This window comes from Lingula anatina, chromosome 8 (genome assembly GCF_051362555.1).
Source record: "Lingula anatina isolate TDL-2025a chromosome 8, LinAna3.0, whole genome shotgun sequence".
In the NCBI taxonomy this organism is placed as follows: domain Eukaryota; kingdom Metazoa; phylum Brachiopoda; class Lingulata; order Lingulida; family Lingulidae; genus Lingula; species Lingula anatina.
Window position 1 is genome coordinate 3,965,813 of NC_141774.1, and position 123,736 is coordinate 4,089,548.

The following is a 123,736-nucleotide window of genomic DNA, read 5'->3' on the forward strand; positions in this document are numbered from 1 at the left end:
GGCAGCACCACTCGACGGACATGACAGGGAGAGAAGGCAGTGCGAAATCGGAAATTTTCGCGAGTTATACCCCGGGGCTTCCCAGTGCGGCGGAAACGTAGGCTATGAAGTAATGGTGTACAATAAAAACGAGCTTCTTCATCAAGTCACCACATTCATTGGAGTACACAGTAAAAAGGGACGTATTGTTATCGTGTTTGTAGGTCATGGGGGACCAGACGGGCAGATCACTCTGGCTGGAGAAAACTGTCCCCTGCAGGAGTACATTGACTGCGTTGACGAAGTGGCCAAGAACCTTCATCCGACCGTCCCTATCGATCTGATCAACGCCCAATGTTACGCCCATTTGGTGCCAACAGCAGGACATCCATCTGTTAACATAATACATCTAAGTAACAGATATAATCCCGAGACGCATTCTTGGCAGTATTATGAGGTAGATTTCAGCTCCCACATGCCAAAATGGTGCATAATAGAACTACAAAGTTTTGCAAAGGCTGCTAAAGATAAACAAGTAAGTCAGAGAACAATTGATCTAGTTCATTAGTATTTCAGTATTACGATTTAAGATACCACGCATCGGTAAGTCATTGCATCCCCTGAGGGCACGCATGCTTTTAGTCCGGACCCGTCTCGTACGTCGGTTCCACCGCTTGCTGCATTTTTGTAGAGCTTATCAAGCGCAACACTGGGGATGGTGTCCGTTTTTTTAAAATTTAGTTACGATTTAAGAATTGCCCTTTATCAAAAAGTATACCTTCGTGAAGTTTAATGGCGAAAGAAAAATTGAAATGCTCCAAAACTGGCAGAAATACGCCCGTAATTATTATTGAACGTGAATAGGAAGTAATACATTGGCATGTGACCTAGAATTTTGACCTACTTTTCCCCACGATTTTATGTAATTAATTATCTATATAAATATTATGGTGATTTTCATATACTACACAGACCTACAAGTAAGCTTTCCGATAGTGCTGAGAAGTTAAACTTTTAGTATCATTCTAATGGGATATACGCAGCCGTTGCTTTTAAAAATTAAAACACTCTAATTAACAGAATCGAGAATACTTTTTGTTACATTTTGTAGAGCGTGTCAAGAGTGCAAGATGGGAATCCCTGCCTTCTTTGAAATGTATTTAGTATTCTTTTTATAGAGTATCATAAAAGCAAGGTGACATAAAGAACTATATTTAAGAGATATATGTAGGACATATTTTCAACTGGAGCAGATTTCATTGTGAAGAACCACATTGTGGTTATACCTCAACAGTCACACATAAATAGTGTAATTATAACTAAATAATGAACTAATATACAAACAGGTTTATTTTAATGAATTAAAACATCTGCCGTTCTAAAATCTTTGTAAGTGACAAGTAATTACATAATATCTCAACATATGATAAATAATTAACCATATTCCCATATGTATTTATGGTAATTTGACAAAAGATTTGAATAATATGAAACTATAAATATATAATGGTTTTATGGTTGACAGGTGTGTGAAAAGTATTCAAAATCAAGCTTTAACTGTTAATGATAACAGATCCCTGGCAGTTCTTCATTCTTAATTTAATCATATGGCAAACGGCGGCCATGTTTGGATTTTTCAAAAATGTACAGAGAAAATGGACTGGAAACTAAGCAGATATATATTATAGGTGTAATAACGTTGTGGAAAACAATGAGAATCAAACTAAATTAGTAAAATAACACTATTTCCCCCTAGGCACGCATTTATGTAGTTGAAACCCATAAATTCTTAAGGGAAATGGCAGCCAGTTTTGTTTTTTCTCAAATGCTGAAGGATACACAATTTGAGAAGCAATCTAAATTTGATAATGGGCATTTTATCTCCCTGGTTGTAATTGTTACACCCACATAACTTCGGGATTGGCGACCGTCTTAGGTTTTTCACATTCCCAATGCCGGGATTCATTTAGGGGACTTCACAGAAAAGCACTGTGGTAAAATAGAAACTAATACATGTAGTACTTTCCAATCAAACTGTAGATTGCCTGGATAGAGTGATATTCAAGGACTATAAGGTATACTAGTATATCGCAGTGGCACATATCGTGAGACAGTACTCCACAAAAATTGCTGCGAGGATATTCTTATGCGAGGTCGAACCCGGCCAATATAAAATTTTTAAATTCGTCTACCGTGTTTGGAGCGCTAGCTCTTTCTTTCTTGAAAGCGAGGCAATGGAACCAAACACTACGATGCAGTTTGTAATCTCGTCAAACTTGATATTTTTTAAATACAGATCATAGCACGACATACATGGATAGGCGATTCGCTAATTAATGTGGTATTCAATAATAATAATAATAATAAGTATAAAAAGCACGATATAAAATGCACAATATAATATAATAATATGCCTAGCCAATTTATTAGCCTAATTGACATTTCTTTTAGAATTTAGAGTCTCGGCTGAGTATTTTGATACATAAGATAATTACACTAGTTTTAAAATTCTCATGAGAATCAATTAAGCCAGCGGGATTGAACTAATGGCCCACAGGGCGGATAGAGAAATTCGATAACAAAGCCTTTGCAATAGTGCGATTTACTTACATAAATAGGTTGGATGGTAATACAGATTACCGCCAAAATCTAAAAATGTGTTCCTTGACCCATTATCGAGATATACAGTTTCTTTAGTAGTTAAATGTACTTAAATTGATTTATTTTCGTGACAATGCCGAATGTATACAAATATAATATATAATACAATAATGTGAATATATATGTAACGGCCCAGCCCTATGGGCTTACAACGTCACCGGTTTTTAAACATTAATTATATAGCAACTTCTTTCTGACCTGGAAGCAGTTAAAGAGAAACCTCGCCGTGCTTGTATGAAAGTCTGTAAAAAGCACCAGAGGTCTCTCTTTAACCTCCTCCAGGTCATGAAAGATAAGATCGCCCATTTTTACTTTTCACACCATTTTTTCCTGAAAATTTTTAAAAATTGGACAATCGAATAAAAAAAAAATGATACTCATCTTCTACTTTTTTATCGTTCTAATTTTTTGTTAACAAAGCGGCCTGTTTCTACATAATGGAAGATCTCCTGATCTGAACTGAGCCATGATCGATCTTTTTCAAATAGCATCCAAATCTATCCATAAGTTAGTGTAAACTGTTTCTAACAGATAGACTTACAAACTAAAAACAAACTTCTTCGGCAACCACTTACAAGACCATTGCAATATAAAATTGTCAAAAACTATTCTTTATTACCTTTTTTAAATGGATTGCTGAAGAAAATATATGACTTTCTATTCCTTTTGAAACCCGGATACACTTTACATCTCTCTCTCTCCAGTGCTATAAATGAAATAGGAAATAAATGAAAATGAAATAAATAAAATAAGAAATAAATGAAATAAGAACCTGCTAATACGACGAATTATTATTTTTTCTCAATGATAAAGATGCCAGTAAAAAGTCTATTACTTCGCCGTCGCCGCCAGAGGAGACGACACAGTTCGCTGGAAAAGGCTTTGCTCTTGCACTGTTTCCAGATACTGTTGACGAACGCTTCAAGTGTAAAACCTGCAAGTTGGTGCTGCGAGATGCGATGCAAGCTCCATGTGGACATAGACACTGTAAGACGTGTCTAGATGACTTCATTAGGTAACAAGAAGTATTTTTATGCCTTTCTGTCTGCCATATGGCCTATGTTTGTGTATCCGTACGAGTTTCCATTTATGCATATCAACTTTTCTGTCTCTAAGTCTATCTGCCTGTGTCACTGTGTTAGTCAGTTAGTGTGTCTGTCGTGTGTATAGGGGGTCTTTGTGAGTAAGCATACCCCCCTCAATCCGACAGTCATTCTGCCCCTATGTCAGGTAATCTGTTCATTGTTTCAGATCTACCGATAGTCGGCGCTGTTCGGCCTGTCCAGAAGGCGCAGAAGGCGGTGAAATTCAGGTACAGTACAGTTCCGCTTTTACTGAACACTGAGAATAAAATCGGAGTCCAAGTGACTCCAAACTTGGATTCCAGCAGTGGTGCCTAAAATAACTCCCAGTTTGGTGGTGATCCGGATCAATAATCAATAAATAATCAATAATAAAAAATCTATCATCAACACAACTCAAAAAGTTATGGACCGATTTTGAAGAAAATTTCAGGGTAGGTCAGAAATGGGTTATCTTAGAAGTGATACGATTTTGGTTGCTGAATCAATAATCAATCAATAATCAATAATAATAAAATATTGCTGCCTTGGCGGAGGTCTGCGCTCTCGGAGTGCTTTTCTAGTTTGACTCTGATTTTAGAGTCAGATTGACTCCATCATGTTGAGCCAGGGGTGATTGACTCTGATAAGAGAGTCTAAAGACTCTGGCATTGGGGTAATTTGACCCTTATGTAGGAGTCAAATTAACTCCATGAGGGTCAAGGGGTGCTGGACTCTGACTAGAGAGTTAAATGACTCCAATTTTATTATCAGTGAACGCTTTGGTTATTGCAACCATGAACGTTTGTGTCTAGTAGTGGGCGGTAATCAATCAGATTTTTTTTTTGTTTTTTGTTATAGAATCATTAAAAGAGCCCAAATAAATACTTGCATTCTGTAATTGGAACCAGCACGTATTAACCGCCGGTGACCTTTTTTCCAAAATCGCCGCTGAAAGACCAGTACAATTATTAGGGTAACTTAAAGGGGCATGCAAACCAAGGGATTGTGCTATCATGGTTGTTGACATGATATAAGAATGTTGTCTTAAATTATTTATCTTGAATAATCATCACCAGTTGATGTGTATATTTTTCGTCAAAACTCAATTTCAACTTCTTTTTTGCCCGTTCTTGGCGGTCAGTTTTACGCTCTGCTGCTTTCGTAAACGGTCACATGGTACGCCTGCTCACTCGGCCCTCACCGATTAAAAGTAGGTTGAGCACTTTTCCCACATCTCTTCCCGACCTTTCATTCATCTAGTATCTGAGTCACGTGACACTCAATGCATGTTACAATTGCTGGATGAAAATGCAATTTTTAGTTCTTTATTTCTACGTACTGGGCGCGTGTTAGACATTACATTTGAAATAGATATTGTTAATTTGGATATTTGATGCTGTGGTAGTGAATAAATTTTTTTGCGAATAATTTCCAACTAAAACCAATTTGTACGCCCGTTTAAGTGTGTTCATTTATGTAATAACAGCGTGAAACAAAGTTTGATTACAGAAAATGTGCATCAGGCGTGTCTTGATGTAAGAGAAGGGTGAAGAATACCATAATGCGATGATACAAAATTGGATAAAGTTTAGTTTGCTGCTTGCACATTACTAGGATAAAACAGTTTAATATGATGTTTTTCGGCGCAGAATTAAAGTTCATTAGGTCATGGTTGCTTTTGCAATATGGATTCATCTCAACCTTTAGCGAAATGTGTATCACATATAAGCAAACGTGGGGTAACTTCTATACAGAAGCGTATCTATATCCGTCTCTAATTTTCACTTCAACGATCACATAATTTGTCACATAATTGACTTGTGAGTCAGGTTTTTCTTTTGCTTTTTGTGACTTTAAAGTCCTTTTAGTTAATTTTCAGTTGTTATATTTCAGATATTTCCGGACAATACTATGAGAGGAGAAGTACATTCACTGAAGATAATTTGTGATCAAGATGGCTGTAAATGGGAGGGATGCTTGGGTGACTACCAGAAGGTTGGTGTCCTTTTATTATCTAAGGATTTCGTACCGAAAATCACCTAAAACCTCATGATTCCAATTTGCCGCGCTCACCGCGATCTGTTAGCACTCTGCTCATGTTTTTTTTTTTTTTTTTTTGGGGGGGGGGGGGTTGCCATTCGCCTTGTTCTAACTATTTTCAGTAGTCTACTTCTCATGGTCTGAAGAAAATTTTAAGTTAATTTTCAGCCTTTAACTTTTTGCAACTATGGATTTGGCAGATTTTGCCTGTTTTCTTCTGGAAGTACACACGTAGCAAAACACGGTTAGTTTTAGCATTAGTTGAGCGGGATCGGCCCATAGATTCACCAGGATTGACAGTAAAAACAACGCTTCTCCAACAAATTATGTCAATATTCTGTTTATTCTTTTTATTTATTTTACTGCAGATTCATGAAAAGTCATGTCGTTCAGGACAATTCACCTTCCCCGATGCTGAGTCCCGAGCGTGGTCGGACAGAGGCGCAGAGAGGAGTGAACAAACAATTTCCCAAGAAGATGTTTCGAGACAGCCGGATGTAGAGGAGCAAGTGCATGTACCTGAAAGTTTTGACCAAGAAGAGGAAAAGCTAATCACAACATTTCAGCGAATGAAAATCTCAACTTTGGAAGGACTTGACAGCTAGAGCGGTGCTTCAAATTGGAAGATCACAGACTTTTTTCGCAAACGTCAGGATTTCCTTAGCGGTCGTCTCACTAGTCTTGACTCGCCCCCGTTCTATACCAGTCCCCGCGGCTACAAAATGTGCTGTCGTATTTTCCTGGATGGTTCCGAAACTGGAAAGGGAACTCATGTTAGCATTTATTTCGTACTAATGCCCGGCCAGTTTGATGATCACCTCCGCTGGCCATTCGGTCAAAGCATGTCCATTTCGTTAGTTGACCAGAAGGACACAGATCCGGCAGATATCACTAACAAGTTCATACCCGACCCATCAATTTCCACGCGGCCAATGTCAGACATGCAAGTCGTTGCAGGAGATCCAAAATTCGTGTCACTCCGCGAGTTATATGGCCACACAAAAACTACCTACGTCAAGGATGACGTGATGGTTATACGGGCAACTGTAGATTGCAGCTCCCTATAGGTTAAAGCTGATCTCATGGTAACTGCCCTACATTTTGTTCACATCAGTTTTAGACATTCCTATGAGACATTCCTATATGAAATAATCTGTTATGGCCGAATACTTAAGCTTTAACTTAACCCTTATTGTATCACCCAAAGTCTTGGAAAAGGAAAAGGAGTGTACATTTTCAGCGTAGCTGTAGTGTAGTGTACATTTACAGTGTAGCTGCTCTCCGCAGGTACCCCTTTCTGAATTGCCAAATCTACGGAAGACAGGATTAATTATGCAAGTTTTGAGCTTACATACTGTATATACTACAGTGTAGTATTAGGCCCAGCTCTGATATAAAAAAGATGAAACCATAGTCGGGTCCTTAAAGAAGACTTCATTGGACATATCTGAATACTAAACGGAAACATTACAGGTTAACGGTATGCATTAGAGGTGCCCGGATTGCATGGCTTCGCTGGGCCGATGTTGAGCTATGGGAGATTCTGCTATGAAGTTAAAGAGGGGACCATTGGTATGATTTTTTCAGAAATCGAAAGACGGGCCCCAACCCCCTAAATGCCACCCCCCTAAATCACCCCTCTGCATACTGTAACGGTCTGTGTATCAAAATTTGTAAAACAATACTTCCATGTTATTTTTAAAGTTGTATACAAATAATGAATTGTTTTGCCCTTACTGTTATGTGTACATTCTTTACTTTGCTGGAATGCAATTCGGGGATAATAGCATATTTTATGTATAACTGTACATATGTAAAAAAACTTATCAAAATCTGTATAGAGATATTTACTAGATTTGTAATGCCTAATTAGTTTATAATTTTTTTTAATTAACCAAGGAATTGTTTTGCCTTCACTTTGATGTCAATTTTTTTTTTTTGAGCTCGCATGTCATTCAGGGGTAATGACAGTTTTTATGGATAGTTGTACATTGTAATTTGCTTTGAATTACTTAACCTGTTATTGTAACTAACTTACTTTTGATAAGAAAAAGATTGCATTTACATATCAATAAAAGTCGATATACAGCATATGTTCGTGTAATTTTTTCTATACTTATTGGTATCACAAAGAGTACTAGTAGCGATACAGCATGCAAAAGCGAGTAATAAAAAAGGAATTTTATGTAGTTGACGTTGGACATAGCAGGAATAAAAAAGTCAAAGGACAATAGCAATTCGTTTTCCTGTTCCCAGTACCTACCGACATGCCCCCGTCTTAGGCCTGTTAATTTAATCAAAATTACTGTACAGACCATGAAATTTTACAGGTCATTCAACTGTTAAAAAGTATGTCTGATTTAATAAATATTAGGTTATGATTAGGACCTATAATAATCCCTTGTTAGGAAAAGATTATTGTGAAATTTCTAGGCCTAATTCAACTGACATTATGACGTTTATAAAACTTCTTGATGGGGGGCGCTTAGTGAAGCCTACAGCACAATGTTAACAAAATGCCCCTAAAACTTGTTTCTTTTTGAATTATGGCATTACCTTAAAAATAAATAAGCTAAACCCTAAAAAATAATTATTTGGTTGTCTGGGCTTTTCGATGCACACTAACATGGGTCAAATCTGGGAATAAGTTAGCCCAGCACCATGGGCACATTTGGGACGAAGAAAGCCAAGAAATGCCGTATGGTGCACGACGAGAGCTAAAGCGGTTCACACTTTGGCGGTTTTAATGTTGAGTAATTTTTCCATTTCTAATGTCCACTGTGGAATTGCCCCAGGCACTGTAAGGCCATATAAATAGCCTTTTAAAGAAGCAAGGCCAGAGAGGTAGAGTGTATTTAAAAAAATAACAAAGGCAAGAAACCAATATCATAAAAAACAATAACAAAGGCAAGAAACCAATATCATAAAAAACACGCCAGTGCAAAGCAACGAATTAGAAACCTATAATTATTAACCTTCGTATTAAATGAAGTTTATACAAATGCCATAATATCATTTATATTACGCTTACAGTTCGCAATAATCGTTTCTTTTAAAGCGGCATAAAAACCGAGAGAGGGTGCTATCATGGTTATTGAGATGACATTGGCGTCTAAAATTATTTTAAATAATCAGCACCATTTTATGCGTATATTATTCCTCAAAACGTGCTTTCAACTTCGTTTTTTGTCCGTTCTTCCTTGGACATAATAAGTCCAAGAAGTTCTTCTCGTTCAGTTTTACTGCTAAAAATCTGATTCTGATTTGATAAATATTAGTTTTAGTGCCAGGATCCAGTGAAAACGGTTCGCGCAATTCATTCACTGCGCGCACACCTTTACTACAAATACTATCAGGGCTTCCTATAACCAGTGTGGCGCCTTGTCTCAGTGGAAGGTCCCGTGTCGTTCTTCCTTCTTCTATTTGTCCCTCTTATGCGTTAAAAAGTTTTTTCTTCGCATCTTCCGCTGCATTGACTTGTTTAATTGGGGCACGTGGTATGCCTGTCCACTCGGCCTTCACCGATGGAAAGTAGGTTGAACAGTTTTCCCACACTTTTTCCCGCCCGTTCACTCACATGCTAGTATCTGAATCACGTGGCACGCAGGATGTGAATGCGATTTTTTTAGTTCTTTATTTGAATTTTCTGCGTCTGGGCGCATGTTAGACGTTAAATTTGAATTAGATTGTTTATTTGGAGTGTTTGATGCTGTGAAAGTGCTGTTCTTGCGCATAATTTCCGTTTAAAACACAAGTACTTTGTATGCCCGTTTAAGAAAAATGTACATGTATTTGATCACTGGATCCTGGCACTAAAACTAATATTTATCAAATCAGAATGAGATTTTTACCAGTGCTCATTCTCAATATGTTGGTGCATTTCATTTTTTTTATTTCATTTAAAAGAAACGAGCGTAAGAATTTTTGTCCAAGTGGAACTAAACGACCATCATTCTAGTAATTCAAAAAAAAAAAAAAAAAAAAAATAGAATTAATAATTATTAAATTTATCTGTCCTTACACAATAAAACATCAATTTTAAAAATGTATTACTGTCGCTCGCAGCTCTATCTCACATTCTCCAATCGATCTAGTTCATTTTTATTAAAGTAGAAGATCTGCAGCTTGTCAGGAACCGGGTATGATGTTTTCAGTCTCAGAAAATATGTTAAATGTTTACCTCAAATAACTTAATAAATAGCTTGTGCCTACTTTCATATAAGAGTGTCGCCTGATTTTTCATATTATTTAAAGTTTCTGCATTTGATATTTTTTTGTAATATTTTAATCATTGATAAAATCTTCAATTAAATTTAATCCATTATTAGCATGAAAATATGGTGATAGGACACAGTCAAATGTTCTAAACGAAGCGCGGCAAAACTTGATATTCATAGCGAGTAATTTGCAAATCCTTCGTTACCAGGCATTGTGAAAAATACGCTCGAGGTTGAGGAAAATTGTGTCAGTAAAATAAACATACATCCAGTAATATCCCTTTAGTGCAGTCTAATTATTTGTTAGTTTGAATAAAGTACGAATAGTATCCAAAAGGGTAAATTTTAATCTTTCGTTACCAATTAAAAATAATCTTAACCTTCATTACTTTGCCCCGCACTAGTAACGCATACATTTTGACATTTTCAATTAAAAAAGACAGATTTATCGCTTTCTGTCATCAGAAATTTGGATAAAGTAGCAACAGCTGAGGTTAACATCTCGTATTTTCTTCCGGGTTGGATATTGAAAAGTAAAATGGGACCGTCGCCAAATCCAAGGGTCTAAAATCACTTGTGCGGCAAATACCTTGTAAATTAAGCTTAAAGTGGATAAATGGAATGACACACATCGACTCAAGTTCCAAATAACGCTTTTTTTCTCCAAACGAAAACATATTTTAATAAGTTAAAACAAGTCTAAAAAAATGATCGTTTCAAACATTTCTTTTGTTCACACCCAATGGATTATATGAACATAGTGACAATTATTTATCTCATGTCATTGAGCACGGCAAAATAGATTCCATGTTGAAGAAATTCACCAAACATTCTCAAACTAAACATCACGGAAACAACCTACTCCCTGACACCAGGGCCCCACTAAAATACTATACAAAATCACAGTTTCGACATTTATGTACCGGGCTACAAGTGAAAGAAAAAACATACAAATAAACAGAAAAAAAAGGCGAGATCAGGAGTGTCGATGTTTCCCTTTTTTCACCTGGAGTTAACCCAGTTTTAACCCGGGGTGAGAGATATCAAATGAACATTGATTAAGGTGTTTACAGCAGTATATGCGTCATGATGTGAACAGAAAGTGGTTTTTTTCTCTCCGTTTGGTGTGTGTGTGTGTGGGGGGGGGGGGGGGGCAATTCCTTGTTAACAAGTCGTTTGGAAGTCGTTGCTGAAGAGCAACATCGGCCCAGAGAATCCTTGCTATCTGGGAAGTTATAAAATTTAGTCTGTGATTTTGCCGTCAAGTATCCAGACATGTCGGAAGTAGTCTGTATATTAGACCTGACGATGAATCGTTCCATCCTTGCTGCGCCTCTGTCCGACCACGCTCTGGTCTTGGCATCAGGAATGGCGGATTGTCTTTAAGGACATGACCTCTCATGATTCTGAAAAATAATAAACAGTAAATACATGTACAATCGACAGAGATTTTTAGAGAAGAGTTGTTCGTGTTATAGCCAATCTTGGTGAATCAACGGGTTGATCACGGCGAACGTGTGCTATAACGGAACGTATTTTGCTTAACATATCCAGAGGAGAACTGGCCAAATCCGCTATATACATAGTTACAAAACTATAAACCCGATAGTTAATTTGAAAGTCTCTCCACTTGCTTGCGACGTAGACTGTTGAAAATGATTAGAGCAAGACGAATAAAGAATCCACGACCGAGGCAAAGTGGATAACAGATCACAAAGAACGCTACAAATGGAACAGGTTTTTATATTATTTATTTATTTATTTATTTATGTATTTTTTGAGTGGGGTTGAAAAGTTTAAAAGCACAGTGTAGTAGGCCTTTACAATACGTTAAAATAAAAAATACTTATATAATAAGAGGACACCAACCTTTTGGTAGTTACGCAAGTACCCCGTCCATACACAGCCACCTTGGTCACAAACTACCCTCAATGTATAAATTTCATATCTCACTCCATCATCCGGAAATATCTGAAACAGTTATTATTTTTTTTAAAAAGAAATGCGATGCATACACACTGCACCAGGATTTCAATGCCGTGAATGCACACTACTTAAAGTTGCCTCACGTTTGCATTTCCGTAATACGGGTGTGACTCGGTAAATGCCGCAATAAATTCTATTACATAAGCAAACATAATACTTTTTATATTCAGTGATTCAAAACGTCTTATCCGAGTGGTTTCGTCTTGTGCAGGCATCAAACTAAAACTTTTAAAATCTTTATTTTGAGTTGTTTTATTGTCGCATCTGTGATGGACATTTTTCATTTCATGCTTTCATAAAGAAAACTTCAGTAACCACATTAATTGGGCAACTGTGCATTTGTGGGTCATTTTGGGAAATAAGTCACCTATGGTCAAAGCATGCATATTGAAATAATTTTTTGACCATTTTATGTGGCAAGTTATGCTTTCAGCGGCCGACTTGAAAAAAAAAAAAAAAAAAAAAAAACGTCACCGGTGGTCACCACGAGCTCTTTCCAATTAAAAATGCTAGTAATTACGTGTGCAATTTCCATGCTTCTATTACAAAAATACAATAACGATTATCACCCGCTCCTGGGCACAAAATGTATATTTGCAATAAAAGAAGCGTTCAATACCTGAATTTCACCGCCTTCTGCGCCTTCTGGACAGGCCGAACAGCGCCGACCATCGCTGGATCTGAAACAGTTAATGGACAAATTACCAGGCAGAGGGGCAGACAGTAGGAGTGAGGAGGATGTTTGATAAACTTACTCTCAAAGACCACCTATACACACGACAGACAGGTAAACTGACTGAAACAGTGTAACAAAGACCGATAGACAGGCGCAGTGACAAAAAGGTCGACATGCATAAATGCAAAGACTAATATGAATAAATAAACATAAGCCAAGTACTTGTATGCAGACACAGTGACTGACAGACAGACAGGCATATAAATGCTTCCTGTTACCTGATGAAGTCATCTAGACACGTCTTACAGTGTCTGTGTCCACATGGAGCTTGCACCGCATCTCGCATCACCAATTTGCAGGTTTCACACTTGAAACGTTCGTCGATAGTATCTGGAAACAGTGCAAGCGCAAAGCCTCTTTCCGTGGGCTGTGGCGTCTCCTCGATCGATAGCGGCACAGCTATATACTGTAAAATAAAATATAATAATAAACGCTGAATTATAAGGTAAAAGGGTAATTGATACATCGGAGGTTTTATTTTATTTACGTCGATAAGCCTTTCTACTTACACTAATTTACTGCATATATAATAGAGAGAGAGATGGGAATTAAATGTTCCCAGTATGCCAGGAATGATAGTCCATGATTATAATTAGTGCAGGTCAGGGTCAGTATATACGCGTAGAAGTATTGGGGTTAGTATATGGGATGAATGTCTTGTAAGGTTCGATTTTAGGTTCACAGATCGAGAAGAAGTGAGCAACAAGAGTCGTGGATTTCCAAACAGCTTTATTCCCACTGCCTAAGTCCTCCTCTCTACCCACTACCTGTTCTATTTATATCTACCTTAATGTCTAATTTAAATATGACCTTATAATAAGTCTTTCTAGTCTAGGCGCGGGCGCCGCGACATCCTAGGGGCGTGGCACATGCTAAGGGGCGCCGCGACATCCTAGGGGCATGGGACATGCCAAGGGGCGCCCTGCCCGTCTGGTCCCCCAGAGCCTACAAACAAGATGACAATACGTCTCTTTTCACGGTGTACTTTAATGAATGAGGTGACTTGACCAAGAAGCTCGTTTTTATTGTACACCATTACTACATAGCCAATGTTTCCACTGCACTGAAAAGCCCCGGGATACAACTAACGACAATTTCGGATTTCGCTCTGCCTTATTTCCAGGTCATATCCGTCGAGTGGTGCTGCCAGGAAAAGAAATGCGTCCTGTTCAGCTTCTTCAAAACCAAATTGCATGTACTCCCGCATGGCACCTGCAGAGGATTGTTCTGTAAATGGCGTTGCACTGCATAGTTCTGCCATCTTGACTCCAAATTTCTTTAATATGACGCCTTCTCTTATAGTCCAAGAATTTGGTGACAAATTGTGCATGTCTGAAAATTTCAAAATGGCCGTCAAATCCAAGATGGCCGCCAAAATACCCTTTCAGTTTAAAACGTCAAGTATATAGTCTTTAAATGGCTTAAATATCATATAAAGGTTGGACCACGGAATGAATTCAGTATCAATATCTGCTTCTTTAGGTGTATTAAATCCAAAGGTCCGCAAAAAGTTAAAAGCAGTCCGCTAATCCAAGATATCCAGTAGAATAGCAAATTCATCAAAAACTACAAGCATGGCATTTGGCACAGTTGTTTAGAATGGGATTCCAAGCAATTTTGGATGTATGGGCATGTCTAAAAATTCCAATATTTGTGGCCACCACAAATACCCGTTCAAATTAAAACTTCAAGTGTATACTCCTATAATAGCTTAAGATGACGTTTTATGGTAAGACAAAACTATGGTATGAATAAAGTATCAGTATCTGCATCTTTAGGTGTATAGAAATCCAAAAGTAAGTAAAACAGGCCACAGTATGGTGGAGTAACCATGCACTTAAAACTATAAGCATGGAAATTGGCAGAACAGGATTCTAAGCATTTTTTAGATTTAGAGACATGTCTGAAAATCCTAATATGGTCACCAAAACTCTTTTCCAAAGTAGAAATTCTACTTCATAATTTTAAAATAATCTTTTATATTTTTGGTTTGAAAACACCTCAGTTTACATGAATTATAAAAAACTGCTCCTTTAGTTATATTAAGATCCAAAATGACTCCTTTTGGTCAAGCCGTGACCAATATATGCAACAATTCTATAGTTGCCACAGGATATGAAATTGTCAAGGTATTTTCACAAATCAGTTTTAAATAAACGTTATTTTGTCAAGTAGATGTTGCACATATTATTGGCGATCAACCTATAACTTTAGAAAATGAACAATTTGCAAAGGACTTGAATGTTACATATTTTTACGTTTCTACTTATCTGGTTGAATAATTCTCATTCATTCAAGTGTGCCTAGTTGTGTTTCCCTCACTTTTCTCAGAATTTGCCTAAAGCTATACCTTCTACATGTACATGTAATCCAACAAAATACCAAAAGGCATTGGTTATTTTTAAAACCAGAAAGCATCAGTTTACAAGTCTGAGGGACAATAGGAATATGAAAGTGTGGTGTGGCAATGCATACTAGTAGATGAAGCGTATTAGTGTGAACCCTCATAGGACCATGCTTCCTATGCTTCTGACTCCCCTGACCACAGCAATTGCATACATAACTACGAACAAATGTGATAGGAGTTACCTGCGAAAGGTAGTTTTTGCTATCTGGGTAAGTGAATACGCCCATGGCTTCATTCTGGATTGTCCAACAAAGACAATGATGTCGAAAACCACGATGAATTTTTACCTTTCAAAGACCATATTTCACTTATTTCCCGGTATAATCCTCAGAATACACCGTTATTTTGAAAGCTTCATTTGTATTAACTTTCTACAGGATTTTAATTATTTTATTATCATGTTCAGTTATTTGAAAGTATAAGTTTGTAACTAATCAAGTTGCCGAATAAGCAAATGAAACCCCAAGTTTGGCGCCTACTGCTTTTTGAGTGCACAAAGTTGGAAGTCTGCAATGCAACTCTTGGATAGAGCACGTATCAACAGCTGCCCTCTGGGAAATTTTCTTGCTCATGAATTTTCACTAAATTCTCGCTAGCCATTGTTGCGAATGCAGTTAATCCATTTCTTAGAGCTGAAATTAGAAACTTTTCCAATTTACTTTTGAAACACAAAATAACATCATAAGATAACCGAGTACCACTGTGCCCCTTCCTTTAGTACTTTACCAATGCACCACACCAAATTTTGGAGACCTGTATGTTTGATTAGCTGTTATTTTTGTTATATTTGTGAACATTTGATCATGAATGGTGATTTTAAAATTTGTCCTTACAGCGCATTTATATTGTGATGCGCCATGCACTAATCTAACTTAAGAATCATAACCAACAGACAAAATTGGTACACCCCAATATTTTCTATATTGGCCTCTTTGAGGCTAGGTTATTTTGGTTTTTCTTTCACATTTTATAGATTTTACATGATGTTTTTTTCTTAGAAAGGGGGAGTCGCCCATGAGTGCCATTAAAGTAGATCCGCTAACTGGGCATTGATCTTAATGAGAATCCAGGGCAAAAGTTCAAACTACTTATGTTGGTTTAGCAAAAAAGGGCCGTTTCAGTACATAGTTAATAAATGTATCATGCTTGGTGATTTTAACAAACTCTGTAGAATAGCTCCTGCACAAGTAGAAATACTGGTATGCTGATTATACAGGTACTTGCAAAGCCCACATGCTTATTCACGAATGATTGCATTTCAATACATGTGGCCCGCTGTCTTTTGGAGACCATTTTGGAATTTTAACACCTAAAAAGGTAGATACTGATACTGCATACATACTATGGCATTTTCTAATCATTAAATGATATTTTTATAAAAGACTACATGAATAACTTTCAACTTCAAAGGGTATTTTGGTCGCCATATTGAATTTGACCGTCATATTGGAATTTCCAGACATGCCCCTATATCCAACGTTGCTTAGAATCATGTTCTCAACAGCTGTGCCAATTTTTATGCTTGGAGTTGTAAGTGCTTGAAGAATTCAAAATGCTGCTGCATATTTTTTAGTTATAGACTGCTTATTTTACTTTTGGAGGCCATTTTGGTTTTCTATCGACTTAAAGAAGCGGATATTGATACTTTATTAGCATGGTATTTTCTAACTATAAAATGAAATTTTAAACCATTATAGGATTATATATTAGAAGTTTTAATTTAAAAGAGTATTTGTGGTGGCCATATTGGATTTGGCGGCCATATTGGAATTTTCAGACATGCCCATATATCCAAAATGACTTAGAATTCAGTTATCTACAACTGTGCCAAGTTTCATGCTTGTAGGTAAAAATGCACAATTCACCCCTTTTTCTGCACCAAATTCGTGGACTATTATTGCTGGTTCCTTCCGTGCTATTGCCGTAAACTCTGCCACACTTATGGGCTTGGATGCACATGGAATACTCTTGTCAGATTGAATTTTTTAGGGATGAATATCCACCGTTTTTGAAAAGCTCTTTTTCGATTTGCCAGAGCAATGTGTCTTTAATGTTGACAAAGCAGTGACGTCAGGAGAGCAAAAATAGAAGGGGATTTTTTGTTTACACGTACACCATGCATACTTTGTCGCATGATTCAAACTGCTTTTTAAATAAGCTTTTTTAAGTGAGTAGTAGCTACTAGCTAAAGTAAATACAGAGTATATTTCATTTCGCTGGGCCACAGAAACCGGCGTCATGGGGTTCACTCGTATTAAGTATTGTGTTATTCCACGTAAGCTATTGTGTTTGTGCGTTCGAATTTTGAAGGGATTTATACGGCCCTCCATTGTTTGTCCGCCCCCTTCTATTCACAAGATAGGGATTAAAACATTTCGAACGTTGTTACACCGGTGTACAACGGAAACAAAATTATTCCGACCAATGTAGTTATTTACGCGTACACCATACTTTATCGCATCATTCAAACTGCTTTTTAAATAAACTTTTTAATTGAGTAGTAGCTACTAGCTAATGTAAATACAGAGTATATTTCATTTAATAATGTTGCCGTCTTCTATTTATCACTATGTGATATTATATTGAGAGACAGGTTTAAAAATTGAACGCAATCGACCCCCTACTTAGGTATAAGCCGGTTGTGAAATCATTTCTAAATTAAGTCACATATATTAGAGCCAACTGTCGCCCATAATATCGCACCCGTTCCGTTGTCTTGGGACAAGCTGCAGCTGCAGGCTTGTCGATCGCGAGCTTAGCCAACCTGTAGCCCAATGCCAGTCCTTCATGTATATGTAGCTGCAGGATATCTCAGATATTTTTACTTTTCATATGTTGGAGCTGCTCGTCTTATTACTGCCAGAAACGCTCTTTTGTGTCATGACTACCGTTAAATGAATATTGTGTTCTAATTCGTTACACTCAAACGCACATGTAATATTTATAATATGCACTCAGAGGCGGTATTCAGGATGAAGTGCTCATTTCATGTACTTTATTTTCAATTTTACATTGCGTATTGTGGTGAAGACAATCATTAGATCAACGATATCTGCCTTTTTTTTAATTAATAAGCACATGTGCACAAATTAAGCTATTAACAAACTTTGCTCCACTGAAAAAGGAATCGTCCTTTTTGATAGTACATCTGTTATTTTTAAAAGACTAAAAAAAGACTAAAAAACAGTCTGAATGCCTTTGGATACAAATGACTAGTTAGAAACTGTAAACCTTAATTTCTTGACACGTACATATGTAAAACAAAACTCCGTGAGAGAGAATCTTCGACATCGTGTACATGAAGTTCTTGAGCGCCATTGCTCCTTCCGGGAGAGGCTAGCGTCCTGCTGTACACGCTGTTATTCTTAAGGATCATCATCATCCGACTTAAAAAAACCAAACGCTCAAAACACAATCGAAAATGCTCGTCAAATACCTATCGATCTGAAATCATCTGAAAAGGGAACGTTCCAAGTAATCTTATCAATAAAAGCGAGCAAACTTGATATTAATTCAGATAATCGATATATCGCCTGTAAACCGCGTTCAGCAGAAAAAAATATATTGTCGGATTCATTATCTGCCAAACTTTTTTTTTATTCAAAATTCACATCGTCGCAATATGGGGTACCGGGGGATATCAGCATTGATCAGATTCGTGCCGGAAGTGACGAGTAGTGGTGTAAGACGTAAAGCTGAGTGGTCATTTTTAGCTGAATGGGAATGGTGAATGGGAATAAAGAGGTGGGCTTGGAGAAACAAGGCAGCAAAGCTGTCAAATGTACAGACAGAAAAAAAAACAGAAAAAAAGATGTAAAATACCGTATAGCTAAAAAAAACACGACTATTGGTACGCGTATGATCGGTAACTGATTTAATTCTCGTAAAATTACCATCCGCCCCCTTCCTTATGAATAGGTATTACTTTATTAATACAATGCAACCGTCGTGTAGCCGTATGTTAGAAGACAATGTTTGAATACGCACAGCAGTAGGAGGCCGCTACCCCTTCCCAGCAAGGAGTCAACTAAGCCGCAGGTTAGAAGACAATGCGTGATTACTCACAGCAGTAGGAGGCCGCTACCGCTCCCCAGCAAGGAGTCAACACAGCAGCGCGTAACCCGGGCTTAATTAGGGGTTATTAGCTGTACACTTATGATCGGTATTGTTCGTCTTGATTGCAGCACACTTCCTACTCACTATTGGTTCGACCGCCTCTTCTTTAAATCAAGAAGTTATAATGAGAAGGAGTAGAAACGGGACATCAATTATCTCTCTCGTCCAATCAGAACGCAGCATTCTTTTCAAAGCGGCGTCCTTTGAAATTCGATCCTCGTAACTGGTCTAATCCTCCGCTCGCCTCCGCTTGACTCAAGACGGAGAAGCTGAACCAGTGCGTATACGTCTTGATTTATTCATGTTTAATGCGAATATTTGGAAGTTATACTTAGAAAAACGCCAAGTCGAGCGATATAAAGGTGAGTGAGAGTTGATAATCTGCTTTGAGCATTGTTTTTTGTTCATACGGTGGCTGTCAGTTAAATTTGTCTGTGCAGAAAGCAGCGTTAGCTCGAAGATCTGAGGCCGATTCAGCGGGACCTCCATGTTTAGGACTTTTTTCTTCTTAAGTGCGTGATGTATGCACATAATTTATGTTTTTCTGGTTAGTTAAGCACGTGCATCATTACAATACATCACTTTGGTATTAAATTAATCAATCCTTTAGATGAAAAACATCGTTTCAAATAGACAACTTTTCATCCGACTTTTTCAAAATGGCGGGTCCCTAAATTGGTTAGAGACAGTTGGGTGACAGTTTGGGACAATTTTTGGTAATTTTAACGTGATGTATGCATATGATTTATGTTTTTCTGGTTAGTTAAGCACGTGCAGCATTACAATACATCATTGAGATATTAAATGAGTCAATCCTTTAGATGAAAAACATCGTTTCAAATAGACAACTTTTCATCCGACTTTTTCAAAATGGCGGGTCCCTAAATTGATTAGAGTCAGTTGGGTGACAGTTTGGGACAATTTTTGGTAAATTTAACGTGGTGTAAGCACATAATTTATGTTTTTCTGGTTAGTTAAGCACGTGCACCATTACAATATAACATTGTGATATTAAATGAATCAATCCTTTAGATGAAAAACATCGTTTCAAATAAACAACTTTTCATCCGACTTTTTCAAAATGGCGGGTCCCTAAATTGATTAGAGTCAGTTGGGTGACAGTTTGGGACAATTTTTGGTAAATTTAACGTGGTGTAAGCACATAATTTATGTTTTTCTGGTTAGTTAAGCACGTGCACCATTACAATATAACATTGTGATATTAAATGAATCAATCCTTTAGATGAAAAACATCGTTTCAAATAAACAACTTTTTAATGGGACTTTTTCAAAATGGTGGGTCCAAAATTTGATGACAGGGAACTCTCGGAATTTTTTTCAATTTCTTATTGCAATATGATGTTTGCAGAGTTTCGTTTAGGATATAGAGTTATATTTTGTAATGAATTCCGCACTTACTCATTTCAGGTTGAAGAGAATGCAGGTGAAAGATCTTTAGTTTTGCTGGCAGATGTACATGTAGCCATAATTGAACAGTCAAAATGATCGTTCCAGCAGCAACTTGATGAGGCACAAGGCTCTGTTTTCTTACCGCCACTAATATTAAACTATAGTGCACAAGAGGTGCAAGTTTTAAAAGGGAATTTAGTGGTCCAAGTTTTAAAAGGGAATTTAGTGTTCACTGGCTAATTGTCTAAAGTATAAAATAAAATAATCACCACATCAAAATAAAAACTAACCATTTTTGTATTGCTTTAATCACTGTTGGGTGTAACAATATTGACGTATTTTCATCGCTGGTACTTTGTTTAAGATATTATATAAGTTGCTCGAATGTTGAAATAAAGCAATATCAATCAAAAAAAATATTTCATTGATTTTTTCTTCTAATGAATTTAAACTATCAGTCTACTATTTGTTGGCCTCCTGTAATAGACAAAGATATAAACAAAAATATGTATTAATGAAATTTTATTTAGAATCATACTAAGTGCAATAACTTATTTTCATTTCCCCAATTTTCCTGTTTAAGCTCTACCTGGTATATAAGCAATAACGTGCCAAAAAAGAAAGAAACGAGACTGGCATACGGAAATTGCAAGTACTACTGTTTTGTGTACACGGCTGTGAATTGAATGTGTCATTCCTGGATGAAGGTAAATTTCCTTTACACGCCTTTACACGACAAAAATATTTTAAAATAAATATGAGACTTCTACAGGTGCAAATTTTAGCGTTGAAGGTGGGTTTGTGAAATTGTTCTCATACATTCTTGATGTGAAACTAATTTTTGTATAACTGATCGGCTCTAGATCAAATGAAGGTGTATCTCGCATGATTTGAGTTTTATTTCCCAAAATGGTTGCGTCCAGGCTTGAAATCTCTCTCTACACCTTTCTGTAATCCCACCATGTTTTCTCTGTGAGATTATTAGAGATTTCGCGAGGCTTTATCCCAATTGGCTGAAGCAACCCACGTGAACGGTCTTTTGAATATGTATTAGGCACAAGTTCTCCCTAAGACCACAAGCTGGGTAATTATTAGGATTAAGCCCGTTACGAGGATAGGATGAAAGGAAACCCCTTGTTTCTACTCCTTCTCATTATAACTTCTTGTTTAAATGCTCTCTCAAAACTTTCCTCAGTCAGCCGAGAATGGAAACACGTTTATCTGCCGATAAACTACGTCGTTGATGTATTATTCGGCATCATTCTACAGTGGGTCATAAGGCTCTATCTATGATTTTTTTTCGTCTCGCATTTTACCAGATTAAGCTGACGCTCGAAAACTAAATTTAATGAATAATTTTCTCACGTGCACCGTATCCAGCTAATTTTACGACAATAACTACCACGGCACCTCCGCCATTTGCAATTGTAGACGAACCACGTGTTTCCAACTGATAGGCCAATACAACTATACCAGACCCATTGTACGAGAAAAGACCGTTTATATTTAATGAATTAAAAAACATTTGAGGATTGCGATTTTCTATTGATATACTATCGATGGTATCCCTGTATTAAATCATAGTGTAGCATGACTCGTATCACAAGATGGCCTTAGAAATGAAGTAGGCCTAAGACAGGCCTACACTCTGATAGTTTTTAGTCTATTATTAACCCTAATGTCGTTGCTTGTCATTCATTCTAGAACTCTCTGAGCCATCGCAAAGTTATTTGCCGGGACATTTAAAGGCTACTTCTTAACGGATTTTTTTTTTATTTGCACTGAGTCCAAAATGTTCGAGGACGTCTCTGTCGTTATCGCCGTTTCTCGGACGCAGTCCCAGACAAAGGATCGGAAAGTTTCTAAATAAATGAACTTATAAATGCTGCCACTAGCCATCCTTATTGTTCCTAAGTAAAGAGAGGCGATAATGATCTGTTCTTTCTTCTAGCTTAGTCTGTCGACTAAAATGAACAAGGTTAGACCTACAATGCAACCACCTATTATCACGACCATTAATGAGGTTCTTTGCTACACTCCCTTTCTTCATGATCGCGAAACCAGTGGGGTGCTGTGTTTTAAATATATAAAAAAGGGTCTCGCGAGGTGAAGCTATAATAATGAACTAAAAAAATCCAATGAATAGGCCTATCTAATAAACCATGAAGCACGTAGTCTAGTCCTCTTCTTTGACCGACATCACATTTTTACATTCTTTGTTTTAATAAGAGGACGAACGTGGTCTAATATGTCTTTTGGTGGTGATTTTGCTCGAAGTAGCGGAGTCAAGTAAATCGGTGATTTACCGTTGGTAAGAGTAGCAATCATCGCTCCTGCGTCCTCATAGATTACTTTCTAATCACCCGTAATTAACGCAGTCAGGAATAAGCGCTCAAATAGGGGTTTTTGTATCAGGGAAAATTTTAGTATTAATCTTATGTTATTATGTATCTGTATTATGTAATCATGTGACTCATTTTCCCAAGGCAACCACCAATTATGACGACCATTAATGAAGTTCTCTGCTACACTCTCTCCTCATGATCACTTGCTCGATCGTGAAACCCTGGAGATGTTGTATACATATTTGGGGTAGTTTACTATAGCATGCTACACTCTCCTCATGATCAGCTGTTCGATCGTGAAATCTGGAGTGAAACCCATGGTTTATCTAACAATGGTTTAAATAAATAAAAAGGGTGTCACGGAGGTGAAGCTGCTTGACTCATAAGAATAATGAACGAAAAAATACGATGAACATTTAATAAACCACGAAGCACGTATGTTTTGACCGTTATCGCCTTTTTTTACATAAGATGTCTCAACAAGAAGGCAGATGTAGTCCAATTTGTCTTTTGTTGGTGATTCTGCTTCAGGTGGCTGAGATTAGTTGATCGGTGATGCACCGTTGGTAAGAGTAGCAATCATCACTCCTGCGTTCTAACGGATTACTTTCCAACCCCCCATAATTAACGCAGCCAGGAATAGGCGCTGAAATAGGGGGTTTTAAATCAGGAATTAATTTTTGTAATTATGTATCCGTAAAATAAGAATCGTAACATTATCACGTATTTTTCCCGATGGAAAATATCATAATTTATGCACACTGATCGAATTATAAAGAAAATCTCCAGATGTAAACAAAGGTCAGTCAAGTATCACTCATCCCAGGCTGCAGGGCAGATATAGAGAATTGAATGAAGCGCCAGTGATCTGGCAACCCTACAAATTTGTCATAATGATTCATGGGCAAACAATAGAAGCATGAAATTAACACCTTTTACAGTGTGAATGACGACACCTTATGAGGCTTTTGTTTCTTCCCCTGGGTTGTTATTACAAAGTAAGTATGTTGACGTAAGTGTGTTGACTTTTGCGTGTTCAAAGGAACAATGGAAATGTCATTTCAAAACAAAGAGCCACATTTCCCTACTTAAGTGGCCAAAATATTGTCAATGAAACGCAAAAAAGACAAAATCACCAGCTGTTACTGACTGAGTCTAACTCAAATGCAAAAAGGTTCGCACAGCGACAAAGCGCTATTGTAAACAATGACCCGACGATGAGATCAATAAGATATATAAAATGACTATTTGTACTATAAAACTGTACCCCTGCCCCTACTTGTATATTATTACACACACAAGGCCACCCTATACCAGAGTTACAGATTGATTTTTCATTACACAGTCTCTTGCACTGAAGAAAAATACTCATAATTAATTTGCGGCCCTAGTAGAGGGTCTTCTCTCGCTTTCTCTCAAATCAAAATAAACTAGCAAACATGAAAATTGGCAAGATGTATTAGAATGTAAAGTGTTGCGAACCCTTTAAACAAGGTGAATGGTAATATGCACGTTTAGACAAATTTTAATTTTAATTTCAATTAAATTTAATTTTAATTAAAATTGATATTACCAAAATTAGTAAATGTCGTTTGCGTCATGTATCAATATTTTTGCGCATAATAGTACCTACGTTATAAACATTCAGCAAAGATATTTGGAAGGCCGCTCTTTTGTTGTTTATATCAAAGGAAAACTATTTGATACCCATCGTATCAATCATTATACCATGATAAGAGATTAGCATACTAATTTATGTCCCCAGTAATAATAACTTTAACAATAACAACAAACCTCCCTACTGTGCTTTCCGTTGCAAATACAATTAGCCACGACTGTTTTATATATTAATAGATATTTTTTAATAATGACAATTTCAAAATCTTCAAAAGTACCGACAGGGACAGGAACTCCCGTCGGATAGGTTGCAGAGGACTCAACGACGTTAACCGTTGTTCCACCAATTCTATTGTTCACTCATGCAGATATCGACAGCTCTGTATTGCCGCGCATGCCGAAGCTTTGCGGAAATTGCCGAAGGCTAGGAAAATTCTTCAAAATATACTTTTATTACATTTAATCAAATCCAGACTATCTCCCACTGCCCTGAGGTATGGCTAAAGGCTTTCAGTTGTCATCAGACTTTGTAATTTGGAGAAAAAAGTGAAACAGTAACTTCTGGTGATGAATAATAGGTAATAGTGCTGCAAGGTGTTGTTTTTTATCCCTGATGTACTAGTAGCTTTTTCTACAGTTTCTATAATTCTCTTAACGTATGAAAATATGCAGGTTTTCTGATATAATAAGACTTTGATAAAATCAAAACCAATAATACTTTTAAAGTCGAGAGTCGGGATAAATATCGGCAAGGTGGAGATATGTCCCGCCGGCGCTTCCGCAACAGCAAGACTGAAGGACGCAAGTTACAAAGCCAAGTTAAAAACTTAATTACCGGTTTAACTTCGGCGGCAGTGCCTACTGCTGTGAGCAACATGCGCTGTCCATCGTAATCCCCCTATCATTAACTCTGTCGGGGACGTGCGCATTAGCGCGTCTGATGTAGACAGCGTGTGCTATTAAAGTGACCGGGGACTTATTAGCTATAGTGTAGGTCATTTTGTCAATTTTGATGCAATAATAAATAATGCTTATAATAGCAGAGTCAGTCAACACTGATTTTTAATCATGCACAACAGGTATATAACAGGTCAATAACAGGAGCAGATCCAGATATATTTTCTGACAGTATTCCAAAGTATCTTTGTTGATCTATCCTCCATTTTGATGCTCTTCCAACAGAAAAAAATAGATACCCATCAATATAAACTTAAAAATCTGACTGTCTTCCAGGGGACCCAGAAAATGGTCTCAACCCACCCCTTCAATAAGATTACAGTTTCATGACCATGAGAGTTAAAATCCACATGATGAAAGTCCCAATATATGCAAAATGATGACAGTGCATAAAATAATATTACATAGTGTTTAAAGACATAAATACCAATACAACTGCGTATGTGGAAATACAGAAAATGTGCAGAGCCTCAGGTGAATGGGAATTAAAAGTCACATCTTAAAAATGCCAGTGTTGGAGAAAAAATTAAAAAGAAAACAACAAAAATATAATTCCAATGAAGCTGCTATTCACTGCTTCCTTATTATGGACATTATGTTATCTAGCAGAGAGCTTAACCTTTGGGTGTTGACTTTGAAATATCAACAAGTGTGCTTTATTAAATCTCATTTACTGGCCAAATAATTAGGCAAATGAGTTTATAGCACTGAACTTAGCCCAGTGAATACCCAAGGGGAATTTACAGACTGGCCACACAAATTTGTCTATCAAAGGTCTTCAGGTCTCTAAGTCACACCTTAAGAAAAGCAGAAAACAATAATGCACAAAAACAGGAGACTGCCAATTCTGATGCAATAATATATTATGTTTAACTGCACAGTCAACCTCAAATTTTAATTATGCACAACAGGTAGCACTGATGAAAGTAAAAGCATAAGGCTTCAGGCCCATCAGAGTTCAAGTTTACAGTTAGAAAGTGCCAGAATGAGAAAAATGAAAATTTCACAAAAAATGCATAAATTTAATAAAAATGATAATCCAATAGAGCTGGTTTTCTAATATGAGCTGTATGTCAATCCTAAGAATCATTCTTGTAAGACTAGTTAAAAAATAGGAAGTAACACTTTACATAATATCAATGGTGGCAGAGCACAAAGTAGGTTTTTTGTCGATTTTGATGCAATATTACATAATGCTTAACTGTATAAATACCCCCAATTTTAAAATATCTACTATTAAAACATGGACATTAAGAAAATTTGATTACCACTGGGCTTCATGCCCAAGGGAGCTATAAGTCCCACATTGAAAATTGCAACATGTGAAAGATAATTTTTTTTACAAAAAAACTCTATTACTTCCAAACAATTAACTCATGAGACAATTTTTCAATTGAAGCTGTATTTCAGTCCTATGTTTCTTTCCTTTAAGTGTGAAAAGAGCAAGTGACATGGTTTTCCTTTCACCGCCACTACGGAGGCAGTGCCCAGAATAGGGTTTTGTTCAATTTTGATGCAATATGACACAATGCTTAACAGCATAATAACCATAATTTCTTTAATAATAAAATAAAAGTAGCATGGATATTCAGAAAATGTGACTAGCCCATAGAGTTCAGAGTCATACTTTGAAAATCCCAAAATGTAAACAAGAGAAAACTGAGCAAAAATGTTCATTAGCTTGGTAGTTGATAAACATGAAAATTCTCAGACACAAGCCTAAAATTTTCCGTACCGTTAGCTTACGGCCAACCTGGTCGAAAACTGAGAAAACTGTATTGAAAGAGTTTAGTTCCATTTTCAACACCTTTTTTTACATAAAATCGATTTTCCTTAAAATGTGTTATAGGTGTTGCATATATGCTGAAAAAAGTGAAAAAAAAAAAAAAAAAAAAAAACAGCAAAACTTTTAAAGAAAAAGCCCTGATCATGCCAATTTTCGAACTTAACTTGCGTATTATAGATATTCATCAGTTCTGGAAGTTTCAAGCCAAAAAGTAAAGTGGTTTTTCACTTATTGTGTTATCAGGGTTGCATATATGCTGAAAAAAGTGAAAAAAAAAAAAAAAAAACAGCATAACTTCCATAAAAATGTTCCTATCATGCTGATTTTCGAACTTGACCTGCGTAATATGAATATTCATCAGTTCTGTAAGTTTCAAGCCCAAAGGTAAAACGATTTTTCAAATATCGTGTTATCGGTGTTTCAAAAATGCTGAAAAAAAGTGGAAAAACAGCATAACTTCCCTAAAAATGGCCCAATCATGCTGATTTTCAAACTTGACCTGCATATTATGTATATTCATCAGTTCTGTAAGTTTCAAGCCAAAAGGAAAAACGGTTTTCCACTTATCGTGTTATCGGTAAAAGTGCACGGCGACGGCGACGACGGCGACGACAGACGCAGGTGATGGCTATATGTACAGACACATCTGTGTCTGTACATAAAAAGCAGTTATTCTAACAATACGGTAAGATAACATTTTGTCTTTATGCATTTGGGGCAGAGAATATTTGTAGAAACAATAGGCACATGATACGAAAACGTGTCACGGAACTTGAAGGTGCAAAATCGTGCTTAATTTGCAGACAATTTGTTTTGAAATACATGCTGCAACGACCGCCAGCACGACAAAGAGCGTAAAGGGAAAATAATTCACGGGAGGCTATAAATCGTTGTCATGTGGAATTTTGGCATTAATATAATCTGTTATGTCCATATCTAAGTATTTTTGGGTGTTTTATGGTATAAGCTGCAATTACAACGATTTTTTAGAGTTCTTGAAGTACCTTGTGAAAACCAGGAAGTAGTTCGCAACTGACAACTGAGTCGTACCGATCCACAACTACTGTGCAAAGATGCATCTATTTCAAATATTTTGGCGAATTTTTAGATCTTTATATGTCCATCTGACATGAAATTCCACACATATGATCACATTAATACACTTTTTACACCGGGGTAGCCACTAATCAGTGACAAATACCAAGACCAAGGTGACATTCTGACAGCCTCTTATCTGAGCTAAAAATCACTAGCAAAAGAGACTGGCAATCAATTTCCTCAGGCTGGAAGTCAACAGCCTTGAGAAACTGGTCACGTTATATCTTAGATCTGTCAGAATCGAGTATTGCATAATAATGTCAATTATTAGTAACTTAGAGCTAGTCTTAATTACCCGTCAGTTTTGTGATCAGCTCACCTGGATTCTCTTTTCATCTTTTAGGGAAGATCTTGTAAGATGCCATTAAATGCGTCGCGTACTGGTGATTTTTTGCTCAGAAAAGAGGCTGTCAGAATATCACCTTTGTCTTGGCATTTGTCGCTGATTAGTGGCTAATACTAAACTAATAGATAACATGTTCTCCAACTTACCTGTTTGTATCGTTCAGTCCTTCCGTATTCTTGCAGTTCTATTATCTGCCAATTCAAAAAGGTATCTGCCAATTCAATAAAGCAAAAGGAGTGCGTATGGGGCCTATCAATGTTAGTGAAATTTGTTATTTTAACAAACGGGCTTTGAGCCCTGGGCAACAAATGGGCGTAAGACTGGGCATTGATCAGATCGATAGGCACGGCTGGGTGGAGGTTTTTGGCCACCGCGTCAACACTGTCAATGTACTCCTTCGGAGAACAGTGTTCTCCCTCCAGAAAGATCTGCCCGGCTTCATCCCCAGAGCCTACAAACAAGATGACAATACGTCTCTTTTCACGGTGTACTTTAATGAATGAGGTGACTTGACCAAGAAGCTCGTTTTTATTGTACACCATAACTTCTTGGCCTATGTTTCCACTGCACTGGGAAGCCCCGGGATACAACTCACGAAAATTTCGGATTTCGCACTGCCTTTGCATTCTTTGACGGCTGTTGAGTGGCGCTCCCAGGAAAAGGAATGCGTCCTGTTCAGCTTCTTCCAAACCGGCATAGTACATGAACTCCCGCCTGGCACCTGCAGAGGATGGTTCTGTAAATGGCGTTGCTTTGCATAGTTCTCCTGCCATCTCGACTCAACACTTCTCAAATATGACGCCTTCTCTTATTGCTGATTCCTTCCGTACGACTGCCGTAAACTCTGCCACACTTATGGGTTGGATGCACATGGAATACTCTTGTCAGATTGAATTTTTTAGGGATGAAGACCCACCGTTTTCGAAAAGCTCTTTTTCGACTTGCCAGAGCAATGTGCCTTTAATGTTGACAAAGCAGTGACGTCAGGAGTGCAAAAATAGAGAAGGGGATTTTTTTTATTTACACGTACACCATGCATACTTTGTCGCATGATTCAAACTGCTTTTTAAATAAGCTTTTTAATTGAGTAGTAGCTACTAGCTAATGTAAATACAGAGTATATTTCAATTAATAATGTTGCCGTCTTCTTTGTATCACTATGTGATATTATATTGAGAGACAGGTTTAAAAATTGAACGCAATCGACCCCCTACTTAGGTATAAGCCGGTTGTGAAATCATTTCTAAATTAAGGCACTTATACAGGGGCGGATTTAGGCCGTCTTCTGGGTCTTCCGGAAGACGGTCAAATTTTTAAGTTTACATTGACGGGTATCTAATATTTTCTGTCGGAAGACGGTCAAAAATTGAGGACGAATTAACAAAGATAATTTGGAAGACTGTCAGAAAATATCTCTGGATATATCCCCTGCTTATTAGAGACTAAGATCTAATATTCCGTTTATTAGATCTTAGTTAGAGACAACTGTCGCCCATAATATCGCACCCGTTCCGTTGTCTTGGGTCCTCAAGCTGTGGCCCAATGCCAGTCCTTCATGTACATGTAGCTGCAGGATATCTCAGATATTTTGACTTTTCATATTTTGGAGCTGCTCTTTAATTCGTGTCATGACTACCGTTGAATGAATATTATGTTCTAATCCGTTACACTCAAACGCACATGTAATATTTATAATATGCACTCAGAGGCGGTATTCAGGATGAAGTGCTCATTTCATGTACATTATTTTCAATTTTACATTGTGTATTGTGGTGAAGACAATCATAAGATCAACGATATCTGCCTTTTTTAATTAATAAGCACATGTGCACAAATTAAGCTATTAACAAACTTTGCTCCACTGAAAAAAATAGTCCTTTTTGATAGTAGGCCTATATCCGCGATTTAAGACTAAAAAACCGTCTGAATGCCTTTGGATACAAAAGACTAGTTAGAATCTGTAAATCTTAATTTTTTGTCACGTTTATATGTAAAACAAAACCCCGTGAGGGAGAATCCTCAACATCGTGTACATGAAGTTCTTGAGCGCCATTGCTCCTTCCGATAGAGGGTAGCATCCTGCTCTACACGCTGTTATCCTTAAGGATCATCATCCGACTTTCTGAAAATGGAAGGTTCCAGGTACTCCTATCAATAAAAGCGAGCAAACTTGATATTGAATCATTGCCTTCCCGCTATAAGACCAAGTTATACTGCCTGTATACCGTGTTCAGCAGGAAAAAAAAAAAGAAATGTTGTCGGATTAATTATCTGCCAAATATGCTTTTTATCAAAATTCACATCGTCGAAATTGCTTGATTCGAAAGCGCACGAGCTGTAACACATTTGAACTTTTCTTAATGATTCCCATTTCTTAAGGGCTTTCTAAAACTAAATGAGTGCCATTGTGCTCTTTAACGTCATGTTAGATGTTGCCAAAGATAATCTCAGCTGAAAACAAAGTCATACTCAAAACTAAAAAAACCGCCATTGAAGTGTGAACTCAACGTAGTGTCATTGTAAAACAAAATGAAAGTAAAAACATCTGAAATCATCTGAAAATGGATCGTTCCGGGTACTCAATAAAAGCGAGCAATCTTGATGTTGATTCCGTAGCTTCCCAGCTATAGGCCCAAGTTATACCGCCTGTAAACAGCGTTCAGCCGAAAAAAAAAGGAACATTCTCGGCGGATTTATTTGCCAAGTATGTTTTTTTCCTCAAAACTCACCTCATCACAATTGCTTGAATGGAAAGCCAGGCCCGTAGCTAGCAATTTCAGAGGTGGGGGGAGGGTCGTTTTCTGAAAAAGTGGACATTTTACCATAAAATACATAGTTCAAATTTTACCCAGAGTGGACATTTTCCCAGCAAAAAGGGTGGTTCTTTCGAACCCCCCCCACCACCCCACCCCCCCCGGTCACGGGCCTAAAAGCGCATCAGATTTTACACATTTGAATGTTTCTTGATGATTCCCATTTCATAGGGGCTTTCTAAAACTAAATTCGTCCCATTGTGCTCTTTAACGTCTTACCAGACAACCTTCAAATAATGCAATTGGGCTTAGGGTATTTAGGCCTACACACACACACACACGCACACACACGCACACGCACACACACAAACAATGCATGTCTTTCTATATATAGTTCAGAAGACAATAAACTTTTTTTACTCTTTATCTGAATAAGAGATCATAAAAGCACAATACTGCTTCCGATCCCCTCTTAATTGATTGATCAATAGGTGTTATTACTCTCACGTGAGTCCCAAGAGAATAAAGAAAGTAAGCATAAAAATAAATAGAAAATGAAAAAGATGGACGACTGAATATAAACTATTTTAGATAATGTCAATGGCACTAACTACATGTAGACTAAATGTGTGCAGAAACATACGCAATGCTGAAAATACTAAAAAAAAAAAAAGGGTGGGGGGCGGAAAGAAAAGAAAACCTTTGCCAATTGTCGTAATTTTAAAACTGCTCAACTTTTATTTACCTGCACATTGACATAAAAATGGTGTTAATAAGAAGCATTATGATGGCTTTGAATTCAAAGTGCATTTTTACTAAATAAAACCTGAAATTTTAGTGCAAATGAAATAGTTTCTTTAAAAAGAACTATCATAATTGCTTTGCCTCTGAGGCGTGAACCGACGATAACACGTAACAGGTAGGGCCTAAGCTGTATCTGAAATGGAACGAAATACATTAATGAAAATTTTATCTTAACTACATGGCTTTCATTTTTTTTTAATTTTAAAATATTTTTTCATGGCGATTACTACCGGTATATAAGCCCATATGTGACCCTGACGCCTTTGATGTCAGCCTTCTATTTAATTTGTTTTTCACGTTATCTTATTGCTTTGTATCTTATTCTATTTGTACAAATGCATATTTTTTTTCTGAGAAGTTCGCCGTTCTTTTCTATAACTGCTCTGCGCCGTATCTTCTCTGCATTGGTGGCGGTGGGAACGTTGAATTTGTTGTCTTCTCTACCACATTCTATCTACAAAATTCTCCCAGACACACTTCAGGTGTCATGTAACGGTCGCCACTGGGAAGGAACGTTCATGTCATCCATTGGACGCTCCGTGGAACAATCTGCTCTATATTAAATTTTATAAACTTTTTCAACGATCAATTTTACAACATTGTATTTGTAAGGCATGTCCTAAATTCTAAAACTGTAGGCCCACTACGAGTAGGCCTAGGTGAAAATGATTTAAGAGGAACTGAAGATAGACGTGCAGAGAGAAAGTAGGCTATACAATTTCAAATTTCAAAAGCAAACTTAGAGATCGCTTGAAAGATATCAGCCAGTTAACATTTTTTTCATTAAGGAGATATAGCCCTACATGTAACATATGACCTCTGGCTAAATTTTTATGTGGCATGATCCTCGATCACTTTTCAAAATAAAAAGAACGCGTTTTGTTTGAATTAAGATATCACATTAAACAAGCGATTTTAGTCTGAAGAACTGAAAAAAATAGAGAAAGTGTGCAAAATACAAATTATTTGTAATAGATATATAAAGCAGCAGCCGGAGCAGCTTGCTTCAATAAAGTCGCAAGAGCTGTCTCGGGACTTTAAAAATAGTAGGCCTACTGTAAGCCCTACCAGCTGTAAGAAATATACTTCGTATTTTAAATGTCTCTGAATATCTTCTTCAAAATGTCTACTCTAAATTTAAGCAATTTACTAAGTTTTATTTTGCTCAGCAAATCAGAAAAACGTGTACAACAGACCCCCCCCCCTCCCCGAAACAACAAGTGTTTTGCACTGAGGTCACCTGGTAGCTATGCGACGTCATGGTTTATTTACACGCTGTTACAGTAAACCGGTTGCCCCCTCTGCACGTTTAATATTTTTATTGTTGACTTTACCTTCCGCAAACATCACATTTTTGCAATATCCGATGTGTACTGAAAGCAATTGTGAGTGTCTCTGTGGCATTAGACTACATTTTATTGGAGTAAAAAAACAGATGAATGATTTTTAAATTGGTGGGGGTGATGTTGGTTGATTGGAATAGCCTATAAAGCAATGGCAGCTCGCGTAAGCTTACATTGATATCAGTAGAGTAGAACTTGCGTCTTGTGATTTTACTTACCTATGGATTATATGGACCCAAAAATGACAAGGGTAAGTGTTTAACAGCAAGATATGTTTATAACAAGCCCTCTCTCTCTCTCTCTCTCTCTCTCTCTCTCTCTCTCTCTCTCTCTCTCTCTCTCTCTCTCTCTCTCTCTCGTAACGCACGTTACTGATATTTAACATGGGGACTAGTAATAGTAGTAAGTGTGCCTATCTCATGTAACTACATCTTTAGATATAAATGTTAGAAAATAGTCAGCCCATTTCGGCACTAACGGCTTGTCCGTAGAAATGTGTGGCTGTCCTAAATGTAAAGTTTGACGGACGTGCATCCACAACTTGTAAAAGGTTCGCGGCACAAACATGATTATTCTAAGTTTTACACACATATCTCAGTATCATCATAGAAAGACTGAGATGTAATGTAACTACATGTCTTATACTATTTACTTTTCTTCTACCTTGTAGACTCTAGATTAATTAATCTATTAAGAAGAGCACAAAAAATAGGATGTCAAAGTCTACATGTTAATGTAATGGGAACTGGATGCAGCAATATAATATCCAGGGATAAACACACACACACACACACACACACACACACACACACTAGTCAGATCTGCCAATTAATGAATGTCTCGCAATCTATATGTATACATATTGTAGTTCTAAAGATTTTTTTCTATTTCAGTAAACAAATAAATTCTGTTGAGCAATATGCCTAAAGGAAGGGACGACCCCCGGACGTATATCCGCCGAGAAGCTCCCCCTATCCTCAGTCAGAAAGGAATTAAAATCCAAGCTCGGAGTGCTGAGGTCTACAATCCCACCTTCCCCACGCGTCAAAATGTACGCGAGGAAAATTACAACAGGCGCATTCGCCAACTCACACAACAGGGCTTTCGCTCTGTGAACTATAAACCGTATCAGAACATTGGCGGAGAGATTTATCTGTCCAACAAAAGGCTAATACTAACAGCTCTGGGCCAGTGGAATGAGGTAGGTTATATTCGGGAGCTGGGGTTTTTATAGTTTGGGGGTACAGGCTGCCCAAAATTATCACTTAAAACTTCCTACAGAATTTCAGGGAGTCAAAGTATGCCTAAAACTGTCATATTTCTCAAAAAATCCATAGGCCATCCAGCCATCTTTGTAAATATATGTGCTGTCCAATGATACTGATGGCCGCCCAAATGACAGTTTGCTGGGAAAACCCTTGTCCAGTAGAAAATTTGATGTTAAAAGCAGGCATTTTATCTGGGATTTTCACGACAAGTTGAATTTTCAGTGAAGAATGGTTTGAAAAACAAAGCAATTTTCTCCTGCCAGTTAACCATTGCTCTGTCTGTCCTTGCACTTGGATTTGATGTTTTATTCCAGTTGAAATTGAATTATTTATTTCTACACAATTGTTTTGATCCTGTAAGTTTTGACTGGCATGTCTCCCTGTACATTTCAGTAGGAAATATCAACATCAGGTGCTTAATGTAATTTTTATTTGAGGGGTTACATATCACTTTTAAAGTCTGAAGTGGAAGAGATGATTAGTTTTGCAGGAATATAGATCTATGTTAATAAATATGACGTTTGAAAATTAAATGCAGACAGTTTACCTTTGATACATGTATGAATCTAATGTAGACCAAATATTCCTTGTCTCGCATCCCAATTTTAGATTTCATATTAACACAGTTGTTTGTCTGTCATTTTGATTTTTTCTCCATTTCTCAGATAATAATTTTTCTGTAAGATGAGGTAAATCTCAGGAAAAAAAATAGGCTTAAAAATATAAAATACTAATAAGTACAGTCAGTAGCAACTGAGGTAGTGATGTTTTTATAGAAGACTTAAAAGCAATTGAGAGATTTCCCTGTGCGTGATGCAGAAGCCTGAATAGCCGTCATTTTCTCCTTGACTCTGTAGCTCCAACTGTGTTTATTAGCTGCATTTTGCGCACCGCGTTGCGTGACGGTGCAATAATCAATGCAGTATCCTCTCAGTGAAAGTGACCGTTATTAGCAGTACATACCTGAGATTGAAATCAATACAGCTGTGTACAGTCCAGAGCTTTATTGCTGATGGTTGCGATAAATGTCTTGTATTGATTTGAATGGGTAATTGATCTGTGAATAAGGGATCAAGCGTATAGGTTACATAATATACATACATATGTAAAAATGGACATGGTGTTCAGGGGGGAGATTAGACAGTGCTGGAATTGGCCAATTTAAATTGCAAACCAGTGAAAGTAACAGTCTGAGAATGATTAATGGATTTGCCCAAGATGATATCTGCTAGATGCTATTTAGTTAAAAATGAACTGCTTGCCTATGTTGCAATTGCAAAGTCAAATTTTGAGTCTGCAACCAAATCTTAGGAATTATGGTCAATGATTGATAGAAGATGTGCACAAGGATTTAAAGACCTTAATATAGCAAAAAAAAAAATAAAAATAAAATAATAATAATAAAATAAAAAAATAATAATAAAAAAAATAATAAATAAAAATCTCATTGATCTAAGGTAAATCTAGAGAAGTCTTATTAAATTTAATATTGAAGCAGTCCTGTTTTACAAATAAAAGGGCGGCCTTAAGGGCCTATTGCTTTAGGCTAATAAATTCTAAGTCTTAACCAGTAATTTACCAATGAGTGGACTGTATGTATATATCTAGAACTAAATGTGACCCTTTTTCATCTAAAAGTACAGACCAATTTGCTGACTGAAGTTTTTTTTTATTATATAAAAAAGACCCAAGATGACTGGTAGTATTGATAAATAATAACTGTTAAATGTTTGGGTTTCCGTCTTTTCAGAGTGATGATGAGGACTCGTCCAGCGAGGAGGAAGAGGATAGTGAAGAAGAGGGCCAGCAAACCCAGTCCCTCAGACCTATGGTGAGTTCTGTTAATGAAAATGAAAAAAAAGAAAGAAAAACAATACGTTTAACCAGTGTTTGCCTCTTAGGAAAATTAGTTGCTGGACCGAAAGTCCAGCCATCTTGAAAAGAGCTGAATTGAATGTCTGACGGGTGGGAAAACTTATCAGCCCGTCTTGAAAGTTGTCGGCACTGGGCAGACGGTCCAGCCTTAATTTCTAACACTGAGTTTAACATTGGATACAGATTTTATTGGGTATAATGGGTTTCAGATTCAGTGGAAAGCACATATCAGTAACTTTCGTTAATTAATTTTCACATTTTGCAAATATTTACTGATCTGTCTGGATGGATAATAAATTATAGACCAGTCTTATGAATGTGATTTGAAAAGAATATTATCACTGTACCAGATCTTCTGGCATTCATAATTAGATTCATAGCCACAGTAAACTACCGAATTCCATTTTCCCTTGAATGTAGCAATAACAGAGACTGTCACTTACAGCATAACAAATCTAATAACAAAGTTGTAATTTAGTTTTTTAAAAAAGAGTAATTTTATGGGCATTATGGCATATTTTAACAATACACTCTTTTCAGACTGAAATGGGTATATCATACAAGAAAGGTGGGGACATCTTATGACTGGTTGAAAGCAACTCCAGAAAATTTGCTTGTTAAATATCTGAATATTAAATTAAAAATTTAGCCAGTCTTGGCTGGGTTGGTAAATTGCATTTTTCCATGTGATGCATCATTGGCATGGTTTAGTAATGCTATTGGTATTTAAAGTGCATAATTTGGTTCCTCCAGTTAGTGCAATAAAAAGTATAGATTTTTTTTAATTAAAAAGAATTAAAAAGCAGACAGCGGCAACAAGAAGAACTAGCCCAGATTCGTAATATGAAGTCCATGGGATATAGGGGAAAACATCTACTAGTATATAGTACTTAAGAGGCCGGTATACTTGATATTTCATTTTCCATTCTTTATTGATTTATATTATTTGTTTACCCCCCCCAACAGCAGAAAATCGTGATATAAGTGTCTGGTTTGTACTCTCCCATACGAGGTTATTGCACTGTTGAGATGTTGAAAGGAATTGTTAATTGTTTACCGACTGGATCTTTTGTGAATTCTGAAGTGAAAAGTTACACTGTTGCTGCTTGGTTGAATTCTTCTGCATCGTGGCACATAAAAATAAAGACGTCTTTATAACTGCCGTTCTGACTGACTTTGAACTGAGGGTGACATACCGACCCCTCTCCCCCCTTTCCCTGCTTCTTAGACTACTTCATTTAGGTTTAATGTGCACTTTTATTCAGCACTGTATGAATTTTTATTGTGAATATTAAGTAATACAAAGATTACAATAATTTCTACCAAAACCTGCTACTCGCTTCATAGAAAAGAACACTGTTTGCCTTGTATAGAAGTGAAGCAATATAGATATTCTTTTAACCTACTACTGGCATCTTTCTTTACATTTTGGTGACTTTTTCTGGCTTTTAAATTTATTTTTCCCTTCATTTTCAGACTCCAGCAAAGTTTGTGCTAAGAAGAACGAGAAAAGATTTAAATAATCTGCACAAGGAAGTGGCTCACGGCAGGTAAGGGAACGAGAGAGAGAGAGAGAGAGAGGAGAGAATTTCAGAGAGAGGAAGAGGAAGAGAGAGAAAATCTCAGAGAGAGAGAGAATCTCAGAGAGAGAAAGAGAAAGAGAGTGAAAATCTCAGAGAGAGAGAGAGAAAATCTCAGAGAGAGAGAGAGAGGGAGAAAGAAAATGAGGATGTAGAACAAAGAGATAGACTTTAAAAAAAAAGAAAACAGTCCACATTGACAATTACTGTGCTTATATCTGATTCTTTTGGTAAATACAAAAGGCTGTGAAACAAGCCTGCACACCAGCACTGCTAGAACCACAACCTGATATTTCATTTCCAAAAGCAAATATTTGCCTCCCATTAGCAAGGACTGGGTAATGCACAATTCACAATATTTGTTTTTAGAATTTAAGTAAGTCCTTAAAGCATAGTTGCTTTTTACCATGACTGTTTAGTCTAGATCGATGTCTTTTATATTTAGTGATGCAGAGGTAATCATTTGAGCAAACATCTCTTTTGAGTGAATATTTGAACAAAAGAGTGGATTTTTAGGGTTTTTCTTTAATGGACTTTATACAACTCAAAGGGCTTCAAGGCAATTTTTTAAAAGTTCATTTCAAACAATATATGGTGCATTTAATGTTTACAATCCAATATATAAGAGCATATTTTGATAACCCATTAAATGTGCCAAAGCTTTTGTGAAAACAAACATTTAGTTTTTTTTTATTTTTTTTAATGGAGGTTATACAATAGGCGACTTGTGAGCACTTATCAGGTAATTTTAATATGATGTAGTTAAATGAACGAATTGTTAAGAAAAATAGAACATACGTCAAAGAAGATTTTATTGATATAACCACAAAGGTGTCTGGGCTTAATCTAGCACTTCTTTTGCAAAATAAATATTTCATTCTTATAAAGCGGCTGTAGAAAAAGAAAAAAAATATATGTTGCATTCATTTTACCTTAATAAGTTAAACTAAAATGTTTTATATATACCCAGTTATTTTTTTTCTGGTTGGAATGACACTTGGCTTTTTCAGATACAGAAAATTTTGTGTGAATATTTGAATTTATTGATTATTGTTGTTTAGGTTTTAAGTTCATGATTTTGTACCATCATTTTTTTTTATCTGCTGGTAGTTTGGCAATGAAGAGTCGGGCAACATCAGACTTGAATTTTTTTTTTTTTAGCTCAGAGGTCCATAGTAGGTTTCTGAACATTCCTCTCTTGGCAGCTCTGAAGACAATTATATAATACTATAATCTAAAGGAAAACATAATTATTTGAGAAAATGTTCTATGAAACTAAAAGGAGTGCATTTTACATAATTAGATGTTATGCCAGACATTTAATTCAATGATGCAATAATGTCTCCAATGAGAATGTCCATAAGCAGTCCAATTTCCAAGAGGTAGACTAAGGTAGATAGTATTGATATATTCTCTATGAATTATTAAGTGAATATTTTGTTCTTTGTTCTAGAAATCTGATCAGGAATGTGAAGCTGGGGCATGGATTGTTTGAAAAGCTGAGATATGAGCAGGAGATGAAGGTTTGTTAAAATGTTTTTTAAGTCAGATTTTAAAATTAAAATTGAATTATCTAAAGTTCAGAAGTTTATTTTATTTCAACTTTGGGCTAAAATTGCTAAGAGATTTCAGGTTTGGTCTGTCAAATAATTGTTAAGGAACCAAAGGCCATTTTGCAATACTTGACATGTATACACATTGTTGACAATGTATTTTTTAAAAACTCTTCTTGTATTTGAAGTATTTCATGAACTGCCAGGCCCAAAGCCAGCAATTTCAAAAGTGGAGTTTTTTTTTTTTCAAAAAAGTGGATCTTTTACAGTGAAACGTTTGTGTTAGTACCTACATCAACTTTTACCCCGAATGCCCCCTGACTACGAGCCTGACAGTGGTCAATAATTTTAATTATGTCAATGATGTTGATAGAAAAATAATTTGTTTCTAAAGAAGTTAATATGATTTCAAAATAAATTGTTCTAAAGAACCATTTTATCACTTCAGAAGTATTATGATATTACTTTTTCATCATCACTGCTGTATACATTAGACAACAGAGAACATATTTAACTATCAGAGATATTGTACAAATATTTTAGCTTCAAGAGGAGGAGATGGAGAATCGCAAGCAGAGGCAGTTTGGGTTGTTAAACTGGAACCCTGATGACTCGTCCAGTGACGGAGAGACAGATGAAGAACTCGGTGAAGATGTGGAGCTTACTGGGTAAGCGGAGACTCATGGAGAGAAGCTTTTTATTTGATATTTGTTTCTCAGATGCTTTTGAATTATTACTTGATTTTAAGCTAAAGATAGATTAAATATATTTTACTGTCAGGAAGATTTCAAAGTGAAACTCTGCAATAAAGTAATCAAGATTTTAATCTACCTACATCCAAGGCTTTTATGTTTCGTGATGCAGAGTTAATCATTTGAACAAACCACTCTTTTGAGTGATTATTTGATCAGAAGAGTGTATTGTTAAGGTTTTTTATTTTAATGGAGGTCCTATGGTATATGAGGACCACTTGTGATAATCATTGGATTAACCAGTAAGTTTGAGGTTATGATATACTTGATTAATAATTGTTAAATCTTTTATGCCAGGTTTATGAGTCAAGAAGGAGGTGAAGGCAATGTGAGCCCAGAACCCTCACTTCCAGCTCCTAGTCCTGTCACCAGGAGTAGAGTGTCATTTGCTGGGTAAGTGACAGTGTCAACTGATAGATTGTATGGAGTTGTTGTGTTTAGATGAACAAATTGATAAATGTTTTGTTTTTTAGTTCTTGTAGCATGGCAGCTTTTCATATTATTTGTACAGGAGTTTGCTGTAATGTATGTGCCAATTTGCACACTTCAAATCAAATGTATATTATATAAATTTGGTATTTTGTAAAGTCTTACTGTTACATTATAGTGAACATTTTGAAAAAGTAAAAAGTTGTTATGTCCAGCTTTTATATTCAAGTAAAGAAACATATGTCTTAACTGGTCTCTTTTTATGTGAAAGTTCCAAACTAAGACCCTGAAAGTAGATATATCTATTTATTTTATTTTGTTATATTTATTCTCAGACATCCTAGCCCACGATCAGCCAGGACAGGTGCCAAGTCTGCAGCCAGTAAGAAGTCGTCCAAGACTTTGCCTCCGAGACCCTACACTGCCACGCACACTAACATCTTCAATGACGGTCCAACAACGTTGACCACACACTCCAAGTAAGTCTTCATAAAAATTCCTCCCCAAGGAATATAATATAGAAAAAATAAGCTAAGAAAGCACCTGTTTTATCCTGTTTCAACCATATATATGCAACTATGATTCAGTTTGGCATTTAGTTGATGTTTTACACTATTTGTTCCATTGTTACAATTGCTATTTCGTAAGAATTGATTGAAAAATCAATGTCACACATACAGAGTAAGAAGATGTTGAATGATACAATTTTCTATGACTGCATAGAAGAAGCTAATAATTTGTGAGTTGTGCCATTATGAATGATATTGATCTGATATTATAAAGAGAAAGGATTTTATTTAATAATTTATTTTCCTATTCAGGGAGGCCCTATTCAGACAATTGTGTGCACTGAACTGGATTCTAGATGCAATGAACATAGACACAAACTACGCAATGGAAAACATTAACACATGCTGGAATCTCAAGTAGGTCAACATCCATGTGAATAACATTAGTTACGATATGTTTCATAAAGCACCTCTGAAAATTAATGTTCACTTACAATATAAATTGAATTGAGCTACATGAACATCAAAATATAGGCTATTGCAGTCTGAACTATTGTAGAAAGCATGTCTAAAACAATTTGATAAAGCATTTCCCCCCTGGCATAAACCTGAATATCTTAATTTATTCCTAAAGCTGAAATATTGCGATTTATGTAACAGTTACTACTAATGTCATCAATCCCCTTCAACATAAAATAGAATATACTGTGATGTTTTAACTTCTTTACAGCACAATAGGTGGCGCTAAGATCCACATAAAGAAGCTGGAGAGGAAAGACAGGATCGAGAGTGAATACTCCAGCTTTGTAGCCACCAAGACGCCTACCAAGGTAAGACTTCTCACATGACTGTCACCTGACTAACACATGGGAGTCACATGACTCTCATGCTACAAGGAATCTTGGGAAACCTTCTGCATATTGGACTGATGATGATCAGTATCAAAGTGGTGCAAAGCAAGCCACTAACAAGTCAGGGGCGGATTGAGTCCATCCTCTGGATTTTCCGAAATACGGCCAAATTTTTATGTTTCAATTGATGGGCATCTATTTTTTTCTGTTGGAAGACGGTCAAAAATGAAGGATGGATGAACATATTGAGATGATTTAGAAGACTGTTAGAAAATATCTCTGGATCTGCTCCTGCAAGTTTCCACCATTCTTTTAGGGTGGTTGCTGTAACAATATGCTTAGTTATTGGCTGATTGTGCTTTAAACTACTGACTGAGTCAATTCTGTATAGATCTGAGCATGGTTGTTCACAGCTTAATTGTTTGTAATAGCATTTGTGTGTAATAATTCAACGTTATACATGTGGAATATTTTATTGTATGTTAACTACAGTGGTAAGTGTCTGGTAATGTAATAATGTGTAATTTCTTGATTTTTAACTCCACTTCACAGTGTTGTATTTTAACATGTTTTTTGGGAAGTTAATAACTTTGGCAAGTTTTTTATTATTTTTTTATGTTATGGTGCAAAATTGTCTGGAGTCACAGACTGAGCCATATACTTCAGTATATTTAACTTGTGTGTATTCATTAATGTTCTCACAAAATTCATATACCTCATTTATCAGTTGTAAATAATCACAAAAACATTCTCCCTGATTTTGACCCAAATTTTTTATTAGAAGTTATAAATTTTTGAATTTTTGGCTTTTTACTCACTCAGAGCATTATTTTGGTAAATACAATCATCATTTTTTCCCCAAATTTTGTCAATTTTGAATTTGTAATTTGCAAAGCATCTTTATGGTGAATATTCATTTTGCTTTGAATTTTGTGAGAGATGGCTTCAATAATATTGTGATGGTAAATAACACACTCCAGCTTGTGCTGCCATCTATACTCCTGCTGACAAACTAATGAATTGTCTTGCTATGTGTCAGGTGGGAACCATGATGATGGTGGGAAAGGTAGAAAACTTGGAATGCTGAGTGGATTTTTCATACCCTTGATGCTGTTGCTGTTGTTGTTGATACCCCCTCCGAATGTATTGTGAAAATTACCATGTTTTTACCACTCTACACCCCCTCCCCCCACTCCTTCCAGAAAAATAAAGATTCATATATTCTTTATTACTTGTTTAGTTGTTTTTCCATCTCTGTATTATCTTTTACTATATTAATGCTATTGCCATTTTTTCTTTCTTAAAATATTTAGGTCAATTTCTGTTTAACCAGCTCTTTTACTTAACATTCTTTACTTTTTTGCCCTTCTTTTGGAACACTTATATTATCTTCTGTCTATAAGTTTACTGTGTCTGTTTTTTTATTGGTTATTTCTTTGTCATTTCTCGTCAAAACCACTGCTGTGTGAGGGATCTTCACCATTTAATGTTCCTTGACCCATCCAGACCCTGTGCCTCCATTATAACAATCCGTTTCATTCTAAATGGGGACTATTTTAGTGTTGTTTGTGAGGTTGTCTGAGTTCTGATGATGTGATCTTACCGGTATATATTTCACAGTCCCACAATCCTTTTGAACACTTGCCTTTTTTGTGTCCATTTGTTGTGGAAGACAAACTCATCTTCTTCTCCAAATTCTTTCTCATATTCACTTGTCAGATAGTTGAAACAGTTAGACCTAGCTCCTCCATGGGATTATAATTTCCATTGGTACTTTGAATTAAAAGTCAAATAATATGCAAAGTTAAGAACTATATTTTTTCTTTTATTTGAGTTTTTTGTCTATGGTTTGTTGAATAAAATGGATGCTACTGTACCAGTTGCACTCACTTTCAAAGTTAAAACATAAAATAGTTTTAGGCATCTTTTTGGTGAGTATTAGTTCTGGTTCAATGATGACCCCATGATGTGATGTTTTAAATACTCCAGATTGTGCTGCCATCTATAGTCTTACTAACATATTTATGAATTATTTCACAGGCTCGAAGACTTCTTCGCGGAAGCAATCCAAGGCGGAAGACATCATCCACAGTCATAAGCAGTCATTTCCCACCGAGATCACGAGAATCCAACTCTGCGGCGAGTGGCAGTCCCAAAGGTAGCGAGACTCAGCTGAACAGCGCCAGGAACGACGGACAGCATTTAGACACAGAGGCCCCTTTCACACCTCCAATTGAAGAAGAGGAGGAGCCAGCTGACACTAAAGGTAATCCTTGCCAGGTTGATCCTTGCCTGGTTTCACAAAAAAAAAAAGTTTTCTGGCTAAGAACTTAATTACCAAGGTTACATGGTCACATGTGGACATCTTAACCTATCAGGAGCAGTGTTATAGCACTCTCATGGTTATCCTAGTCAACTAAGCCAGAGAACTGACTTGAATTTTTATTGTGAAACTTGGGCCTGGTATATTTTGGCTTAATTCCCATTTCTCATTAACTGCTTTTATTATCAGTTATTTGGTTACTCTTGATGTATAATTATGATTTGAATTCAGACTATTCTTAATTAATAATTTAAAATGTTTCTAGGAATCTTCAGCTTTCTGGATGATTACTATGAGTCACTGAGCAAGGAGAAAGCTGAGCGTGAGAAAGCAGAGCAGGGAAACTCGGGAGACCCGCCACCGCCACCACCACCTAGTCAGCCAGAGAAGAAGAAAAAGAAAAAGGATAAAAAGAGGTCAATTTCTTTCTTTGAATTATCTCTCTTCCTTTTGAAGGTCAGATTGGCAAGGAATTTCCATAAATGGTCTTACTTCTTTATTCAAATTCGTCTAAAATTTGTTTAAAAAGAATATTGTGTGATGAAGTATTGTTGAAGTATATCCATTTGTTTCTCTAGGTCTTCTGAAGGAGAGTCAGGGGTAAAATCTCCCAGAAAAACTTCCAAGAAAGCAGAGCATGCTGTGAGTATATCTGGTTGAATTTTGTCCTTGATATACTCAAGGATACAAATCTAAAACAGACATTTTTTTTTATCAGACTATATATTATAAACCAAACTGTGGATCTCACTTCTGAGTCAACCTGTAATTTCAGTGCCAGTCACTTTAATCTGATGGTTGATTGAAAATGAAACATTTATCCTGATTATAATGATACTTTTAATGGATTGGAAAACAAAGCTGCATAAATTGTTATCCTAGAATGTCATATTTCAAATAAATTTTTACATTCAGAGATAAGAACAATAATGCTCTGTAAAAATCATTTATGGGAAAATGTTTCTTGTTCCAAAAAATCATCATATAAGTATTTTTTGTAACTTTTCAGTCTGGAGAAGAAAACAAGATAGCAGACACTATCTACGAGAGGACCATGTCCGCCAGAACTCTCAGGGCAAACGCTGTGCACTTACTCAGACCTAAAAGGTTTGTATGTTTAGCTAGTCCTCACGGTAACATGTGGTTAACTCTTTTGGTGACACGTTGATGATAAATTCAGTCTATTTTCTTGTACATCCAAAATTGAACTGACAGTTGAACCTTAGTTACAGTCCTAAGAATTAAGTATGCAGTCTTACTTAATTCCACATATGAACCCTAGCAACCGTACAGCCGCCGAAAAATAGTGCCATTGTTAATGTCAAATTTAATGCATGCTCTAATTTTAATTTTGCTTTTATGGGACTGATTGACGTTTGAGCTTGTTAGGTGACTGAAGGGATAAGAGTAGAAAACATCTGTGTGTCCTGTGTTTGGGCCATCTTAATTTCATTTTTCATAAAAATTTCAGCTCTCCAGCATTGTTGGAGCTACAGGCCAATCTTCCCAGCAATAGATGGAGCCACATGGCAACAGACATGAAACTGAAGTTTGCAGAAACTGCCGAGGAGAAAGCTCTGGAACTCCACGAAAAATTGGAGCAGATAGAAAAGTAGGTCATTTGTACTGACATTGATTTGAAATTCTTTCTACTACTGTAACTAATACAGTGAACTGTAACTGTTACAGTAGATCTAATGGCAACAACCTTGCATAAACTGAACATTGGCCTATTGTGTACTCATTTTTTAAGTCTTGGTCCTGTCTAAAGATAAAGAACTGAAAGTGCGAAACTGTTTAATAAAAGTGTTCACATTAAATTAAACAGATAGCCTGTTCCAACTTGTATTTTCACATGCAAATTCTACTGCTTTATGATGATTTATTTTTACTAAGAATGTTGGCAGCATTTTATGCTGTATGCTATAGACAGCCATTGATTTATCTTGAATTATGTGTAACATTCTACTGTTGAACACTGGGTAAAGTTCTGTCTAAAGTTTTAAAGGCCAAATCATTTAAATCCAGATTTAGCAATATTTCATGCTTAAAAATCAATTTTTGAAACGGAATCAGTTTTGTGACTGAAGTTAAAAAATGAAATTAAATTTATACGATGTTAATATTGAAGAACCTAAGTCAGCAAAATGTCACTTATATTTTCAGACAAAAGTATGCCACATGTCAGCAAAAGTTTCTGGCCATTCCATTCTCTAAAAATACAGTTCACGATGCCCTGAAGCAGATGAAGGAAGCACTGGCCGACAAAGATGCCAAGAGAGCAGAGAGACTCAAACAAAAACCAATACATTGTCAATGGTAAGTTATTTAAATTTTGACTACTAATTTGATTTTAAGCTGAATATAAATATTAGACTGCAAACTGACCTTATACTATCTGCATGATGTCACTGTTACTATCCTTAAGATGTTGTTATTGACACTGATGTCATTGTTGGCATTATGATGTCACTGTTACTGGCATTATGATATCATTGTTATTGTCACAATGGAGTTATTGTTGACATTGTGATGTCACTGTTACTGGCCTTATGATATCATTGTTAATGCCACTATGATGTCATTGTTGGCATTGTGATGTCACTGTTACTGTTATTATGATGTCATAGTTATTGTCACTATGATGTCATTGTTGGCATTGTGATGTCACTGTTACTGGTACTACGATATCATTGTTATTGTCACTATGATGTCATTGTTGGCATTGTGATGTCACTGTTAGGTATTATGATATCATTGTTATTGTCACTATGATGTCATTGTTGGCATTGAGATATCATTGTTATTGTCACTAAAGGTAAAGTGATATAATTGCTATTGACTTTGTGATGTTTTTGTCATTGATATTCTGAAGTCATGATTGCTTTTACAGTAGTGATTTAATTGTAGTGCATTTGTTATGTTTTTTTTTTTTGTCATGATATCATTGTTACTGTCATCCTTATTGTCACTGTGATGTAATTACAATGTCATGACAAACACTGTCATTGTTGCTGTAGGTATATTGACCTGTTAACCAGTTTGATGTTATAAAAGTGTCACTGTGACAACATTGTCACTGTTTCTGCTACTGTTATGTTTACTGTTACTGTTACTGTAGGTACAGTGACCTTCTGACCACTGTGGACAGTCTTGACCTTAGCCCCAAAGACAGGATGTACTTCAGGAAAATCATGGACAAGCTGGAGAAGTATGGAAAGGTGAGGGCCCTTATATTTGATATTAAAATTAATTATGATTTGTACTAAGTTTTAAAGGGAATTATAGAATTGACATTTTATGCTAACACTTGTGTTTGTATTTAGTCTTTTAGTGAATTGTAGAATTTACATTGCTATGCTAACAAATTTGTATTGATAAGTAACTTATTAGTGCAAGGAAGATAGAAGTGTTGGAATAAATTGTGTTATGAAATTTTTGAGCAAGTATCAATGGCATTGATTTAGAATTAAGAATTAATATGGTGACTTGTAATTTATTATTTGTCCTTGCTGCAGTACCATGAAATCTCACACAAGGTAGTAATATTAGATGTGCCTTTGTGTCCGAGTTTTTAATTTTTAAAATAAGCATTGTTTGTCTTGTTTTATATGTTTCATTTATTTGAAATATGGATGTTGGATGCCGTAAGACTTTTTGTAATGTTCTTTTATTAATTGGTGTCGTCTGTCTCAGTCTGTATTTGTTTTTTGAAATTTTAGCATGGTTTTGGTTAATACTGTGAATACTAACAAGACGGAAAATATGTGATACTTTATATGCAGTGTCTGGTTTGTTTTGATTTTTATAAAAAATAACTTTCTTATATTATTTGTGGGTTTATGTCACTGCTGTTTTGTGAAATCTCCATTTTGCGTCATTTTTTTCTATTTTTGCTTTAATATACGTGCCAGTCATGCAACAGTTCACTTGTATTTTTTATACTGTGAGAATTATGTATGTTTTGAATTTTTACTCCCTTAAAAGTATGGTTGTGCATGTTTTAAGTTGTATTATACTTGGTTCTAAGCATCCAGTTGCAGTACATTAAGTAAATATCTTACTTTTTGAATCCGGTATCTAGTCAGTCAGTATTGGATCCAGCACATGTCTTACATTATCTAATCAGCTATAATTTGGAGGACTTTGTTTGACCACCAGGATTGGGGGTGCAACAACATATTTTTTGAATCCAGTGATAATTTAAACAATGATAATAACATGGTTCCCAGAGCTCTTACTTTTCCTTATTTTTGGGTAGGATCCTCATACTTTGAAACAAAACGTCCTACTTTTTCTACTTTTACTGGGCACTGAAGTGGGCTGGGTCGTATGTAAAAAATATCATAATGATGTCAATTATTTTATCTAAAACTGGACTAGATGCCGAGGAAAAAATAATCACAAGGGCTGTGCTGGTTACTTGTGTCCTCATAGTTACCATCATTGTAATTATCCTTGGTGACGCGATGTGACTTTTTAAGCGACAAAATCAACAAAAGAGTGAAATATCATAGATCCTGTTTTTTTTTTTACATGATAAAGTGTGTAAGCAGATAAAAAAGAAAATCTCTTTTCAAGAGACTAAAATATATTTTTCTACCTGTGAAGTACAGTGGCTTAACTATTCCTCAAAAAGCCTTGATTGCTTGACTGATGTCTATCATCATTATACTAAAGACACTGAAACATGTTTTTCACAGAATGTGTAAGAACTCATCAAAATTATCTCCTTTGAATCATTTCAGATTGACAGTGGCAAGCAGACAGTTTTACACTTCCTAAAGATCCTAGAGCGTCTTCGAGACTGGGAGATTTGCAACCCAGATGTCAGCGCGGCAATTGAGTTTTGTCGCGAGCGCATCGTGGAGATGACGGTGGAGGACTTTGAGGAGTGGTTCCGGCAATACTTCCCAGCTATGAAACGACCCCAGACCGCGCCACCTGTCCTGAATTTGGAGAGAGGGAAAAAAGGAGAAAAGTGATGTTGTGCAGATGAAACCACTTGTCTTGACTTTGAATGAAAAGAAATTAAAGAGCACACTGAAAGTTTACAGGTGTGGAGAAATGATTCAGTTTAAAGTACAAGTGTAAATGTTTGAAGTTGGGAAAACATGCTCTTCCTGTTGGGTGAGAAAAAAAAGCAATAAGGAAGAAAGATAGAACTGGTGTAGCTTGACACCATTTTCATGTGCACATTCATTGAAGAAAAATCAGAATGAATACACCATGTGACTTCTTTGAAGACATTTAAATAAGGGTTATAGAAGAGAGGAAGAAATAATATATTATTTTTATGTAAAAAAAAAAAACAAAAAAAAACTGGACTTTTATAGATGGACCCTCATGGCAAAGAAATCAATTTAAAAAATCATGAATATTAAAAAAAAATATTAACAAACTTTTCAGTAATGGATTGCAGCTGTGCATACTAACAAGATTGAAAAGATGTGATACTTTATAAAAAGTACATTTTTATTTTGCTGTTGTTATTTATATATTGCAATAATCGAAAAGTTTGCATGAGCTCAAAAGTAATAATAATGAGAACTTGGCAATTTTGTGGAAGAGAAATTGCTCAAAACATGCAAAAGAACATTTAAAGGTGTGAATGCTTGGGTGATTTATTTGTTGTATTTTATTTTGTTATTTGTTAATAATTTTATATTTGTCTTTTGCTTTCTTGGCTCATTGTTGTACAAGATCAGATAGTGATGACTTTGTTGTGTATCTAATATTCCTGGAGAGAAAAAAAAAAAAAAACATGCAATGTGTCAATCCCTCCAAATGTACAGAGACAAATCAACCATTTACCATATTACGATTTTTATATTGAAGGCAGCAATTTGCTTTCTTGTTATTTTTATAAGTAAGTCTGAACTATAAATACAACAGGTATGAAGTATAGTACAGAACTCATTATGTGATAACTGTCTCAGTATTTTATATAGCTAATAAATGGCATTCATCAATTTTTGTTGTTGTTGTTATAATTGATACGATGATAATGTTAACATTATTTCAGTCAATTATATTAATATTTTTTTCTGTCCCAAGAATATAATTAAAAGAAAATGTGACAGATAAACAAACTGGGTTATTTTAAGTAAAAATGGTGAATAAAAAAATAAACCTTAAATTAATTAAATTTACTAGTATGTTATTTTAATTTGTGGTGCCACATCTCACATTTTACACAAGGGGCGTACAAATGCTCCCTACACCAGTTTATTGGGGCAGACTTAAAGTTCTGTATCCACCAAAGCATATTTTTGACGATACGTGTGTTTCATAGCTTAGGCGATCTTAGATAAGAGACCGTAGCAAAAAGATTCACGTAGGTCATTAAAACGATCAACTACTAATTAACTTCAGTGGACCTGAGAAAACTTATTAGTTGGTTTAACTACCTTACCCTAGAAAAAATAAGTGGATTTTCACAGCGAATGAGAAACTGTCTATACTCCGCGACTAATGCAGAAAAATAATTATTCTCCAGCTAATTGTGTCTTTGCTGGCACTACAGGTAATACTAACGCGCTCTCTGTCTGCATATTTCCCGTATCCGTGTGATGATTGACGTTTGTTTACATAACTGCCAATCAATCTGCCCGTGCCTGACAGGCTCTATTAAAACTGAAGGAATTTGATTGACACCTTGTCAATCAAAGGTTGTAAGCGTTGGAGTCTTACGTACTCGGCAACTTTAGTAATTCTGTAAAATGATTGTGATTGACGTTTGTTTATAAAAACTGCCAATCAATTCATAGTCGTGTGCACTTTACAGCTTCTGTCAAAGTTGATATAAACCGTAAAGATCTGATTGTCACCTGCAAATCACAAGATGCACTGCAAACCTGGTTAGGAACGAAACGGATTTTTTTTACAGTCCTATAAAAAAGTATTCCCGACAGATTGTCCCGTAGACTCTTAAACTTGTAACAACTAAAACACACGCCGATACACCCTCATGCTTACAACCTTATTCAAGTGGCAGATTAACCGAAACAATTTTTTATTTGCATTTGTATTATTAGACTAGTCCTCCTATTCCAAAATTACGCTTACCCGAGGAAAAAGCTCAACCCAAAGACTACATGTAAATTAACAGCGTAAAAATGAAATAATGAAAGTCACGGGTTCTATCACAGGCGTTAATACTGCAAAATGATAAAAAAAGAGACTCATTATCAAATTGTTTATTTTCGGGAAAAAGGTATAAATTGGGCACTTAAACTTGCGATGTTTATTGGTTCACAATTTATTATTTGCAGTTCGTTCGTGCACAAGGGGTGGATTTTATTTCATCATATCCATGCCCTTGTACGCCAAAAGAATTCAAAACGACTTGTATAAAAAGTGTCGACATTTTTTTTTTTGCGAGCGCCTAATGCAACGTCGGATGAGAAAGCGATCTTAAAGGTCCAGTCATTTAGTAACTACACGTCTATAAAATGTGCTGACCAAGGTCGGTTCGTGCGACGGGAGACCTATGCCCTTTAAATTGGTTTCGGAGGGGATACTTAAAAGACAATGTCTTTGTCAACAAATATTAAACTACTGATGCTCTCAAAAATAACATTCAGAGAATTACCCACAAAGTGTATAGCATTGTCATTACAAACTCAGTGTGAGAGTAGCCACAGTTATTCGGCGCATAGAAGCTTGGATGGAGCACATTATAAACTACTGTGCTCGCAAAAGATGGTATTCGAGCAATAAACTTACGCCACACAAAACTTTCATGTCTGTAAGACAGAACTGTAAAAACGGTTAAATTTTCATTTTGATAAAAAATGCTACTTTATCAAAAGTGGAAACACCTTTTTGGTTCACTCTATATGTTCATAAAGTATCATTACTTTGGTGGTTGACAGAAGTAAAAACTGCCCTTAAGCCTAGGTCCCAACTACGTTTTGGACGCACGTTTTTTTTGGTTCCTTACGTCCGGCTAGGACGTAGCTAGATCGCACGTAGCGGCTGTTGATCATGTTGAAAAGTTTCTACGCGCTGTTTACGTCCTCCAAAAGTCGCACGATGGACGTGCTCCTCACGCACGAACTCCCACGTTTTCCCATTGTTTTGGCCGTAGACCACACGTAGCAGCCCGTATGTTCGGTTAGGACCTAGGCTTTACTTGATTCCTTCCCTATGATCTAGCTACGTCCTAGACGGACGCAAGGAACCTAAAAACCGTGCGTCCAAAACGTAGTTGGGACCTAAAGGCTTTACAGAGAGCATTCAGAACAGAGAACTAACAAATCCGTGGATCAAATATGGCGACCCACTAGAGAGCTTGCGCTAAATTCCCGATAAAACACTGAATAGTTTCCCCGCGGGGACTACGCAACAAGCATTCAAGTGGGTCGGCCACATTTGACCCGCGAATCTGTTAATCTGCTGCTCCGAATGCGCTCTTTTGTCACAAACTGCAAAATGACTTACATGGCGGTCGGCCATCTTCATCAGTCGCTGGGCGACACAGGTGGCGTTGTGGAAATATGCCATGTGAGTAATTTTACAGTTTGTGACAAGTGAATGGGACCTACTTCTCATCGAAATGCCCTAAATGTCTCGTGGGGCTGAACTGTTGGTCTGCTACTCTCAGCAACAGACGTGCACCCCCCCCCCCCCAGTGATGCAACACCCATTAATAAATATCATACATTGATGTAATGCATTATGTCACGGCTAAAATAGCTTTTTTTTTATCAGCACTTTACATAAGAACCGACGCGTATCTATGAGGATTTTACACATACATCCATATTAAAAAAGTGTAACTGCAAAACTGAGTTCAGGCAAAAATGTCAGATAATTTATTGAAAAATATTAAAAAATAATACCATGTCAGATTAATTAAGTGGTGGAAAAATGAAACAAAATTAAAAATATATTTTAAAAAATCAATATTTACAACAGTTTTTTCTTCTTGAGAATTTTAGATTTATTAAATTGCACCTAAACTGCTTCATACATGTATATTAAAAGACTCTAGTGCGCAGAAAGTCTGAAATAAAGGTGTTGCCAAATATTATGGGTCTTTTCAATGTCCCGATGACTAACTTGTCAATCGCTTTGACAATCGCTATTTAGTAAAATTCGTTATTGTCTAGAATAAGATGCCAACGCCATTTATTGGGGATCAAGATCATTGTAACACATGTAATGCGAACTCTATCCAAAAGTGTGATTGAAAAGTGATACAATTCGATATTGTAAGAAATGCATGGTAAAAATGATATTTCTCTCGATGTTGCTCATTTGTTTATTTGATTGGGGTCAGCGGTCATCTAGTAAAACCTTTAATAAGAGACTCAAATGTTGCATGCAGCTTAAGTGTTGAGAACTAAATCAGTAATACTAATACATTTCATGCGTATGATTTGGTTTTAATTTTATCTGAAAAGTGAATTAATAAGTTGAGAGAATTTTTTTCTTTCTTTGACAATTAGCGGTGATTTTGAATTCATCAAAGAGCATCAAAATCAGCGGCGGATATAGAGGGGGGGGGGGGGTTCAAGGGGGTCATGCCCCCTCTCCATTCGGTTTCTGAAAATATCACACTAATAGTCATAGTAAAAAGAGGAATCTATGAAGGAATGCTCCGTGTCGGCTTCTCAAATAAGTGCTCGTGTACATGATGATGAGAAGTTTAGACGAAAAAAAAAATGCTGCGCTTTTTTTTCTTTAAATGATCTTAAAAACCTATACCTCGACCTTTATTTTCTCAACGGTTTCGTGTGAGACATGGGGTTCAAGATCAAATAGGCAAAGTTTCAGAGAAAGGCCTATTTAGGCGTCTAAATCGGAAAGACACCCTTTAACAATGTTGATGATAATATGTTTGCAGACTCTTTGCATGTTTGCAGACTGCGCGTTATGAAATACATATGTAAGGCTCACGGCCTGTTGATTGTTATGTCAGATTAATACATGCACAGCCCAACTGTCCCTCCCTGTGAGAAAGTAGAATGTTTTCATTTGATCATTGCATTACTTTACTTAAGTTTGTGTGGGTACGTGGTAACACCGCCGTCTTATACACAGACACAGATAGACTAGGGCTCGAAGCCCAACATTTTCAGAGCTTCTTTTTGCTCGAAATAATTCCTAAAATTTGCGTTTGATTACTACAAGAGAAAACTCGTGGGTAGGATCGGTGGACGCAGTCGGTTTCGTGCATGGTTACAATAAGAATTTACCAAACCGTCAGCATGTCACGAGTTCAAGTCCCACATAACGCACGTCTGTTCACCACAACAAGAAGCTGTCCCCGCAGTCGACAACGAATGCAGGTTTTCGTGTGTCCGAACAAAGTACCTTTTGCATAAAAATCCGGTATAGTTTAGAATAAGTGATCGGTTTTGACAACAAATTATTGCTCGACATTATCATAAAGTCTGCGTCGTCAATTAAATTTATTTCACCTCTTTAAAGTCATTAAAATGATACTTAGGCGGGGATGGTCATTGATATCTATCCTTTACCAACTACGCAACAGATCAAAATTAAATTGAGTCAATACCTTACACGGCATGGCGTCATGCGTCATGAAAAAAAGCTATCATACATTTTGCTTTTTTATGTCCCCCTCATTTGGCTGTGCATATTATATTCATACAGTACCCAGTGCAACTCCACAGTGGACGTTTCAAATGGCAGACTACTCACCACTAAAAACCGTCAATTTGTGAACCGCTTTAGCGTCACAAACGTAAACTATGTGTAAAACAAAATGAAAATAACAGCATTTAAATATTACGTAATATCTAGCTATAACGTAAGATTGCCACCTAGATGGCTGAGTTTTGGGTGTGAAAGTGAGTGCCCCAAACTCTCACCAAAAGCCTGCAGTAGTAACTAGTCTACGCTAAGTCACAATAATATGTGGAAGCACTGAAGAAGATATTGAAAGGACGGACCCAGCCTCTCATACTTTTATTTTTTATCGTAATAGCATAGAAGCCTTTAATTAATTAATTTTTTAATTAAAAAAAAAAATCTCGAGAGCTCGAATGCCCTGCTTCATTCATTAGTATGATATCACATAAATCATAAATTGTACTGCTTAAATGCATAATTCATATTACTAATAAAGAGTTGTGGTTGTGTTTATACAAAAAATATAATACAGTTACAGGTATGTATGCAACAGTGTTATATAAAACTATTAAAAGGAATGATAGGTCTGCGTATGACATACAAAAGTCCACATTAAATACATCTACATAGTAAACGGCTTATAAAATGGTAGTAAATCGCATGCTGCTGTTAATCGTAATATCCGGATATCGTGAGAGAGGGACAACCATTGATTGGTGCCCTCTGTAATAATTTCTTCAGATATTATTCCTATAAACATTTTTTCCCAATTAATAGATTAATTAAGGTTGCCAGGCTGGATTCATTGGTAAGTATGAGGAAATTGTCGTTTACTCCCGGCCATAAGGGCCTACGTTTCATGGCACTTTTCCCGCCAAAAGGAAGAGTTATCATCTCTTTAATGTGTCGAATGCATGGCAACGCAAGAATTATATTCATGAATGTATGGATGGTCTTCAGGCAATTGAACGTGGATGACCAAAGACGGTGAAGCGATTACCTAACCAAAAGATACGGCCATTATAGAGACAAGAAAATCAAAGGGCAGCCTCTTGTGGATATATTCCTGTCCTTCTGCCTTTTAAATGAAGGATTATCTCTGAAGTAGCCCTGGATTTAGATTTAGAACAATGATATCGGGATATTTCGCCATTTTCAGCAAAATTTGTTGAACTTTTCACCTCTGCTTGTAAAGAAGGTATGGTTCTCTTATTAGTTTGTTTGTCTGTAAGTGACATTATGCCAAATATTGTAGCCAGATTTGATGGCATCTCAGAAATGGGCTAATTTAAAAGTAATTAGATTGTGGTGAACGTCCCTTAATTAACTATTGGCTAATTATTAGTTAATTATTTGTTTAAAGGGATAATAACTCTTCGTTTCGGCCAAAAAATGAATTTTCCTGGAGTAAACAATGATTTTCCCATACTTACCAATGGTTAATGAATCCATTTTTACATTCAAAGTTAGTCCCTGGTTTTTTTCTAAAAAGTTTGTTTTTTTGTTAAAATCTCTTAAGAGATTTTAACAGAGTATAGCCATCAATGGAGGTCACGTGGTCTGAAGACAAGCTCAAATATCAGAATAATAGCTATAACTGCTGTTTTTGTGGTAAAACAGAATATATTATATTTCTATGAGTTATTCACAATGTTTTTATTATGAAATATAGATCTCATACGAAGAGTTATTATCCCTTTAAGCGAAACTCTGTGTTCTTTGAGTGCTTTCAAAGGCTTAAGAGCTATTTGTTTATATGATTCACCAGTAATAACTTCGAAATTGTACATAATTTCTTAGTCGTAATTTCTTAGTCTACTCAGTTTGTCCCATGCTTATGTCTCCTTTTGTCTTCTTTTTTCTAACCATATTATGACTTCAGGATTCTACTGCTCATTTCCAGATGAACAAAGGTGAACTAAATAAAGACAAGGTCAACTGAAACCAAAATGAGTCATCAGTGGATTCTGTTGATTGTGTTAGTTGTGCTGTTGGTTGTGACCAACATTGTGTGGCTAGGGAAAAAGCGTCTGCTACCGCATAAAAGTAAGCTTCTACTGCCAATGACAAATAGATATGATAAGGTGAAAAAGAAACTATGATGGTGTCGATAATAGCATGCATGCGCGTTTGTGTGTGTGTGTGTGTACGTGCGTGCGTGCACGTGGCTCCGATATTGCGCGTGTGTTACAATCGAGATTCAGATTTAAAAATCCGCATGAAAATGCACCTATACCAAGCAGTTGCTCGCCTAATAGTTATCCTCCGCCAGGGGTCTCTGAAGGTTGTTACAAAATTGGTAGAAAGTTTTAATCTTTTGTTGTCACAACCCAAAGAGACTTCTGGCGGCGGATAGCTAATTGTGAGCTTAAGGTCCTATGTATAGAATTTACTCGATAAAATTGATTTTCCTCAAGATAAAAAAGCAGTTTAACCAGGGGCGGATTTAGGCCGTCTTCTGGGTCTTCCGGAAAACAGTCAGATTTTCAAGTTTACATTGACGGGTATCTAATTTTTTCTGTCGGAAGACGGTCAAAAATAGAGGATGGATCAACAAATATAATTTGGAAGACTCTCAGAAAATATCTCTGGATCCGCCCCTGAGTTTCTCCTGCCTTGTTCGATCTGACCATAGTTGGTGATGGTTTATAGAACAAAACTACTCAAAGTAAAGGGGTGCTTTGATCATTGTCTAAATCACAATGTATTTTTTTTCTTTTCTCTTCTTTTCAGATTTCAAGTCAGGCACCAAGCCGAAGTACGCAAGAGCTGCACTGAAAATAAACAATTTCACAATCGTCACAGGCGCGGATCACAGGTTCTTTTCCCCGGCTCTCGTCAACCACGTGGGTGCCCTCTGTTTCTGGGAACCAACGCTCAAGGTCGTGGTGTGGGATTTGGGCCTCACTGTCGAAGAAGTGAAGACCGTGAAAAGCTGGCCCAGCGTGACCTACAGGAAGTTCTCCTTTGAAAGCTACCCCCCTCATCTGCGCAACCTGCACACGTACGCCTTTAAACCCGTCATTATCAAGCAGATGGTGGATGAATTGGGGGCAGTGCTCTGGGTGGACGCTGGCAGCCACGTCAGTGGAAGAAGCATTAGGCAAACTATGACGTCTCTTTTTCAAAAAGACGGCTATATATATGTCGGCGTGTGGGGGGATGGTGAAGTTACAAAATGGACACATCCTGGAACATTTCCAAAGAACCCTACGTAGGAAAGCAGTCGATTGCTGGAGGTTTGAACGGCTGGCTAAGACAAGGGGACATCTACGAGAACGTACTGATTCCATGGGTAGACTGCGCGCTACATCGAGATTGTATCTCCCCCGCGGGGTCCAGCTTGAGTAACCATAGATACGACCAATCGGCCCTCTCGTTGCTAGGATACAGTTACATGTTCAAGTATGGTAGAACTGTACATCTTCATACTGAGCTTGTGGATGTCGTGAAGGAATCGAGGGGAAGCGTTAAAACGTATATGAAGACTATGAAGTATGCGGAGGGGTGTCTTCGTAACAGAACGTCCTAAATGACAGAAATGAAAAAATAAGTGCCATACGTGTTCCATCCTACCTCTGAAACCGTTTCTCAGAAAGTTACAAGGAACTCCTTTAACAAACAGAAGAAATAAAGTTTAAGTACAAGGATGATGTTTAGAGATAACATTAAGTTCTTATGACATGCGATCACAGGGCTGTAGCCGGCAATTTCATTTTTTTTTTCTGAAAAAAAAAAAAAAAAAAGAATCTTATATTGAAACAAGGTGTTCATTTTAAAAGTCTACATTTATATCAAATTATGGTACAGGGTCGACTTTTTCCCAGCCAAAAGGACGGTTCTTTTGACCCCCCCCCCCCCCCTTCCACGGCCATATGTCTATTCGTGCCTGACTCATCATTTCTCTTGCATGAATGTGTGCATAATATAGTTGAACATAACTGGATAATCGTGACAGCGCTAAAATGACTTCAAAGCCATAAGGTGAAACACGCACGTCATCTTCTGTAATGTATCTGTACCTTTTAATAATTCAAATCTTGTATAACAAATGCTAAATGGTAGGGCAGCGTATTTGTCTAATACAGCGCCTTTATTTTATTCATTATCATTAACCTTGGAAAATAAAGCCATGCCTCGTGGTTATCCTCTACCAGGGCCACAGATTGATTTTCACAAGATATTCACACATATGTCTTTAGATAAATAGACGGTCATCTGGTTCTCTGTCAATGTGGAAAATGTGCCTATAACATCTGCCACCCTGGTAGAGGGTATACTGCGGTGGTCGCTGAAGTTTAAATCAGGGACGATAATTACCCAAGGGACGATATTTAGAAAATCAGGGACGATAATTACCCAAGGGCACAGGATTGGTTTTTATTGTTAAAGAGCACAGGTCTCAAACTACTGCGCATGCGCGAAAAGTACTCTGTTTGAAATAACAAATGGCGAAATTGACAAAGCCTGCCGGTTTTTACCGTCTGGTTGTTTTGATTTAATTTGCTTTCTGGTGTTGTTTTGAGAAATTAAATTAGAAATATTCTGTTGATTGTATGTTTTTAAAAGTAAATCCATCGGACTTTCTTTTGATTAACATTTATTTTGCCGTCGTTGTAAGGGGGATTCCCTTCGCATTTATAGTGTTATATGTGGTCCCAAGGGGATTTTCGAACCCTCCCCCACTCATTATTAATAAAATTCTTCATCGGGAGGAATAATTAAATAAAGAATTATATTGCAAAATACATTGCAAAATACATTGAAAATCGAGGTATACTGCGGTGGTCGCTGAAGTTTAATAGAAAATCAGGGACGATAATTGCCCAAGGGCACAGGATTGGTTTTTATTGTTAAAGAGCACAGGTCTCAAACTACTGCGCATGCGCGAAAAGTACTCTGTTTGAAATAACAAATGGCGAAATTGACAAAGCCTGCCGGTTTTTACCGTCTGGTTGTTTTGATTTAATTTGCTTTCTGGTGTTGTTTTGAGAAATTAAATTAGAAATATTCTGTTGATTGTATGTTTTTAAAAGTAAATCCATCGGACTTTCCTTTGATTAACATTTATTTTGCCGTCATTGTAAGGGGGATTCCCTTCGCATTTATAGTGTTATATGTGGCCCCAAGGGGATTTTCGAACCCTCCCCCACTCATTATTAATAAAATTCTTCATCGGGAGGAATAAAAATTATATTGCAAAATACATTGAAAATCGTAGGAAGGTTAACTGCAGACAATGCTGCGAGGACATTCTTAACAGGGGGCGAACTTGGCCAATATAACATTTTAAACTTCGTTTTACGATTTTGGAGCGCCTATTCTAATTATTGCAAGCAAGGCAATGGAACCAAACAATGCGATACAATTTGTAATCTCGTAAAAATTGCTATTTTTAAATAAAGGTCATAGCATGGAGTACATCGATATGCGACTTGTTTATTATTATCCTGATCTTTAATAATAATTAATATAAAACAGGCGATATAATACGTTCTTAGCGTTAGCCTATTTATTAGCTTAATTGATTTTTTTTAGTATTTGTAGAGTAAAAACACAAAAGTTGTCTGGTTTCATATCGAGGCACCCCGTTTCGTTCGTGTGCTTAGTTAAAGTTAAGCCAAACCTCGTATGGGACGACGTTATTCTCAATGTTACCGTTCCCTCTACCAAGGCGACAGATTGATTTTCAAAAGATATCCACAGATATGTCTTTGGATAAATAGACAGTCATTTGATTCTCTGCCATATTGAAAATTTGCCAAAATATCTGCCATCCTGTTAGAAGTTACGGTTACCGTACTGGACCGTACGGGAGTGTTTTATTTTCACCTTAATCTAAACTTTAATGGGTTTATATTTCCCTTTTTAGAGTTCTGACATTTAAGAAAGTTTTTGATGTATATTTTATTTAAATAGATATAATAAGAATAATTAAAGAAAGTGCTGTGTCACTCATTCATAAGGCTGGTTATACCGTCAAAAAATACATGTGGAGGAGTGTATAAATAAAGATCCGGATGTTAGAGTGAGTCAGTCATCATGTGTGTGCTGAAAATAGCAACTGTGGCATCGGGGAAAAAAAACAAACTCATAAATTAAATGAAACCAGTTGGAAAAGTACATATGGAACGCTAGTTGGCTGGCAGGCAAGCGGCAAGCATCGGAGAGGACAAGACAAACGTAAGGTAAGTGTGAAATTACTGTTTTTTTATGACCCACTGGGCCACTTCTCTCTCTCTCTCTCTCTCTCTCTCTCTCACACACACACACACACACACACACACACTTATTCTCCCTCCCTCTCTCTCTCTCTCTCTGCGTGCGTGCGCGTGTGTGTGTGTCAACGTTTGCGCTGTAACTTGTATATGCAACCCATCCTAATGAGAATTTGGAACCATTGACTTAAATATTAAATTTATTACAGTACAACTATACAGAAAAACATGGCACATGTGGAAGACCCGCCGTCGCACTCGTACGTCAACTCGGAAGTCTTAACAAAAAGAGAAAATCCAGGTAAACATTTAGTTGCAAATATAACAAATGAGTTATCCGTAAATAATAATGTCAGCAATACTAGGAACAATACAGCCCTTGTGCAAGTCAGTTAAAACAACAGTGACGCATGAATAAAAAAAAATGCCTCAGTGTACATGACCAACTAATATGAAAGGTGAGATATTAGTGCGGAGATGTGTTGGATGACGTGCGTTGAATACTAGATTCGTAACGAAGCAAGACTAGAGAAGCTCTATTTAGTGTAAAGAAATCATCTATTATTTTGGGTTTAAGGCCCTAAATCACCCAACCACTCTTTCACTAATCACTTTATTCAGTGACCATTCGGTTTCTTACATACATGTGTAGTCATAATTTTTTGAGTTTATGTTGAAATGGGGGTCACGTGTGGTGATGAAACATTCATGATGGCGTTTTAGCAACGTTCTTACACGGCAAAAATTCTGAGGTATTTTTAGAAATATATAGGGAATTTTGTAGTAGCCACGAGTGTGGTAAGGCACATATAGCGCCTTTACTACCGTTATATCCGTGTTATATATCAGTAATCACGTACGGACAAAATGGAAACCCCCCTCTGTCTCCCCGTCTCTCTCTCTCTCTCTCTCTCTCTCTCTCTCTCTCTCCCCGTCTCTCTCTCTCTCCCCGTCTCTCTCTCCCTCTCTCTCTTGTCAAATTTTTTATATATAATTTCATTACAGTGCTTCTAGTAGCAGCGGACATCATAGTCTATAGTAATTGTTGTTTAGATTAGTAATCATTTAAAGACAAACACGGTTGTTTTTTCAGAAAAGCCACCCCAAACAAGTTTAAACGGTACAGAAGCGGGCAGAGAAACAGGAAACAGGAACTACACAAATACGGTCCATTATTTAGATACAGAATCTTTCTATACGCCACTGAATCCTGAAACAAGTCCGAGTCGTCCTACGTACGACTATGTGGACCCGAGTGGATCAAACCCGATTCTAACAGAGAACGAGCGGTTTCCGTCCACAAAGAAAACGCCAGATCCTATAATGCGGTCTCTTATACAGGAAAGGTGTCGTCTGCGGACTGCGGTTGTCGTTTGCTGCCTAGTGACACTTACTGTCGCTGTCGGATTTATCTTTGTAACAAGCCACACATGTACATGCACAAATCGATCGTCTACACAACTTTTACTGGGTGAGTTGTGTTCTTGTCCCTACCAAACTTATGCGTACAGTATATTCCAAGTAGGTCTACGTATAAGTTTCTTATGTTTTTTATTCAATACGCAGTTGTAAACTTAAATTTTGAAAGTTTTCGATTACATTGACTTTAAAGGGTTTGCTTCATGCCGTCAGAATGGCCTGAACGGAACATATTCTTCAGAAAACATGCCCAACTAACGATATCTTTATCCAAATACACAAATTAAAAGCTCATTTTGTAAATTTTTGGCTTTAAAAAACGTCCTATTTGCTCGGCCTGGGAGTTAATGAGCTACGTGGTCACGTGGTCCAATGACGACAATCGAGCCACTGGAGAACAGAGCGTGCTTAGCTGTCAAACTGAGCTGCATTGTCTACCTGTAAGATGACTTCTCTGGCTTCTGATAAAAGTTTATACTCATTCAAATCTCTTACCCGAGGGGTCTAAATCCTCGTGAAGCTGTGTAAAACCATTTCCCGTCTAGTCATTTCTTTAACAAGCATTTCATTATGGTTATCCCAAGTTGTATAAAACACTGCATTTGAATGAGTTAAGGGAAATGTTGATTATTGCATATGAGGTCCATGTTATTTGTGAAATTCAATTTATTTTATTAAACCGCTGACACTCCGTCTTGCATACTTTTATTAAACTGAGGTAAACAATGCCCGTTACCTTTACAAGTCCTATCTTAATCATCCATCTACCTGGAACTTCCTTTACCTCTTAATTAGAGGGTTAAATGGCATTCAATTTGTCTTGCTTGTATCGAACGCACTCTCTATCTAAGCTTTTCTCCAGTTATCTCAGGTAAAAATCTACCTGTGCGTTAGTTACAAAGCGCAGCTCCCGTAGACCTGGGGGTACTAGATAAAATCTGAACACCAGGTTTATCGAGGAGCTAGAGAAAGAAAGGAAGAATTTTTCCTGCAAAACTTCATAGGAATGTTAACACGGACTTGATCCAGCTTAGACCTCCAAACTAAGAGGGTGACATGGGCAATTTTCACAAACAAATCATAAAACTATATTTCAGTTAACCGCCTTTAAAATAAATATACCGTTCTGGGTAAATTAAAATAGTTATTAAATCGCAAGAATATTTTTGACTTAAATGATGATTTTATTATTAATGGAAATTAAGCTACTATATGAGGTACATTTGCTGTGATTACGCTGTCCTTCATGTTTTGCGTAAGTCTACATTTTGCTGTATGTGCATGTAATCTTTTTAAATATGTGCGTACAATTTTTGCAGGTCTGGTTACCCCCCTGTTATGTGATGAGAGTATTAATTTGGCAATTAGTTCCTTAGCTTATTTGAATAGAATTGCAGTGTAAAATTTTTAACAAGATGTTGGCGAAATAGCCCATTACTCTTTGTAGGTATTTCCCCCGTCAAAGTTTGTCTAAAATTATCTTTCAATCTTTACTCTTTCAAAGACAGTATAAAGTTACCTGACATATTTTCGTGTAAACTTAATGACAAGCCAAGTGTCTCCAGTTCATTCCGTACTCAATTTTACCCAAGCAAATTTTTTCTTGAGTAGATCTTTATAGCACGTTGTTATAAGCTTACAAATTTGCAAAAAAAAATTGCGTACTGACGCAGAATTTGCGTTTCAAGTTATAAAATAATCAATCTTTTAAATTCTTTAATATTTCAGATGAAATAATCTTCAGAAACAAATCCTCAAAGCATAAACGAATTAGGATAACGAACCATTTTATTATAGCAGTTCCCATTTTTTCTTTAATATAACGCTCTTTTTCCTGTTTTTCTTCAACACGTTTTCTTCCACGGAAGCTTCAAGATACCCTGAGAGCAATTTCTTTTATTAATGTTCGCGACCGTGTTTGAACTTAATTGTTTAAGTATTGATATTTAACGTCATTTACAAATACCAATAAAATAACCCCATGAAATAAATGAGATATATTGAAAAATATGAAAGCCCACCAAGACGAGTTTCATACCTGTTATTACCTGGCTTGGGAATTGCAGCGGTGCATAATTAACAGGTTTGTTGTAAACGAGCTTTTGGTCAACTACAATGCATTTAAAATGCATCAGCAATCAGTAAGTTTGCCAACTGATGACAGTTAATCTGAAAGACTACCAGCTCTTGATATGATCTAAACCACCTGAGGTGACCATGATCTAGAGCATCGCAACTATTGTCACCGAAGTTAGTAAGTAAGTCACGGAAGACCGTCACAGACAAAGAAAGATTGTCAACGAGAGCTGCAATTTTGGTGAATCCCACGGCAACACACCGAGGCATAACGAAAATTCCTCAACTCCGTTCAACACAACTTTCCTTAACTTCTCCGTCTGTATGCACCTGCAGCTCAGTTGAGTCTCATAGACCTTTATCGTGATTGTCGTCACAGTACCACGTGACCCAGATCTGTTGCTTCATTTTTGCATATTGAGGTGAGGTTTACTAAAACGCTTTTTTTCTACTAATAGATTGTTTTTATAATTTTTAAATGGCGGGGATCGATTAAAACATACCTCTAGTGTATAGATTGAGTGCTGTATCTTCAAAATTCGAGAAATGGATTTTTACATGAACATTGTCCTTTAATACAAATCTAGCTACATATGTAGAAATATGTGTTCCGAAATCATCAAAAGTCATTGAATTTGGTGCTCTCAAGAGGACACTTAGAGACCATTCCCACAGATACTTAGATAGATCTATCCCCCTGGGGAGTCTCACTAGATTGCTGTCAGCTTAATCGGCTTAAATGTCTGTCCCGCCTACTAAAAGCTGTAAGGGTCTAATTAACTTTTGTGCGCACTCGGCTCCCAGAAGCTGACAGCAATTTAGCGTGAACCCGCAGGGAGTTAGGTGGATCCAGATGGATCGATCTAAGGGACCATTCCCACAGAAATTTGGATCGATCTATCTCCCTGGGTAGTCTCACTTAATTGCAATCAAAGTATCCGGCTTAAACGCCTATCACGCCTAGTAAAGCTGTTAGGGGTAATTATCTTTCCCCCTAGCTGATTCAGTAGGCGTGGCAGACATTTAAGCCTCTTGAGCTGATAGCAATTTAGCGTGAACCCCCAGGGAGTTAGGTCGATCCAGATAGATCGATCTAAGTATGGGAACCCAGTCTAAATCTGTGGGAACCCAGCCTTACATTGAAGCCATTCAGAACAGAAGATTTGAGGGTCCTCTGATCCACGGATCAAAATATGGAAGAAGAGCAGACTAATCCGCCGATGGTCTACTGGCCTCCACACGCGCCATTAAAAAAATCATGGCTGCGATGTTTCATTGTTAGACCCCTGCAAGGACGGTGAGTGTGGAAGCGGGGAGAACATTAGCGGATTAGCCGTCTTTTCTGTCATGTAGGGTCCTCACAATTGATCCGTGGATCAGAAGATCCTCAGATAAAGTTGTTTCTTTTAAGAAACCTTAAAAGGTATTTCTTACTTATTCCTTTAAGGCAAGTACATGAATGCCTAAATAAGCTCCTCCTTCAATTTATTTTTTGAGAAAATAATATCATATCATATATGCAATATATATTTTTTTCTCTTTCAGAATGTCCCCCAAACTTTATCAGCTCCAATAATTCCTGCTACTTTGTCAATTCGGCAACTAACCAAAATTGGACAGAATCTCAAACATTTTGCCAGAAGCTAGGGGCTAACTTGGTGGCCATTGAGTCCCGTATGGAGAACGAATTCATCATCAATATCTTAAGACTAAACAACTTCGGTAAGTACCTGCACAAAACAGCAGGTGTGGTCCGACACACCTTTTAAAAATACAAGAAATACAAAAAGCAGAAATGCATATCAAATATAAACGTATTAAAAATAAGGAAAAATTAAAACTAAATAGTTATAAGTAATAAAACCATATACGTGCCTTTTTATTCAACGTTATAAGTTTATCTAGTTGGTAAAACAACTAAAACCCAGATTCATTTAAGCCAGAATGCACTTGATACTGGGCGCATTCAGAGGCGTTTTAACACACACACACACACACACACACACACACACACACTAAATAAACCCTTCATGTGCGAACCAACTGAATGTCATGCTATGAAAAGTAATATAATTTACTTGTTTGCCTATGCTTGGGTCCCTGTTCGTCAAACTGTCCCCACTCAACAATATGCTTGTCTGAAATATGCTTTCAAAATGCAGATGTCACTTCACTTTTAGTGCAAACCCCTTTAATCGCCCGTTATATATTCATCCTTTCTTTTTTTCCTTCCAGCCGCCATCACATCTCCCCCTGCCTGGTGGATCGGCGCCACTGACACCCAGACAGAAGGACACTTCGTATGGGCTGTGTTGAATACCACTGTGGACACGTGGTTTGGCCCGGATCCAGACAACGCCATCAGAGGGCAGGACTGTGGTACAATACGAGCCGACTGGAACTATACCTGGGACGACATCACGTGTCTCGCCCGACGAGGGTGTATTTGTGAACTGCGAATTAATGAGTCGACTGATTAACTGGCAGTTACGTCACGTTCTTTACGTCACGTTATTGTGGACTTTGAAGTTATGAGTGCAATTTTTCGTTTCTGCGGCATTGTTTTGTTCCGTGCTCACGTCCCTGGTATGCCGTTCTTGTTCATCTGATTACTTAGTACAATACCACGTTAATCCTTGTAGGAAAAGGTATAAAAGTGATGTAGTCGTGAACTTTGCCAAGTTAACCATTTTATATACGCCGGATTGATCTCTATGAAATATAGAAATTCTTAGTCTAAAACACCATTCTGGTTTAACGCACAGTTTTTAATTGTACGCACATGCCTGTATTGAGTCAACTTTTTTTTTTCTTTTCGACTTTTTCGTCTTAATTAGCTTTCTTTCCAATTTCACATTGATGTAATGCAATAACAGATACATTCCGCATATCTCCTACACACCTGTAGTGTCAGAATCAACTATTTAATTAAGGAAACCAAATGGAAAACTAAGTATATAGGTTAATTGATAATTTGTCAGTTAAGGCAATTTTTATGAATGTCAAGCTAAGATGAGACAAAGAGTATACAGAAAATAAAAAAATCTAATAATGTGTTTTTCTTATTGTCCATCACTAGAAGCACAAGTCTGTTATTTTGTCGTAACGGAGTGCCAAATGCGGTTTTAATCACAAAATATTTTTCTTCAATTTATTTTCACAATTGTGGCATTTTAATTCTCTCTGGATCTGCCAATGTTCCAGAACGTCAATGCCGTGTTGGATTCAAGTGTTGGGCGAAGTTTACGACCAGAAATTAACTAGGTGGTGTCGTCAGTTCTATGCATATCTCTCATGCAGAAGTGCACACAATAAGCCAGAGATGTATCTGTGAAAAACCAATGAAAAATCCACCTGGGGGCCTGGCGGAGAGTGGGTGAGACGGGAGTAACTTGAGTGCACACTTGTCACATCTACCGCAATCACGACCGAATTCACTCCATTTGGGGAATCTTCTATCAACTCCGTGATCTAATATAAATACGTTGAGACATGAAATCGCAAGCAGTAGGACACATACTATCGAAAAGTGCTTTACTTCGTCCATTTGTTACGTCCGCGTAACAAAATACCACAAGCATGGCGACTCATTTAAAATGAGTACGATGCACTTTTGCAAAATATCTACTGTTATGTGGCTTGAACTTTCATATTTTAGAAAATAAATAAGCATTTGTTCTTCTGTAAAAGCACAGCATATTTTTACCAATTAACCGTCAGGAATTCTCACTAACACCCCATTTCCATAGATTTTTAGATCGATCTATCCCTGTGGGGAGTCTCACTAGATTACTGTCAGCTTGGCCGGCTTACGCGTCTGTCCCGCCTACTAAAAGCTGTAAGGGGGTAATTAACTATGGTGTCCACTCGGCTGACTGCAATTTAGCCTGAACCCCCAGGGAGTTAGGTCGATCTAAAACTTAATCTTTAGATCGATCTAAATCTCTGGGAAAGCACCCTAAGTTTACCATTGTGTTCTGTTTATATTTTGAATGAATGAATTGCTGTGACGCTGAAAATCTAACTGTATTGCCAGTGAACATGATTCGCCTTTTAGTCTGTTTCGCTGTTCGGTGTCTGAGGCACCTCCTTAAATATGTGGATGGGGAGTGTCTACTGTAGTAAGTCTTTATACATGTTCTCAATTTATGTTAATGAAATTGCTTATCTTTAACCATGGTCCCTTATTATTTATGTTGCAGTACTAGTGGTGATTTTTTTCATTGCAGGTGAATATTTTTTTGCAAATGGCAGGGAAAATTGGTGCTGCATAATTTGAAAGTGATCATGATGATATCAAACAACCTTTCAGAGATTGTTGTTTATGTAATTGTTTTCATATCTCTGTTGATAGGGATATGAAAGATATATTTACTGAGTATTTGCACAGGACTAAAGACACTAAAGGCAAATAGACTAGATAGTCACTTTAATTTTTCAATAATAGTTGATTATTGCTGCAAACCAATAGCTGATGGTTTACCACTTAATTGCTGGCTTACAATAGTCAAGCAGAAAGACAGAAAAGGAATGGAAAATTAAGAAAAGAAAAGAAGGGAAACAGACATTTTGCAATTTATTATACATTAATCATGTCTATATTTATTATATATTAATCAAGATTCATGAGCAAAATGTTGTAAAAGAACACACAGAATATGATATTTTGATTAATGTTAAAAATGACACTGTATTTTGAAATTACATACATTATCAGACTTGGTCACAAAGCTTTTATATGTTTTGTGACATTTTTCTTTTCATTTTATTTCATTTCGTAGAACTAGTATTCACTGTGACAAAACAGTCCATGTGTTTTTAAAAAGCTGGTGGTACTTGGTAATGAATGCAAATTAAATGTACTGGTAATGTTTACTTTTCTTTAATCTGCCAAATGTCTAGAGAAGTTCTTTAACATGAAACAACCAAAAAGTGCATTTAAATCATTGACAATCCAACACATGGTGTAGATTGTAACATCATACTTCCTTTCTTTTGAAGGTGCATTTTTACTATCATTATGTTAATTTATCATTTTTCTACTTTTATAACTGGCCAGTTAGTTGACCAACATGTTTCACTATGTTGTATATGTTGAATAAAACAATTTTAAGAAATATATATTCATTAAAATACTTTACTTCCAATGAAAACGAAAAAAATCCGCTTATCTCATCAATGTCTCACGTTACACAAATAACATAAATAAATATATATGTTAGCCAATTTAAGCTTGCACATGTACCACTGAAAATTTTAATCAAACCTTTAGATATTGTTTTTATACAAATATCAGTCATAACAACGTAAAATGGAATTGGGACTTAAACCTATACAGAAAGTCAAATAAATGAATAAGCATATAAAAGGGCATTTACAAGTATTCGCCAAAGTGGAAATAAATGAAAATGTAAACAAACATTCAGTTGGGCTCTCCTTGGCCAATCTTCCTACAAAAACAACTGAAACATTTGTTTACAAGGTTAGCTTTGAATAAAATTTTAGCCACACAGTGATGGCCTTTAAACACTTAATACATGCTCTGGAATTTCCCGCACACTTTTTAGTTTGCAAATACTGATGAAAGTTACGCTGTTGTCATGGAAAATGTCACCGCGACTAGCCAGTTTGGCGAACATAAACTCGGTTAAACCAAACATTTCCAATTAAAATATTTTAAATGATATGAAGCTTAAAAACACAATTGATATAGCATCTGATCGGAAGTATTATATGTAAACTTGTGCAGATAATATTGACATGTTTTGGTCAAATTTTCATTGTTTCACAATACGAACGCGACGTAAAATCCCTACGCCGAGACAGTATGTATCCTACTGCAAAGGTTGACCGAATCATTATTAGACTAACATTTTTCCACATGAAACGCCAAACCTTTTAAAAGTCGTGTGCCTTGTACTCCAGATACGTGGTGGAGAGGTCGACTGGCTTCAAATTCCACCTCTGATGCATTGGCCTGAGGAAAGTGCCCGACTATTCCGTACGGTCCGTAGGTCTGTCGATTGGTGAAGAATTGCAGAATATTAAATACCGCCTGACCGCGCAAAGCTGCATCGTAGAAAGTTTCGAGGTGGACCCTAAAAGTGTCATATTAAAGACATTGGAGAGGGCTTTTCAACATTCCAATTTTACTATAGCACTTTTCAATGCATTTAATGACAATTAAAAGTTTATATGCAAAATGGCCAGATACAGTTTAAGACAGCAAAAAAAGTGCATGCAATGATGAGGAGAAGTAGCAAATCTAAAGCAGACGAGAGGGATTGAAAAGGTTCTACAGTATATAACATATCATTCTTACGTGTTTGTATAATCAGTAATTCATTTAAAGGACTCTTATGAATGTTAATTGTACTTGTACTTTCACAGATATTCTTTTCTCATAACACTTTGCAATATGGATTTTATTTCTGTAAAATTATTATTATTATTATACACACTTGGTGAAGTAAAGTTAGGGTAAGGGCTAACCCTAACCCTCTATCTGTAATTATTATAATTAAAATTTATTATTATTTTATTATAATTATTACTTTTACGGTAATGTGCCTTGAATTTCGACCAGTGAGCAGTTTTGCGCGATCTTGATTTTCGTGAATTTCGTACACCTTAAAATCGGCCATCGGGCTATTTTGGCGCTCATAAAGATCTACAGCTAGACTTCACCTAAGCGTCCGAGCAAGAAGTTACAGCGCATCGTATTCATTGTAAACTAAGAAATAAAACATTTAATTGCTCGATTCTCCGTCCAAATAGCCGTTTTCTTGCCTAGAGTTGACGCATTCCTGTGCTTCGGCCACCTTGTACATCATCTACACCTAGCATTGCCATGCTGGAAACAGCAGAAGACTACAATAACACCTGTGGCGTGCGGTTCCTGTCACGCGCACTTCTTGTTTCCGCAAAAGATGAAAAGGGTTAATTTTAACGTCTAGATTACCTATCAATCGCGCGAGCGTGTTTGTTTGAAGATGGTTTAAATGACAAAACGTACACACTTTTCACTTGGCGCAACTATTTGCAAGGAAATTGTCGGACAGCTGCTGGCCAAGATTGGGTTGCCTGAGCGAAAAAAGTGGTTGCAAAACGCAACCGTGGATATCGAGCCCTGCACCCAGGGGCCACCCCTCCCAACCTAGTATATTTGATTGAAGACAACAATCGGCAGTCATCGTGTTCGCAGCGCACGGCGGGGAGAGACCGTAATACACAGTTCGGCTGCCGTAGTGAAGGCTACCTGTGCACCGCACATACCGATCTGCGGCCGTAGTGGCCTCCCTGCACGGCGGAGAGAGGCCGTAATGCCAAAGCAGCTTCTGCAGTGAAGGCTACGTATGTGTCGAAGACACCGACTCACGCACGGCCAGGTGAGGACGCACACGCGCGTAAAGCTCCGCCCGACTTCAACGGTAAAGGCAATGAGCCGCAGAAGACCCTAATCGCCGATGAAGCCTACCTGTACGTGCGCCACAGACTTAGTGGCTGACGTCTTGGTTTCATCGCACAGAAAGGAGCAACGGTAACACTAAGCCATCCACAGTGAAGGTTATCTGGCCGTGGTAGACGCTTATCGCCGGCTGTCTCTCCCGTCCACTCCCGTTCTGAGCGCCAGGATCGTTTTCGAAAAACGACTAGTTTTTGGCTGCCAGAATCGCTTTTAAAAAAGGACACTACTGATAACGATGGTGTTTCGTGTCCCTTTCCGACAGTACCACTCGTTATCTAGCACCTTGGGCCGTACTCAGTGATCAGGTGAAAGTACGTGTATCCCTTGGGTCGCAATTACCGACATTTACCTATCATACATAATTGTAACTCTAAATAGATCGTTGGGATAACGTAACATAAGGCCTACCGACGAACAGACAATTTCCGGTTATATTTGACAGAATTCCATGAAATTCGAACGTTTGGAAGTACTTAGCACCTCCATTTCATGAATTTCCTCCAAAACGATCTTTTCCCAAATTTAATCATTTTTAACTGTTCGAAATTTATGGCACATTACAATGTACACACCTTTTGATGTATTCATTCTGGGCGAAGTGCTTTATTGTCTCCACGCCGCCGAGACCCCCTGCTAAGTGACCTTCTCTCCCTTGGTAAAAAAACTGAAGTCTAAAATAAAACAAAACGAAAAGAAACTATAAATATATTGGTTTGGTGAAAAGTATTAATCTTTTGACCCCTATCGGTGTGAATGAACTTCATGCCATTTTTAAACTTGTACAAGTCTTGACGCTTCGAATTCCATTTCTTGCAATGATTTGCCTCCACGCTATTCAAATCGCAAGCCTTTTTAACTAATAGCAGTTTAAGTATTAATATATTCCTGGGATATTCCAGTCAGTTCAAAGTGAAGCAGATAAAAACTAAGCTTTTATCCTGGCAAAAAATCGTTTTATTTACCTTTGAAAATACCACCTTAGACTGGGTTCCCATAAACGCACTGTACTAGCTTGGACGATCTAGCTCTACGGGGGTTCTAGTTAGGGTTCTTTAAGCGTAATCAGATTCAATGTCTGGCACACACCCCCGAGTATCTAGGCGGCCACATATACTGAATGCAATTAAGTGAGAGTCCCCCAAGAGTTATATCGATCTAGCTAGTACGATGCGTTTATGGGAACGCTCTCTTACCCGTCTATGAGTAGTCCATGTTGAACTCTGAATCCTGTGATCTTTCCGGTCCTAGCAATAGCGGCGTCATTGAATTGGGAGTCTCCCTCTGTCACTTCACCATAAGGACCGAATATAACGTCACATGGCGCTGGCACTTATAATATAATATAATATAATATAATATAATATAATATAATATAATATAATATAATATAATATAAAGTAACGTAACTTAACGCAACGCAACGCCATGCAATACAATACAATAAAATACAATAACGTTACGTTTGTATTGTTTTGTAATATTATGTACTCTTTTCCTACGTGTGCGAGGCACATTGAAGAAAATACCTAAATTCACCCAATCCTCTTCATCAGCATCACGGTTTTCCACGGTGGTATTCCCAGCACTGGCATTAGCATAGATCTCACAGCTTTTACTGACGCTGTGGTAGTTAGCTCCAGAACACATATCCTTCCCTCTGCAGAAATCGGCACACTCAACAACACTGGACTCATGCTGAGTGTCAACCACGGTCCCTGCTCCCCGCAGTCCACTTGTCACATTGAACCGTCCTTCCCTGACAGTGACACTAACTGATGACAAAAAGAAAAGAAAGGTCGCGCCTAGTGGTTTTAGTGCCGAACAACAAGCCATACTGTCAAGGAGTTTCTGTGTTCTTTAAATGTGGCATTCGCCGCCTAGCTCGCGTTCTCTTCAGAGGCGTGGTCAATCGAAAACGTATTTACCGTGTGGCTATGGAAAATTTGCCGAATTGAGGCTCAGATCAAGGCGAGACAAATATGTAACAGGATACAAATCAAAGACGCCTGTAATTAACTTCTATTATTGTTGGAATATAGAATAAAATTAAAAGCGTTTCAATTGTATGGGTTCTATAGGAACAGGCGAATTGATGGACTTAATTTACGTAATATCCGGACCATAGCTTCGATACACTTCCGCACATTAACACTGCCAGCCGGTTACGGATATCGGATACGGATACCGGATACGGCCAAAACGCAGACTCAAAGAAATGATTGAATAGATGTTTTTGACTATGTCAACATATATGCGCGTGAAAAACCAAAGTGATTGTCAGGTACCTTGCAAGTCTGTACCTTGTCATCCGTGACTTTATAACGATTTCATATAATGTGAGCACCACACAGTCACCAGACGCAGGTGCACGTGTACGAGATTTTCAAGCAGAGAGAGTTTTTCGCTGAAGGAATATTTTCATTTTTAGACAACCGTTTTTTATTGTTTTTGGAAAGAGCTAGCAGGGGAATTTGGTATTACTTCATGTAGTACGTCTATTGCTGCAGTTTGTTGGTACATTTGATAAATGTAAAAACACTGACATCCCGCGGTCCCGTAGCCCAGGGGTCCAAGGGTGGTCAAGGTTTCAAATGAGTCCCCTTCCCTCTGTCCAAAAAAGAACCCCTCTTTTAAAATTGCTGGCTATGGGCTTTCCTGTGATAAAATGTATTGACTTACATGTCATTGTTTCTTCGCCGCTGAGACCTGCAAAGTGACCTTCTCTAACCTTGGTAAAAAAAATCAAGTCTGATATAAAAGGAGAGGAAAAAAAAAGAGACGAAAAGACAGAAAATTATTGGCCAGCAACATAAGTGCAGCCTGTTAATATTCAAAATGGCGGCACCCTGAAATGCTAAAAATGAAACGTGGGGGCTGTAATAACATAATTATTTATTGCCCTATGCACCTACGCATTGCATTTTTAATAATGCATCAACAATTATAAAACTGAATTTTGCTCCCGGCCCCGAACAGATTTTGAGTGGTGATGCAATACTTTTCAACCCCGCTGAGAATCGTCACTATCACATCGCGTACTAGGCAAGAGCGGTGTCGCGTCTGATACTGTGAAATGCGTACTGACACACACCTTGGAAATGGGTAGTGTGGTCTGATCTACCGGTGAATTCAGGATCATTCGGTGTCGAGTCTGGCAGTTGGGTAGGCCTGACAGTTGGTCATATTTTTGCTTCTCACCATGGTCTGTGACTTTGGAGTGGTAACTTTGTTGTTGTTTGTAAGGTGCTCATTTATTTTGGCTTACGAATGTCTTTGGTATGGTTATTTACTCTTCACTCTCTCTCCCTCTATATATAACAGGTTTGAGATAACTTTTTCGGTGAAAGGCACCGAAAGGATGAGTGCTTGTAACCACTGGCAAAGTTCCCATAGTCAAATTTATAAAATAATTTGGTATTTTAAAGTTTATGCATATATTTTTTGCGTGAAGAAATATTATTTGGTTTGAGGCATCGTTACTTAGTATTTTTAATGAGTTATATATCCGTCTATGAGTGCTCCATCTTGAGGCCTGAATCCTGTGATCTTTCCGGCCCAAGCGATAGCAGCGTCATTGTATTTGTACTGAGAGTCTTCCTCTGTCACTTCACCATAAGGACCGAATATAACGTCACATGGCGCTGGCACGTTTAATGTAATGTAATGGAATGAACCATAACGCAACGTAACGCAACGCCATGTAGTGCACTACAATACAATGCATGTACAATACAATACAATACAATACAATACAATAGCGGAACGTAATGTGAGTATAGTTTTGTAACATTGTATGCTCTTTCAAAAATGATAAAATAATAATACAAGAAAGTGATTAATTACTCATTAATAAGGCTAATTCTACACTCTAAAGCTCGGGAACGCGTCGTAAACATGAAACAGAACACATTTTAAGTGTGCAAATGTTACATTTTGAGAACGCTTTAAACAGTGTTCTGGCGCTAGAACAGTAAGCGTTGTGAAATATAGATAACATTTTCATGTTCTTTTTTGTGTTTTGTTTAGAACAAATTTACATGTAAATTCAGAACAAATTTTAAGTGTGCCAATGTTACATTTTGAGAACGCTTTAAACAGTGTTCTGACGCTAGAACAGTAAGCGTTGTAAAATATAGAACACATTTTTATTTTCTTTTTTTGTGTGTGTTTTGTTTAGAACACACTTACATGTAAATTTAGAACACATTTTACGTGTTCAAATGTTACTTTTTGAGAACACTAAGAAGTCTTATGAAGCCGACAAATATCTTCACATCAGTTCTAAAGTCATATGAAACCGACAAATATGCTGATTACACAATATCATCTAAGTGATTACTAAATGATCGTTCTGAATACAAGTAGTAAACAAAGCTCAAAAATCGTATATTGATACTTACATGCGCATCAGCTTGACTTGCCTAAAACGTATTACAAACGATCGGATTATTGAAAGAAAGTGCCAAACTTCTAGGCTAACAACATCCTGAAATTCGCATCAACACTAGCAACACAGGCACTTTTTATCTGTATACAGTCTAAAAATACATGTGGATCAGTGTATAAATTTAGAGGATCCGGATGTGCGTGGTTTATATACCAACTGCGATACCAAGATAAATATATATACAAATGTGTCACAAGCCAGATCCAAAACCAGTCCACCTCAAAATAGGGATGTGGTCTGGGCCACTTAGGAAGTGAGTTAGATTGGGATCTGGCCTGTGACGTGTCAATATATATATAGTGAAAACAGTTGAAATAGCACATATAGAACGCTAGCTGGCTGGCAGGCAGGCGGCAAACATCGGAGAGGACAAGACAAACGTAAGGTATGTATGAAATCACTGGAGGTTTGAAAAATTCAGTTCAGTTGATATCAGTGTTACCATAGACAGCTTTCTGTCAAAAATCTCCCCCCACCCTTCTTTCTTGTGTTCCAGGGTAGATGGCAGGAATTGCGACGTTTATAAAAAATAAATCATCCACCCTGGGCCAAACACTAGATTCAACCCACGGTGTCGAGGCAATCCGCGATTCCCATCCCAATTCTATATATATTATATTTCAAATCGTTTCATTTACTTAAATGAAATTGCGTTACAGTTGCAAATTGCGTTTACATATTTCTGTGGTTGCAAACTACGGCTTTACAACTTTCTTGTGGAATGACTTTCCAGGCTGTGACTGGGACAAGCTAATTTAAGCTCTCATCGTTCACATGCATTAAAACCAAGTAACAGGATATCAATTAAGTGCTCGGGTGAGGCGGAAGCATTATAAGCAATATACTTGAGACACAAGGTCACTTTGCAACATAACTTTTTCAATTAATCAATTTTTTTTCTATATATATACCATATCATAGACGAACACCAGTGAAGACAATACGTTCATACGGCTACAATATCCTGCAAGCCCGTTGACATCACAAATCAACCACGTTAATTAACAAGTAACCCCCCCCCCCCTGCACGCCATATTAGCAGGTTTCCAAAATAAAGACCGCAGATAATACAGAATTCCCATTTATTCATTCATACAAGTTTGTTAATATAATTGAAACGTACAGTTTACTTTGCTGGATTATACTTACAGTACAAAAACATAATATTTGAAAAAAAAAAAAAAAAACGTAGGGTCAACAAGACAGGTAGGTACTTTTGTACCATTATGCCACGAAGTCGCAGACAATATCTTATTTGGAGATGAAGTGGCATTTTATCCTATGAAGTCGATTTGTCAGTAAAATCAAGGCAGTTACCCCATGGAGTGGTAAAATACCATGAAGTATCTTAGCACGTGTCTTTTGTGACCTCATTCAGGACAAGCTTAGTCAACCCGCTGACTACAAAAAATAAAAATAAATAATAAAAAAATCTACATCATTTCCTGGTTTGAAAATCGGAGATGAATAATGTAATGACTCTTATAATCAGCTGCAGTACTGTTGGAACACCCACTGGGAAACTTTCACTCTCTCTCTCTCTCTCTCTCCATGTGTCAACTTTTTCGCTGTTCACTTTATATGCAACGCATCCCGTACTAAAGATAATTTGGAACTGTTGACCTTAACATTATATATTCGCTATTACAGTACCATTCTATACAGAAAAGCATGGCACGTGTGGAAGACCCGCCGTCGCATTCGTATTTCAACGCAGAAGTCTTAACAAAAAGAGAAAATCCAGGTAAACATTTAACCTTACATATATATACCAGGCGAGTTATCTGTAAATAATGAATAATGTCAGCAATATCAGGAACAATATACAGGCGATGTTTAAGTCAGTTAAAACAGCAGTGACCCATGAATAAAATATGTTGCTTCAGTGTACGTGACCGACTAATATTAAAGCTGAGATATTAGTGCAAAGATGTTTAAGGTGACTTGTATAATACATTCGAAACGTAGTATGGCTAGAGAGGATATGTATAATTAAAGATAAATACATTCACCCCATTTTCCATGTTATGTCAGTAATCAGATACGGTCAAAGCGGCAGCCTCCCCCCTGTGTCTCTCTCTCTCTCTCTCTCGTCAAGGTTTTTGTGTATAAATTTCATGGTAATGCCTCTAGTCGCAGCGGATATCTTAGTCTAAAGTAATTCTTATGTAGATTAGTTAATTTTACAGGCAATCACGGTTGTTTTTCCAGAAGAGCCACCCCTAACAGGGTTAACCGGTTCAGATTCGAGTAGAGAAACAGTCGAAAACTACACAAATACGGCCTATTATTTAGATACAGAGCCTTTCTACACGCCATTGGATCTCGAAACAACTCCGAATCATCCTACGTACGACTATGTGGACCCGAGTGGATCAAACCATATTCCAACAGAGAACGAGCGGTTTCCGTCCACAAAACACAAACCGGATACTGTAGTGCGGTCGTTGATACGGGAGAGATGTCTTCTGCGGGCTGTGGTTGTCGTCTGCTGCCTAATGATAGTAACTCTCGCTGTCGGATTCATACCTGCATCAAGTAAAACATGCACATATACAACTCCAAATACCGAGTCTTTCTCTGTTCAAGGGAATCGATCGTATCCTAAACTTTTACCAGGTAATGTGGTTCTTGCTCCTGCCAAACATATATGCTTATATTGCCAGTAGGCCTACATATAAGTTTCTTTTTTTTTTCATAAGCAGCTGTAAACTCACTATAGAAATAGAAAAAATATATATATATATATATTTGGCATCTTAATCATGACTTACTAATTTTGAAACAGGCACAGTTCTTCCATTTTGTATTAACCACAAGTTTTACGGAATCATTAAAAGTCATTGAACTTGGGGCTGTCACAAGGGAATTTACATTGGCGACAGTAATAGGTAACAGGGAACAGGTTATATGAGTTATGAATTAAGGACATACGGGTATGGAATCTGATATGGATATATGTTGCTGTAACTGCAACACGTGGAGCAGTGATTAGTGCGAGATGTGTTCATGTCACATGACATTCGGGTATATAGTTGAGATCCCGCCCTTACATTTTCAGTTTCAGCAACACGGGTCTCCGGGATCATATAGTTTTATGTTTTCATTAGTTTTCATAAGTTTTCATTAGTTTTAGTTCAAATCAACTCAATTTTGTTTCTGTTCACATTCATTTATGCAGTAAAGACATTATATACTCCAAGACAGTTTTCCGAGTTGTTGTCACGGCAACAGTTGCACTTTGAGAGCATGATACAAAATTGTCTATTCAGGTATTTCTTACCCATTCATTCAAAGCAAATACACGAAGCGCCCCCCCCCCCCCGAATTTATTCTTTGAGTAAATGTGTGGTTCGTCTCTTGGGATCAACGAGGGCCATCTAGTCATTCTGCGAGCTAGTTCTTTGAGTGGCTGGAAAGGCCAATTTGTGCTTGAAAGAATTACCTGCAGTATGGGCAATGAATTGTGGCTGCTGTTAAAGGCTTGCTGGAACTGGTTTTTCTTTTTTGGGCTGTCTTTATTTTTTGCCTTGATAATTCGGTTGGTTTCAAAGGCTTCGGCGCCATAGTGAACATCTGAAAGCCCCTGCAGTCTGTTCATTGCATACATCTCCCAGATGTCATTGCATACATCTCCCAGATGTCATCACTTCTCAGTCAGCATTATGCCACCATCTTTGTAGACACCAGCTGTGATGGAGTCCGAGCCGGGTGGTTTGACACTGGATAGCTGGGAAATAGCTTTATGGATCTCCTACAAAGTTGGAATATCATCCAATGTCTCATTATTTGCACCTGGGGGAGTCGGTCGATGGCATCATCATTGATGGTGGAGGGGCGGTTCAGTGCAGTGTCAAATTGTTCCTCCCACCTTTCAAGGATCTTGTCATAGAATACAGAACCATCAGCACTGGGGAGAGGGGCAAAACCAGAGGTAGTGGGATCATAGACTTCTCTCAAGACATTGTAGAAGTCCTTCATGTCCTTGTGGTCTGCGAAGCTCTCTATCTCATCAGCTTTGGAACACAACCAGAAGTCTTGCACCTGACGTAACTTAACCTGTACTTAGTTGGGTTCTCTCTTCAATATATATATATATATATATATATATATATATATATATATATATATATATATATATATATATATATATATATATCTTTGACTGAGACTTGGGATCCTTAACGTATGCTCTGTAGGCTTGGTTTTTGATATCTAACAGCTCCTTGATCACAGTACAGTTGTCATCAAACCAGTCTTTGTGCTTCCTAGTAGAAGGGCATAGGCATTCCATAGCAGTGTTATAAAATGTCTCATGATGCACCCCATGCTGCTTTCTCTCTCTGGTTGTCTTTTACAGTGGACTCAATGTTTTTTTCCAATGTGTCAACAAAGTTTAGCTTGATGTTGTTTAGTTTCAGCTTGTTGACATCCAGGCGTTCGGGCGCTTTCATACCTTGAGGACAAGACAGTGAGTTCAACGGTGTGCAATTCTTCTTCACTTTATTTTGATTATTATGATATATCTGGTCCGTATAGTCAATGGGGTTGGGGGGGGGGGGGGTCGAAAGAACACTTTTTTGCCGGAAATGGTTCACTTTGGGTAGAATTTTATCTAGGTTCTTGAAGGTTTCATGGTAAACCCGCATGAAAATGCAGTAGTATCGAAGTAGCAAAAAAGCATTAACGCAGTAGTGGTTTGGAGCAGAGTTTGTACAGAGAGGAGCATTAATGCAGTAGATTAGCAGCATGATAGAAGCATGTTTCAAATATGCTAATTAGCTCCCAAATCGAAGCAGATTTGAAGCATGTTTACAGTATGATTGCAGTAGTCTACTGCGGTTTGCAGTATGATTGCATTAGTCTACTGCGCTGGAGTATCTACTGCGTTTTGAGGCCTACCCAACTACCAGACTCGGCACCTACGGATCCAGAATAAACCGGTATATCAGACCACACTACCGGTTTTCAAGGTGTGTGTCAGATCGCATTACAGAGTATCATACCCCATCACAAATTTTGTAAGCCTACCTGTCATCCGGGTATCGCGCATCGTTTTCGTCAAGTAGGAGTCGTATGAATACAACAACATGGAAATCGGCAATCCTCGGCTCATTCCGCAAGCTCCATACTATTGTCGAGTGCGGAGACATCGGAGTAGTTCCGAGTGACAACATGGCGACAGACGACTCACTGAATCTTGTCCAGAAAAATATTTAACCACCGACAGAATATGCTTCCGCTATCAAAATTAGGTCTACTTTTCTAAATGAATATATAAGTTTGCATGTTCTTATTTACAAAACATCATTGGCTATGTTCGAACCTAAATTTTATGTTAAAAACTGCGGTATTGTCAGATTTTTAGCATAAACAGGGAAAATTGCAGCAGCGCATGAATCTAGATGAGATGCACTACTTTCCAACCCCGCTTTAGACCACGGTGGAAGTGAAGAACAAAAGATTCAGACGTGGTGTAAGTCGCATAACCGCACGTCTCGCATGAATGCGTTATAACCCGCTAATGGACCCGTGGTCTAAATAAGATAGATCCCTCGTCAGCGAGGGTTATGTGACATCCACTCGTGCTTCGCACTCGTGTATGCCACATAACCCTCGCTGACTCGGGGTCTATCTATTACTAAGATCATCGTTATCACACCGCACACCAGGCAAAATCGGTGTGGTGGCTGATACTCTGTAATGCGATTTGACACACACCTTGAAAACGGGTAGTGTGGTCTGATATACCGTTTTATTCTGGATCCGTAGGTGCCGAGTCTGGTAGTTGGTTAGGCCTGGTTTTCTTGCGGGAAAAAGCACAGCTCCCGTTTTCAGAATAAGCTCACCCTTTTGAAATTGCTGGCTATGGGCCTGTTTATGCAATAAATATCTTCTCTCTTTCAGAATGTCCCCCCACCTTTTCCGGTGCCAACAATTCCTGCTACTTTGTCAATTCGAAAACTAGGCAAAATTGGACAGAATCTCAAGCATTTTGCCAGATGTTAGGCGCTAACTTGGTGGCCATAGAGTCCCGTGCGGAGAACGAATTCATCATCAATATTTTGAGACTAAACAACTTCCGTAAGTACCTGCGTAAAACGCCAGGCGTGGTCCAGTGTCACGAAACTGTGGGTCCGCGTGAAAGAAAGTCCGTCCTCCTTATAGTTACAATGGTTAGGGTTAGTCTGACCTAAGTGGGTCAAAATCTAGGGCGAGGCTCACCTGTACAAAGTAATGGGAAGCGGACTCTCTGTCACGAGGGACTTTCTGATACATGACACCTGCACACAATAAACACAAAAATGATAAAAATATAAATACAATGCCGTATAACAAAGCATAAATTGAAATAAAGAAAAATTAATAAAATTAAATAGGAATACGTGAAAAAAAATGACTGAGCTCGAGTAACACGCGGTTACGTCACGATATTTTTTTCGTGCTTCTTAGGTCGATATTTCTTAGGTCATTCTTGTTTATCTCATTACTCGCCACAGTACTGCATTAATACTTGTAGGAAAAAGTGTAAAAGGGATGTAGTGATGTACTGTGCTAAGTTCAGATGTAGTTGGGTTACCAAATTTATGGCGCCCCTAATTAGTATTTTTTTTCTTCTGTTTACCATTTTATAAACACTGAATTGATCCCTATGAAATATAGAATTCCTTCGTCTAAACGACCATGCTGTTTGAAACCCCTGTCACACTTATTAGGAATCAGCAGGAATCAAGCAGAACCAGCCGGAATGACTAAATTTAAAATTTCGTACTACATTCGGGAAGAAATTCCAAATTGACCTAAATTCTCGTAAGAATGCCGTTGGAATACTCAGAATGCGCTTGAATCCGCCTGGAATGATTCGTGCACATTTCGGCTGTATTAGCTCGCAAATGCAGCTCGAATGTAGTTGGAAAATTAGGAATATCAATAATGCTGTCAGAATGCAGTCAGAATATTTAGCATACACTTCGAGTGTAGTTCGATTGCTGGCTGAAATAGGATCTAGATGCATTCAAGGTTGCATTCTGGCTCATTCTAGCAGGATTTGAAGTGTCTTGCCATTTTGGTTCTCCCTCGAATGTGATCAGAATGTTTCGAATGCCGTGAGAATATTTAGAATGCGGTCATAATGCAGTTAGAACACTATTTAAATGCCATCCGATGAATTTTTACTTGAAATGCACTTCGAAAGTTTTTAACATGAACAAAACATTCGGGCCGGCCACAAGGATGGGTAAAACTATTTGGAATGCACTCGGAATTCTTAGAATGCTTTTCGAATATCCAGGAACGCACAAATAATTGTCTTTCCGATGGCATTCTTGCTCATTCCGCCTCTAGTGTGATGGGGGTATTAACGCACATTTTTTAATTGTACGCACATGACTAAGCAAATACATGTATTAAATCAACTATTAATTAGCTTTATTTCCAATTTCACATTGGTGTTATGCAATAACCGATACATTCCGCATATCTCCTACATACCTGTAGTGTCAGAATCAATCATTTAATATATAAGTATATAGGTTAATTGATAATTTATCAGTTGAGGCCATTTTTATGAATGTCAAGCTCAGATGAGATGTATTACAGTGTCATTGTAACAAAAATACAGGACAAGGACTGCTGTAGGCAATAAAAATCTAATAATGTATTTTTCCTTTATTGTCCTTCACTTGAAGCATAAATCTATAATTTTTTCTGAGCTGAGTGCTAAATGTGGCTTTAATCTTTAATCGCAAATTTTTTTCTTTGGGTTTTAATTTTAATTTTTAACCCAAATGGTGGTTACGTTCTTCAATTACTTTCATACGAAATTCACTATTTTGAGAAATACATGCTTTCTACAGGATATTTTATCCTAAAACAGCGCAATTTTGGTCAAACCAGACATTTGGAGCAAATAAAAATACTTTTCTGTCGACTACCACGAATTAAATTAGTGAAAATTTGGTTTAAAACTGTAATGATAGAGCCAGGAATTGCTAAAGGGAGGAGACTGTAAGACAACAGACGAGGACAATTGCACTATAATATGAAGGGTGCAGGGATGGAGAAATGACTTGCTCTTGTCATTATACACATGGGGTTAGGGAAAAACGCAGAAATGGTTCGTTTGAAGTCCGGGGGGGGGGGGGGGGGGGATGAGTGAGGTGGTTGCCGAATAGCTCTCTCCGGATCAATCCTGTGTTCTAGAACATCAATGCCGTGCAGAAACCAATTGTTTAATGGAACATACTCTTTACCAGAGGTCAGCTGAGGTCAGCAGAGGTCAACTTCTCGCACACAAAAGTGCACACAATAAGCAATATGTGTGAATAGCAACTTAAAAACAATCTGTAGCCCTGGCAGAATGTGGGTGAGACGGAAATAACTTGAGTGCACACTTGTCACATCTACTGCAATCTAGGTCACATCCACGCCTTGTTCGGGAATCTTCGATCAATCTAATCTACATACGCTGAGACACGAAATCACCATGTATTATCTGTTGGTTTAATATAGCCATGAAGACGATATTTTAAGTCAACACATTTTATCATGGGACAGGCCCATAGCCAAATATTTTCAAAGGGGGGGGGGGGGGTCTTTTTTTAATGTGGACATTTTACCATGAAACTTTCGTGTACCTAGATAAAATCTCACCCAGATGGAACCTTTTCCCGAACCCCCGAACCCCCCCCCCCCGCGAATTATAATTATTATGAGAGAAGAATATCTGTTAAAGTACATGTACAATTAACATTCATAAGAGTTCTTTAAATGAATTACTGGACATTCAAACACACAAGAATGATATGTTAAATAATACGTTTTCAATCTCTCTCATCTGTATTAGATTTACTTCTTCTCCACATCATTGCATGTAATTTTTGCTGTTTTGAACTGTTTCTGGTCATTTTGCATATAAACTTCCCAGTGTTATTAAATGCATTAAAATGTTCTTCAAAAAGAATCGCAAAGTAAAAAAAAAGCCCTCTCCAATGTCTATAATATGCCACTTTTAGGGTCTACCTCGAGACTTACGACGATGCAGCTATCCGCGGTCAGGTGGAATTTAATATTCTGCAATTCTTCACCAATCGACAGACCTACGGACCGTACGGAATGACCGGGCTCTCTCCTCAGGTCAATGCATCAGAGGTGGAATTTGAAACCACTCGACCTCTTCACCACGTATCTGGAGTACAGGGCACACGACATTTAAAAGGTTTGGCGTTTCATGTGGAAAAAATGTTAGTCTAATAATGACTCGGTCAACATCTGCAGTAGGACACATACTACTTTCTTTAGTTGCCTCGGCAAAAATACATCGTTTGTTCACGCGCCATTAAGTTACAAGGCGTTCGTTTTGTGAAACAATGAAAATTTGACCAAAACATGTCAATATTATCTTCATAGTTCAATATCTAATACTTCCGATAAAATGGTATATTAATTGAGTTTTTAAGCTTCATACTATTCATAATATTTTAATTGGAAATGATTGATTTGACCAAGTTCATGTTCGCCAAACTCGCACGTCGCGGTGACAACATCGTAACTTTCATAAGTATTTGCAAACTAGTGAAGTGTGCTGGAGATTCCAAAGCCTGTATATATCAAGTGTTTAAAAGCCATTATTGTGTAGCTAAAAGTTTATTCGAATCTATCCTTGTAAACAAATGTTTCAGTTGTTTAAGTAGGAAGATCGAGTCAAATCCAAGATTTGACGTCATGCATCGACCAAGACGAGCCCAACTGAATGTTTATTTACACTTTCATCTATTTCCATTTTGGCAAATACTTGTGTTAAATATGGTCGGTAACCCTACTTTATTTTGATATATGCTACTTTCTGTATGTTTTTATTTCCAATTCCATTTTAGGATGTAATGACTGATATTTGTACAAAAACAATATCTAAAGATTTGGTCAAAATGTTTTTCATGTGCAAGTTAAAAAATCCTTACATATATATTTATAAATGTTATTTGTGTAACATGTGACAATGATGAGATTAGTGGATTTTCTTCATATTCATTTCAGTAAAGTATTTTTAATGAATATATATTTCTTAAAAATTCTTTATTCAACATATACATGTACATGTACAGCATACTGTAACATGTTAATCAATTAACTGGCAAGTTATAAAAGTAGAAAAAATGATATATGGTATCATTTTCTTTAAGAATAAATTGAAGGAAGAGCTTATTTTGGCATTCATGTAGCAGAAATTATTGGCACATATAAAGTAGGGGGCATTCTGAAAGAGAGAAAAACGTATATTGCACATATGATATTATTTTCTCAAATAATAAATTGAAGGAGGAGCTTATTTAGGCATTTATGTACTTGCCTAAAAGAAATGGGTAGGGAATACCGTAAGAAACAGCTTTCGATCCTGCTCTCAAAGAGCACATTCAAAACAGAATGTCCGAAGATCTTCTGATCCACGGATCAAAATATGGCGGACCCTACATGAAAGAAAGAAAGAAAAGCCGACTAATCGGCTGATGGTCAACTAGCCTCCACACGCGCTATTAAAAGGATCACGGTTGCGATGTTTCATTGTTAGACCCTGCAAGGACGGTGAGTGTGGAGGCGCGGAAAATATCAGCGGATTAGTCGGCTCTTCTTTCAATTGATCCGTGGATGAGAGGACCCTCGGATCTGCTGTTCTGAATGGCTTCAAAGTGCAATATATGCCCATAGTAGATTCTATATCCTTATGTTCAATAATTCAAAACAATTATTCAAACTTGTTTCTGGGAATTTCTGTCGGATATCCCCTGTCCCTTTTCACTCTCGACAATGTAAATTGCCTTGTGGGAGCTCCAAGTTCAAAGACTTTTGATGATTCCGGAAAACTTATTTCTACGTGTGTGTAGCTAGATTTGTATTTAAGGCAATATAATCGAAAACTTTCAAATTCTAAGTTTACAGCTGCTTATTGCAATTGAATAAAAACAAAAACAACAAACTTATAAGTAGGCCTACTGATAATATACGCATACGTTTGGCAGGGAAAAGAAAAAAACCCACTTGGTAAAAGTTTGTCAGACGATCGATTTGTGCATGTGTGACTTGTTACAAAGATAAATCTGAAAGCGATGGTAAGTGTCACTAGGCAGCAGACGACAACCGCAGCCCGCAGACGACATCTCTCCCGTATCAACGACCGCACTACAGTATCCGACTTGTGCTTTGTGGACGGAAACTGCTCGTTCTGTGTTGAAATCTGGTTTGATCCATTAGGGTCCACATATATCATGTTGGACTGCCGTTGGGCGCACTTGGAGAAACTGTTAAAGTTTGAATGAAGGATTTTTAAGAAGAAGTAACATGATAATAACAATTTAAGTTTATTTTTGTAAAAATTACACTTTTTTGGTTGATTTTGTTAAGTTAATAAATTGTTAAATTCTAAATTGTACTATTGATTTTTGCCGGCGTCAATGGGTACTCTGAACCGAAACAATATATGCATTATGTATATACTTATGTAGACCTCACCTCACTAGAATCGTCGCTTACGGTATATTATTTAGTACTAAATTCATGCCCAAACTAGCTCCAGATAAATGAGTGGCAGGAATCGCACTTCATCGAATGTATGTGAGAGTAACTCTCGCCTATTCCAACTCCGACAGTGAACGTAGAAGGACTGGTTGAGTTGAGAGTGCATGAAAACAACTTCGGACTTTTTCGCTCTGGTAGTCGACTTCACGGAGAAAATTGAAAGAGAATTAACTTAATGATAAGCTAACTTAATGATACCCGGTATATAAGGAGGACTTTAGTGTGCACTGTCTAATTTGATTCAACGCAAAATATGTTTTCCAAAACAGTCCTGACAGCAACTTAGAAGAGCCATTAAGGCTGTATTTTATTGTCGCAACTTTTGAAGAAGATTCGTGACAGTGAAGCGTCTTTCTGGTATGTAAAAGGTAAAAATGTGTTCCAAAATAATGCACGGTAGTAAAACAAACGTGCGCACTGAGTCAAGTTGTTTATAAATTGTCAGTGCTGTAAAGGATATTATCACCCTTCGCCAAAAACTCCTTATAAACTGCCTGACATACAATGTATGTAACATTATTGTGAGTGAGAAATAAATCTTCAATTAACATTTTCACATATGCCATCTTACGGGTGATATCATAATTGCGATTTTTTAGGGTAAAAACTGAAACATTGGTTTTCTTAAAATGTTCTTTTACCTAAGCACCCACGATCACCGTTTTAACGCCGATTTAATGACACCATTTAGCATTACAAAATCATGCCAGCGATTTTCTATACAATTTTTAGTTCAGATGTTACCGTTGATTAAGCGAAATAATGTCTTGGTTTGTGCAATTAGGGGCTCATTATTTCAAACCAGCACAAATATACATGTAGATGCATTATTAAATAGTAAGATACAGGAAAATGAAATGATCATTTTCGGAATTTGGATGATAATAAAGGGTAACATTTTCCTTCAGGATGTCTTGGATAGTAGTGAGCTCATGAAATAATAAAAAAAAAAAAAACGCGACATACTGAAATAGAAGCATGGGCCACATTTTGCGCAAGTAGAACGTTACAATTTAAACGAAAATGTAGTCGTGCCTTTGATGCAAGGGCACACATTTCAATTAAAACCTTTTTATGATTATACTGTGAGCATTTTAAGTTTTTTTATTTATTTTCTAATACCTGAGGTATTTAGATATTCAAAAATTTCCGCGTAAAAAAACTTGTTCGTCATCATCATCCTTCGCCCTAAGGCGGAATAGGAACGGCAGCAACAACACGTTTAGACCATAGTTGTTTCTCTCTTAGACTCCGTTCACATGAAAAATCTATTTTCTAAAAATGTATTTTCTATTCGCGGTATCTTGTGATCACTCTGAGCCTAGCCGCGGGGTATTCAGGGCACAGACCATGATCACAAGATACCGCGAATAGAAAATATATATTTTTTTAGAAAATAGATTTTTCATGTGAACGAAGCCTATTTGTTGAAAAGATTTCATTTGTTTGCAGACCAGTTTCATTCATGATAGAACCAAAGTAAAGCCTCGGTCACAACCGGTCGTACGGGCTCTTACGGGCTGTTTGCGTCCAAATTTTGAGCAGAATCTCACGTCCCACGCGAGTCCTTCTTACGAAATTTCGAGTTCACAGACTCTAATGCGTAAGCACGTGCGGAGGATGTTGGACATGTCCAAAAGATTCTACGAATAGCCTGCGAATAGCCTGCGAACAGCGAGGCCGCAAGCGTACTTTGTTCTCCTCGCACGGAGTTAGCAGGTGAGACGCGCGTTTTGCAAGACGCACGTCGTAAGCAATGAAGGAGCAACTGCCCTTTGTGTGTTGAGTAAAGGTGCACGTCCTCACAACTAACGAACAAAGTCGAGAGCACACCAGGAATGCATCGCACGTGCGTCACCTCCACGCCTGGTGTATAAAAGGCGTGCTCACTAAGCACGCTCGTGTCTTTACAATGAACATCGACTGTTTAACGTGTACAACAATTTTCAAAATTTTCAAATTTTTGCTCAATTTAGTTTCTAATATGCCTCTAAAAGGCAAGAGAAAGAAGCTTACATAGTAGAAAAAAAGGGAGGGGGAAGAAGAAAGAAGAAGAGAACAGGAAGCAAAACTGATGTACGCCGTCAGTACGTCAACACAAACGTGTGAGGCAAGTGTGAAGCAAAACTGACGCAAAAGGGCACTTCTTTCGCCGTGCGTTGCATTCCCTTCGTAAGTAGTGAGTGTGTGCCACATACACAGGAAGCAAGACAAACACAAGAAATGAGTACAATTTTCACGGCCATCGCTCCTTGTAATTAGCGTCCCTGCTTGAAAGGACATCTCATGTGGCCCTTGCGACTCGCAAGGCAGACTTTCCTCTACCTCTACGACCTCCACGGCCTCCGCAACACAGTGATTTACACGGGAAAGTGTAATCTGGATATGCTATGTTGTCCTTTTCTATTAATGCGACGCCCCGCAAAGAAAAATATGCGTTTTGAAACAACATCCTATAGAGTGAAACCCGTTTCAGGGATGCAACCATGGCATTTTTCATTTTTTGGAGATGTATTTGAAATGATGCATTTTGAATATGTCATTGAAAATGTCCAATTTATTTGAAACAACAGACTGAAAAGAACAACCCACTGGAACATGCGTTTTAGATATACAGTGATGATTCCATTTCATTATCGTTATGAAACAAATGGCAATAAAACGATCATTGAAAGAAACATCCATTAACCAGGAGAGCATTATAAAGCTTTCCTCTACGATGCTCTCGTCTCTTTGTTCAATCACGGAAGCTAAAGGGGCGTAAAAAAATAGTTGATAACTTATTTCATCTAAAATTTGTTTCCTCAATTTAGCAAATGCGACTGAGCGTCCTTACGATAACAGTTGTAGTTCTGTAGTGGAGAATAGTCCAGCAAAATGTTCCTTCATTAGTTGACAAATATATGTTTTTATTAATTTTTAAGTTCTAATATGGAATTTAAAAAGTCAAATTTTGACTTGAAATCATTTAGAAACGCTCTGATCAGCCCTTGCGACGAACACAGGGATTCTTGTTTACACGAGCAGTGTAATCTGGATATGCAATGTTTTCCCTTTGGGTTAATGCGACGCCCCGCAAGTCAAATACGTTTTGAAACAACATCCTATAAAGTTCAACCCTTCTATGGATGCAATCATGGCATTTTTCATTTTTAGAGATGTATTTAAAATGATGCATTTTTCATTTTTTGGGGATGTATTTGAAATGATGCATTTTGAATATGTCATTGAAAATGTCCAATTTATTTGAAACAACAGACTGAAAAGAACAACCCACTGGAACATGCGTTTTAGATATACAGTGATGATTCCATATCATTATCGTTATGAAACAAATGGCAATAAAACGATCATTGAAAGAAACATCCATTAACCAGGAGAGCATCATAAAGCTTTCCTCTACGATGCTCTCGTCTCTTGTTCAATCACAAAAGCTAAAGGGGCGAAAAAAATAGTTGATAACTTATTTCATCTAAAATGTCTTTCCTCAACTTAGCAAATGCGACTGAGCGGGTGTGCAGCCATGTGAACAGTCCAAAAACTGTTGAAAACGTTAATGTTCATGGGCTATGTAAATGTAAGCTTTTGGCTCTTTATAACGAAGGTGAAAACCGACAAGTAGGAGTTCACCGGACAACCAATAACAAATGTATACCAGGCCTATTATGTGTAGGCAATTTGACTTTGAGTTGAATTCTGTGTCAGTTTGCATCCTTTGAAACCTGTAATGACGGAAAGATCATGTCAACGGCCAACAACTAATTGATATTTCATTTCTGGATTCGTTTGTTTACCACCACAGATAGATGGTGCGGTCATTTCCTGCATTATTATTGAAAGCTCATTGATATCAAATCACCTCAGTATTGCTCCAAACGGAGCAATGAAGAGGAAATGTTCACAAAAACTGAAACTCTTCAGTGAACTGCCAGAGACAATAAAACTATCAGTCTAGTATACATGATTCATGTTGTAATTTGCCTGCGTCAAGTGTTATTCTATGATTGACGACCAATAATGATGGTCGGCGACAGACCCCCGAACCCGTTCTTACGATAACAGTTGTGGTTCTGAAGTGGAGAATGGTCGAGCAAAATGTTCCTCCATCAGTTGACAAAGATTTGCATTTTAGCAATGTTTAAGATCTAATATGGTGTTTAGAAAGTCAAATTTTGACTTGAAATCATTATGAAACGCTCTGATCAGCCCTTGCGACGAACACACAGATTCTTGTTTACACGAAAATGTAATATGGTTATGCAATGTTTCCTCTTTCTATTAATGCGACGCCCCGCAAGTCAAATACGTTTTGAAACAACGTCCCATAGAGTTCAACCCTTTTAGGGATGCAAATATGACATTTTTCAGATTTTAAAATGTATTTGAAATGATGTATTTGAAATGACGCAAAGAAAAATAAACGTTTTGAAATAATATCCTGTAGAGTTAATGCCATTTTAGGGATGCAATCATGACATTTTTTTTTATTTTTGGAGATGTATTTGAAATGATGCATTTTGAATATGTCATTGAAAATGTCCAATTTATTTGAAACAACCGACTGAAAAGAACAACCCACTGGAACATGCCTTTAAGTGATGATTCTATGTCATTATCGTTATGCAACAAATGGCAATAAAACGTTCATTGAAAGAAACATGCATTAACCAGGAGAGCATCATGAAGCTTTCCTCTATGGGGCTCTCGTCTCTTTGTTCAATCACTGAAGCTAAAGGGGCCTAAAATTTATTTCATCTACAATTTGTTTCCTCAATTAAGCAAATGCGACTGAGCGTACTTAAGCTAACAGTTGTGGTTCTGAAGTGGAGAATAGTCGAGCAAAATGTTCCTTCATTAGATGACAAAGATTTGTTTTTATCAATGTTAAAGATCTAATATGGAATTTAGAAAGTCAAATTTTGACTTGAAATCGTTAAGAAACGCTCTGATCAGCCCTTGCGACGAACACAGATTCTTGTTTATACGAAAAGCGTAATATGTATAGGCAATGTTTTCCCTTTTCTAATAATGCAACGCCCCGCAAGTCAAATACGATTTGAAACAATATACTATAGAGTTCAACCCTTTTAGGGATACAATCATGACATTTTTCATTTTTTGGAGATGTACTTGAAAGTATGCATTTTGGAAATGTCCAATTTATTTGAAACAACTAACTGAGAAGAACAACCCACTGAAACATGCGTTTTAGATAAACAGTGATGATTCCATGTTATTATCGTTATGAAACAAATGGCAATAAAACGATCATTGAAAGAAACATGCATTAACCAGGAGACCATCATAAAGCTTTCCTCTACGATGCTCTCGTCTCTTTGTTCAATCACTGAAGCTAAAGTGGCGTAAAAAATACTTCATAAGTTATTTCATCTAAAATGTGTTTCCTCAATTTAGCAAATGCGACTGAGCGGGTGTGCAGCCATGTGAACAGTCCACAAACTGTTGAAAACTTTAATGTTCATTCCCTCGGCAGCAGAGACCACACAGCAATTTACCAAATGTACGTCTAATTATCCAGGGGATGGATGGGCTTTGTAAATGTGCGGTTTTGGCTCTTTATACTGAAGGTGAATAACGACAAGTAGGAGTTCACCGGACAACCAATAACAAATGTATACCAGGCCTATTATGTGTAGGCAATTTGACTTTGAGTTGAATTCTGTGTCAGTTTGCATCCTTTAAAACCTGTAATGACGGAAAGATCATGTCAACGGCCAACAACTAATCGATATTTCATTTCTGGGTTCGTTTGTTTACCACCACAGATAGATGGTGCGGTCATTTCCTGCATTATTATTGAAAGCTCATTGATGCCAAATCACCCCAGTATTGCTCCAAACGGAGCAATGAAGAGGAAACGTTCACAAAAACTGAAACTCTTCAGTGAACTGCCAGAGACAATAAAACTATCAGTCTAGTATACATGATTCATGTTGTAATTTGCCTGCGTCAAGTGTTATTCTATGATTGACGACCAATAATGATGGTCGGCGACAGACCCCCGAACCCGTTCTTACGATAACAGTTGTGGTTCTGAAGTGGAGAATGGTCGAGCAAAATGTTCCTCCATCAGTTGACAAAGATTTGCATTTTAGCAATGTTTAAGATCTAATATGGTGTTTAGAAAGTCAAATTTTGACTTGAAATCATTATGAAACGCTCTGATCAGCCCTTGCGACGAACACACAGATTCTTGTTTACACGAAAATGTAATATGGTTATGCAATGTTTCCTCTTTCTATTAATGCGACGCCCCGCAAGTCAAATACGTTTTGAAACAACGTCCCATAGAGTTCAACCCTTTTAGGGATGCAAAAATGACATTTTTCAGATTTTAAAATGTATTTGAAATGATGTATTTGAAATGACGCAAAGAAAAATAAACGTTTTGAAATAATATCCTGTAGAGTTAATACCATTTTAGGGATGCAATCATGACATTTTTTTTATTTTTGGAGATGTATTTGAAATGATGCATTTTGAATATGTCATTGAAAATGTCCAATTTATTTGAAACAACCGACTGAAAAGAACAACCCACTGGAACATGCCTTTAAGTGATGATTCTATGTCATTATCGTTATGACACAAATGGCAATAAAACGTTCATTGAGAGAAACATGCATTAACCAGGAGAGCATCATGAAGCTTTCCTCTATGGGGCTCTCGTCTCTTTGTTCAATCACTGAAGCTAAAGGGGCCTAAAACTTATTTCATCTACAATTTGTTTCCTCAATTAAGCAAATGCGACTGAGCGTACTTAGGCTAACAGTTGTGGTTCTGAAGTGGAGAATAGTCGAGCAAAATGTTCCTTCATTAGATGACAAAGATTTGTTTTTATCAATGTTAAAGATCTAATATGGAATTTAGAAAGTCAAATTTTGACTTGAAATCGTTAATAAACGCTCTGATCAGCCCTTGCGACGAACACACAGATTCTTGTTCAACAACTAATCGATATTTCATTTCTGGGTTCGTTTGTTTACCACCACAGATAGATGGTGCGGTCATTTCCTGCATTATTATTGAAAGCTCATTGATGCCAAATCACCCCAGTATTGCCCCAAACGGAGCAATGAAGAGGAAACGTTCACAAAAACTGAAACTCTTCAGTGAACTGCCAGAGACAATAAAACTATAAGTCTAGTATACATGATTCATGTTGTAATTTGCCTGCGTCAAGTGTTATTCTATGACTGACGACCAATAATGATGAGAATAGCAGATGCCCGTGATTAAAATTCATAAAAAATAAGCAGGCGTGAAAAAATTGCAATTCCTAATGCTAAATTGTATTAAATGGAAAATTAGATATAAGATAAGCTTCCATGGCTGTCATATTACCTCTTAATGGGTTTTGACAAAATGGACTATCAGCACATGTGTGAGTTCGGCTATCATTGTTTTTGTGTGAAATGGATTTTTTCGACAATGGCGCCTGATAACATACAAAGTTGAGGTCTTCGACCTACTTGGCATTTCTGTGCGCCTCTGGACGGCGACAGACCCCCGAACCCGTTCTTACGATAACAGTTGTGGTTCTAAAGTGTAGAATTGTTGAGCAAAATGTTCCTTCATTAGTTGACAAAGATTTGCTTTTATCAATGTTTAAGATCTAATATGGAATTTAGAAAGTCACATTTTGACTTGAAATCATTTAGAAACGCTCTGGTCAGCCCTTGCAACGAACACAGATATTCTTGTTTACACAAATAGTGTAATCTGGATAGGCAATGTTTTCCCTTTCTGTTAATGCGACTCCCTGGAAGTCAAAAACGTTTTCAAACAGCATCCTATAGAGTGAAACCCTTTTAGGGATACAAACATGACATTTTTCATTTTTTTGGAAATGTACTTGAAATGAAGCATTTTGAATATCTCATTGAAAATGTCCAATTTATTTGAAACAAGCGTCTGAGAAGAACGATCCACTGGAACATGCGTTTTAGATTTACAGTGATGATTCCATGTCATTATCGTTATGAAACAAATGGCAATAAAACGATCCTTGAAAGAAACATGCATAAACCAGGAGAGCATCATAAAGTTTTCCTCTACGGGGCTCTCGTCTCTTTGTTCAATCACGGAAGCTAAAGGGGCGTAAAAAATACTTGATAACTTATTTCATCTAAAATCTAAAGGGATAATAACTCTTCGTTTCGGCCAAAAAATGAATATTCCTGGAGTAAACAACAATTTCCCATACTTACCAATGGTTAATGAATCCATTTTTAATTTCAAAATTAGTCCCTGGTTTTTTTCTAAAAAGTTTGTTTTTTTGTTAAAATCTCTTAAGAGATTTTAACAGAGTATAGCCATCAATGGAGGTCACGTGGTCTAAAGACAAGCTCAGATATCAGAATAATAGCTATAACTGCCGTATTTGTGGTAAAACAGAATATATTGTATTTCTATGAGTTATTCACAATGCTTTTATTGTGAAATATAGATCTCATACGAAGAGTTTTTATCCCTTTAAGCAAATGCGACTGAGCAGGTGTGCAGCCAAGTGAACAGTCCAAAAACTTGAAACTTTACTGTTCATTTCCTTGGTGGCGGGGTGCCTGTGAATTTTGAATAGGGAGACTATGGGTGCCCTGAGTGTCAGGGCACTAAATAGCTAGCTTGCTCACTATAACTTTTTATGATGTGGTAGCTTTACAGTGCCCCTGAGGAACAATCTAGAGTATCCGTTAATCAAAGGAACTGCTTTGCAGTGAATCTGCAGTTGAATGTATGAAGTCGAAAATGAAACGTAAAGCATATTTATTTATTTTATTTGTTTAATTGCATATACTGCGGAACAGAGCTGTGACGTACGAGGCTTATGGCTTCCAAATATTAAAGCGCCCCAGGCAAAATTTTGCTGAACACACCCCCTGCCTTACGCTACTTTCTAGACTCAGTTGTGTGAATATGGGTTATTATATGGATTCAAGATCGAGCTGGCGAAACTGAAATCTAGAACCTAGGGTATGTGGTATTCAATATTCGGCAATTCTTCACCAATCGACAGACTTACGGACCCTATGGACTGGATAGACCCAATAATCAGCTTAATGTATCTTTCTTGGTGTAATTATGTTTTCTATCAAATCAATGTTCTTCTCTAGTTATCCCCCTCCGGTTTTTTTTTTTTTTTTTTTTTTTTACCCTTCCCCGACTTAACTTGCTCACACTCGTTGTTATATCTGGGTTCATTTTATCACAAAAGTATATCGTATGCTTATTATGTAGGGGGTAGGTTCATTTCTTGTAGTTAGTCAAGTCTTGCAGATGCTCGTATTTACTTTGTTCTATGTTTCTCTCTATATACAATTTCAAGGCTATATGGCGAAATTTGGTTTACTTTACCGGTAATATGTGGAAGTCAGAATTTTCATATTATGCCTTCTTATTGTTGCAAGATTCACTTTACTTTATTGTTCGTGCATCTTAAATTTGGAAACATAGTTATAAATGTGTAATTTGTTTTAGAATATTATATTAACATAAATTAACGTAATTCCATGACGTTTGATATAAAAATGGATAGATTTCAGTAATTTTTTTCTCAACGTACTGTCTTGTGTATTATTTGATAAAATTGTCGGATGTTTACATGGCTGCCAAAGATTGTACCTCTGGTACAAGGGAATAAGAGCGTATTATTTCTGGCTCCAGCTCTGTTGTTTAGGTGATCTATCTTTATAACATGGCCACAAGAAGTGAGAGAAGCTCACAATCCCGCCATTGTCTTTTACTCTCTTTTATTGTGGATGTATGTGTGATCATTAAATTTGATGTTGTTAAATCCCTCATCTTGTATCATATTACACTTCTTCATTTTAATAAATGACATTACCAATCATATAGACTTATTTTTTTCTTTAATTTTGAGCAAAAACTGGGCTTCTTTGTGCTTGTGAACATTAAGCTACATAAATGATTTTAATGGATACCCGATTCTGTACACAGCAGTAGCTACAAGTGCAAAATTTAATTGCACAATGAACCTGAAAGAGTGGTTTTAAGTGTCCTCAGGCATATTGTACGTTTTAAAGACAACCAGTTTTCAGTTGTCTCGGAAACGTTCGTGCATGAGCAGCAGCAGCGTCCCTATCGCTCTTTTGAAGAGCAATCACTTGGGGCAATAAACACGCCTTCGTCTTCCAGCACGTGTTTAAGATTTCATGAAGACCAAAAAGTGTTTTACGTATAGGACGTCACCGATTTGTCTTCTGGACACGTTAGGCCGTCTGCTACACATTTTTGGGAATTTTTCTTAAGATAATTTGAATCAAATCCTTGTAACGCCATAAATTTCGACTTCATGTGACGCCAATATATAGAAATAAACCAAGTAGTAATAAACCATGTAAGTATGCAATTTGACGGCTTGGTAATGGCACAGTCTGTTTTGAAGTGCTTACTCGCTTTGTGTCTTTATGATGAAACATGTAATGTAAAAACTGCTCCAATTTCTAAAATATGTAAGCAATCGTCATTTGAAAGATACTGGTTTTAGGAAATGCAATATTTCATAAAATTAGTAGGAATAAAAGTAGTGGTATATGTATTTCTGTTCCCTCGGAAAGTGTCGATTTTGTCATGTCAAAATTAAAACAAAATTAGCTATTTAATATTGTCGACATGTTATATCATGCCACTGGTTTTTTTGATCTCATAAAATGTCATTTTCCGATTTTATCACCTAAGCTCTGATTAAAATGTTTAAAATGTTTTTGTTGCTGTGAGCTTTAATGATCCAATGATGTATTTGAGACTACATGTTTATTTATTTATTTATTTATTTATTTATTTATTTATTTATTTATTTATTAAAATTTAGGAATAATAAAAGACTATTTGGAAACAAGATTAAAAGATTAAAAGAAATACACTAAAATTTGACACCAGTGTGACGAAACTAAGAGTCCGTGTAACAGAGAGTCCGCCCTCCAATTAATTATACAGTATATATTAGGGTTTTGGGTCAACATTTAGGTCGGGGCTTGCCTGAGCAAATTTAAGGGAACCGCACTCTTTCTCATGGGGAACACTCTGACACGTCACACCAGTACGGCAACGAGACAACGTTTTCTAAAACAGCTATAATACACAAAGATGCACTACACGATATTATGACATCCACCTCTTTTGACAATTTTGACTCATTCTTTTAAATATTAATGTATTTGAATCAATAAAAGGACAATCATTAGATTGCACGGCGCCTATTTGCTGATTACACAAGTTAAAGAGCAGCGTTTTTATTTCGTGCGTCAGTAGCGTGTAGCACTACTTAGGCGGCAGTAGATTTGAGATTTGGCGATGGGAATCAAAAAGACGTGGTGCATATTCCTTTCAGTTTTCACGCTTTTCTCTGAATGTGGTGTCAGCGATGGCATAAGTCACTTAACAGCGTCTAATGCGCGTTCATCAATTCGCAAATGCTTGAAGAGATCTGTGTTGAAATTACCGGCGCTGACAGGTTATAAAGCGTGGAACTTAATTCAACAGTGTGTCTGGGCCGAGTGTGGGGAACAAACGAATACGAGAGAGGGTGATACAATTGTTCTGGTCAACACTGGGATATGCGGTGTTATTCAAAGTACTAATTTTGGCATTGGTGAATATCCACGAGATCACATACAGAGATGGGAAATAACCACTACCAAGGGTAGCGGGGTAAGTTTCACATTTAACCATTTCTCGTTAGAAGATTACGATTATCTTGCCGTATCTATCGGCTCATGTAATGACTCCCGTCACTACGGTAATTTTTATGGAGGGCTGACATATCTCAACTCAACGGAACTCACCCTACTTGGAAATAAGGTCTGCGCAGAATTTTTCACAGATCGCATTTTGGAATCTTCGGGATTTCAAATCGAATATCTTGCAGTATTTTCAGACTGTCATCAAGTTAAACTACCTACAGTTTTGTCTTCACCCCGAGGCGAGTTTCATCCAAAAACAGATCTAATTTCGACGCAGTGCGATAGTAAAGTGGAGTATCACGTTCATATCAGTGCTGCAGGTGGTGATCAAATTTTACTACAATGGGAAGTATATACAAACATTTCTTCAAACATTTCTGTGCCGTATACATTGCACGTATACGAAGGACCCCCAGGATCCAGGATAATTTTGTATCCTACTGACACTCAGATGTCGCTGAAAAATGGTTCCATTAGCACGATAGGTTGGAATGCATTTTTTAACTTAACTGAGGAAAGGCACATACCAGGTTCTACGTCATGGGTGTTTGTTGCCAGTTACAGGTCTTTTGTAACACCCTATACCCCCGGAACAGTATGCCAATCTTCTAGAAACGCTAACGGGCGCCTGGACACGTCTTGTACAAACCTCAGTAACAACACTTGGGTTGGTCTAACTGTAACCCCTGGATCATTAGTTCGCCATGATATCGATCTTTTCTCAAATTCCACAGTGATTTTAATAACCGGCAGTTTGATATCACACTTGGCTATACCGAACCGAGTGGATGAAAAAAAGTGTCTATTCTTTGGGAAAATACTTACTGGTTACAGTCACTTACATAATAACTTGGTGGTGGTCGGGCCGAGTTGCGTCTTCTATGATACAACTGACACACTCAGGGCGGTTATCTATTTAAATCGACCACGTGTAATTTTCTACTGTTTTCGATTTGACAATAACAGTGGGTCGTGTTTTAAACCTAAAAGTTATGTATATTACTGGTTGTTATATAAACGTGCAAGCAACCAGGTTGAGAACATTTATGAACCATACCGCCGGATCGAGAAGGATTTTTTGTATGATGTTTTTGGCAGTTACGACAGTTGCCAAACAAGACACAACGGAAGTTCTGGTCATGGCACTTTTATTCAACATAAAAATTTGAGAGTGCCGATGAGATCACATTGCCAAGTTGGTGGGATGCTGTTCATTTATCGGAGATTCTCACATAGATATGACACGTTTTTCAAACAAGGATGGTGGAAATTTACTCATTATGCATGCTTCTTGCACATCACACATAAAAGTAACGGGTTCGAAATATTCGTCACCAGGCGTATCGGTTACGATTTAAAATTCACCAAAACTTTCTGTTCATCTTTATCTTTAACCAGTGAAGGTGGGCGATATGGTTTGGAAGAATATACCATTTTGTCAACTTCAGAAAAGAGAGAGCACAACGAAACGGTTTCTAAATCGACAGGTGCATTTTACGGGCTTTGTGGACATCGATATGCCGGGATTACATATACAATAACAATCAAAAAGGACAGGTATTGCAAATGGTGTTTTTATTCGCTGAAATTCAGAATGGCTCGGATATGTAAATATATAAAGGCTGTCCTCAAATTTAAAATAGAAGAACATTTCACATTTGCCTCAGGTGAAGGGCATAACGAAGCTCCCACAGGTCGCATACTCGCTAGCACACCGACATTTATCTTGAAAAATGAAAAATGGAAAAGTTTCTCGGTTGAACACACTTGGAACACTCTCAGTGCGTGGACAGTCTGTATTGTCTTAGAGCCTCTACCCACTGACTCAAACCCACGGCAGGTAGAAGACATGCACCTTTCTTACAATTTAGAAAACTATGTTGACATCTCTGACAGCTTAATTGAAGATTTTCATAACGGTAGAGAAACGTCATGTATCTTTGGAAAATGCTATAAGTTACTTACCGAATTACAAGACGCGAGACCGCCCCTTAGCTGGTTAAGATCACGTGAGCTGTGTCAGGCCACTGGAGGCGACCTACCGACTGCCTTGGACGATTTCACTTTAAAGGCCGTTTTGAACCAAACTGTAATAAATACCCAATGGTTTTTGGAGATGTACGTCAAACATCGGTTCCTCTTGTTCTTGGGTCTTAGGCGAGAAAAACAAGTAAGTAATTAAGTAATATCACCAACTATAGAGTATTTCCTACCTTCTCTACAGGCATTTACCTGTAGAAATATATAGCCATTCCTCGAAAAGGGTTCCAATTCCGAAAAATACTTGTCGCGGCCTATTTTTAGCAATAAAATTGTATGAAATAATTTTAGTACTTTAATGTGGGGAAACGTGTATTCTGCATATAAGACAAGAATGCATGCATTGTAGAACTCTCCTTGACGGGAACTCTAAGAGTCTATACTGTATGCTGCTTCATGTTAATTCACCGTATAGATAAAAATAGAAGTATTTATATTGATGCACCTTGAAAGATCTACATTATAGTTGTAAAATACAATACAAGCTTTTGGCCCCTGGGCCATCTTCGAGGATTATCATAATGATAATTATAATAATTATCATAGTTATCATAATTTTCATAATGATAATGATGATAATTATCGTTATGATAATCCCCGAAGAATATCTTTCAAGGTGCATCATGATCAATATATATACTTCTACTGTATAATTTCAACGCTTTAGTAATATAGCGGTTTTGCCAAATAATAATAATAATAATAATAATAATAATAATAATAATAATAATTATTATTATTATTATTATTATTATTATTATTATAACGTGCATATGTTGCCATCTTTAAGCATTGTTTACCCTCAATGAATTTGCAGACATGTCTCTCTTTTCATATGTAATATTTTTGATCAAATATTTCCGTTTGTTCGGTAGTACTAAATCACTGTCTACCAGTAAACTCTAACCTCCGTAACGCTTTTTAAAGTAGATTATAGAAAAGGTTATAATACTTATAAATGAACTGCCTGTGCTTTTATGTAATTCACGATAATGCACTTTAAAAAATACTGCCATCTCCCCATAATAAATAGTTCGTACACACCATACAAAATGTTATACATTTAAGTTGAGATGTCATATTTCGGAGCCAAGTCTCAGTAACGGACCAAATTTCTAACAAAAAGTATTTAAGAAGATTGAATGCTCATTTCTTATGGGAAAGGATAAACGTTAATAATTTTTTTAACTTTTAGGAAAGTTGATCCTCCGGATAATAACCCATGAAGAATGTACGTCACCTCACCTCTGCTATTCTTATCTCCGAAACAAAAATTGTGAATTGTAATACAATATACTCTGGGTCTCTTAATGGGTTATTTCTATGGTTTTCTTGAGCCATATCTGATAAAAATAGCTTATGGTGCCAACTGTTGATTTAATATACTATCTTCGTATTACAGAAATATATTATATTTTCTATTTGGTAATTTTATCAAGACACGCTTATTAAAACCTCGGTCACAACCGGCCGTACGGGCTCTTACGGGCTGTTTGCGTCCAAATTTGCGCAGAATCTCACGTCCCACGCAAGTCCTTCTTACGAGATTTCGAGTTCGCAGACAGCCCATAAGCACGTACGGGGGATGTTGGCCATGTCCAAAAGATTCTACGAACAGCCTGCGAACAGCGGGGCCGCAAGCGTAACTTGCTCCCCTCGCACAGAGAGATGCGCGTCGTGCAAGACGCACGTCGCAAGCAATGAAGGAGCAAGTGCCCTTTGCGCACGCCCTCCCAACTAGAACAAAGTCGAGAGCACCCCGGGAATGCGTTGCACGTGCGTCACCCCCACGCCTGGTGTAAAAAAGGCGTGCTCAAGACGCACGCTCGTGTCTCTACAATGAACGTCGACTGTATAACGTATACAACAATTTTCAAAATGTTCATATTTTTGCACGATTTATTTTCTAAGACCCCATTTCCAGAGATAAGATCGATCTACTTTAGATCGACCTAACTCCCTGTGGGTTCACGCAAAATAGCTGTCGGCCGAGCGGACACGAAAGTTAATTACCCCCTTACAGCTTGTAGTAGGCGGGACGGACATTTAAGCCGGATTATCTGACAGTAATCTAGTGAGACTCCCAGCGGGGATAGATCAATCTAAAAGCTCTGGGAATACAGCCTAATATGCATCCAAAAGGCAAGAGAAAGAAGCTTACATGGTAGAAAAAAGGGAGGAGAAAGAAAGAAAAGGAGAACAGGAAGCAAAACTGACGTACGCCGTCAGTATGTAGCCACAAACGTGTGAGGCAAGTGTGAAGCAAAACTGATAGAAAAGGGCACTACTTTCGCTGTGCGTTGCATTCCCTTCGTAAGTGGTGAGTGTGTGCCACGTACACAGGCAGCAAGACAAATTCAAGAAATGAGTACAATTTTCACGCCCATCGCTCCTTGCAATTAGCGTCCCTGCTTGAAAGGACATCTCATGTGACCCTTGCGACTCGCAAGGCAGACTTTCCTCTACCTCTACGAACTCCACGGCCTCCGCAACACCCAAAAATCGCAGGGGACGTACGATCCTGAAAGTCGTGCGTCCGGTTGTGACCGAGGCTTAATGTTGTATCAAATTGTCTTTGTAGTTTATTTGACGATGGCTTCCATCTTATCTCTTTGATTTGATCCAAAATAAGGAATTTTCAAGACTTACTGGGCAACAAAAATGGTGTTATCTGATACCTGTACTAGTCTAGTGGGATTTAAACAAAATAAGAATAGTAGGGGCATTTTGGGGTAAAAGTTGGGAACCAGGCGTATTAGCATAATTTTGGCATGCTTTGTCATATGTGATCAAATTTTCTAAAAGGTCAATTTATGATGAACACTCTGCTTTTGAACTAAAATATTCCATATTAAATGTCAATCTGTATATGTTTACTTCAAGTACACGATGACATCTCACCTCATTCATTTCAGCGATTTTTCCATTAGCTTATTGCTGGTCACCCATTGTATAGTTTTATTTTAATTAACAAAATTTCTTGAATTTTAGCTTTAATCTTCTGGTGTTTTATTGAATCCAGTTAAATGCTTGACGATCCGGAACACATTCCTGTGATAATAGCAAGTTTGGAGTCTGAGCAGTTTCTCAAGCTTCTGAACGATTTTGTTGAGACCAAATCTGCATTAGCAGAAAGGTTAACAGAAGACGTAGTCTGCCCTGATGAAATTAAACTAAATGACTCCTAACCCAGCGGAGGATTTAGAAGGGGGCTCGGGGGGTCCTGACCCCCTCCCCTCTTCGATTTCTGCCCCTCCCCCCTTGAAATAATAATGTTGACTAGCTGAATCACAGTTGTAAACCATATCAAATGGCACCGTTCGCCCTCTTAAATACCAAAAATTCAACAGGCCCCTAACCCCATGCCAAGTGTGCGTGTGTGTGTGTGTGTGTGTGTGTGTGTGTGTGTGGTCGGTCGACTTTGCAGCCGAGGACCCCCTCCCCCCCCCCCCCCCCCCCCCCCCCCCCCCCCCCCCCCCCCCCCCCCATCAAATAATCCTGGATCCGACTTTGCTCACCTTGCCTTATAATTGATGGGCAAGCACTGGCAATTTTACTGGGAAAGCCTGATTATACAGTGACCTTTGGTAGTTTGGCTGACACATATGGAAGAGCACTTCTGAGGGCAGATTGACTTGTGTTTGACAGATACAGGGAAGAAACAATGAAGGGTGCTACTAAGACACGACGCACAAGTCAGTGCTACCCATCAGACAACACATCAGATTAATCACATTCCCTGACCCTGAGAACATAGGTGTAGACAATTCATGTGTCATGTTTGCTTGTCTAGGTACAGAGATACAGAAGTAAAACGGGTTTTCAGTAATGGCGGTGTAACATGAAAATCTGACTCCCATGAAAATCTGACTCCCCCAGCCAGATTTTCATAATGAAAATCTGACTCCCACCATGAAAATTTGACTCCCCCTCCACAAAACTTCATAAATATTGTTTAATTTGAGTATGTGACTGTGATCTTGAAGTATGTAAAATGGAGGTTACATTGGCACATTTTTTAGTTTGCAGGTGAAAATTTTCATGAAAAAATAAGAAAATTAAAAATGTGCACTCTACCGCCCATTGTCTCCCTTATGAAAAAGCTATTTATTTGATATTGGGTGATCATTTCTACATCTTTCCTTTAAATTTACTTTATGAAGATTATATTGGAAATATTTGAAAGTTTGATGGTTAAGTATTGGATGAAAAAACTAAAAAAACATGAAAAATAAGAAAATTAAAAATGTGAATTTTATCACCCAGTGACTCCCCTATGAAAAAGCTATCTATTTAATATTTGATGATCATTTCAACGCCTTTCCTTAACTTTTACTTTATGAAGATTATATTGGGAATATTTGAAAGCCTAGGGGAGTCAAAATCCTCCGGGTACAAGAATGCAAATGTATTATCCATTTAAAATCATCAATCCCATTTTTCATTCAGTTTTGGGAAAATTGGGAAAAACAACAGCAGATATAATGTGAGTCCACAGGAGTCCAAATCCCATGCATATGAAAATGAAGAATTTCATAAATTATTTTCATTTATTTTCACCCAGTATTTTACCATTCAAACTTTCAAATATTTTCAATATATTCTTCATAAAGTATCCTAAAAGAAAAGATGTCAGAATGATCATCAAATATCAAATAAATAGCTTTTTTTAGGGGAGTCATTGGGTGTTAGAATACAAATCCTTAATTTTTCTTATATTTCATGTGTTTTTTTTTTTCAACCAATTTTTTACGATCAAACTTTCAGATACTTTCAATATATTCTTCATAAAGTATCCTCAAAGAAAACATTGCCAGAATGATAATCAAATATCAAATAAATAGCTTTTTCATAGGGGAGTCCTTGGGTGGTAAAATACAAATCTTTAATTTTTTTTTCATGAAAATTTTCACCTGCAAACTAACAAAAAGTGCCAATGTGTCCTCCATTATGCATACTACAAGATCATAGTCATTTACTCAAATTAAATGAGATTTATGGATTTTTTTTTTTGGGGGGGGGGAGTCAAAATTTCATAGGGGGAGTCACATTTTCATTATGAAAATCTGACTGGGGAGTCACATTTTAGGGGAGTCAGATTTTCATGGTACAGCGGTCCTAATTTGCATATTAAGGATAATTGTATAAGTCTAATTTTGACAGAAGTGTCTTATTAATGTTTCTCAACCCTGAAAATATAGGTAAAGACACTTCATTTGTCATATTCGCCTGTCTAGTTACAGAGGTATTGCAGAAAGTTGGAAATCTGGCGGTCATTTTTTTTTTTTTGGCAAATTAGACAGTTAAAAACGCAAAATTTTGCTTGGGAACCGGGTTAATCGGATTCAGCATGAGAAAATTATGCCAATAAGCCTGGTTCCCAACTTTTACCCCAAAATGCCCCTTGCTTCTTTAGCAGAGCCTTTTTTCAAAAACCCCACTAGACTATACTAACAGCATGACAGACACTTGTTTTGCGCTGGAGCTCTTTGAGCTTCTACCCCTGTATTTATATTCAGTAAATATCATTGTGAAACAGGAGTTTATTTATTATTTGTTTTTACTTTTCCATACATATGATAATTCATACCTTGAAATTTTTCATCAATTTCCATGTGAACCTAGACCTAGCTATTTGCAAACACGTGACGATTTTTTGAAATAATAATAATAATAATAATGATTTATTTTCTATGGCGCATTCCATAAAAAATCTCAATGCGCCTTACAACATTCACTTAAAAGAGCTAAATAACAAAATACTAGTATAAGAACACATTACAATTTTAAAGGACTAAGAACTAATTTAAAGAACCAATTATTTCATATTCTAGAAAGATAAGAAACTAAAGTGACAACATTTAAAATTAATCATAAAATTACAGTACACCTTATTAAAAATTAATATTAACTATATGATAGTTACCGATATGCTATTCTAAAAATATGAGTCTTCAAAAGCTTTTTAAAAGTATCTCTGTCACCTGCTGCTCGTATTTCAGAGGGTAAGGTGTTCCAAACTTTGGGTGCATATATCATAAATGCCCTTTCACCGTAAAATTTACCAGCTTTTTTCTCTAAGAGACTGTGTTCTAAAAGTAACAGTTTTGTCTACGTAATTGTAGGTTAATTCTACTTCCTCGGGGTAAGCTTAAGATATATTAATTGCCTGTAGCTACTTTCGATATAAATAAAATGTAACATGTGTATATATGAGGTTGCGTATGTATGATTGTAGTTGTGTTAGTGTAGAGAAGTGTGTTCGTGCCTTTTCGTTTGTGTTCGTGCGTCTCCGTTTCTTTATATAACACGCCCTTCTTTCTTACGCGGCACATTCGTTTCTTGTTTCTGCCACGTCAAGTTACAGGCGAGATAGACTTGATTGGCTTGCTTTTCATTTTCTTTATGTTAAGATTTTGTTTCTTTAAGTTATTTTGTTTGATATTTTTAGTACTTGTCATTTCTTTTCATCCTTATTTTGTTTAGAAGTTTAGTTTAATCATAGAAACAAGTATCTTTAGTTCATGAATGTTGTTGACGTAAATATATCTACTTTAGTTCAGTTCTGCATTAAATTCTTATTTATTTGTAAAGTATTAATAAGACATTCGTTTCTCGTTTCTGCCACGTCAACTTACAGAGTAAACTCGGGTTCTTAATAAAGTACAGTGAAAGCTGTTACAAAAATACCACGGAAAATCTTTGCAAAGGTAATCCAGCCTTAAAGATCGTGACGATGACATGAAGCATCACAGGAAAAAACGCTTTTTTATCGGTGGTTTCATTGAGCGATGAAATAAAGCCATATTTAAAATACTGCAATAAAAGTTGAAATACCTTATTAAATCAAGTATATTTTATTTGTATTTTACAATATGCAGGTATATGACAATTGTTTTAAAATTTAAATGTAAATTTGAGATTGTGTCTTAACCCAAGATGGCTGCTTTATCCAAAATGGCGACCAAATATTTACCAATTTTTTTTTTTTTTTTTGCAATTAAGTCATGTTTTATTTAATCTAGACTTATTTAGATGATGTGGACCTTTAAAACTTGACTTCAGAGGTAAAACAGGATAACATAAATATTTTAAAGTATGTGGTAACTATAATTGATATGGTTTGTAAAAGATCATGAACATTTTTTTCAATATAAAACACCTATCTAATGAAGGAACAATTAATTTAATTGCAATTTTCTCTTGTATGAATTTTTTGATAACACATTTAAAAAAAAGGTATATGTTAACTTTCCATAACATCCCCTGTGTTTGACATTTTTGCTGTGGAATGTTCTTCCATCATTCCTGACAACCATAACATGTTACTATACTTCTGGATTCTGTCCTGACAGTTATCTTTGGATTTAAGCTTGGAACTGCTGGCCATACCAAACTAACCATGTTGTTGGCAGCTTTGTAGTTCTCTATAATTCTGCCCCTGTGGGGGCATGCCTTTTTCGTCCATTAAAATGAGTTGCTATTAGATGTGCACCTGAATATGTAGCAGAACTATAGTGAACAATAGATCTTCACTGTATCTAACACTGTTTAAGGGTCATGGAATAACAACCAAGGACAATCTGTGGTCATGTCTGTATCCATCTCTTAACATTATGAATCCTCCACCATCCTGCTGCCTTGGAAGGATGCAATATGTCCCATAGGTTTCACCAGCTCAAATCAACATGGTAGATACAGGGACAATATCCACGTGTCCAAATAATACATCTGGCCTACCTAATGTTATGGATCCTTCAGTACATGGCCCATATTTGATTTTTTTATATATATTCACATAAAGACAACAAAAATACATATCCAACACACACACAAGCACACACACAAGACATTCACTATACATTAAGTAAACATGAAATATATGTATATAGCTAAACTACGTAAAATACAATATAATACAAATGATGCTGCGCATTTCACTACACAAACATTTTACATAAAAGAGAGTAGCGAAGAATTACCATGACACTGTAAAGTAAATTTGTAAATAAAGAACTAGTCAAAGAAAATGGTTCAAAGAAAATGGCTCTGTAAGAAAATGGCATAACTGAAGATTCTTTTGAGAAACATATTTTTCCAATTCGAATTTTGTTTTGATATATAATAGAAGGGAAGGAAAGGTCGGCTGCATTTTTCTTTTAAAACAGGTATAAATATACATTTTGGAGACGAGAATAATATAATTTAGAACCTTAAAATTCGTTTTGGATACTCTAAAATTATATATTCATCAGAGAGTGCAATTCTTTCATTGGTTTTGTTGGCAATCAAGCGTTCCATTTCAGTCCAAATGTTTCTTATCCGATAGCAATTTGAAAATACATGTCGCAAATCTTCCCTATCCACTCCACAGATAGAGCATTTCCTTGACACCTCAATACCGATTCTTTACACGTATGACTTAACTGGTAAGATTCTAAAAATCATTCTACACACACTGGACAAAAGAAGTGTCACCCCCTAACTCAGAGTAATAAAAGTAGGCAGATTTTGGGTACTTATAATGCCTGGTCTACTTATAATGTGACTAATGAGTATAAAACCGCTATACCATGGAATTATATTGTTGGTCTTGTACATGTACAACAAATGTTATTCCTGTCTTCCTCCAATATGGCAAGATACAGGCAATTATCTAACGGTTATAGGTGCAAGTTATTAACACTCAAGTGACCGAGTGGGGTCATTTACGACCCCAGCCATTTGATTTTATGTGCCATCTCTTTATTTTTTATTCGAATTTTCTTTCCTTGCATGAGTTTGTCAGTCTACTAATCCTACACACTGTCACAGTTTTTTGTAGGGATCAATCAATTAGTATGGTGTATACATCACAAACTCTTGTGGGGTCATTTATGACCCCAAAGAGAAGCATTGGCTTTTAAATATTAGTTTTTAAATTTTATTCAAATGTTTTTTTCCCAAGCAACACTGACAGGGAAATGTCACATGCATGTGCTTCATGCAACCAGCCAATATGCCCAAAACATAGGCACAAATAAGTGGTTTGTGAAGATTGTGCTTGAAGTGTTACTAACAGTGCATCGCGGAATCTAATTTCAGTAGCTTTGTTGGAACGTGTTCTCATAATTGGGTTTCTCATTTTGACGTTACAATTTTCGGGTATTTTGGAAATATAAAGAATTCTGTCAACATCATATTATACATATATTAACAAATTGTTTGTGTGGATTTTGTTTTATACAAAGATGTGGTAGTAACATACATGTAGGTTGATTGAATGTGTTCTGAGTAGTATGACTTCCTTACCAGCATTAGGGTATTCCCTACTCAGCTCAGCAAATCAGCTAATTATTCTTATTGCAGTTAGTAGGATGCTATCTCAACATAAGTCAAAATATTTTTACTCAAAGTAATTTTGTAATGTTCTTTTTTCATTTAGTGTGGCAAATAAAAAGAGAAATATTTCTGCAAGTAGAAACTGACAAGGACTGTCTAAATACCGGTGTAATATTGTTCTTAAAATCTGTGCTTGGTTATTCCATGCAATAAAAGTATTATTACCAAATACTTATTACATTAGATCATTATAAAATACTTGTCTTAAATCCTGAGAGTAGTATAGGTGTGATAAACCATCAACAACCTTTTATAATAAGGATCCCTGTATAGATCATAATGGGGCCATAGATGACCCCACTTGGTCATTTCAGTCGGTAAAATAGCTTGGTCTCTTGAGGGTTAACCTGAAGAGGCGAAATATAAGCAATGTCAGAATATCGATACAATTGAATTGTTCAGTCAGAACCGTGCAGAGGGTCTGGTCTCGGTAAAGAAACACTGGATCAAGAGACAAATTGCCTCTGATGGGTCGTTCAAGAAAATAATACTGGCCGTGAAGACCGACGACTGATTTTGACGTCCAGGTTGTCAAAGTTCGACACTGCTTGTCAGTTGACAACACAGTGGAACAATTTCACACATAAGAATGTGTCTGTGAAAATTGCTAGGCGTCGGTTACATGCTCATAGAGTGTACAGCAGGGTAGCAAGACTGAAACCTCTTATATCGTTACAAAACAGGCAACGTAGAGTAAACTAGGGTCAACAGGATCTGGAACTGGACAGTTCAGGACAATTGGTCCTATATATTTTTTCTGATGAGTGTCGCTTTGGTCTGACCTCTGATGACAGACGGGTACTATGTTGGCAAACTGCTGGTAAAGCATTTGAACCACATGCACTGAATTTTCGAACCCGGAGCAGCATATTCATCATGGTGTGGGGCTGCATCAGCATCCATGGCTTGGGCGAATTGATAGTGGTAAATGGAAACATGAATCACTAGAAATAAATCGATGTTTTGGAGTCAGGCTTGCTACCATCTATTACTAACATGTTTGGTGACAGGAATTATCCATTTGTTCACCAGGGTGACAATGCTCCTTGTCACAGGCCCAGAGCAGTTGATGATTGGTTTGACCAACAGGACATTCGCAGGGTGATGTGGCCTGCCTAAAGTCCAGATGCAAACATAATAGAAAATGTGTGGAATGTTATGTCAAAACTTTTGACAAATGCCCGTCTAACCGGCAGAGAAACCCTGTTATATTCAGTGTTTCATGCTTTGGCCAGCATAAGCCCTGAACGCATCAGACAATTATATGAAACCTTGCTTCGTAGACTGGCACCTATTATTAGGTAACGTGGCTATGCCACTAAGTACTAATTTTTGACTTGAAACTGCATATTTTGGTAGAATGTATGTTTTCAAATAAAGGAATAATCTGGGAACCACATGACTATCATTTGATAGGGGGCACCTTAGGAACAATTTTAGGTTGTGCGGTGAGATTACCGGTGTAACAGTAATCCAAGGACCTCGGTTCCTGGTAATGGTTGTCTGTAGGACTAACATTACTTGGGAATAGTAGTCGTACAGGGACTTACATGGTAGGTTCCTGGCTAATAATTAGAAGGACTTGTATTACTATATATTGTATTATTATATACTACGGACATTGAATCCTAGTAAAGTATGTCCTAGGGCTTCCATTCCTAGCAATGCATGCCCTAGGACTTGCATTCCGGGCGGACTTGCGATACGAGGACGTGCACTCCTGCCACACCGGTCAGGTCACCGTGGATGCTGGCTACCTGAGAGTCATGGTCCGCCCCCTCCATGCTGCCACGTCGAGTTGAGTCCGTTTTTCCTTTTTTGAGGGCTTTTCAGCAGACTCTTTTTTTTTCTGATTCTTGTTTTGGTCGATTGTTGATTGAGTTGATTTTTTCCTATCACGTGGCATTTTAATCAGATTGTACACAGACAGACACAAGACTGACATTAGCTAGGAGCTACGAGCAAGTTACTCACGGTGTGCCGCCATCTTGATCAACCTCTCCTTTGTGTTTGCTGATCAGATTCTGTTTTCCCAAAGGAGAGTGGGAGTTAATAAAAGAACCGACGCGTCTCAGATTCCTCCTAAAGAAACCAGGTGTTACAGTGGATTGGAGACTTGGAGCGTTTAGATCTTGGGTGTTTCATTATGCATATTAGTAAAGAGGTTATGGGTATATTCCTCACACCGTAGCCTTACACATAGGTAACTGCATGTTACAAAAATTGGAAAGTTTCTTCCAATTCACACATTGATCTTTGTCTTACATGAAGCACTTATGGTCCACATTGGATGTGGTTTGAGTACGGTTTATGAGCTTACTGGGCGTAGTTTCATCAACTCTCTTTATAAGTATGGGAATTTGTAATCTTTTCCAGCATGGAGGAGAATGTCACCACCTTACAGTAACATGGTATCATGGAAGAGGCGCGCGTGATTGTTGTACAGTTATATGGTTGTTTTGGCTCTTTCGATATGGCCAAAGGCCCTACATATTTGTTTCTTGAAAGGCAGATCTTAGGTCACTCCTTCCAGCTGAGGATGCTCTTTATTTCTATACTTTATGAGCAAAATATCAGGCAGATGTTGGCATCACCTTGCATAAACATGCCATCTTAAATTTATCTGCAAAAAGTGAAACAATCCTCATATACCCATATCTTGTAAAATAAAAAATGAAATATCCATCATCAAAGGATATATTTCTGCTTTTGATAAGATACATGTTGTGACTTTGACACATTTGAGGGTAATGGTAAGAGATTAATTGTGGTCATGTTGGGCGTTTCTATAAGCATTAAGCCTTAATTCTGTATACAAATAGTTATAAAAAATGCACAAAGTTAGGGTAGAGTACCTTTGTTTGATGAAAGTTTGCTTTTAAAAGATTGAAAAAAATTCTAACTTAAAGAAAAGGGGACTAAAATTGGTAAAATGTGGGATGCCATCTTGGATAGATTGGCCATATTGGATTAATAGATAGTCTATATTCAACCTATATAAAATTAAAACAAGTGTACTTTACCCATATATAATAAAATGAAAGTATAATATACTTCATTAAATAAGATATACCAACTTTCAATATGATATATGTTTCAACTTTGACTCATATTGGTAAGGGGTGTATGGCAGCCATATTGGATTTTTCTCAAATCACCAAACTTTCATTCTGCATTCGGATAGTAAAAATGCAGAAATTATTTTAGATATTCTGTATAAGTTAAAATTTAACTTTTTCCACCATTGAAAGTAGTTCTAGATTACAGAAAACATGACTTCATTGCAAAAACTTGTGAAAATGTATCCGCCATTTTGGATAAAGTAGCCATCTAAGATTGAGATAGCTTTTAGAATTTACCTTAAAAATATTGAAACAATTCCCTTTTACCCCAAAAATTTGTCAATTAGAAAAAGCATTCATTGAAGTAGATATTTGAACTTTTCTATAACAGACAGATGGCACCCTTGACTCATAATGGTAAGGGGTGTGTGGCGGCCATATTGGATTCTTTTGTAATCACAAAACCTCTATACTATACATGGATGGTACAAATGCAGGGGATTGAACTCATTGGATGGATACTTACGCCCCGTGTGCTGATCTTTTTACTAGAACGCTTCCACTCAACCCATCGAAGGGCCCTTTCGGTGAGCGCTTACCAAATGGTTTGACATATGATTCGTGTACGATTGACATAAATCCTAAGGTTCCAATGATATTTTCTGATACTTACAAAATCTTAATAAATGAATACAAAATTGAACTTAAGACATATACATATGTCACCCTATTATTAATATTATTTTACGCGTGTTTATTTCTTAAAAATAAGTAGTGGTGTGGGTAAGAGACGCTATGTTATTCTTTGAATATTCTTTAGAAACATAAAAAAAAAAAGATTTTCAGTTTTGTTAAGTTCACATTTCTACATTGCATTTGTTTTGGAATTGGTACCTTTCATGGAATGACCGTAAACAGAAATGCTTAAGTAAGCAATGCTAGTTTCATGAATGTCATTATGATACTTTTGCAGAGAGTTGTTTTTCAAAGCAATAGTGGGAAACATAAGTAATTTGCCCCATCTACATACAGCTTTCATCTGATTATGACAGTAAAACTCTTTCCATGTATGTGTTACTCTTAAAAATAGCCAAGGTTTCACAGATTACACAGATAAGGATGTGAAAAGCAGCTAAAAACAAACTTCATTTGATAATGAACATTGTATCCCCCAAGCATTTGTGTAATTGAAACTTTTTACGAAAATGACATCCATAGTGAACTTATTAATGTTCCCCATTTGAGGAAATTTATGGGACTTCCAAAATATGCAATGCGGTAAAATCATTGCTGTTGCAATTGTAACAAACCAAACTATTGATTGCCTGGACTAATAATATAAAAGGTTAAGTATATCAATTGGCATCTGAAACATACCTGTGTAACATTAATCCAAGTCCCCCAGGAACCGTAGGACTACCATTACTTGGGAATAGTTGTCATACTGGAACTTACGTTCCTGGCTTATAATAATAGTAGGTAGAACTTGTATTACTGGCGGACTTTATTCCTGTTACACCGGCCCTATAGTCGTAATATTTGCATGTACACGTGTATATATGTATCATCCTATTCTGTTACCTGTTTTTAGAACGTGCTCCGCTGGATAGACAACGCACCACTTGTATTCTCAGACTGGTACCATCCAGACTATGACAAACTCTTTATAGAGGAACGCTTCCGAACCGCGGCTAAATATTCAAAAAATGTTTTCTACGACTTTGAATTCATGTCGGGATCAAATCTTCTCAACATTAGACATCCTGCTTATGAGCGTGGTATATCATGTGCAGCTATGATTGTCACTAATCCACACTACTCGTCCAACTGGATCATGATTCCTTGTCCGCGAGAATTCCATGCAGCCACTGTGATATGTGAATACCCAAGACACACCAATGAAAGCAGTCGGAGGCGAGTGTCATCGAAAACGACCAAAATTGTTACCTGTTCTGATTTTCAGTTTGAATGCGGAGACGGCACGTGTGTTTCTATAGATTCTAGGTGTGACGGACAAAAAGATTGCCTAGACGGAAGTGACGAAAATGTTACCTGCCATCCACTTCATTTCGGGCGTTGTAACAACGGACATAATCTTCATTTGTCCCGATTCTGTGACAAAGTTACTGATTGCTCTGACAACTCAGACGAAATAGGATGTATCTATCCGCTTTGTAAATCAGATCAGTTCCATTGTGGCAGTGGAGAATGCATTCAAATGAGCGAAAGATGCGACTTGATACCCCACTGTAAAGATGATTCAGATGAAGCACAGTGCACAAATACCTACAAGAAGAAATTCTATTCTTGTTTTTCTGATACATTCATTCCATATGTACAGAAACACGATGGCGTGGTAGACTGTCCAGGGCCCTATGGAGAAGACGAAGTAGACGAGTGGTCATTACAACAACCATCAATTGAGCGCTGTTGGAATAAGTTCTGGGCGTACTGGAGTTGTCACAGCTACACCTGCGACAAATATTCTGATCAGGAAAAAACATTTTTCGTCGGTGAGCCTACGTCAGTTAAAAAATATAAAAATGTCCAGGTTTTCTCTCAGAACAAGGCTTGCTTTTACGAAAGAACTAAGTACGACATCCTATCAACATGCAGGACTGGGAAGCAACTTGTACAAAACGTGTCTCATATCAACTTAATGTCCTGGATATGGAATGATGTTCTTTTGCTTGAACCGTCGCCATTATGTTACGGGTTCACATGTCCCAAAGATTTATACCACCAATGCCCGTCGTCGTACTGCATACCTGCCAGATCAGTTTGCGACGGGATCAAAGACTGTCATGATGGCAGTGACGAAATCGCCTGTAACAGCTACTCCTGCCCAGGTATGTACAGATGTCGGGGGCAGAATAATTGCTTACCGCAGAGACAGGTGCGGGACGGAATTCCTCAATGCAAACTGCGAGATGATGAAACATTCTATGGTTTTCAGTGTCCACCCAATTGCTTTTGTGAAGGGTTTTCGGTTATTTGCCCTAGATCAGTATTGAAGAGGTCACCAAATTTTAATCAGAGTAGATTAACTGAGGCGCCTCTTATAATAGGAAGAGATATGGTTAGGAGTCTCGTTTTAAAAGATAATCATATATCAGAGGTCACACTGGATAATTGGACGCAACTGTTATATCTTGACTTATCAAACAACTCACTGGTTGAAGTTAATAAAACAATGTTTCAAGACACTGTAAATCTACGCAGAATAGATCTCTCAAAAAACAACATCAGCATCGTCCGAAGTGGTGCTTTTTCCAATATGATATCTCTTCAAGTGTTGAACATAAGCAACAACCCAATAGCTTCTGTTCCGCGGCATTGTTTCCACAATCTTCCCGCTTTGCAGCATCTTGATCTGTCAGCTGGTCTCCTGCTTGTCCTGCACAACTGTTCGTTTTATAACGTCTCCGTTGACTTTTTAAACATATCGAAAAACTTTGTCAAGACATTTAATACCTGGCTGTTTTGTGGTTGGCACAAAGTGAGGGCGATTGATCTGTCTGGAAACCCGTTGGAGGTCAAACAGGACGAGGTAACAAGTGATGTCGACGTTGTAATTGCAGATTCGTTCAGGATCTGCTGCATGTTTCATCAGACAAATTTGTGTCAGTCTCATGTTGATTTTTTTGCTTCGTGTTCAGATATGTTTATGGAAAAAGTAATTAAGTACTCATGTTTTGGTATAGGTCTTCTTACTGTGGTGTCGTCGTTAGGATTGCTAAAATCGTATTTTAGGTTTAAAGGACTGTTTCGGATAAAAGAAGTTGCTGCTGCATTGAATGTTATTGAAATGCAAATGGTTATACCAGTTATGATAATATTTGTTAACAGTATGCGGATGACAGATACTTATTCCAGCATGTCTAATTCCTGGCGCAGGAGCCCATCGTGTCACGTTGCATCGTTTTTCTACATTTTTCCTCAGGTTTGTGTTCCTATTATAATATTTTTTGCTGCTATACAGGCGATCATATTACGGGCCGCTGGAATCGAAAAAGAGCATTTGTTAAAGCGCATAGCATGCGTTGGTATAGTATTTGTCGTCACCGTGTCAGTAACCTTTTGTGTTCCTTTCTCCATGGAGGTATACATCCATACTGGTACCTGTTATCCTTTCGTTTTAAGCAGTCTTATGTCTGAAATACAGTATAATTCATTGGCGATTGAAATCACATATCTATCAATGTCTGTAATTTCTCTAACTACTTCTGCAGGAGTTTTTATGTATCTGTTGTATTCTCTGAGATCTCCGTCATCCCTTACCGATTTTCGCAGTATGTGCTGCTTGTTTGAAATTGCCTTATCCGATGCCATACGCTGGTTCCCGTTTATGGTCACGTGTATCTTGCACTTAAAGAACAATCCGGTGTCTGATTACGCTGCGCAGTGGGTGCAGTTAGTTATACTTAACATGCGGCCCATCGTATGTGCATTTATTCATATTTGTTTATGGCCTTTGTGGAAGAAAGTTGAGCGTTTCTTTGTTATGGCAGGGGTTGGGTCCACTAGTCAACCGGCATTGGAGTGGCAAATGGTAGAGACAAGAGATGAACATGAAGATGAACAGGAAGATGAACAGGAAGAAACGCAATTATAGAATAAATATAAACAATTGATGTACATAAAAAAGGATGTGTATTTTCTGAAATATTTCGTTTAAATTGTAGAATATCCCTTTTATTTCCGATTTGACGTGTTTTAACTTTAAAGCCTCATTCAGCTTTTTACATGTAGTTTTGTAAATGTAGGACTAGAGGCTGTGTAAGCTGGTCTGAATGTAAGACTGCATTGTTGCAATTGAAAAAAAAAAATTGTGACTTATCTGAATACTTTGGTTGACGCTTCTTTCAATTAACTGAAATGTGAAAAAACCCGGCGAAGCTGTGGGTTTGACGAAAAGAAGACGTTAAAAAAATAACAAATTTATTTTTAAAAATAGTCATGATTCGAATATAGATACTATATGCATGTACGTAATCCGTAAAATTGCTCTCTGTAAAAATGAATGTTAATACGTAGTTGGAATTATCTGTTGTTTGAAAGAACAATTTCATTGGTACATATTATATATATATATATATGTTTAATATAACAGTTTTATTGATGAACATTTTATAATTTATATAATTGTCTTTTAGAACCTTTTACATTAAAATGTAACACAAATTTTCCTGGTAATTTCCGTTACTGATATTTTATGATAACTAGTCTCATTTCTTTTGATTTGTTGTATTATCTGAATGTATAATTATATAATTATAATCAGATTTTTGTAAGATGCATTTTTAAGATATTCTTTTAATGAGAATTTTTTAAGATATTCACGATGTTTCAATCATTAGCGCTATATTCATTTACCAATAACCCGTCAGTGTGCATTAATTATGTGTATAAAAAGTATCTTCATCAATTTATGGTTTTACTTACTTTTCTATTTTTACTCCCGCTTACGCTGTGACGCGCGTTTGTTCGAGGAATGCAATCACCCCTAAAAGTGTATTTTTCAAACGGTGCAATTATGAAACAAGCATGCATACTGTCACATGAGATATTACAAGCTATATGCTGATTACACCTTATGTTCGACCTGCAGTCCACACCCTCTACACGACTTGCATGTCGTGGTCTGAGGGGGATAAAGAGACTCCTTTTTACACTTGAACTTGGGGATGCGTGGCTTAGTTAATCACCACAAAAAAAAGAGACAAATTGTCACCACAAATAAGAGACAAAATGAGACAAATTGACCAGTCTGCCCAGCTTCGCAATTAGCAAATCATCACTATCACATTGTGTACTAGGCAAGAGCGGTGTTGCGTCTGATACTTTAAAGAGCGTACTTATACAAGCCTTGAATACGTGTGATCTACCGGTGAATTCGGGGGCGATTTACACATCGAGCTGTATCTAATCCAGAATTTTCGCGAAAAAAAACAAATTTACCACTAGAAATAGTAAATGTTCTCCATGACCCGTCACTCATTGGAATCGCCATCTTAAGAAATCGTAACAATGCGACTGTAAAATTATCCTTGGGGATTGATGCCCGGTGCCCAGACTATCCATCGCAATAAAGTAAAGTACTGAAGCCGGCTTTCTCATTGAGAAGAAAGAAAATTTATTTAAATCATGATTATACCAGTGCTTCTGTGGCCCCTCTGACCTTGGCAAAGCCAGTTAATAGGAAAAGGGTTCGAGTTCTGGTAAACTGCATCTGATTATTTGTGCTTTTTGTAGTTTCTGAGTCTCGTTTGTTTTATAAAAGAGAAAGCTCGCAGGATTGGAGGGAGTTGGGTAGGTGTCAAAGTGCAGTCAGTAGTATGCACGGTTGCAAAATTGAAGAGCAACCACGGTTCAAAATGACAATGACAAACCAGGAGTTCACTGAATTTTCATCATGCACAACAAATAACATGGTCAATAAAAGTACATTTTCAGGACCATGAGAGTTCAAATTCACATAATAAAAAAATCAAAAAGGAAACATAACAAAAAATATTCCAGTAAAGCTGCTTTTCATACTTTTAATCTAGCTGTATAAACATGATATGAATAACCCACTGAGTTTAAGGATAATAAGGCACATTACACAAAATATTCTTTTGTTTTTAACTTATTTTCAAAATTACACAACATTTACCTGTATAATTATCTCTGATTCCTAATCATGCGACACTGTTAATTTTAGACTTTCACAAACTGTAGCTAGCAAATAGCTAAACCTATAAGAGTTTACAGGGAAACCTCAACGTGTGTTTTATGTGATCTCATTTAATGGCCTCTTGAAAGTTAATTGGACAAGTGACTTAATGGCTCTGAACTTAGCTAGTGATTACCTAAGAGACAATTACAGACTGACCAGTGACTATCTATATAACACCACGGACTATGTGAAAAAATGAAAATTTCATAAAGGATTGCATTGCTTCCAAAACAGATAGCAATCACGCTGATTTTCTAACACAAGCTGCACTGCACCCCCATAAATATTTTCAGTAAATATGAGAGTCATAAGTAACTTGGTTTTCCCTTAATGGTCATCCTGGCAGCAGTGTCCAAAATAGGGGTTTCTTCAACGTTTATGTAATATTACATAATGCTTAACAGGATATCTTCGGACTTGATCTGTATATTCGTCAGAATGATTACTCCTGTGAGTTGCAAGACAATAGACCTATCCGTTTTCCTTGAAATATGTTATCAGTGTTGCATATATGCTGAAAAAAGTGAAAAAAACAGCATTACTTAAAAAAGTCCTCAATAATGCTGATTTTCGAACTCAACCTGCGTATTATGAATATTCATCAGTGCTGTAAGTCTCAAGCCAAAAAGTAAAACGGTTTTCCACTTATTGTGTTCTCGGCGTTTCATAGATGCTGAAAAAAAAAGCCAACAACATCAATCTTTGGAAAAAATGGTATGATCATGCTGATTTTCGAACTCGACCTGCTAATTATGAATATCCATCAGTTCTGTAAGTTTCAAGCCAAAAGGTTAAATGGTTTTCCACTTATTGTGTTATCGGTGGTGAAAGGGCACGGCGACTACGGCAACGACAGACGCATGTGATGGCTATATGTACAGGCGCATCTATGTGTGTACATAAAAATTCAGGTTGAGAACCAACAATAGCTATAAAAGTGCCCATTGGCTTTATACATTTATTGTTACATTAGGCAGAGCGCGGCAATCATACATCTTTTGGGGTATAAATGAGTGTAATAATAATAATAATAATAATAATAATAATTTATTAAGCCAATAAAATACAAATGTATAAAATCGGGAATCTTTTGCCCTGTAGTAGCGCCATTGAAATATAAAGAATGAAAATTAAAATTATATGTTAGAGTTAAAAATAGTTACTGCCGAAGGATAAAAGCTATTTAAAAATCGCTTACTACCCTTAAAAGCTAAGAGTCTCGAATTGCTAGGTAAAGATTTAAAAAGGGTATGGGCTGGATGGGAACTGTCTGTCATTATTGATAATGTTTTCTTTTTAGTCATGTCTAGATATATAGCATGGACGGGAGTTAGATCTGTGCCAATTACAATCTCTGCAGTTTCGACGATCTTTTCCAACTTGTTCCTCTCCTCCACAGTTGCACGTCCATACCAAACAGTTACTGAATAAGTTAAAATACTCTCTAAAACACACCTGTAAAAGTTCGTTAGAATAAACACATTTCTGGTAAAAGCTTTCAATTTCCTTAAGAAATACATTCGTTGACGTGCCTTTTTCAATAGCTTCGTGATGTTATCGCCCCAGGTTAACCTATTATTCAGCTGAACCCCTAGTAATTTATAATTAGAAACCTGTTCGACCGCTTTACCGTTAACTTCCAAGGGATTTTTACTTGTCTGATTTCTTCTGAAGTCTATGATCATTTCTTTTGTTTTGCTCACATTTAATATCAAGTCATTGTCTGTGCACCAATTTACTAAACTTGTAACCGACTGCCTGTATGACCTCTCATCATTATGGTGTATCAAGCCGACTAAAGTTGTGTCATCGGCAAACTTCATTAAAAATGTATTTTCCTCCCTCGCCACACAGTCGTGGGTGAATAACGTATATAAACAAGGTGATAAGACGCAGCCCTGGGGTGTGCCAGTGTTTAAAACTATAGTGTCCGAGAAGTTAAAACCGACTTTTACTGACTGTTTTCTATTTAAAAGAAAATCTAAAATCCAATCGCAGAGTGCTAGTGGAAAATTAAGATCATCCAAAAGTTTAAAATACAATTTGCTTGGTACAATAGTATTAAATGCTGAGCTATAGTCAACAAATAAAATTCTAACATAGGCATTTTTACAATCGAGATGTTCGAGAACTTTGTGTAAACACAGAAAGAGCATCGTCTACACTTCTGTTACTGCGGTAGGCAAATTGGAGTGGATCA

The 123,736-nt window shown here is 37.1% G+C and overlaps 5 protein-coding genes and 1 long non-coding RNA gene across 8 annotated transcripts; 4 read left to right on the forward strand and 2 right to left on the reverse strand.

Moving 5' to 3' along the window:
• Positions 1–5,606: 5,606 nt before the first annotated feature.
• Positions 5,607–6,561, forward strand: LOC147760200 (uncharacterized). The gene is made up of 2 exons (XR_015330875.1): positions 5,607–5,699; positions 6,113–6,561. It is a non-coding gene; the product is annotated as an uncharacterized LOC147760200 (long non-coding RNA).
• Positions 6,562–11,146: 4,585 nt separating this feature from the next.
• LOC147760201 (TNF receptor-associated factor 2-like) lies at positions 11,147–13,335 on the reverse strand. The gene is made up of 4 exons (XM_086994575.1): positions 12,902–13,335; positions 12,567–12,627; positions 11,831–11,932; positions 11,147–11,367 (listed from the first exon to the last, which is right to left on the reverse strand). The coding sequence occupies exons 1-4, from the start codon at positions 13,147–13,149 to the stop codon at positions 11,344–11,346; spliced, it is 435 nt and encodes a 144-aa protein (XP_086850701.1). The 5' UTR covers positions 13,150–13,335; the 3' UTR covers positions 11,147–11,343.
• Positions 13,336–33,785: 20,450 nt separating this feature from the next.
• LOC106150483 (coiled-coil domain-containing protein 60) lies at positions 33,786–50,777 on the forward strand. Of its 2 annotated transcripts, XM_013523335.2 has the most exons (19): positions 33,786–33,915; positions 34,559–34,866; positions 36,684–36,764; positions 38,285–38,358; positions 39,842–39,911; positions 40,485–40,609; positions 40,991–41,086; positions 41,458–41,601; positions 41,944–42,048; positions 42,362–42,461; positions 44,523–44,748; positions 45,071–45,221; positions 45,384–45,447; positions 45,815–45,912; positions 46,277–46,417; positions 46,972–47,124; positions 47,927–48,026; positions 48,324–48,344; positions 49,554–50,777. In XM_013523335.2, the coding sequence occupies exons 2-19, from the start codon at positions 34,585–34,587 to the stop codon at positions 49,788–49,790; spliced, it is 2,268 nt and encodes a 755-aa protein (XP_013378789.2). In that variant the 5' UTR covers positions 33,786–33,915; positions 34,559–34,584; the 3' UTR covers positions 49,791–50,777. The 2 variants fall into 2 exon arrangements, with proteins under 2 accessions (XP_013378789.2, XP_013378790.2); XM_013523336.2 differs by lacking the exon at positions 48,324–48,344.
• Positions 50,778–61,445: 10,668 nt separating this feature from the next.
• Positions 61,446–68,177, forward strand: LOC106150488 (uncharacterized). 2 transcript variants are annotated; one of them, XM_086994055.1, is made up of 5 exons: positions 61,446–61,598; positions 61,838–61,929; positions 62,722–63,099; positions 66,669–66,845; positions 67,359–68,177. In XM_086994055.1, exons 2-5 carry the CDS (start codon positions 61,857–61,859, stop codon positions 67,601–67,603), a joined length of 873 nt encoding a protein of 290 aa, XP_086850181.1. In that variant the 5' UTR covers positions 61,446–61,598; positions 61,838–61,856; the 3' UTR covers positions 67,604–68,177. The 2 variants fall into 2 exon arrangements, with proteins under 2 accessions (XP_086850181.1, XP_086850182.1); XM_086994056.1 differs by having other exon boundaries at positions 61,491–61,593.
• Positions 68,178–69,541: 1,364 nt separating this feature from the next.
• LOC147760202 (uncharacterized) lies at positions 69,542–76,234 on the reverse strand. Its single transcript, XM_086994057.1, has 4 exons — positions 74,118–76,234; positions 73,785–73,920; positions 73,164–73,262; positions 69,542–71,221 (listed from the first exon to the last, which is right to left on the reverse strand). The coding sequence occupies exons 1-4, from the start codon at positions 74,422–74,424 to the stop codon at positions 70,990–70,992; spliced, it is 774 nt and encodes a 257-aa protein (XP_086850183.1). The 5' UTR covers positions 74,425–76,234; the 3' UTR covers positions 69,542–70,989.
• Positions 76,235–77,208: 974 nt separating this feature from the next.
• LOC147760203 (uncharacterized) lies at positions 77,209–88,471 on the forward strand. Its single transcript, XM_086994058.1, has 5 exons — positions 77,209–77,423; positions 78,689–78,782; positions 79,250–79,657; positions 82,946–83,122; positions 86,053–88,471. Exons 2-5 carry the CDS (start codon positions 78,710–78,712, stop codon positions 86,154–86,156), a joined length of 762 nt encoding a protein of 253 aa, XP_086850184.1. The 5' UTR covers positions 77,209–77,423; positions 78,689–78,709; the 3' UTR covers positions 86,157–88,471.
• The last annotated feature ends 35,265 nt before the right edge of the window (positions 88,472–123,736 follow it).

Bases quoted from the DNA above. Each gene is read 5' to 3' on its own strand.
- LOC147760201 (XM_086994575.1), bottom strand. From the start codon at position 13,149: ATGTATCAATTACCCTTTTACCTTATAATTCAGCGTTTATTATTATAT. The intron at 11,933-12,566 runs GTATTGAACGCT...TAACTGTTTCAG, and splicing joins CAGAAGGCGGTGAAATTCAG to ATATTTCCGGATGATGGAGT. The intron at 11,368-11,830 runs GTTGGTGTCCTC...ATTATTTTTCAG, and splicing joins ACTTGCGTAACTACCAAAAG to AATCATGAGAGGTCATGTCC.
- LOC106150483 (XM_013523335.2), top strand. From the start codon at position 34,585: ATGCCTAAAGGAAGGGACGACCCCCGGACGTATATCCGCCGAGAAGCT. The intron at 45,222-45,383 runs GTCAATTTCTTT...TTGTTTCTCTAG, and splicing joins AAGAAAAAGGATAAAAAGAG to GTCTTCTGAAGGAGAGTCAG. The intron at 48,027-48,323 runs GTGAGGGCCCTT...TCCTTGCTGCAG, and splicing joins AGCTGGAGAAGTATGGAAAG to TACCATGAAATCTCACACAA.
- LOC106150488 (XM_086994055.1), top strand. From the start codon at position 61,857: ATGGCACATGTGGAAGACCCGCCGTCGCACTCGTACGTCAACTCGGAA. The intron at 61,930-62,721 runs GTAAACATTTAG...TTGTTTTTTCAG, and splicing joins AACAAAAAGAGAAAATCCAG to AAAAGCCACCCCAAACAAGT. The intron at 63,100-66,668 runs GTGAGTTGTGTT...TTTCTCTTTCAG, and splicing joins GTCTACACAACTTTTACTGG to AATGTCCCCCAAACTTTATC.
- LOC147760202 (XM_086994057.1), bottom strand. From the start codon at position 74,424: ATGGCTTGTTGTTCGGCACTAAAACCACTAGGCGCGACCTTTCTTTTC. The intron at 73,921-74,117 runs GTATTTTCTTCA...TTATATTATAAG, and splicing joins AGAGGATTGGGTGAATTTAG to TGCCAGCGCCATGTGACGTT. The intron at 71,222-73,163 runs GTGTGTACATTG...TGACACTTTTAG, and splicing joins CAGAATGAATACATCAAAAG to GGTCCACCTCGAAACTTTCT.
- LOC147760203 (XM_086994058.1), top strand. From the start codon at position 78,710: ATGGCACGTGTGGAAGACCCGCCGTCGCATTCGTATTTCAACGCAGAA. The intron at 79,658-82,945 runs GTAATGTGGTTC...TCTCTCTTTCAG, and splicing joins GTATCCTAAACTTTTACCAG to AATGTCCCCCCACCTTTTCC. The intron at 83,123-86,052 runs GTAAGTACCTGC...TGCCACTTTTAG, and splicing joins TTTGAGACTAAACAACTTCC to GGTCTACCTCGAGACTTACG.